This window comes from Seriola aureovittata, chromosome 20, assembly GCF_021018895.1.
Source record: "Seriola aureovittata isolate HTS-2021-v1 ecotype China chromosome 20, ASM2101889v1, whole genome shotgun sequence".
Classification (NCBI taxonomy): Eukaryota; Metazoa; Chordata; class Actinopteri; order Carangiformes; family Carangidae; genus Seriola; species Seriola aureovittata.
This window is the reverse complement of record NC_079383.1, coordinates 8,719,384-8,853,465: the sequence shown is the minus strand read 5'-3', so window position 1 is coordinate 8,853,465 and position 134,082 is coordinate 8,719,384. Positions and strand designations below refer to the sequence as shown.

Here is a 134,082-nt window from a genome sequence, read left to right as displayed (position 1 = left end):
AATTATGCAAACATTCAGCTGCATTATGCAAGTATTCAGCACTCAGGCACTTGTGCTTATTATCGAGTTTTGCCCACAAAAGTTGTTCTTTAAAAAGATGTTCTAGATTCAAACATTTAGAGTAATGGAAGAGTCAAATAAAACTAAGAGAAAGGTGAACTGAAGTTATCTAAATTAGAAAGTGGATGCTTTTTTAATTTATCACGTTTTTATTACATTGTCTTTATTTGATGTCCAATTAATTGAATCAACATCTGATTCATCATTTCAGAACTAAGGTCATCAGCATCTATTGTGTTATTTAGAGGATGTAAACCTGAGGGTTACGTTAAACTTAAACCGTTTAATGTATTTCAACAACATATTCAAAGTGTTTAAAAATCATAACTCTTAAATTTACAGTGATGATTAATCAGTCATTTTGAAAGGCTTCTTGTGTGTCTAAGTGCTCACTGTTGGCAGGATCTCAAAATGCTGGAGTGGTATGGTGTCACAGTCAGGTTCCGCAATGATGAGGTCACAGCAGGTAGCCAGTGCAGAGGATCGACGGACTAGACCCACCCTCTTTACTAACTGCTATTACCTCACGGCAGCCAAATAAAGGTGCAGTTTAGCCTGGCGCCTGTGAGGGAAAGGTGAAGGGACACTAAGGTTGGATTATTATCAAGATTTAATGATGACTTCAGCTTTCACCACGTAGCTGTAGCAAAGAGTGGTGTGCTCTCTCTTTCTCTCTTCATCAAAACATTAAAAAGCAGAAGGCAAAAAAGATGTGACAACTTGTTTAAGAAAACTGCAAAAGTTGATATTTCATGTGTCCATGCAAGTTTGACTATCAAGACTTAAAAAGGCCCACTAAATCTGATGAGCCAGGGGGTCCTTGGGGTCTTAAGGCCCCCCATACACTGTGTGATATTGGCCTGTCCTACCCAAAAGTTGACGGATCAGAAGATAAACCATCTTGTATAAATTCTTGGGTCATCAATGTGATACTGGATGGTGCGAAACAGGTCCAAAGAGAAAAGGAAAATGGAGTCCATTTCTGAAAATCTGGAGTTGAGATGTACTCACTGGGATCATAACATGATTAGTCACCAAAAAAAGGGGAGTCAGTATACTTTTCTAGCAGGTGCCACAGTTTTCACTTAATGATAATAGAAAAGAATGAAGCGTTTTACCCATATCACCTCATCACCCAACACCTTGGACACCTCAAGTTTACTAACCATATTAGATGGACAACCCCCATTCCACCAACACCACAACCCTTCATTAATTGTTAACATCACGGAGAGGAAAGCACATCTTCCGCGACATCTGCTAAGACAGGTCTCACAGACTGATTCAGTGGAACAATCAACACTGGTGGTGAGGGGGAGCGTTAGCATGTCGTAAGCTCTTATGACAGAACTTATCAACCATGCTTTATTGTGCTCTTACATATTGTGACAGTTGTACCATGCAACTATAAAAATGGCATCTGATTGTTGCAGTTACATGAGTGAATGAGCAAGTATGAACAACAAGGAGGCATCATTTTTCACATGTTCTTGCAGAAAAGTTACTACTATAGACATGAAGGACAGACATGTGTATTAACCGCTCAAAGAGTGGGGATGTTCTTTATGTGCTCATATTTTGTGCTCAAATACATACATACACACTGTTGAAAAGAAAAGATGATTCATTAGTATTTACTACCTCTAGTATACCTTCAATAAATTATGAGCATTTATACACTGTTCTGGTCCATCTGCTTTTCCTTTTATTTTCTTTCTTTTTTTTCTTTTTTTTTTGGTGTAATTATCAAAATCATAAGTCAAATATATGGGGTGGAGTTAGTGTCAAAATAGCCAATCAGCATTAAATTGAGTGATTTTTCTGGATGACAGGACTTCCTGTAATTCTTCTTAGGGTGTGGTTTGTTACAAGTTGAGTCTTGCAAGTTGATTGGAAATGCACTGAAAACCTCTCAAAAGAAATATGTGAGCACAAGAAACACGGACAATCAGACAGTTATACAGGTTGTAACCAAAACCCCAGGTTAGCCAAACAACTACAAAGTCACACAGTAAAATTATTACCCAGACTGTGAGAGGTGTTGTTTTGTTTAGCTTAATTCATACTTTTGCAGTAATGGGTTACACCGTACCTACAGTGTCTATGTGTGTAGGCTGTGTGCATACAACACAGGCAACAATGTGTGCCTCCTAAAAAATGTAACATGGCTGATGAGGCTAAAGAAATATCACACTGAGACCTGAGAGCTTAAGAACTGAGATTGGTCAGCTTGCGCTGCTTGTGATTTCTAGTTTTGCCAGAGCATATTGTAGAGAATGAATTCAGCATGAAGCAAGTTTAAAAAGGCATAGGTTATCTTTTCTTTTTTAATAACACGCAGCTAACAAAGCCAAGCTAATCACTCCTCTCTATCTAATAAAGTCGCCTAGATATTATGTTTCTATACAACTAAACTGCGATAGCAAATATGTTTTGGACAAATAATCAAGGTATTTCTTGAATAAATGAATGAAGTGCTGCATTTATTAACAGCCGTTACATCAGAGACCAGAGTTCACATTCAGAGTCCCATCTGTGGAAAAGCACTTTAGTTTAGGAAAATAACATGTTTTTTGCTGAATGTAAATAAACATGTTGGCTCTGAAGTCACTGTGAACTTGTTCACTTGACCACAATCTTTCCTTAACCACAGCTAAAGTGTAATAATTAGAGCATCACTACAAGTGGATACTGCAGGACAAGATCAGATATTTTGAAACAAACCTGTATATTGTATGTTGTCTGTGATTATTTTACTTACAGTATATGTAAGCAGGGGTATAGGTCAATAAAGGAATCTTCTTCTGATTAGCCAGGCATACTGGACAATTTGGATGTACATCTCTCAGTAAATGACAAGTATTCAGTCAAGCCATTGTATGGTCAGTATTTTATATTGAGGATATTTGTAAATGGTTTACCTGGCTCATGGGTCATGTAGGACCCTTAGCATAATGTTGCAAACTTAACGTTAATGTTAGCCCCTGATCTCCTGATGGCTCCAGTTTATTTATGCCAACACCAGAACTTCACAAGTTGATTTTATTCTCTCTTGCACAGCCTCAACCTAGATTGCATAAGGATCCCAGGTGTCTAGCGAGAAAAGAGTTTTACGAGATGCAACCACTCGGCTCATCAATCAGAGAGATGGGTGGCTGATTTGGCACGTAAATGCTAAAGTACATATGTGTGACCCGGGGCAAGGAGATTGCACAAGATTGCACCTTAAGTCTCACACACACACGACTGTTGCATTAGCTGCCTCGATTGCTCCTCACCCATTCTGCTGATCTACTTCAGCTGCAGCCTCTTCATGTGTGTGTGTGTGTGTGTGTGTGTGTGTGTGTGTGTGTGTGTGTGTGTGTGTATATATATATATATATATATATATATATATATATATATATGTGCATGTGTGTGTGTGTGGTCATGCATCCATGGTTTTGGCCTGGGGGTAAGAGGTGAATTTAGGGTGAATGAAGGAAAGGCTTGGCCCAATGATTAAAGAAAACAGGCCTATAGCAGTAGTTAATAAATGTGAAAAATATAATTTTTTTTATTTTAATAAAGTTTTAACCATTTTACAGATTTTAAAATTCCAAGTCCATGTCATAGTTCACTCAGACTTCTCATTTGCAATGCCATCACATTGTCACAGTCCTCATCCCTTTATTTAAATGTTCCACAAATAACCCCACCCCCCAGTCCATCGAACCTCCAGCCCCATTCATTCAGCCTTCCCCTCTGCTGTAATAGGTTCTGATAGGAGGCCTCCAGCAAAGTTCACTTCTCGCTGCTGAAACCTGGTGACAAGGGGATGTACACAGAAAAAAAATAGACAATATTTGTAAGGGGGGAGAGGTTGAGTATAATATACAGACTCCTTGATGGACAGGGAACAGAGAGCAGTGCCCATAGCCATTTCTTGTAATTTGACCATGGGAAAAAAACAGGAACAGTCTTCTAATTTATGTATTTCACAAGCTCATTTGCATACATCACAGGACTGAATTTTTTATTTCCAATCTTTTGTTACTATAACAGGTTGGTTTTAATTTGAGATGACTAATTTATTTAAACCCAGAGTTAAATGCAGAATACTTTCCCTTATGATTTAAAAAACCAGGGGGTTGATGACAATTTCATTGAACACAAACATGTTTCATATTACAATGCGGATGTGGTGCCTGGTGGTTACGACTGACACAGAGGAATGCTGTGCAGAAGAAATAACCTGATCCAAACTTTTTTATCATGAAAACATAATACTTTTTTCCAAAGAGAGAGTTCGTCTTCAGTCGATTGAAGAAAGTACGAATAATTTAAATGTAAACTTTCCCTCAAGAATCAGCGGCTTCCTCTGGGCAGGTATTAATCCAAATACGTAGATAAAAAAATATTTCTCTTAAAAACCTTGTGAGCTCCTCAGTTTCTATTTAAAGGAGCCGTAATAAACTAATCATTACTACTTGTGCAATTTATTTTCTGACTGTGCACCTCCACCTACCATTCTCCTACAGATTACATTTATATGTAAGTGTTTTGGATTGGTAAAACACAATTAGGGGCATCAACGTGAATTTGCTTTGATTAAGTTTTTCTTTTAAGTTGTTCACTGCCAACAGTTTTTAGCAGTTTGTTCCTTCTACAGTAAACTGGATTGAAGTCAAAGCTTTACATCAATCAGCCCTGTCTTTCAAATTCTTACTTTCTTTATATGGCAATCTTTGGGGGGAAAAAAGTATAATTAAGTAATTAAAAAAATAATAATTTCAAATTTAAAAAAAAATGTTTGCAATGAAATGCATTAATAATTAATAATGCATATATATAATATATATAAAACATATAATACAAACATCATTATAAAATGGCACCTAGAAGGCTCAGAGGACTAAAGACTGTGTTCTGCTCTGTCTTCCCCTCACTCCTTCCTGGTGTTTCCTAATTGTCCTCAGTTTGTCTGTCTGTGGCTGTGTCTGAAATCACTCACTACTTAGTCCACTACAGGGAGTTTGCTATTTGATAGTGCTGTCTGAATGCATAGTGAGAATTATTATACCCTATAGTGGACTCATATAGTATCCAATAATGCATCAAGTAGTGTACAACCGGTGCAAGCCTGGCTTCTCCTCCCTGTACACAGTCTGCCAATACTCCAGTGTGGTCCATCTCTTTGCTGCCTGTCCCACTCCTCTATTGCTTGACTGTCCCAGCCCAATCTCCTTTACTGCTAACTTTTACAATAAACCATTCATGTGAACTTTTCAAACTGTCTCCAAGTATTGAGTACTGTATTTAGTCCAAGATCAGACACTGACTATAACAGGGCATGCTTGAAAGGTAGGTAAAAGTGTTTATAGGTGTTTATAGTTGTTCCGGACGGCCACACTTGGAGCTTGGTAAAAAGCCAGTCGCACAAGATAATCATTTAAACATGGGGAGAACAGTTCATGCCAACCTTCTCACATCTACACAGAAAATTACTGTCACTGTCTCTTTAAAAAAAAAAAGAAGAAATTCAACAAAGAAAGTAAATCATCAACAGTTTTACTGACTTGAAAAACTATCAAAAATGGATAAAATAATTGATATGATGGTTTAACTTTTTCACTCATTTCAAATGTTCCTGATTTTCAGTTGCAGTTCTTCTGTATTCTCCACAACTTCTTAATAGTTTCAGAGTTTAACAGTTACAAAGCCTTCTGTGACTTTTCTGCCTCTGTATTTGTTCCTGTGTGCTTAGTATAGATTTACAGTAAAAGGGAAATCAATCAATCAATCTGTGATCTTTCATCATCTGCAGAAACAGTAAGTAACCTTAATTTTTTGTGTTTATAAAACAGATCAATAGGATCATAGGAGTATGTTATGTATATGTGTAATATATCATACAGTTTGAGCTGGAGTGAGTATGTCAGGACAGCCAGTCAACAGTACTTCAAATGATTAATCTTGATGGATGCAATTATGAACCAGAAACACATTTTACTCTTCTTGTGTGCGTGTGGTAGAAGGAATGGATTCACTGCTGACTGGTCATATACTGGACTGAGGGCATGAAGCTGCAATCTGGCAGTGACGGTCCCCCACCAACACACACACACACACAAACACACACACACACAGACATGACAACATTGCTCCTGACCAAGTCTGCTCAAATGGCTGCTACTCTGCCATCCCTCTGTCTCTCTCTCTCTCTCTCTCTCTCTCTCACATACACACACACAGACAATATGTGTACAGATGACATCTCACAGAGACACAGGGCTGAGTCATTGCGACACACAGCATAAAGGGAGAGAAAGTCAAGTGGTTTAGTTACGTGCCTGCAATGCAATAGCATTGAAGGCATATATTATTATTCTGCATACTTATTCGTCTTATTCATCTTCCGTATGGAAATTTCGGAAAAACTAGTCCTGAAGCTTTGAGAAAACCCAGACTATATATATATATATAGGCATCAATGTGTGCAGCTCGATCAAGAATGGTGTGCAATGACTTTTATATGACGTAAATGGTGATAAAAGGTGAAAAAATTCCCATACAGAATGAATGGGGAGACAGCTTCAAAACGACCAACTTTGGAGCTCTACTGCTGCATCACACTTCAATGTAGAAAAATGGTTGAAATGTTAAACGGGTCAGAGGACTTGAGACTCTTTTGGGTTAAATCGGTATTTTGACAACGATTACGGTTTACACAAAATTGCAGTTTACGTTTTGTGTCATTTTTAGACCTAATGGGTGTGTATTGCACGGAATGTTCAGAGCTAGAGTGGATGACATCATCCCTAGAGGGGGGGAAGCTCTAGAACTCCTCTGAAATAATACTGTTAAACACATCCATATGGCCACATATGTCTTCACACATCACGGCTTCCTCAATAGTAGACAAATTCGTGCTGTTTCGTAGAAAGGGTCTACCTAAGCACAGAGCACAGAGACTTAGAGAATTTGAACATGAGCCACAAAGCGATGGGAGTACCCTCCACCTCTCCCATCGACTACAATACAAATTCAGGAGCTGATTTCCCAAGAAATGCAGAAGTGACATTTTTCTGTGACTTGCTCCTGTGTCCACTCTTTTGGTTCTAGAAACACCAAAGCCAGATATGCAGTGCACGAAGATCTTGTGCCAGCCATGGTCTGCTCATGGTTCTGATAGGAATGAGTCGTTTGAGAGGCTCACCAAGCCAAAATCACACCCAAATTTGAGTCAGCTCTGTGTCTTTCTGCTAGACACAGCCACACACATACACACAGGCAGAAAGCTGTTTACAAGTTAGTGCTCATAGAGAGAGATTACATTTCAGACTGGACAGTACAACAGTAAATACAGCAGCAGACATATTGAATTTACTTTGAGCTTCGAGCTACAAGAACTGTGTATGGCTTGATTCCAGGATCCAATTAAAGTGTCTACAAGCCATTGAGGTGGGTGCAACCGGCTTTACACCAAGTGGACGCGTCGTACTCCATACGAATAAAAGATCCCACAAATTCGTTGTACTTACAAAACGTGCATTTATTATTCCACGAGTGCCACATAAACCCGAATGTTCCATAACATATCAATTTTCCAAAGATGATGCAAAACACCAATATGAATACGCGACTACGTGACGACGGTCAAAAACTTGTATGCTGCCGGTCGCAAACACACACACCTGCCTCATTCACGGGCCGTACTCCAAATATAGGGAAGCAACTCCGCCCCACACTCAGGTGGAGCCACCTGCTGGACAATATCCAACTTACCCTATAATACAAAATATTATTTTTAAACAATAAAGAAATAAAAACAAAGAAAATAAATCCAATTGGAAAATATAACATTAATTTGCCACATTGGCTCCAACACGCCGGCCCCTAATTGTTACATATCAATGGGTATAACAATTACATCATGTAAATGCAAGGAGGAGCCAAAATGTGCCATAAATAATTACAAAATTGACACAGGAAAAACCACAAAAAAAAAACAAAAAAAAACAAAACAAACAAAAAAAAAAAACCCTTCCTTATTACGCAATCAGTTCTTTGAAACAGTTGCCTCATACAAAAGTAAGTAAGACTGTCTTGCTTTTCATCAGGAGAATATGGTTGGGAGTAAGCGGTTCAAGATCGTTTGGATCATCTGAGAGCTTGGTGATGGGGCAGTCGTTTAATATTGCTTCCACTTCACACAAAACGGTTTGCAGGCCCTCATCATCCAGAACTTGCAGACGTACGACGGATGTAAGAACTTTCCTCACCATACGAATGATACGCTCCCACACTCCTCCGTGGTGTAATGTCCCTGGTGGGTTGAAACTCCACTGAATTTCATTTTGCAGTAAAGCGCTCTTTAACTGTTCCTGATTTACAGATGCAAGAGCCTCCCTTAACTCTCGCTCCGCTCCAACAAAATTGGTTCCATTATCTGATCGAATCTGGGTAACCTGTCCTCTTCTGCAAATTAATCTTCTTATTGCGTTAATACATGCATCTGTATCCAGAGATGGCGCCACTTCCAAGTGTACAGCTCGGCTTGAGAAACAGGTGAAAATTACCCCGTAGCGCTTGCACATACTTCGGCCTCTTTTCACTTCAAACGGCCCAAAGTAGTCAATCCCAACGTTTGTGAAGGGAGGTAAGTCAGGAAGTAGCCGTTCTTTGGGCAAATTTGACATTTTCTGCTCTCCCACCTTTGCACAGTAGAGCCTGCAGAAGCCACACTTTCCAACGATTTTCCTTACTGCTGAATTGGCATTTGTAATCCAGAACTTCTTGGGAAGCTTTGACAGGGTGTGATTTCTTCCGCTGTGTCCCAGATGTTCGTGGATGTGCCTCAATACGAGTGTGGAGATGTACTGATCTTTAGACAGAATGAGAGGGTGTTTTATTTCTTCAGGCATAGCCGCTCTGCTCAGTCGTCCACCAACTCTTAAAAGGCCATCGTTCAATTTTGGGTCCAGCTTGTAGATCACACTGTTCCTTGCCACAGATCTTCCAGCAGATAAAGCAGCAATCTCCTTCTGAAACCTTTGCTGCTGACAGTATCGGATGATGGAAACTTCCGCCTTTACTAGGTCATCCAATGCCAAGGTTTGCCCTCTCAGCGAACCTTTGACCTTTTCCATCTCTGCCTCGACATGTCTGAATCCATATGTATCAGTTTTGTGCAACTCCTGCCTCCTTTGTGCCAGCTCCAGAAGCACCCCTTTCACCTTAAGCAACCACGCCACAGCAGTCTTGAGTTTTTTCCAATCAGAGAAGTACGTGATCAGCTGATCTGTGGCGGTGGGCAAATTGATGATGGTGGTGTTCACAGTCACAGGCCTTTTGACCTCTGGATCATCACTGGCAACAATGCAGTTGATGGTATCAGCAGGCCATTCATCCAGGCAGAGAGAGAAACGTTGGTCCTATAATCCATCTCCCACCAGCCAGCAGTTTTTCAGCTTTCATACCTCTTGATGCATCATCAGCAGGGTTGTCTTTGGTGTTGATATATTTCCACTGAGAAACATCAGTCATCTCTCGAATAGTTGACACTCTGTTTGCGACGAAAGTATGAAAGCGCTTGTCCTCATTTCTTATGTACTTGATCACTGAGGTGCTGTCTGTCCAGAATGTTGATGATTGCAGTGGCAGCTGAAGCTCCTTCCTCAACATTTGATCCACTCGGACTGCAAAGACCGCAGCTGTCAGTTCAAGACGGGTAATGGTTACCTGTTTCAGAGGTGTTACTCTTGCTTTTCCCAACATGAAGGAAACATGGATGTTGTTCCTGCTGTTCTCCAGCCTCAGATAGGTTACTGTACCAAATCCATGTTCACTTGTGTCGGAAAAGTGATGCAATTCTGCATGGGTGGGGCATCCAAAGTCTTTGGGCTTAACACATCTGTCGATTTTGAACGATGTTATCATTTCCAGTTCCTCCAGCCATCTTGTCCATTGATGTGCAATGTCTTTGGGAATCTCCTCATCCCAGTTGCATCCTCTTCTGCAAAGTTCCTGCAGCATGGACTTGGCAGGCAATGTAATTGGACAGAGGAAGCCCAGGGGGTCATACACTGAACTCACAATGGACAGCATACCTCTCCTTGTATGAGGTTGCTCCTTGTTCACCATCTTGAACTTAAAGGAGTCTGTTTCCACACACCACAGTAGTCCTAAGGCTATCTCCATTGGAAGCTCATCTCTGTCCAGATTCAACTCCTTGGAGTCCCTTGCCCGGTGCTCTTCTGCAACTGACTGCAGCACTGACCGGCTGTTGCTGGTCCATTTGGTCAAGGTGAAGCCTCCTCTCTGACAAATCTTTGACAGAGCTTGAATCATGACTACTGCCTCCTTCTCTGTAGACACACTCTTTAAACAATCATCAACATAAAAGTTTCGCTTGACTGTGTCAACAACATCAGCGGCAAAGTAATGGCTATTGTCTTCAGCCGTCTTCTGAAGTGCATAACTCGCACAACTGGGAGATGAAACGGCCCCAAACAGGTGCACAGTCATTCGGTGTTCCACGACGTCTTTGGTTGTGTTGCCTTCAGGCCACCAGAGGAACCGAAGAAAATCTCTGTGTTCTTCAGCAACTTTGACCTGGTAAAACATTGACTTTATGTCTCCCAGGAACGCCACTGGTTCCTGCCTGAATCTTACAAGAACACCCAACAGTGAACTGGTGAGATTAGGGCCTTGTAGCAGTTCACTATTCAGTGAAGTTCCCCGGAACTCAACACCACAGTCGAACACAACTCTTAAATTGCCCTTTCTTGGGTTATACACACCATGGTGGGGAACGTACCAGACTTGTCCAGTTTCACAGTCCAGCTGATGCTGAGGTACTTCCTCAGCATGTCCATTTTCAATCATGTCGGTGAAGAAACTGGTGTACCCTTTGTGAAACATTTGGTCTTTCTTGAACCTCCTCTGTAATCCAAGTAGACGTTGTTTGACCACACTGAGATTGTTGGGCAGGGCAAGCTGGTCCCCTTTGAAAGGCATCTTGACACTGTAGTGCCCATCCACAAGCTGTGTTGATTTTTCCATGATTTTCATAAAGCGAACATCCTCTCTTGACATTGCTTTTTCTTCTGAATTCCTTTAATTGAAATCATGCTCATATTGATTGATTAACATCTGCTCCAGTCTGCATACTGAAATCCTGTTGACACTGGCCACTGGAGGTCCATTTTCAGATCCATTACCCACTTGAAGGGGCCCATTAACCACCCATCCCAATACCGTTTTCACAGCATATGGACCATTTCCATGGCTGTTAACCACCTCCCAAGGTTCCAATAACCTGGGTGCATTGGTACCAATCAATAGGTCAACATTTGCCTCTATGCTGTGAATTTGAGCCTCAGACAGGTAAGGCCACTTCTCCACATCTTCCTGGGTGACAATATTGTCACTGGTCACAGGCATTTTCCTTTGTGTAAGGACTTCTGGGAGGCTATAGAAGGTGCCACCATTGAGACCAGATACCTCCAAACCTTTCAGTGAGGTACTTGGGACCACATTTTCCTGCCCCATGGTGCGCAGGAGGAAGTTGGTCTGTCGGCCCGTCACATTCAATGCATGAATTAGATGGTCAGAACAAAATGTTGCAGAACTGCCAGGGTCGAGAAAGGCATAGGTTTGCAATATCTTGTCTCCCTTGGAGGATTTGACTTGAACTGGTAAAATGGACAGCTTACCATCACCCCCGCCGGCCCCAGTAAGACCACATGTCTGCGTTGATGCTGTAGTGACAGCTGAAGGGACAGTGGGAGAGAGTGCTAGAGAATCAGATTGCTGGTTTAGGCCCGGTTTCGGCCTGTCAATATGAAGCATTGTTGGATGATTTTTTCCACAAACCTTGCAGGTTAGACGCTTTCCGCAATCACCACTCATGTGACCGGAACACAAACATCCAAAACAGATCCCCTTTTGCTTTAGAAAGAGAAGTTTATCCTTGTGCTTCCTAGTTTTCAGCCGAGGGCACACCGTCAAGGAGTGACTCCCTTTACAGCTGTTGGGACTCAGTCATTCAATAGACCAAATGTTTCTTTGCTCCACTGGACAAAGGAATTCACACCCCACAGTTCCTCACGGTTCACACCTGGGGATGACCCTTCCCCCCCCATGGACCCCACTGGCCAGCCAGTGTGGGCCAGCGTGTGACATGTGACCCCCTAAGGTGTCACAAACAAAACCAGTCTTCTAGACCCCTTCTCACTCTCTTCCCTTCTTGGCTTGCTCTGGAGAGCAGCTCCAGCCCTCTCCTCTCGGTTCTTCAAAAGGGCAACAAGGCCCCAGCCCAGGTCAGCTCTGCTACCTGAGAAACTAGCTCTCTCGCCGGCCTGCAACCAGCAGCCTGCAAACACTCTTCTCCTCCACAACAGCGACCTGCTTCGGATTAACTGTGAGTGAACCAAATCCTCTTCAGAATCAGCGGCTACAACACAAGGCCAGCTGATTTTCCAAGCAACAGGAGTCGTAGCAGAGTTAGCATGGAACAGCTAACTCTGTGAGGAGAACAAAGGAGATACCAGCAAGCAACACAGCCAGACAGGACTTTATTCCACCAGGAAACCCCCCAAACTCACTGGATTTTACAAACCACTGGAAAGGACCTCTTTGCTTGTTCCAAGGATCGGGTAACGTTAACGGACTGGGCCTAACCTCTCCCAGCACAGCATAGCACAGCACAGCATAGCTAATCAGCAGAAGCCTTAACTTGTTAATGTACTTGTTGATTGATGTCTTGTTGTTGTAATGTTTGCTTAGGTTGTGGTCAGTCATACAGTTAATCTTGCCTTTGTCTGTGTCCCCACAGACACACACAGACATACACACACACACATACACACACACACACACACACACACACACACACACACACACCTGTATATGCTAGATTAGACATTGTACTTTACTCTGCTCCATTGTAAATAAATGCCTTTTAAGTATAACTAGTGGTGTCTTTAATGTTGCACAAGCGTGAATATTGCCAACCTCTACTCGGTAGAATTCCAATCCTTCAACTGTAACTTACTATTGATTTGGTAATTTGGTAATAGTTAGTAAGCTAATGGTTAATCAGAGTTCCAGATTAATGGTAATAAATTGAGACTAAAACCATATTGGCTATTTTGCCTATTAGTTTAGGCTGGTGCCCCGTGAACTTTAATTCATTTTAAAGTTATTCTTTAATATTAATATTTTTAATATTAATATTTTCTTAATTTGTGATAGCCAATAAATTGATAAACAACCGAAATCTAACATATTTGGTGTCCAGCTCATGAGGTTGAGTACTGTTAACATAATGGTGCCGCCCGGGTGAGGCCGAGTACTAGTACTGCCTTGCATTACAGCCTGAGTCAACTTGAAGAGATAATCTTTGGACTGTTACTGCCTTGCATCTCAGTCATTGCTTTTTGAAACATTTCTTAAGCAGACAGTAAACCTGCACTTGCCTTTACTGTCCTTAATCTTTATGCCCACTAATGTAGCTGCCCCTCCTCCACAGGAAGCTACCCCCCATAGTGTAGGCCACTGCATTGTTTAGTTAGGCTAGTGTACTACCAAACTACACTACAAGGTGTCTGCCAGCGCAACACCGCAGCCAACTATATTGCCTTCTTGTTTTGTGAAAAACTTGTTTAACCTCCCTCTTTCCCACACACAACAATGGAGAACTCCTGTGTAGAGCAGTTTATTTCTTCCCTAGCACAGAGCCTGAAGCCTGGCTACCTAGAATTTATCAGCAAGTTAAATTCCAGTGAGTGCAGTAAAGAAATAGACTTGCTACTCAGTGACAAAGGTGATGCTCAGACTGCATCCAAAGGCCCATTGTTAAGATGTGTACTGTTGAACTTCCACAGGCAAACCAGCATTTCACTTCAGAGCCAAGCAGCCCTAGAGGAGGAGGTAAAATCGCTTAGAGCTCAAAATGCTTTTCTCCTCCAGGAAGTTAAGGAAGCTAACAAGAAAGCCATGCGCTACTTAGGAGACCTGCATGCAGCAGAGGTAGACCTCTGTTCACACAAGGAAGAATTGTTAAGGGTTAAATCAGAATGCTTTGCTCCACCACGATCGGTCAGTGCTTGTGATTCTGGTTTCTCTGCTTCACACTCTTCCCTTAATGACAGGTTAACTCCGCCTCCACTCAGAGGATGGGACAAATTCCCAACTGACCCTAAGTCCTGGGAAATGAAGTCAGCTCCTCAACCTCCACTGAGAGACAGAGGTTACACCCACCTGACTTCCCATCTGCCTGAAACTGACAATGAAGAGACAGGTAGTTTATCCGGTAGAGGATATTCATGTTCCCATCAGCCACTGATGCATAACAGTTTCACCTGTGCTCACCCCTCCAACAGAAGGACCAAAACTTTTCCGGACTGTTCAGCCTCCTCTCTGCACCTCCATGAGAGTGATGACCGCTGTTCAGCTCCTTCCTCTAGTCCAGCTAGCATAGTCTCGCCTTCATCAGTAGGAACCTCACAGTGCCCCCGCCTCGAAGTGCTTGAGTTCATAGCAAAGGACATTGAACATTTTGATCCAGACAACTCTGATCAAAATATTGAAAACTACTTTAGGGAGTTAGAACACAACCTAATTGATTTGCCCCATGCAACCCAAAGGGAGAAAACTAAACTTGTGTGGAAGACCAGCTCAAAAGCAGTCCACAAGTTTATGCAATCACTGCCTCCCAGTGTCAGAGATGACTACAAAGAGCTCTGTCAAGCACTGACAGAAGAATTCTCTCCTGCTGCGGATGAGATAGAATCTTTGGTTGCAGCTTCTCAAATAAAACACTCCCGCCATGAACATCCCAATGACTTTTACCAACGTTTGAGGCATGCATATTTTCAGGGTAGGAACACACCAGGCTTAGAGGAGAACTCCACCTTCAAGTCTTTGTTCCTACGAAACCTCCATCCCTGTGTACGCACTCATGTTACACTGATGAGGCATCAAGGTAAGCCCACCATGCAGGAAATAAAGAAGATGACAAAAATGGCTTGGGAAACCATGGTCAATTCCAAGGCAAGGGGGAAAACAACTGAGCCTAGCAGCTCAAACACCTTAGCGTCACACAGACATGTAACCTCAAAAGATCACCCTCAGAACAGATCGAAGGGGGGTGATAAAAGGCCACATATGGGTGCTGAGCGTAACCGCCACGCCCACCAAGTGCGTAGAGATAGGCACTCCCACAACAGGAGCAGGAGACGGCCTTACGCAGAAATTCTGGCTCAGACACAGGACCAGTCAACACATGGATCAGACAATGACCACGTCATCTCTGACCATGTTAATTCAGACAGTGACAATGCCTCTGGATGTTCTTCCTTCAGCTACTCAAAGTGCTACAGCTTTGTGCCACAAGTTAAGGAAAACTTAAAGCACCGGCGCTCCAGAGTTCGCCGCACTGAGTACTGACAGTAAGTAGGCTCAGGGTACCCTACACTCTTCCAGATGGACACAATGGGTTTGTCAGCAGCAGCAGCAGCAAACTAAATTCTGAATCAAATCAGATACAAGTTTAGGACATTGCATATACATGGCACACTCACCCAGACACTCCAAATCTTGTCATTCTAGGTGCCACCCTCTATATCTCACCTTAACAAACTAACATCACTGACTTTCCAGTCCTCACTAACACCATGAGTAACTAGGAAACATGTTCGTTGTTTTACACTATTTCATCATTGTGGTTATTATCTGAATTCTGCTTTGTAACCTGATTGTTCTTGCTTAGCCAAGATAGATAGTGTTGACAAATGCCCGGATGTTACCCGTTGAATGAACTGACAAATGGACTATACATTATGCTCTCAGGATGACACGTCAGGTGGCATCCTGACAACAAAGGGGGGACTGTTGGGACTCAGTCATTCAATAGACCAAATGTTTCTTTGCTCCACTGGACAAAGGAATTCACACCCCACAGTTCCTCACGGTTCACACCTGGGGATGACCCTTCCCCCCCCATGGACCCCACTGGCCAGCCAGTGTGGGCCAGCGTGTGACATGTGACCCCCTAAGGTGTCACAAACAAAACCAGTCTTCTAGACCCCTTCTCACTCTCTTCCCTTCTTGGCTTGCTCTGGAGAGCAGCTCCAGCCCTCTCCTCTCGGTTCTTCAAAAGGGCAACAAGGCCCCAGCCCAGGTCAGCTCTGCTACCTGAGAAACTAGCTCTCTCGCCGGCCTGCAACCAGCAGCCTGCAAACACTCTTCTCCTCCACAACAGCGACCTGCTTCGGATTAACTGTGAGTGAACCAAATCCTCTTCAGAATCAGCGGCTACAACACAAGGCCAGCTGATTTTCCAAGCAACAGGAGTCGTAGCAGAGTTAGCATGGAACAGCTAACTCTGTGAGGAGAACAAAGGAGATACCAGCAAGCAACACAGCCAGACAGGACTTTATTCCACCAGGAAACCCCCCAAACTCACTGGATTTTACAAACCACTGGAAAGGACCTCTTTGCTTGTTCCAAGGATCGGGTAACGTTAACGGACTGGGCCTAACCTCTCCCAGCACAGCATAGCACAGCACAGCATAGCTAATCAGCAGAAGCCTTAACTTGTTAATGTACTTGTTGATTGATGTCTTGTTGTTGTAATGTTTGCTTAGGTTGTGGTCAGTCATACAGTTAATCGAGTACTCGTATGTTCACACACATAGCAGTACGTCTCAGTCCTAGAACCTGCATGAAGCTAACCTTCCCCCTCTAACCTGGTACCTTTAGATTACATGAGCTAGGCTAACAAAGAAACTCACACCTCCCCTCTCACACACACACTAGGTGGTCTCAGCGGCCATTTTAGTAGTTTCTTTGTTTACCGCCATCTTTGTAGTCTTCTTTGTTCAGGTCATGTGGTCACAGTGACCACTTTGAGTCGGCCATCTTGCCTTTGTCTGTGTCCCCACAGACACACACAGACATACACACACACACACACACACACACACACCTGTATATGCTAGATTAGACATTGTACTTTACTCTGCTCCATTGTAAATAAATGCCTTTTAAGTATAACTAGTGGTGTCTTTAATGTTGCACAAGCGTGAATATTGCCAACCTCTACTCGGTAGAATTCCAATCCTTCAACTGTAATTTACTATTGATTTGGTAATTTGGTAATAGTTAGTAAGCTAATGGTTAATCAGAGTTCCAGATTAATGGTAATAAATTGAGACTAAAACCATATTGGCTATTTTGCCTATTAGTTTAGGCTGGTGCCCCGTGAACTTTAATTCATTTTAAAGTTATTCTTTAATATTAATATTTTTAATATTAATATTTTCTTAATTTGTGATAGCCAATAAATTGATAAACAACCGAAATCTAACATATTTGGTGTCCAGCTCATGAGGTTGAGTACTGTTAACATAATGGTGCCGCCCGGGTGAGGCCGAGTACTAATGATGCCCCCGTGTGAGGCCGAGTAATAATGATTTCCAGTTACTAATAGAGCTCAGACCCAACACAGCACACACAAGCATGTCCAGAGTCAGATTTGTCCAATTTAGATTCAGGCATTTTTTGAACAAAGCCATAGTCTGGTGCTTTAAAGTCCAGACGTGTCACCGTTGTAGCAAAGCTGCTACCTTTAGCTCCACTGTACTTGGACTGAGGCTGGGACTTGATCCTGTTACTCAGTCCATCTTTGCCCATGGAACAGTCCTGTATGTCACCAAAAAGTGGGTCAGCCAGGATCTTCACTTGGCGTTCCACAAACGCGACCAGATCAGTAAAAACAGCTCTGCAGTTCCGTCGCTCCAATAGCTCATGAGCTGTTGTTCCCCACTTCTCCCTAAATTTGTAAAGCAGCTTGATCATGATCATGCGCATGTTGGAAGGCATGTTGAGCTCTTGCATGTATTGTAGCTCTGTCATTACATTGCAGCAGTTGCGCAGAAATAGGGAATAGGCCTGCAGCGCCTTTACGTCCTCAGATTTTACTGTGGGCCACGCCAAAGCCTTCTCAATGTAAGATGCAGCAATTTTAAACTCATTTCCAAAGTGTTCCTGCAGGAGATTCTTGGCCATGTCATATCCTCTGTCAGGCATCATGTGCTGGCAACTCTTTACCAGCTCTCGTGGTTGGACTTTGGTGAACTGTTCCAAAAAATACAAGCAATCTGCTTTGTTGGCTTTGGACTCGATGTGATGCTCAAATGCTCTTATGAAGCTCCGGTACTGAAGTGGGTCACCATCAAATGCAGGGATGTCTCTAGATGGTAACGACATTGCGAGTTGGTTTTGAACGAGCATGTCTGTAATATCGATCTGCCGTTGCATGATGGTGCTCAAGTCTCCTTGTGGTGGCAGTTGGAAGGGTTGATATAACTTTGTAGAAAGCCCATTGTCAGCTGACTTTGGTTTAAGTTGTGGCGATGCAACAGCACCACCTTGTGGTGCCGTTTGGAGGGATTCATACATTGCAGGGGATCCATTGTAAACTGGTAATAAATTAGGGTGCGGTTGTGCAAAAGCCCCACCTAGCGGTGGCGCTTGAGAAGCCTGCCACAGTTGTCGTAGTTGTGGCAGTTCCAGTTGTGGCAGTTCCAGTTGTGGCAGTTCCAGGTGTATTGGAAAACTTGTTGTTGTCTTTGTTCTAACAATGGGATCTTGTGGAAGAGCAAATGGCTTTGCGGATGGGTTCAGTAGATGGGTGGAGGTTGGTTGAGGTCCGGTTTGTTTTTCCGCTGGTATGGTTTTTCCTTCATTACCTTTAGAAGACGTACGTGACCGTCTCCCACTCTCTGATGCGCTGTCGAAGACAGCCAGCTTTGCAGCGGATGCAACCAATTCAGCCTCCATTTCCAGTTGCTGCCTTTTCCTTTTCAATTCCTCTTCAAGAGCAAGTCTCTGTTTCAAAGCTTCCACTTTCACCGGCAGTGCAGCTCTCTCAGCCTCCGCTTTGATGCGTTCCAAGGCCTTACTTTTACCACTCTGCCCAGAATGTTTACTTTTAACATTAGAAACGCTGTCAGCCGGTTTAACATCATTGCTCACATTTTGTGTGAACATTTTGTGTGAACACATGTTCTATTTCCTTAAGATGTTCATCCGTCGCGGTTCCATTATCCGTATGTTCGTTATTTGCATTTTCAGCATTTTCCATTGTAGGTGACAGCCACTGTTCAACTTGTATGCGAAAACTTTCCTCAATTGCCACTCTTGCCCAAACCATGTGTTTTGTTTAACAATTTCAACCTGGGGCATAGGCATCACAGCCATAACATTATCATGCAAACCTTTGGCTGACACGCACAGCCGACCATGTTCATCAAACACACTGTTTATACCATTCATGTCATTGTTTTGCATAAATACCTCCATCATTTTCCTCAGCTTTTTAGCTTTGTTTAGTTTCTCAGACCTTTCATTTTGAAACATTGTTGACCTTTCACACAAAACCTTATACGTTGGTTTGATTTCCCTTTTTCCTCTAGATGTAACATCGTCTGCAGCAACCTGCTCAGGCTCCGCGGATTTGTCAACGCTACCGTCCATGTCCATGTCAACAAACCGCAACAACGTTGTGTACAAATTACTTTATTCAATGTCAATATTGGCTTGAACGCCAGTCAATCAAAACCATCAATGCATTGGTTTTACGCTAAGCTGTGCGCACACATGATTTAAAAGGCCATTAGCTGGGCGGCTAGTAACATACCTTGCCTGTGATGTGTTGGCAGCTGACGTCGGGTACCGTAGTTGGAGCTCCGGTGAGACGTTTCGCTGGTTGGCGTTCTCCGTTACCGCGTTGCTGCTTCCAGACCAAACAGCGCTGAACAACAAAAAAAAAACAATCCCGCGTGGCTCCGACGGGAAACAACAGTCCACCGATGTCCTCAACGCAAAAGTTTTTGACTTTATGTATGGCTTGATTCCAGGATCCAATAAAAGTGTCTACAAGCCATTGAGGTGGGTGCAACCAGCTTTACACCAAGTGGACGCGTCGTACTCCACACGAATAAAAGATCCCACAAATTCGTTGTACTTACAAAACGTGCATTTATTATTCCACGAGTGCCACATAAACCCGAATGTTCCATAACATATCAATTATCCAAAGATGATGCAAAACACCAATATGAAAATGCGACTACGTGACGACGGTCAAAAACTTGTATGCTGCCGGTCGCAAACACACACACACCTGCCTCATTCACGGGCCGTACTCCAAATATAGGGAAGCACTTCCGCCCCACAGTCAGGTGGAGCCACCTGCTGGACAATATCCGACTTACCCCATAATACAAAATATTATTTTTAAACAATAAAGAAATAAAAACAAAGAAAATAAATCCAATTGGAAAATATAACATTAATTTGCCACATTGGCTCCAACAAACTGTTTAGGCAACATAGTAGCTCTCCCATACACTGCAATACAAATTCAGAAGCTGATAGCAAACAGCAGGTCTCAGGTCTCAGCAGGTGCTACTAATGCAGTATCCGGGCAGAAATGGACAAAGCTGATTCTTATTGGCTAATTGGACTCATTAACTCTTACCCATTTTACTCTCAAGTATAGCTGCATTTTGACCAAAAAGTACCTTGAACTTAAAGGTACTTCTTCAGGAACTAAAAGGCTCCTGTGGCCCATTGTTGTCTGTATTTCCACCGCGGCCTAAAGTCCCAGGAAGATTATGCTAAATTTTTAGTTGACATTACATTATTCACAGCACTTTAAAGACATAACATGAAAGAAAATACGAGTTTTGTAATCCGTATGTATTCAATACAGGATGCAGCATTTTATTTTCAAATGCAGGACGATCCCATGTTATATCTGACGGGTGGCAATCCTAGCCACTCCATTTGTAGTGGTCCTTTATTTTAAAGACCTGTTTCAGTTTTTTACCTTCTCCCAGACCTGTTTCGTGGTGTGGAAAATGTGTTTGCTCGTTCGGTGCTCACTGGCTTGCTCACTGGCTTGCTCACTGCGGACTTTTAAACATCGCAGGTGAAATAAAATGCAGCGGGGACTCAACCAGTCAGAAATGTTCAGCACTGTAGACCACACCCCCCAAAGTTCCTGAACCTTTGGAAAGTACTACCCCCTGACCAGGTACACTTTTGGGGGTGGATCAATTACCCCGGAACTAAATTTAGACCCCGGTTCCTGTGTCGGAAGCGCACATAGTTACTCTAAAGCAGTGGTTCTTAACCTGGGTTCGATCGAACCCTAGGGGTTCGGTGAGTCGGTCTCAGGGGTTCGGCAGAGCCTCCGCCGCGGAGGTCCGGACACACGTGAATTATCGTGTAAATTCGTGATGACACACACGCCCCACTTGGCCATCGCTGGCTGCAGATGATCATGCTACACTGCTTGGCCAATCAGCGTTGCGGGGAATTTAGTGCGCGCTCAGTAGTCAACGTGTGACTGTCGTTGTAGTACGTCGTGTGATTTCTTTAATATTTTATCCATACTAACTATGTCGGGCAAAAGAAGAAAGTGGTCGGACGAATATGTACAACATGGATTCTCATGTATCACAGAACGTGATGGGAGTGAGCGTCCTATCTGCATGATTTGCAACGCCAAGTTGAGCAACTCTAGTCTCGCACCGGCAGACTACAAAAACATATCTATGTCTTGAATTTGAAAAAAATCATATTTTATTTTTCACTAAAGAGGGGTTCGGTGAATGCGCATATGAAACTGGTGGGGTTCGGTACCTCCAACAAGGTTAAGAACCACTGCTCTAAAGGTTCCTGGGGAAAGTTCCTGTGGTGGAAACATGGCTTATGAGAGCATGTATAAGGCAAATCAGCAGTGTGTATTAGATTAGATTAGATTAGATTAGATTAGATTAGATTAGATTAACTTTATTAATCCCACAACTATCTATCTATCTATGGAAATATACATCAAAAATACACCAAATATACACTAATAAATACAATGCACACAGTACACACGATGTGTACATGAAAAAGTGCAAGTTTGCACATGGTCAGGAAGAGCAGGAGTTGTGGAGTCTGACAGCTGCTTGAATGAAGGACCTGCGGAACCTCTCCTTCTTACAGCGAGGATGTAAAAGTCTGCTGCTGAAGAAGCTACTCAGAGACCCTACAGTGTCATGCAGAGGGTGAGAGTTATTGTTCATGATGGATGTCAGCTTAGGTAACATCCTCCTGTCACCTACTTCCTCAATGGAGCCTAGGGGGCAGCCCAGGACAGAGCTCGCTTTCTGGATCAGTTTGTTGAGCCTCTGCCTATCCCTGTCAGTGCTGCCCCCTCTCCAGCAGACCACAGCGAAGTAGATGGCTGAGGCCACCACAGAGTCGTAGAAGGTCCTGAGGAGAGCCCCACACACGCCAAAGAACCTTAGTCTCCTCAGCAGGTATGCCTGTGCATGTGGTTGTGTATAGTGATGTAGTCTACTTTACCCCCCACACACACACACACACACACACCACCCCACCCATTTTTATCACTGAAGGTGGGCTAAATAACAGAAACACCTCTGTATAATGTAATATACACTACATCCTGCACAGTGATCAATTGAATAAACAACTCTCTAAAACAATTTTAATGATAAATTGCCAATTGAGTATATTAGTAATTATCAGGTGTATGCTCAGGCTCCAAAGTGCCAAACTGCAATTAATTGGTTGGTTTCGTTGCTGTTCTCACATGGGAACTGATATATCTGGTAACCTAAAGATGTTCTTTAATTTTATTGTTTTAAGATATATTATTATTATCACCCACTCTCCTCATTTTCAAATGTAATGCACTGTAATGCAACATATTTACTTACTAAGATTTTAACTTACTTTGTTCTTTTATCTGAGAACATTTTTACACAGTGATTTACTTCTACTGATGTCTTTTCACTAATAGTAGTGACTGATCATGCTCACATCAGTGTGGTGTCCCATCTCTGTTTCTGTTACTGGTAGAGTATATTGCTCTTCTGTCTGAACACAGTTAATTAAACTGTAAAACTTAAAACTACCTGCTGTACATTTAAAGTTACACTAGTTCTGCTCCAGCACTCACACCTCTCTTAGCGACTTTCACTCAACAGTCATTGACATGCTGTTCAGATCTGCTAGTTACTTTAGCTTTGCAGTTAGCACTAGCCTCTCTCTCTCGCTCTCTCTCGCTCTCTCTCGCTAGGTGTGCATAGGATGTAGTAAACATTTTCAGCAATGTCTGCTTGTCACAATCAACCTCTGCTCCTACCTGATCTCTCTGGTGTTTTTCCACTTACCCTGCCTCCGTCTCACTCTCCACTCTGCCACACCTCCTCATCAGCCTCCCTGCCCCACCTGTTGCTCGCAGCTGCATTCCATCTCCAGTTAAGCCAGTATTTAAGCAGCCTTGGTTCACTCACTCATTGCCAGATTGTTATCCATATTCATGTAAGACTTTCCAGCATTCATCTCCAGACTGACTTCCTGGTATTGATGCCACTAGTCTCTGACCATCCTGCCTCGACTCTGCCCCGGTAAACGCCTCAGCCTTCTGTCCCCAACCACGAGATCTGCCTGTCCCCATCCTAGTTCCCGTCTGCCTGTCCATGTGGCTGTTTGGCGATCCCCAGCTCTGACGTTGCTACGTGAGTTTCCCACCCGTCTTACCTGTGGGATTCTAACCGTCATAGACTCCTGCCTCGTCAACCCAGCTTTCTTTGTGGGTTCGTCTTGTGAGTACTTCCCTGCTGGTTTCCTGATTCTGGGTTTGGCTCCGATTACCCGCCTGCCTGCTCCTTTGTGGTTTGTCTGCCCCGCTGACTGCTCACCTGGTTCCGATCCGCCTGGACCCCTTCCAATATCCACCTGTGTGCAATATCTCTGCTGGTTAATAAATAAAGGTTATTACAAACTATATCCAGTTGTGTGAATTTGGGTCATTACTACACCCATTTCACTGCTGTCTTTAGGCACAACTCCACTTGCTAACCGGACTAAAATTTACTACGTTATTAGCTGTCATTACTGTTTTTATCAATAGGAGCACTATAGTTGCCATTAAATTACTATTGCTGTTACTGCAGTTACTATCACTATTATTAATATTGCTATCATTTTCTTCTGCTTCTCCCCGCCCACACACACACCCACACCCACCCAACCCAACCGGTTGAGGCAGATGGCCGTCCACCCTGAGTCCTGTTCTGCTTGATGTTTCTGCATCTTAAAAGGAAATCTTTCATTACCACTGTTGTTTAGTGCTTGCTCTTGGTGGGAATTGTTGGGTCTCTGTAAATATAATGAAGAGAAGGTCTAGACCTACTGTATTTGGAAAGTGCCTTTAGAACTTATGTTGTGAATTGGCACTACAAATAAAACTGACTTGACTAACTGCCATCCCTGAAAATGTTTGTCAAAAGTCAGACAAGCTATTTTAAATCCTACAATTTTCAACCTTGACTGACAATTTTTATATGAAAAATTTAGTTTTAATTTGTTTTGTTTTTTTTGTTTTTTTGGTCTACATCACCCAGTTTGGGTCTCATTCTGACATCTTTTACAGTTTTTGAGGAAGTGATGGGAGTAGCCTCCACCTCTCCCATTGACTGCAATACAAATTCAGGAGCGGGCATTACTGGGCAGAAATGATCAAAGCTGATTATGATTGGCTAATTAAAGTCATTAATTCTTAGCCTTTTACATAGGTATGAGAGCAACAATAGGATAAATTACCACGGTGTATTTGTGTGTGCATATAGATGTGTGGTTCTTTGCGTGTGTGTACAGAACAATTGTGAGGTCATTTGGGCCAGTCCTGAAATCTTCAAAGGGTTGTTTGAAGGTTAAGCTTACACAGTTCCCAACATGAAGCACACATACACTGAAAGACACACAAACTCCATCACCACCATATGGATATTAACTATAAGTGTCTCAACCTGGTAACACAAGCTTTTTGGAGGCTCTATGATAGACAGCTCTATTGGCACATACAACAATACACACAGACACACACAAACACCATCTTACTTTTTTGATATTCACCTTCCAAATAAGAGTCTCCACCAGGTAAAAAGAACTTACTGGAGGTTCTGTTGGGCAGCTCTACTGCTACACACACACACACACGTTGACAGAAACATACAAACACCATCTCACGATTTGGATTAACCTTCAAAATAAAAGTCTCAATATGGTAAGAGGGAATTATTGGCTATGTTGTACAAAACCTACTGCCAAACATAGAAGCACAGGCACTTTCAAAATAAGAGACTCAAAAAAGTAAGAGGTAAGGTAGGTCATAAAAGTTCGATCTTAGAAGCTATCGTCTATATGGGGATATAGTGGTATAGCTTTCTTGCAGATCAACTTCTGTTAGGGGCATGTACATGCGTGTATTCATGTCTTGCTATGGTTGTAGGAGCAAATTTGGGTTTGAAACCATCAGTGTGAAGTTATCTTGGCCAGTCGTGACAGCTTCAAAAGGCTTTTTGAGGGACACCTAACGTGACTGAGGTCAGTGTGAGGATAAATCTCTACTTCATGAATGAAACTGAAAGTAAGTCCTTTGTTCAGATTGAAACATGAGGAGTGAAGTACACACCAAGCAGCAGGCACACTCAAATTTCGAAGGAATTTTTTTTTGTTTTACTATTATTCTTACGGCAAGAAAAACATTAACCCTGTAGTGGACGTACCTGGTCTGGCATTAGTTACAAGCCTCTCTCTTGATATTTGTTTGTTTCTTATATTGGAAAAGTAACACCGAAAGGACTGATTATCACTAAGGTGTGAATCCTGACCTCTTTGTTCCATGCATGAATACACACACACAATCTAGTCTTTCCCCCTTTCCCTCTGTCCCTCTCTAGATAAGAGTCATAAACTACAACCCACATTCCAATCCTGATAAGTGACTAGCAGAACACTCTTCACAGTCACAAATCTGGGGAAGAATATTAAAGTAAATATCTAACTGTTCTGTAACTCATGTGATTCTTCTATGTTATGAGTTAATCCCCAGCTTTCTATCCTATAGAAGTATAGGTGAAATGTAACATGTAGACTTTAAGACAATATCTTTCATGTGTCCATACTGTCAACATCCTTCATGCATTACATGACATCCAGAATGTATTTATTATTACCATTATAGTCAAGGAACTGCTGTGTAATCCACATTTTTAGCCTTTTAGCTTTGGGAAATGTTTATTATGTTGGTTGATCTGTGAACCACTTGTATTATGATTAATTTCAGGTTTTGAAGGATGTAGTATGAAATCCACATTTGTATTATACCTGTCTGTCATTATTAGTGCCATTAGGGCTATATGTTGCTTTATTTAATGTTTTTTGGTCATGGTGGAAGATGAATGTGCAAGTTTTATAGGTAAACTCTATTTCTAACTCAATTCAAAAGTTCAGTGGAAAATGACTCTCTTCTCCAAGTTGAAACAAAGGAGAAGATAGGTAACGCCAGCCCCCAGGGGATAAGACAGTTTTGATCAATTCACACATTGCTCTAAGTCATCCGCTCTTAGTCATTGCTTTTTGCCGTTTTGCACTTTATCGTTTGTCTACGTCCTTTGTTCTTTCTTTGCTACATGCTCCAAGTAACATTCTTTTTGTGTACATGCACGATCTTTTATTTTTATAAGCCAAGTCAAGACCAACTGAACCAAAACAGCAGAAGTGCCTCAGAGTAACTTTGTAACATTTAATTGTCATTGCGTTTTCCTTTTTGAAGATTTTTGACAGTTTAGAGTGATCTGGCCAACACCAGTCTCTTCTAAAGTTATCCAGCATTTTGCATGAACCGAAAAGAGACGCTGGCAGATAACACATCTGCCCACGACCGCCTGCAGAGAAGTCTACAAGAAATCAACAGTGCCCAAGACAGAAAGTCTACTGGCAAACTCCACCCAGGCTGAACCACTGAGACACTGGCAGAATACGTCGCTGCGATAACAGGACACGGCATCCAAGAAAAATCCACCTAGATCCTGAAAAATGTAAAAAAAAATATTTTTCTTTCATATTTCATTAGATTCAGATCTGAAATAATGTAAAAGAGTCAGAAGTGTGATTTTAGTTCATTTAAGATGTCATAATCCAAAATGAAATCAGAGAGAAAGATGTGCTCCTGGACAAGAACCTCCATGTTTAACAGTGACAGGCAGTGATAAGCAGAAGACAAACAGATTGCAGAAAAGTTAATGGCAAGATAATTCACCAATTTGCAGAGTGTGCTGTTGAGGGACGCTTTTATGTTCACTGGTGGTGTCCCATGAAATTAATTACAGCCTCTCTCTGCAGTACAATAGCCAGCATGCCATAGTCAAAGTGAAAGGCCATGGGCCTCAATTCACACCCTCTAATCCAGTTGCCAGTTGCATCTCAAAGGTGGTCAATCAATAGCATGATAGTTGGATAGATAAACATTATTGATTAAGATCAAATGTCATAAAGAGAATGCATGCCCAAAAAAACTGTGAAGCTCTCGCCTCAAGTGACCCAGAGGGACAATCGCTGATTGTGTGTGTTTCTGCACAGTTTGTTTTAGTGCAGTGTCAACAGCATTTGATCTTGAGGGAAGACCAAAAAAGCTCTCTTTATCCAGGCTAAATTTAACAGCACATGACACACAGCTGATCACTGGCCTCTTTGAAAAGCGCCCAAAAACGAGTGGCGTGAAATCAACATCTGGGCAGGAAAACACAAAGCCATCTTTGTATTTCCTGAACCTTAGTATTGTGCTACTGAGATTTACACACACTCACACACACACACACACAACCATGCACACACACACACACACACACACACACACACACACACAGTGAACTATCTATCTATCTCAAAGATGCCTCAGCATTTCACAAACTCTGACCAATCCAAAACCACCAGTCTTTGAAGTGAGAGATCCCGAGGACACAAGCACACGGTCACACACACATACTGCCTGCCTCAGGTGGTGAGAGGGTGAGCCAGCAATGAAAGATGGTGTTGATTAGACAGAGGGATGGGTGAGGGGACAGAGGGTGTGGGCAGTTGATAGTGTGCTGATAGGCTTTACAATAGATTCCAGTGTGTGGCATTTAGCTTAAGGGTGATCTGCATACAGGCAAACGGACACAGAAACACAAAAGCATACATAGATTCAATTTTTTTTTTTTAGCCATTCACACACAGTCTCCTACAAATTTACATACACTATCACTATTATATTGCCTCACGGAAACATATATGTCTGCACACATTCAGGTCATACCCAGAGGGAGGGAAACTTTGCCAGCACTAGTGGACTCGCCTTGTGACTTTCACAGCTGTCATGCTTCTCTTTACAGCCTTCATTCATCCACTAACCTCAAGGACAGGAGCATGTGATGATGCCACATTACATGCATCTGTGTACATAGTTTAGGTTTTATTAAATTATATTATATACATTATATTCTTTCTATAATTTATCATTGTTATAAATAATTCTTTGTAGCAGACAGATCATTGATACATTCATTCATTATTTCCTACCACTATTATTTAGAAAATAGTGAACAATGCAAATTTAATTAATTTCTGATGCAGTTTTATCTGGACAAAATCAATTATTTATAACTGAAATTAAGTCACTGTAAATAAATGCACTTCATAAGCGTGAATGTCATCAAATCTAATCAACTTTGCATACTTTAAAAACTAATACATTCCTCATTATAACACAAAAATGAGATGATGTTACCTTTACACAATGATTTTATTCTATAAAACTCTTTCCCTTCTTCAGCTAATGTGACACATCAGTTCCTTATATGATTTTTTTTCATCCCTGTAGCCAGAAGTGGCTTGCACCCTGCCAGTTGGTTGTTGTGCTTTTTATAGGTGACACAGTGTGATAGACCCTGCCCGCAAACCCTCCATCACAATCATATTGCTCTCCTCTCAACTCCTATGGGGCACTGTCAGTGTCAAGACTGGATGAAGTTTAGTCAAAGACATTAAGGGAGCACCTTCAGGGACAAACATCAGCAGAGAAGAAAAGAGAGGAGAAGTGAAGAGAAGTGAAGACAGTAATGAAGGCAATGCAGAAATGCCTTAAAGCTGCAGTCCATAATAATCCATCATTTTCAGCATGTATGAAGATGACAGAGAATCCAGCGTGGCATTTGTGAGGTTGTTTGAATGTGTTGATGTTAGTGTTTTACAAAAAATATAAAAAGGTAATATGAATACAGATGTTTTACGCGCTGAAATGAAATTTAGTCAGCATTTAGTTACTTTAACTGTAATCTAACCCTGTTCTTGCATCAAATGTGCCAATTTATTATTCATTATTTTTTGTGGTGACTGTGCTGTCCTGAGCATGGGTTTCAGCACCAGCCAAATATTTTACCAGGTTTCTGGGCAAAGTTCAAGTCATGAGTCGGTGTGTGTGTGTGTGATCATGCCAAAATGTAGTCCTGGAGACACCTACAGTAGTGTGAACTACTACAAAGGTGGTTCTCAGTAATTTCACAGGTGTTATGTTTGTGGACAGATTTTGTCATCATGGTAGCATCACAACTTTACAGGTACGTAGTTGGCATCAAATTGAAAGTCCAGTTCGAAAATGGGCATGTTCCCACCAGTGGCGGCTGCTGGTCTTATAATGAGGGGAAGCTCATTTTCGGCCTACATCATAAAATGTGTCCATTTATTTATATGTAAATTCGCAGAGTGACAGAAGAGAGTCGCCAAACACAAAGCTAGTCGTTTTTAGCAAAGACAAAGCCGCTGAGGATCAGTAACGTCTCCAGATCAACTCCGAACAACGGAATGAAAAACTTGAAAACTGCTCCGATGGATGCTTATACTTCAAGATCGCTGATTCGCTCATTTCGCTGTCAATCAAAAAGGGACTCAGCCTCAGACAGATCATCCAATCATCATGCAGAAGCCGAGCGTCCGGGCCAGCCCACTGTCCCATAGACCCCCAGAGACGCTGAGCGTCCGATGGGCGGGACAAAGCCAGGCATTTATCCAATGACCGTCTAGTTTCGCTGCAGTGGAACAACCCACTCTATGCTTCCCCATTGAAGTCAGTAGACGCTCGGCGTCTACACTGTGTAAAGCACTGTGGCGCTGCAGGGATGAATGAGAAGAAGTCGTGTCGATTACCTGTGATAAGTAGCTGATTCTGAACAAAAGATGAACGTGTTCTAGCGCATATTTAGTCAATGAAATGTACACACAACAGTACATATTTGACCACTTATTTTGTTGACATTTTAGGGGAAGCTGAGCTTCCCTTGCAGTCTTAGAGCAATCGCCACTGGTTCCAACCCATGAGTACTGAGTGGTCCTATAATAATGTAGTAATGACTACTGACTACTCGTATAATAATATAGTAGCCTAATGACTACTGAGTGTTCACGGATTGGAAAGTCAACATGTTGACGGCCGTCTAGGCTGGAGTGATCCCTTCACGAGATGGTCTCTTTACCCAGTGTTGTGCCAGTTCACACTTAAAAAGAGCTAGTTCAAAGTTCAGCTCATACAGATGAAAATGAACTAGTTCACGTTCATAGTTCATTTTTTAAATTTTGAACTAAGTTCACTCTTTCAAAAATGAACTAGTTCATGTTCATTTGTTACATTTTTTTTAAATAAATGAAGGCCGATATTCTTTTTCAACCTCCTTCTACCCATCGATCACCAGCCCCAAATCATTGCCACTCCCAAACTAAATTAATTACTGTATACCACTGAAGAATCACAGGCATTCGTTACATTTAAAATCGTATATAAAAACTGCTTCAATGCTCAAACAAGCTGGTTTACGCAGTAGTAGATGCGTGTGTACTGTCTGTACCGCTAGCACTGTCGTAAGAGTGAAAGCCGCTCACGTTCACATTTAGCATTTGTAAACTGATGAGTTCAGTTCAGCGTTCACTAAAAATATGAACGTTGATTGAACACGTTAATGCACAACACTGTCTTTACCTATTGCCTAACTTTCATATTATTTTGTCAGCAGCTTTTTGTGCTACCGTCTTGCTGTGACGTTCATGTTGACAAAATCTTTCCAAAGACTGACAGACATATAAAGACCTGCTAAAGTATTCAAAACCGCCTTTGTGGTAGTTCCTGCCACAGAAGGTGTCTCCAGGATCACCTTTTGCCATAATCACACACACACACAAACACACACACACACACACACACACACACACAAAAAAACAAACAAACACACATACACGCTGTCATAGCTGGTAGATATTCCCGGAGCCATGCTGCCAGTGCAGCTAAACATCTCCAAGTCAACTAATTATATTTTCCCAGGGGATTTTAATTGCTTCTCATAGTCTTAATCAGTGGATGTTGCTTGTTAGGTAGTCATGGAGATACCTTAGTTGTCATATGTCCACTTTGCATCGTGTATATATCATATCCTAGGTTGTTGCTCTGTAGAGTAGTAATGCTCATTTTTGGTGCAAAATTTGCATAACATATTTTACATCTTCAAGTTGTAATGACCACTAAAAATCCACTTCAACTGTACTTAAGTGATCAGAGACCCCCAATTTGTTTAATGAAAGACAAGTCGTTAACATTAAATACAAGAATTTGGGCCGTCAAATACTAATTTCAAAACCACAACTCTTACATTTCCTGGTGGAAAACATGACATTATACTTAAATGTTTAATTTTCAACACACTTTTCAAGCCTGAAGAAGCTCAACAAGTGAGAACAATCACACACCCATACTCAAACATAGAAGAGTGACAACAGTGTCTCCTTCAAGGAGGAGTGCTGCCATCTCTCACCGGGGTGGTCATCAACGCTAAACTCCTGTCAAGTTCCATCTTATACCCTAAAGCACAACTAGACTCACACACACACACACACACACACACACACACACACACACACACACTGGTCTGTCTCAAGGCAGGATGTGCTTTCCAAAGGGGTCAACATGTTGTCACACACACCAGGGAGCAGTGTTGTTGTTAGCAGTCCTTCCTTCTTAACTACTGTCAATATCACCTCAGCCACAGGAAGCCCACTGTGGCTATTAATGTGCCAGCATGGCAGGGACACTTTGAACCCAGAAGGACCTTATTGTGGCAAACACATGGCAACCATCTTTTATTTTTTTAATTCATTAGAGTCAGCAAGTAGTCTTCTCTCCTTTCGTTTGCAGCATAACACTGTAGCTATAAAAAAAAAACTCTTTTATAGCATTTAATTTGTTAAAGAGAAGTAAAATTGTATTTATTTTTCATTTACTGTTGAAAATATTATTTTCCATATGTATGTTTGCCTGTTGAGAAATTTTTCATTTTGAATGTTCAGTTGACCTGTGTTTAAGTAAAAAATTGAAATTGTTAATGAAAACCAAAACATTATAGTCGGGGATTGTACAAAAGTTGTTGAAATAAAAGGGGAGATTTAAGCATTTTTGTTTATGCTAAAGGGACAGTAGTCTAATTTCTTTTTAATCTTTTTTTTTTCTCATCCCAGATTTATACTTTATTTCATGCCTCTAGTGAGATTTTTGCAACAAAAAAACCTTTATAAGGTCATGTCAATAATGGCTTTTGTGAGGGCCACAGCTCATAATTTTGGCATTTGGTGGATATGTGAAAATTACTACTCCATGATCATATTAAGGTTTAATGTGGTCACATCATCAAAAAATTAAATGCACTTTTGACGCATTGATTATGAAAATTATTGTACCAATTTTGTACTTCTATAAAATGAAAAATCAGCAAAGAGTTTAGCCCCTGTCCTCTCCCAAAGAATTTCATATGGTCCCTTACCATAATCTTTTCAGAAGTACATGATGACATTTCCTAATGATGAGGTGATGACAGCAACTCTTACTTGGAAAATTTGTTGTTTTTATAACTTTTAATGAATTTAATGTGTGATGTGTCCCTACATGTTTCTGGACTACTTCCAAACTAAATCAAATATGTTTCCAGTTTTTCACAGAAATTATCTTATTTTGACAAAATTGACAGCTTAATCCTTAAAGCTTTCAATCATGCGCCTTTTCACACATTCAGCAGTTGTTACAGATCTCAGTTTTTCAAACAAGCCTCCCTTTATAATTTCCTCTGATCTAAATCTTCACTGAGGAAACACTTACTGTTTTGTTTAATGTCATTTTAGATCATGTGCCTGACATTCACAGCTGTCTTACAACTGGGACAAGAAGAAGTTAAAATAAATCTGGGTGGAAATGCCTTTCCACTCAAACATGGTACATCTCTCCCAGGTGACTGCTTAGCACTGGCAGTAATTGAATGCTTGCCCCTGGCACTATGTATGTGAGTTTGTGTGTATGTGTGAATAAGCATGCACGGTGCATATGTGTATGCATGCAGTAACATTTTTCCTTTGTCTGATAATGTGCACCCACTAGTATCAGCATGCATATGCACATGCATGCTGATGCTGTGCCTGTGTTCGTGTGCTGGAACAGTGTGTCTGTCTATATAAGTGTTCTGTGTGTCTTTACATATGCCCCCACACATAATAGGGGCACATAATGAAGACAAACACTACACTAAAAATTCTGCCCTTCCTTATTTATGTTGTTGGGAGTTTAACCTTTTTTTTCCAACAGGAAAATGAATTAATAACATTTTTTAATACCACCTGCCCCTCCCCCCACTTTTTGCTATTCCACGAGGGGCCGAATCTCTTCAGTATTTCCAGCCCTATGAGCTAATTTGACAGCTCATAGGGGTGACGCTGATTCCTCTTCCCAGAGACAGGTACCCTAGGGCTAGCCAGCTGGATCGCAGTGGACGCTTACAGATTTGGCTTTAGCTTCATGCTGGGTGTCATCTGTCTCTTTGGTCTGGCTCGGGATAATTTTTTGTATGTGTGCATGTGTGTGTGTGTGTGTCCTCCCTAACATCATGTGCCTGACTAGTTTGTGCCTGGCAGGGCTTGTCTGTCCAGGTTGGCCATCAAACACAGCCAGCATGGCCCTAATCTGACAAGGCACTGCTCCAAACATGCCACAGCAGCCCAAGAAGTATGTGTGTGTGTGTGTGTGTGTGTGTGTGTGTGTGTGTGTGTGTGTGTGTGTGTGCACGCGTGTGTTCATGTGACTGTGTGTTTGACTTTGTGTGCATGTGTGTGTGACCCCAGGGCAGACCCCCTTTTTCCTACTCCTTGTCTTTCTCTTCTGTTCCTGTCCCATGTCCAGTATCACCCGGCACACACAGTCACACATGCACAAACTGAAGGAAAACTTCAAAAACTATAAAGAGGAGCTCAGTCGATGCTTCCCCTCCCCACTTAGCAGTCTCAGTATCTCCTCTGTTCAAGTTGTAGAAAATGTGCATGCATGTTTCTGTATTACTTAAGTGCACATGTCTGTGTTTGAAATGCCACAGCCAGGAGAAGTTATTCTGTCCACCACAAACGGAGAGATATCCTCGTTTAGCACTGCATTCACCCCACATCTGTCACATTGACTGTGGACACTTTGCAAGACACTTTGCCTCAACAGGTTTTGGAGTCTCCCCAGCCTGTTGCCTTCAGTCAACTTCGACACTGCCTCTTGGATAAAAATATGATCCTTCGCTGTGCTTGGACAGGCGAGGACAGGGGGACAGCCCTTTATGGGACAAATGATGGTGCGGTTCCTGTTAATCTTCAGGATGTGCTCTGAAATGGCGGCGGGGGCCCACCACAAACACTTATCATAGCCGACACAGTGGTTGCCTCCTACACATGCACACACTTCCAGTCTGTGCATGAAAAAAAAAATCCTCCTTCGTTACCTGAAAAGCACAGGATGTTGAGTACATATGTTGATTTTCTGGCTGTGAGCCATGCACTGCCACTGTGTCTTCCCATCAGGCCTTGGGACAGAGTGACAGCAGGATAGTGTCATGCTACATAGTGACTTGTAAAGTACCACTGCTTAAGGGACTTAAGTATGTTTGGGTAAAAAGTATATTTGGTCTTTACCCGCCTGTTTTTTACTGTATACTTTTCACTTTTTTATTATTATTTTCTGTTTCCACCCCCACCTCTTCTACATGTTGGTCAGCTCTGATGCATCCCATCTCCAGCAGGCAGAGTGACAAGAGAGTGATGCCATCAGTATAAACAACTTGCTTGCTGCCCAGAAACTGACAAAGAGACAGTAAATTAAATAAGTAACTGGATTTGGAGAGAGAGATGGGCAAAAGGGGTAGGTGGGTTACTGGGCAGAAAGTCCTCTCCCACAACCCCCTCTTCCTGTCCAGCCCAGAGGCCTTGGCATCTATTAAGTATCACCCTCCTTTCACTTCCCTTTCCCCCTTCCCATTGCCAAATTTCACTTGTTCAGAGCCATGGTGAAGTAAGGGGCACTCATGGTTGTTCAGAGTCATGGTGAAGTGAGTGGCGCTCAGGGTGTTGTGAACACAAAGGAAAGCCCCTGCAGTTCCCTGTATGGACCCCAGTGTCAAGACATAGCCAGGTTAAAAGAGAGAAAGAGAGAGAGAGAATGGAGAGCAGCAAAATGCAGAATAATTATACCCAATGGGTAATGTGATCCCTATTGTTACAGGGGCTGTGTGGTTGGCCCAGGAAGGAGAGAGACACAGAGGCAAGAGTGTCACCAGAAAAGAAATCCAGAGGGAGCTGAAGCGGGAGCTGAGGAGGGCTAAACACTACTACAGGGACAGGATTGAGGCAGCAGCAGAACAATCCCAGAGGTGTGGGGTGTGTGTGAGAAACATCACTGGCATGAAAAGGACCTGTGGAGAAGTGGATGGGACAAAGGAACTTGCCAACGAGCTAAACCTGTTTTTCAACAGGTTTGCCTCACCAACACAGGACGACCCTCCCTCCACCTCCACTGATGTCCCCACTAACACCTCAGCTACCTCCCTTCCTGTGGCAGCAAATCCCCCCAGCAGAGGAAAAGACTGCACAGCCAGCCCCCTCTCCTTCCCCCCCCCCATTCACCATTTACCGCCCCTGTCTTTCTCCTCCTTCCCCCCTCCCGTCAATTCCTCAACACCCCCTCCATTCCTCTCGTCATCTCACCCTCCCCTCCTCTCAACTTCTCCAACTACAGCCCCCCTCCTCTCACCGTCCCTCCCTCCCCTCCTCCCATCACTCCAATCCCCCATCCAACTTTCCATCCCTCTATGCCCCTCTCTCTCATGGAGGATGGACTGAAGACCAGCCCAAGGGGCATGCCCTCCTCCATGACACTCGAAACTACCCCAGCCAGGAACAGCCAGGTGAGATGGCAGCTCACCAGAACCAGAACAAATAAGGCCAGAGGACCTGATAACCTCAACCCGAATGTTGCACGGAGCACCTGGCAGGAGTGATCAGGCATCTCTTCAACCTTTTGCTGAGGCTGAAAAAGACGCCCAAGACCTGGAAGACATCTTGCATTGTCCCTGTGGCCTAGAAGGGACATCCCAGTGCTCCCAGAGACTTCAGACCTGTGGCTTTAACGTCAAACGTCATGAAAACCTTCAAGAGACTGGTCCTCTAACACCTCAGCCCCCTGGTATATGACTTCACAGAGCGTACACGCACTTGGAGAAGCCACAAAGCTCCTTGAGGATCATGTTCTTCAAATTCTCCAGTGTGTTTCACACCATTCAGCCCCTCCAGGTGGCTGAGAAGCTCTTGTCAGATGTGGTAGTGAGCGACACTGGCACACCCTAGGGAATTGTCTTGTCACCATTTCTCTTCACCCCCACCCCTGTGGTCATCAATGGGGAGTGGGTGGTGATAGTGGACAGCTACAAGTTTCTCAGAGTGCAACGTAACAAAAAACTGGACTGGTCAGACAACACTGAGGCCCTTTACAGGAAGGGACAGGGCAGGCTGATGTTTCTGAGGAGGCTCAGGTCCTTCAATGTGTGCAGTAGGCTACTACAGATGTTCTACCAGTCTGTGGTGGCCAGTGTCATCTTCTTTGCTGTGGTGCACAGGGGAGGAGGTATAGGGAGCTGTGGTGCTAACAAACTGAACAAGCTGGTGAAGAAGGCCAGTTCTGTGGTGGGGATGAAACTGGACAGTGGCAGAGACAGAGAAGAGAATTAGAGGAAAGCTGAAAACCATTCTGGACAACCCATCTCATCCCATCTGTGCTTAACTGAGGCAGCTCAGGAGCATGTTCAGCCACAGACTCATCCAGCCACATGCCTCCAAGTGCCTGGGTGGCTCCTTTGTCCCATCAGCCATCAGACTACACAATGACACAGCAACCACAGTCTAAGGACTCAAATCTGTATATAACAATAGAACCTGGACAAAGTGCAACAACCACAAAACTCTTTTTTATATTTTTATTTTTTGCACATGTACATGTGTACATGTACTACTTGCATTTGTATGTTGTATATGGTATTCCTAATTGATCTTATTCATTCTAGATTCTGTTTCTATTCTTATTTTATTTCTGAAGCACCATTTGCGGAAGTGCTGAAGGACATCATCTGCAAACTGGTGATCATGTACACAGAATCGCTCAAACACTGCTGCTTTGGTCTTACATACCATGTACAGAGCTTATGTGGAAGTGTAAAGATGAGGGATATATAGTGTGTTTTATATGACAAGGAAAAATTGATACATATTTTGTCAAATTACCGTAGTTTGGATCAAAGCTAACAGAAAGATAAAAAAAAAACCCTGTTTTAAAAAACCCTGAGTTAATTTTTTATGAAGTTAATATTCATACAGTATATGATTAATCATATTTATCTATAAAATTGTCAAAAATTGTGCTGAGGTCAAGAAGAAAATCTAGAATTTCAATCATCAAATCACCATTCATTATTTCTTGATTTCATTTGGATTTTCCAACAAAAAAGCAGTACCTGACAATGAAATAGAATGAATTCAAATGGCATCTATTATATATATTTAATTGACTGTTTAACTTAATATTGACTTTACTCAAATTTATATTTTGTCTTCTTTATTAAAAACCTGCTTGCTGTTTATACTGTTTATAACATAAACAGACCCTTTTTACTGTACATACTATGCACTGGCTTCTAGTTACATTCTTGCTGTCACTACCCCATTGGTAAATTGTTCATTTTCATTTCACCTTTGCTTCTGTTTGCACTGCTTAGAACTGGCTAAGTGCCAAACTGCATACTGGTATTTACTGTTTACATTGACAATAATGTTGAATCTCATTTGCAAAGTTACTTCAAAATAATATGAATTTTATTTTATTTTATGTCATTCATAGTACTTGATCAAATTACTTCATAAAAATGAATTAAATAGATAGATTATTTTGAAAAATGATAGCTGTATTGTCCAATGACTAACAAAAGACTAGACTAACTAGTGTAGAAGAGCAATTAACTGAACTGAATTCAATAAAATTATTACAGAAAATTTAACATTTGAACAGAATTAAAATTACTGAAAAATTGAAACAGGTGCTGACCTATTTACTAGAAGTTTTACAAAGCTTTGAAAATTGGCTTTCTATTTAGTGACAACTCTGGAGAGTTTCCCAGAAAGGCTTTGTGCTCTGTGCAGGAGTATCAAATAAAAATCAGGATTTGCTTAATAGACCAGTGGGTCAGAAATACTGAGCAACACATCTGCTCTCATGCAACAAGCTCTCGCATGAAAACTACAGCCTAACATCAAAATGCTTGCATGTAATGATGCAAAAGGACAGATATTTTCTTGTTATGTTGATGTTAGCTTGACCCACTAAATTCTTTAATGTTGTGGAAATCTCAACTTTGAATAAGTTTTAGAATAGTGGAGATTTGAACTATTCTTTTCTCCCTCTTTAAAAGCAGAATATGGATAAAGTCTTTTTAAATAATCCACTCACAGCCCAAGGTTATTTATGCTAAACCTAAATTAAACTGCATTTAAAGATTTTTTTTATATATAATTTTATAGAAATGTAAAAAATATATTTTTTAAAAACATACTTGACACACTAAAACACAGATGATGATTAAAGTTCATGTTTTAAGAGAAATTCAGATAAATATGCTTATATTACTGGGTCCAAACTGAAGTGTTTTAGTATGTTTTTATTGGTCTACTAGGAAGATCTTTTTTTAAATTATTATGCATATTATGATTGGCTGTAGTTCACACACTACAGTCTTTTAAATTGATTTACAAAATATATAATAAAATATGCTGTATATATTTAAATTATTGTTTTTAATTTCACCCTGGAGAGTCATGAATAAATAAAATGACAGCGTACACATTCCTGTCATAATGACCTGATAGTTTTTCTGTCAGAGATACTCTTGAGTTTCTTCAGACTAAGACTACAGTAAAGGGTTTGCTTTTATCCATCAGCTTGATCAATCATTTAGTCTCTTTAATAGACCCAAATCAAAATTAATGGTGTAATAAGTGTTTAACTAAACACTAAGTAACTTGGTGGTGCCTTAATGATTTTCCCTTAACTGAGCATGACAGTCCTAATGAATTTAGGGTTCACAAACAAACTTTTAACAACTTATATGCATTGTTTGCCCCAAACTGTGCCTCTTCCCACTCTAACTGAAAATCTTTATGTACTTTGCTCTTGCCACAAGTGCTGTGTTAATTAATACATTTATGTCAATATATTTGCATTTCATAAAGTGAGATAACAGCATGTGACAATCCAAGATTTTGCCAGCATTGGATTTTAAAAAGTAATGTGAGAGATTTGGTGCCATCTTGTGGTGACTGTCTCACCACAAGACAATTTCTCATCTAAACATACAGTATATGACTGATATATGACTATTATTGCTATATTTATATCTTGATTAATGTGATCATTGTATCGACAAAATCTGAATTCAGTTGTTGCTATTTAGATGCTGTACTAATGTAGGTCAGCAAAAAGGTAACTATTAGCCTTCTCTATACTCTACACAAATATTAAAATCTATTTATACAAAGGGATTTATTCATAGTAACGTTATCATCTAAATTTTATTTTATTCTGCTGAATACAGTAAATTATTTGATATGCTCTTAGAGACTAACAGATATTACATCAACTTTATCATACAATGCCTTATTGCTTCCTAAAGAACCTTTAACAGTAGGATACCATTTAAATATCGTGGCAGAACTCAATCAAGCAGCTGCAATATGGTAAAGCCTTTTATTGAATGTATTATAAGCATCATAAAGTCACTAAATAATTAGCATTGTGTATCAAACTATGCATGCTATCCTTTCTATGTAAGATTAGAAATTATATTGACCCATTATTATAGATTATTATACATTTTTGAATAAGGCATCCTTTATTAACGGTTTACACCTTGTAAATTATGGCTTTATTAATGGTTGCTAAATTATAATTAATACTTTATATATCACTTATGAGCCTTAATCAGCGCAACTTCTCGGTTGCCAGGTTTGGAAAAATCATTCTGGCTGATATTTATCCTTTCTGTTTTCTAATAATGGAGTTATAAAAGCTTGTGGGTTTCACACCTTCTAATAGGCTATTAAGTCGAATTATAAACATGTATAAGATGCTGTCTGGCTAAGATGGTGGTGTGCACAGACACAGCAGCACAATGCTCTCTGACACAATGTTTTTTGTTTTGTTGCTTTTCTAATCATGATTGGGTAAGCGGACATTCCTGTTTTACAGTGACAGTCTGTTTGTTTTGGGGGCTGACTGCTCACTACACTCTTCTACTACTTACCACTTGCTCACCTACTTACAGAGAAAGAAAACTGCTGAGTAAAACTCTACCAGAAACTAGCAACTATCAAGTCAAATCAGAAACCCTCAATGATAAAGGAGGTCAAGAGACTAGCCTTAACGTCTGTGGACAGGGAAATATACAGTGTTGGTAGATCCGACCTAAAGAGAGGTATCAAGGAAGCAAAATTGGCCTGCAAGCAGAGGAGCTAAATTACTTCTTTGCTTGTTTTAAGGTGATAGGACATGGGACTGATATCACTCCTCCTCCAGCCACCAGTACACCCTCACAGTGCAAACATCGGAGGTGTGCTCAGGACTGTTGATGTGAGGAAAGCTGCAGGCCCTGATGGAATAGCAGTAAGTATCTCAGGAACTGTGCCAACCAACTCGCAGATGTTTTCTCAGAAATAGTGATTAAAAACACATCAACAACAGTTTGCATTCAGACCAAATAGGTCAACAGAAGAGGCCATCGCCACAACTTTTCACATCACACTGACACACCTTGAACATCAAAGGACCGATGCAATGTTGATATTCATAGACTACAGCCCTGCCTTTACAGTAGTACAATAGAATAGATAGAATGATAATAAATGATCACCAAACTAGCTGACCTAGGCCTGTCCCAGACCATCAGCTGTTGGCTTAAAGACTTCCTAACCAACCGACCCTAGACTGTCAGATTTAGCCGCTACCTCTCTCCCACCTTCACACTTAGCAACGTTGCCCCACATGGCTGTCTTCTGAGTCCACACCTTTATGCCCTCTCTACCCATGACTGCATACCACACCATCCCACAAACACCATCATAAAGACAACATGACTGTGATTGGTCTCATCTGCATCTAAGGTGCCAATTATCACACAGAAAGAAGCATGTCGGCAGAACTGTCAGAAATTGGACACACGGCTTCTTCATTGAATACTCAGTACTCATACTCAGCACGGAAAATTGTAAAATAATTTATTTCCTCTATCATACTGGACTCCATAAGGCTTTACATTCAATGGAATTCTACACATGACCTGTGGAGGCCAGCAATCTTTGCTGCATCTAGTCTGCCACAAATTTCAACAGAAGAAGAAGCTCACCTGAGAACAATTAGTAAGGAAAGGCAGCAGGTGCAGACGGCACGCAGTGAAATCACATTTTTGTTGTTGCTGAATTAAACAAAGAAATTAAGCTGATACTCCTGATATGGAGACTGAGGATGAAGAAGGGAGCAATAGCAATAGGAGGAAAAATGGGAAAAAGAGAAGTAAAACTAAATCATCACAGGTGTCAGAGGGAGGAGATCAACAGGGAATGACAAAGGTAATGAGATTGGAAAGTGACCAGAAAGAGGAATTTAAAGTGATCTTAAAATTGAAGCAAGGGCAGTCAGGATGTATCTGACTCAATCCCATTCGGCTTGCTAGGGCATTGAAAGAAGAACTGGGTGAAATTCAAAATGCAAGAATTCTGGCAGATTCTGACAGTTGCACTGGAGGCAATAGGAAAGACGCAAGTGGAAGGGTTTGTCCCAGGGAGTAAAGCTGGTATGAAAGGAGTTATCTACAGGATGTCACTTCCATCTCAATGAAGGAATTGGTCGGGACATTGATTGGGCAAAAGTCTCTGATGCTACTCGAATAAGAGTTTTCAGAGATGGAACTAAACATGATTCAACAGTTTTGGTGTTAACCTTCCAGCAAGAAGTCCTCCCAGAGCAAGTGTTCCTAGGGTGCTTGTCCTTTATAGTACATCCACATAGAAAGCCACCTTTGAGGTGGTTCAAGTGCCAGAGGTATGGCCATATTGCAGCTGCATCATGAGGAAATAGAAGATGTGGAAAATGTGGGGGTGCGCATGAGATTTCTTATTGTAAGGAAAAGGTGATTAAATGTGGTACCTGTGGTGGAGGACACATTGCTGGAAGTCGTGAATGTGAGCAATACAAGCAAGCTATGAGGGTGCAACAATAAAGACAGTTAAATAAAGGGGTATCTTATGCTAAGGTTTTTTAAAAAAGTTACTAAATGTGGTGAAGCAGTTGAAGTGAGGAGGAGAGAAAGGGAGGGCCCCACTAAGTTGTGTAGTAGATGATTCAGTAGTGTTGAATAAGCTTAATTTCTTGGCTTTTATTGTTGAGGTGCTGTGTGACATGAAACAGACCAGAAATAACTCAAATGGACAAATGGCATTTAAGGAAAAACCAGAGGTGATATGTATACAAGAAACATTGCTGAGACCAACTCTGAGTTTTGTTGTACTGGGACATGTTTGTTTATGGAAAGATCAAAATACTTCTGGGGGAGGGTGTGCTGTGTTTTGTTAGAGGGAATCCAGTAGAGGAGGGTAAATGTAGTGTCATAGCTTGAGTGTATGGTGATGGAAATATTAAGCTAGGTAGGAAGTATCTCAATGATACATTTTTACAACCTGTGTCTTCAGTTGAACTTGGAAAAGTTAGATGGACAAGTGCAGAGATTTTAATGCACATAATACTTTGTGTGGCAGTAAAAGCAAGGATAAGAATGGTGCAGTAATAGAGGACCTTCTAGATAAATACTCTTAAGTGATGCTGAATGATGGTAGGCCAACAAGATGTCAGGTTGGAAATGGGAGTCTGTTGTGCTTAGATTTAACTTTTGCATCAGCTGAGTTAGCTAGGTGTGGTGGCTGGGATCTCATGGATCGTATGGGGAGTGATTATTTTCCCATTTTATGTCGGTTTGGAAGGATTTTTCAGGTGGAGAGGAAAAGTACTGTGAGAGAGTATAATTTTTTCAAAGCAAATTCGGATAAGTTTAGAGAAAAACTTTCAATAAACTCGGGAAATGTTATAAGTGAGGGTAGTGTAGAGGAACGCAGTGAGTCTTTTTGTTCGGTAGTGAGGGGTGCAGCTGCAAAGTCAATTCCAGGAATGGGGTATAAGAAAGAGAGGAAAATAGCGCCATGGTGGAATCAGGCTTGCAATGAAGTAGTCCGGGCATGTAACAGCGCGTACAGAGAGCTTAGAAAGAGTCCAATTGAGACCCATGTTATTGAATATAAGAGATTGTGTGCACAGGCTAGGGAGGTTATAATAGAGGCTAAGAGAGAAAGCTGGCACAGGTTTTGTAACGCTCTATTATAGAAACAACTGTTAAGCAAGTCTGGAGAATGACTCATCAAATGGCAGGGATTAATCCTAATCCTGTTTTGAACGAAGGAAACAAAAGTTGTGAGCAACAAGGGGAAGATTTACCTATATGACTGAGAGTAAACAGCACTAGCATTGTGGGTAGAGAGGGGCAGCTGAGAAGGAAAAAAAATGCTTGAACATGAGGGACATAAACTTTAAGCAAATAGTGATAATAGTGACGAGATCAAAAATAATACTTTTTGATTAATAATCAAAAATTAATAATCAAAAATGGGACTTTGGGGAATTTTCTGTTAGAACTCTGCATGGTGATGGATTGCTTCAGAAAGAGAGAGCTAGGGAGATAATTCACTTCCTGAAATCTACATGTGTATATCACAAGATATAGATCTCAGTGCTAAAGTAGTAATTCCGTTGTAGTGCCAGTGGTAGGCAGCAATGCTTTAAACCGTGCCCAGTCAGCCCGAAAGAAGAAGAAGAAGACGAAGACGAAGAAGAAGAAGAAGAAGAAGAAGAGGAAGAGGAAGAGGAAACGGAAGAAGAAGAATTATAATTAGCGAAAGACAGTAGGCTTGTAGGCCTTACAATGTTTTCATTTTGTCACTGATATGTATCATTACTTAAAAAGTGTACGTTAGTGACCGATTGTTTCGCTGTGCTAGGTAGTGTTTTGCTTATACAACTAGCTGCCGGTTAGCTTAGCATTTGGAACATTGATTAGTAAACACTGATTAGCAGGTAGCAGCCGCCTGGCTAGCTGCTCCGTAGGAAACAAAAGTTTTATTTAACTACTAAAAACAACAGGTACGCAGAGTTTGTAATAATGGACAAGATTGCTAAAGGTGAGTGAAATCCACAGCGGAAAGACCATTATCAATGTCGGCAGGTTAGCATTTTTAGTAATGAAACATGGTACCAACTTGTCACAATAATAGTGTAAAAGTTGTTATCTTTTGTGTTTTTTTACTTGATTGAGCTCAGTTTAAGTTGATGTGTTGTTGGCTCTGCAGATGTTGGTGATATCCAGTCCCGTCTGTTACACCACAGACCCATCATCAATGCAGAGATCCGTTACTTTGTGAGAGAGTTTGAGGTATCTGAACTTGCATACATACACAGAAAGTATTCAATTTTTTCACATTTTATTGTGTTGCAGCCTTATGCTTAAAAAAAAAAAATCACTAATCAATGTACACTCAATACCCCACAATGACAACGTGAAAACAGAATTCTAGAAAATGTAGAAAATGGAAAAAAAGGAAAAACAAATGTAAGTAACGCTTTGCTTTGCTTTGACACTTAAATTTAGCTCAGGTGCCTCCTATTTCTCTTGATCCTCTTTGAGATGTTTCGACACTTTGATTGGAGTCAACCTCTGGCAAATTCATCTGATTGGACATGATTTGGAAAGGCACACACCTGTCTAGATAAGGTCTCACAGCTAACAATGCATATCAGAGAAAACCCCTGAGAAGGAAAGAAGCTCAGAGACAGGATTATGTTGAGGCACAGATCTGGGGAAGTCTCCAAAAAAATAAAACTCGAAAACATGCCATCTGCAGTGGTTCTCAGACGACTCCTCCATCTTCTGTTGTATAACAGATGACAAGGAGGAGGGGTACAGAGACCTGGTCGAGAAGTTTTGCAGAAGCTTTGAAGGATGGTATGAGAGAAACCACCTGCAGCTCAACATTGGGAAAACCAAGGAGCTGGTATTGGAGATGGTGAATAGCTACAAGTTCCTGGGGGTTCTGTTCTTATTTTATTTCTTGATTACATTTTGTGTAGCTGTGTCATTTTGAATTTCCTCTATGGGGGATCAATGAAGGTATATCTTATCTTATCTAGCTGAACCAGAGATCATCTGTGGAGATAGGAAAAAAAATGTTTTTTTTTTTAGCATAATGCTGCAACATAACAAAATGTGAAAAAATTAAAGGGTCTGAATACAAAGTACACTTGCACACACTTTCCAAACACTCACATCGTATTAGGGGCAAAACTGTAGCTCAGTAATGACAGTCTGTTTTTCTTTTAGAGGATTTAGATTCACCCTCTGTGTCCTCCTACTGAAGTGTCCTTGAGCCAGACAATGACTCTCTATGATCTTCATGGCTGCTGTTCTGAACCAAACCCTGACATCCTGTGGAGGGAATAGAAAAAAGACTAAATAAAAGGCCCACTAATTTAGGTGCTTTCATGTCCTTGCCGGTATTAGAAAAACATCAACTGCAGACATAAATGAGTGATGTGATGAGTGTCCATGTAAGAAAAACACTAGTGGTGCAAACATATCTGCCCTGTTAGCATGATATTTTGGGTCACAGATAAACAAAAGATTTTGTTTTGTAGTGTTCATCATAATGTTTACAATGAGGCCAATTTTATTAACTGTAAGTTTCAGTATATTGTATTTATCTCTGCTATAAGCGATATCATAAAGTTATTGATTTTGATTTTCTCATTAAATGAGATAATATTTTTTTTTGTGCAAACTTGCAGATACAGCATTGTTTATTGTCCTTAAAAAAGACAATATCGGGAAATGATTTCAACACATTTGTTGTTTTTATTTGTTTTTTATTTTTTAATGGAAGCAACAAGTTAAGATCCAATACTATATCAATAAAGAAGCATGTTTTCAGTGCATTATATGTGGTATTTCTGTGGCAACACTAAGCTTTCCTCTTGTGCTGTGCAGGAGAGACGTGGACACAGGGAGAGCAGACTGCTGGAGAATCTCAATAAGATGGTGGTGGAAACAAATGGGCAAATGCTGCCCACAAATTTAGAGGGTGTAAACCAAGGTGTGATGTCTAACATCATTAAACGGTGTAAGTCTCCTGTCTCTGATTCACACTTGCAGCTTTAAGATTGTGCTAAAATTGTGTAACTTTAGTTTTAACCTGACAAATAAACACTTGTATTTGTTACTTTGTGTATAGATAGAAGTTGTATGTTGTTTTGTACATTGTTCACTACATTGACATGATAAAAAAAAAAGAATTGATGATTTTGGATTTGACTGCTATGTTTTTGTTAAACTTGCTTCATGGAAAGTACTAATGCATGGGTATATTTGACAGCAATGCAGGTGCGTTGCACTTTCACAGAAACATGATTTCACCCCCACCCCACCCACTTTTTTAATGAGGTACTAGTCTGGCATTGTCAGACCTATCTCTTCTATCCATTGCAGCTGAAATTGAATATATATGAAAATGTAATGGTCAAATCAGATGTATTGAATGACCATTGAGCCAATCACAGCAATTTGACCAACCCACAAGGCCAGGGAAGAGTAAGCAGTTGAAGCATTGTAAAGTATAGTTGTGTATGCAGACACGGGGCTTCTGTTGTCACTCACTGCTGTCAGAGTGCAGAGGTATGACACGCCTCCTCATTGTCTTGTTATGTGATGTGTCATGTTATTGAACACAACAAATGTTAAATCAATCCAGATGCAAGCCAGATAGCAAACAAACAATGCAAGATAATGGTAGCTTATATTGCTAGATAGAGAAGTTTCTTACATCACCTCATCCCTATTACTGCTGTGTTCTGCATTTTTAGGATAGGAAATCACATTAGGCATCACTGTTAATGAGGATGAAGGTAACATTGCACAGGTGAGCAGGCAAATTAAAATAGTTATATGGTTTGCCTTCATCAGAATCAGAAATACTTTATTGATTTAAGAAGGAAGATTGTATTTGTTAAAGTTGCTTCAGCATAGAGAAATTATAAGAAAAATAAGAATATGTAAAATATGTAACTCTACCCTATATAACTCGGTGTGAATGACATTTGAGTAATATACAACAGTTTCATCATTGCACAGAAAAATGTTGAGATGTTGCACAAAAATATTGTACTTTTAAGTCAGTATTGCACAGTTTAATTATTGTGCTGTTAAATCGGTTACCATTTTGTATTTTATAGGATGTTGATGAATAAGTAGGGTCCAAAGAGAAGAAAAGGGAGAGGGCGTGGGCGCTGGGGATGGTAAGGAAAGTATAGTGCAAAAATACTAGGCAATAAGAAATGACAAAGGTCAAATTGCCCTGACACTTGTTTTGAGTAATATTTTTGTAATGTCAAAGCTGCTGTATTCTTGTCGATTTCACCCAGTGACACTCATTTTTAGTAATGGGTTTAGTTGAGTTGGACAACGGACTGTAGCTCAGGTTTCATTTTGTGTCTTATAGATGAAATGAGAAAGACTTAAAAGTGTGTGTTTTTTTAACAGACACTAAAAAGTCTAAAGTCATTGCGTAATACTATGGTGTGTGAATACTGGTGGAGTGAAGGGTGTGCTGCGTGGCGTGGTGTACATTTTGAACTCTGTTGTTGAAGGCACCGGGTTGCAGTGCTCATGTCCAACCCTCGAGCCCCCATATTTTTCAAATCGCTTCCTCACCCCTGCAGTAATGCATTTAAACTTAAAATTGAGGAGATTGAATTCCACATTATGTTTGAAGTAATTGTACTATATTTTGACTTCCCATGATGACACAGGAAACCTACTATGGCAAATAATGGTCACTGTTTCTATCATATTTCTCTTATTTCGTATTGAATATTACTTCCCTCAAGCCTCAATATATTGATATATTGATTGAAAATTTGAATATGACTATTTATAGTTTTTGTTTGCTTTTTTCCCCCCACAGTGGAGGCTGCTAATCACATGGCTGTAAGGGTCCAGCAGAGGGAGCTAGAGGCACAGCAGGTAAAAACGACAACTTGCAGCATGGGTGCATACAATATTATAACCTCATAAAGCTGACTTGCATTGCAAATAACAGACATTTATTATATTAGCTTCAACATGTGCATATAAAAGTTATATCAGAATAAACCCCTTGAGATCCATCATCTTGATTTCAAGCGAATCCTGTGTACAGCACATTTAGACTGAATGCCTGTAGTGTGAATCTGTAGTGTGTGAATGCAAGGAGGTGTGAGAGCTAAAGCAGCACAAGAAGGAGAATAGAAACTTTGAGACATCACACATTCGTTTGTAACTGGTGTCTTGTTGAAAGTTAAATATAAATACACATGCCTTAATTTCTCATTTACTGTGATTATCCCCTAAAACCTCTGATCAAGCTGTGCAATTAAAAATGTTCTGCCACCTTCGTTGTGTTCTCATCTTTGTGTTCCTTCCAGAGCACCCAGCTACAGATGAACATGGAGCATCTGAAAGATGAATGGGCAGTCTTTGTGAAGAAGCAGCAGAGGTTAAAGGAGCAGGTGGATGAGGATCACGACAAGGCTGTAGGACGACTCAGCACCCATTATAGTGAAATGAAGATGGACCTAACCAAGTTTTCACCCTTCTAATCAGTTTATGTTTGTGAGGGTATGAGTCAACAAACACATTCTCATTTATTATATGAACACTTTATTATGGAAATGAAGATCTTTGCTTTGATTGATGTACTTGGTGGCTGAGAGAAAAAGTGGTTTGCTCCTGCACAAGAGTCAACATTTTCCAAATCATAAATATATCTGTGATTAACAATGTGGCAGTTTCACAGGCCATCAAACTCTCAATTTTTTGTCTATAGCCCATTGAACTGGCATGGCATGCAAAAGGTGACAGGGTCTGGAATATGTCATTTTTAAACAAGCAATCATTGAAGGCTCTGAAACATTTCCAGATTTTTAATGGATGCCTGCCAGAAGGATGCTGATAAATTTGCATCACCTTCATGTTGAAATGAACCCAGCACAGAGCAAGTGTAAAAACAAGCTCATTATAACAGGCTGCTGCTGAAACCAGCTTGAATGATCAGCAGCAGCTGTTTTTTTTATTTTAATGAGTCACAAATCCATTATTTTTATTGCTTTTTAAACAAAAAAGCATAAATCATATTCTTGCTTCAATTTCCTCTGGTCATGTATGCATGAATATATTTTTTAAATTTTAAGTTTTCTGTCATGCTTTGTGCTTGTAGTGCTTAAAATGAATGATAAAAACAAACTCCGGGAGTTCACTTATATGTTGCCTGTTGTGTTCATTTAATCAGGGATTAAAGTTATAATATGTAACTTTTCCACATTAAAATGTCAAAAATTGACTAGACCAATGTTATATATATTTTTAAATCTTCTTCGTTCTTATATTATCCTAGATGTTTCCAACAATTCTCAAACTTGGAGAAATACGTGAATTTAATCATTGTAATGCTTCGTCTGCCATATAGCGTCGTCAAAACTCAGTGCTTTTAATGGTTGTAATCGCCAGGTCTGTTTGATTTGGATAGGAGACCTCTGTGGATAATTCAGCTCCTGTTTAAAACCTCCTGAACACCTGATACTTAATCTTACAGTAATGGTGGTGAAGAAAACAACTCCCATGATCCCACGCTATTTCACGACGTAACCTACTGGTGTCTATTGTTATTATTTTGATTGAGAGACCCCTAGTGACAGAAGTTACATTCTGTACATTTAATGTTGCAGTATAAATACTCACTGTTTAGTTATTCAGCACAGTTATACACAGAGTAAATATGTTTTTATGCCTCCATGCTGGCGACAGCCAGAGCCAGACGCATATTGTTTTCAGGTTGTCAGTCAGTGACCATCAAAATCAAATCAGTTTGTGAATGTTTTTGCCAAATTTGAAGTAGTTCCATCAAAGTGTTACTGAGATATCTCAGTAACACTTAACATGTCTTGTGGACACGATATCTCAGTAAAGCTTTGGCACAGACCTGCCAGCAGGAGTTTAGAAGCATTATTTAGTTTTCATTAGAAAGAGAGAACTATTAAAGAACATTGTGAGTGTTGTAAGTAAAGAGTAATACATACAGGGTTCATATCAATTACACAGAATTTTGACATTGCTGTGTAATATCAGATTTAGAAAATGCATTTTTGGATAATTTCATGAACTACTTTGTAAGAAAACCCAAACACCTAATCTGCTCTATCTGTATTATTAAGGGATGTTAATTAACTTCTGTGGTTGTTAGGCCTGGTCTTTGCTGGTTTACATTTAAAAAAACAGAAAATCCCTGCCTAGTGAGAAGGCTGAGGCAGGGTGGGAAAGGTCAGAGAACAGGCTTAAAAGTAGCTATAACCAGAAATCTCAGCAATAAGGTGAAGTAATATTTGAGTCTGATAGTTTGATAATTTGATAATGATAAACAGCCTTATTAGCGCCCCATTTAGTGGTATAAAACAGGAAAAGTCAAACTGCAACATTAAGCTATTTTACATTTTTACAGCTAATCTGGTTAATGTGGACTGATATCCATCAAACATGAAGAGGGAACTGTCAGGCTGCTGGCATGGAAACTTTACCTCTACACAGATTAGAGTATGCAATCCTGTAGAACAACTCAGTGTGCACAAAAGGGTTTACACAGGAGCTGAAATCTCCTGTTATCATTCTCCTCGGTCTGCTGCCTTATGTCTCTGGATTCAAGTTGGCTTGTGTTTTGTCTCCTGTATCCAAGAGAGCAGTGCACTCTTCCTGTTTTGCAATTGGAGATACGATTCCCTGTGCCAACATAAATGGTAAAGGAAACAACAGCATCCAGCTGGAGCCCCATTAGGCAATTGCTCAGTACTCATGGGTCAGACCACACCTATCTTCAAACACGGCCTTCATTTTGATTTCATTTACACACCTTAAGTAAAGTTTCATGACTGTATATTGCACAGTTGTGATGCTATCATGGTGGCAAAATTTGTCCACAGACACAACACATGTCAGAATACTCAAAACCGCCTCTGTGGTAATTCCCACTACAGTAGGTGCCTGCAGGACTACATTTTGCCATGATGACACACACACAGACTGTTATTATAACATACAAAATATTCCATGTTTTTAACAGGCTACAAATCTTTCCAAATTTTAATTTCTGTAGGGTCTACATTGGCAGAATTGATTTACTATAGCTACTAGTTTTCCATCAGAACTGTATCATTTAAGATGTCTCAACTACATAATTTTCCTATGGCACAGTATATCGGATTACCAAGTAATAATATAAAGTGTAGGTCAATGTAGGTCACCTTTGCTACTTTGACATCCTTCAGAAATGGAACCCAAAGGTAAGACATAAAGTTGATGTAACCTAGAACTCACACTTTCATCTTCCCCATCAGTGATCCCTCTAGACTTAAGCACACAGCTTAGGAGGCACTGATTAAACTAAACTACATCTGCATGGTTACACATTTCTCATCTCATCAAAAAAAAAAAACCTGAATTGATTCTTTAGGATTTGGGAGTTTTTTTTTAAAGATTATAATAGATAGATTATGTAATCAATCTACTGTAGTGGATAGGTTAAAAAATTCTACCAACTTTTATAATTATACATTGTTCCTGGACAGAGTCAACTTAATAATAACACAAATATACATATTGTCAAAAGTTGTTTTATATGTAATAATGACACTTCAGGCCTCAGAATTTAACTTGAATGAACAGCATGATTTCAACAAATACTTGTCTTTATAAACTTAAATGTACCAGTAATTGCAGGATATTTTTCTAGATTGCATTAGAGTTCATTATGATTCCTTCATGTAACCAATAATATGATAGTATTAGGGTAAAAGGTACAATATACACTTCATATGATAGTTAAATGGGTCAGCTCATGCTAATGCCTCATATGTTCATTTACTCTTCACTGCTGTACTGTTTGAAAACTAGTAAAATACCAGTAGAGCTTGAATTTCCTTAAAGAAAGAAATGAATTAGGCATGACGTCACTAGCCTGCTAGGGTTTCTGTGAGGCTAACAGCAAACTTGGCTTTACCAGGCATTTTCTTTTAGGCATGATCACCTTTGAGAAAAAGCAGGTCTAACAGGGACACAATTTCAGTGTTTTGTGTTGGAACATTAGAAAGCTAGGAGGCGTTCATTCACCTGCGCTTTCCAGACAGTTTATATGAGAATTTCCATCCTCTGCATGCTCACTCTCGTTCTTTTGTGCAACATGATGGGCCCCTGTTACTCAATTATTGAGGGGTCCAAAATGAAAATGCCAATGAACAATAGCACTATGCTTCCAAGTTAATAACCTTGCTTGACAACACCCCAGGGATGTTGGGTTGGTGATGGGTGCTTGGTGGAAAGTAATGCATGTAGTAATATGAATTCTTTGGCAATACCAGACGTACACCCAGTGGGTTGCTTAGTAAGGGGGGGTATAAAACAAATTAAGAAGGTTGCAAAGCATCCTGGAATCTCAGACCCTGGCAGCTTTAGAAAATGGGCACTAGGTGGCATATAAAAGCAATTGGAATGAAAAGAGTTGGAAGTTTAACATCCCACCTTTCACTACAACTGCCAGCAACCCCATATTCGCCAGCTTTAATATGCTCCCTGGTGAAGGCTCACATTGTAACATGTCAGTCTCTTTCTATACAGTAAACAGAGTCAGTTTCTTAACCTAATTCAAAAAGATTGCCTTAGACCAGATTTTACTTCTTTGTTTGATAGACACACGCTATTGCCATCTTTTGTGCAATATGGCGTAATAATAAGCTGGACTATTCATCATGTTTTGCATCTGTTCAGTTTCATTTAAGCTTTACTAATACAACACCTCCATGTTCCTGCCAGGTCCAAGAAACACAGGTTGAAGTCCAGCAACAAAAAACACCTTCCTTAGTCGATCACAGGGCAAACAATAGCTGGACAGTACGCAGAAAAAGGTTTGTCATTGGCTAGTGGCCACCAGCAGCAAGAAAGCTTGTTGTCGTCTAGATTCCTGAACTTTCGAAGAATGTCTGGCATCACTACCAATCACATTCCTTATTAGATTTTCCCTGTTTTCTGGGCCAGGCAGGTATTTTCCTGATGTTACCTCCTGTTGTGGTTTCAGTGATCCTAAACCTGAATGCCTTAGGTTTAAATCCTTTTTGGCAAGTTTATATGGTTAACTTGTTTGCAAACAGAGCTGCCTATTAACAGATCCAACAGATATGGAGCAATGCTAGCTTTGTTTGCCTTTGTTTGCCAGTGACAGTGAACCAAACAAGTAAAGTTTCAAGCCAGAAAGCCAAACTATCCCTTTTACATAAATGTAGTGATGTTAGATCAAGCACAAGAGATTCTGTTTCAGTCAGTTTACATGATTGTGTTAATGAACTTCCTGTCTTCTTCAGTTGAAATGTTTGAAATGATGAAATAAAGGTAATGCTCAAATCTAATCCACTGGTCATGAGAAAACTATTTGCTGTGAGTTATTTTGATTAGTTATTTATAAGTCATTGTCTTGGGTATTGATTCAAGGAAATAAGTAATGGAACAGAGAGGAGAAATATAAGCATAGGCTTTGCTCTGTAAGCAAAATAAGGCCTTGGTGTCCTCGGTAAGTGACTGAAGTAACAGATATGTTGCAGTCCATGTTAGAAGAAACACACACACATTTTGCATGTTGACCATATGTTCCTAAACATAACTTTGTGAGAACTTAAGTAATTCAAACAGTGCTATTTTTATTTTCATCATTGTTATGAATACTATATAGCTGTAAACGTTTAAATGATTCAAAAAAGACACCCTTCTCAGTGAAAAGTTATAACTTGGTTTCCAGATTTGAACAAGGTGTCAGCTTAGCCAGGACAAGAATCTTCACGATAATGAATAATATAAAAATAATTACACACATTACAGATTGTATGATTTTGGGGGAAAATATGAACAAGTACATTGAAATTAAATAAAATTTTGAGTGTGTCTGCTGCTTGTGTGTATCCAGGATAATCAGCTGTCAGATGCTGGGTATTTGTGCAAGTGGATGTGAGGGAGCACTGTGTCTTAGCCAGACGTCATTCATCCTGGAGTGTGCAAACACACACACACACATACAAATATATATATATATTTGTGTGTGTGTGTGTGTGTGTGTTTATTTCGGTGCAATAATAATAAGTTTTGTCTGAGTTTAACAGCAGAAAATCCCAAGTTAGATTCTTTTCCACAACCATGACCATGGATTTTTTTCCATACACATAAATACCACAATTGCAAGGGCTTGGTCCAAGTACAGAGCCTTGTGAAATTCCGTGACTAACTTTTGGGGAGAAGATAGTAATGGGGGGAGAAACACAAAATGAGATAATAACCTGAAACAAATAAAAGAAAAAAGACATTTGAACGACAACCTGAAAAAGGGGAAAAGAGAAATCAAGAGAGAGAAAGTCCAGATAAAAGAACAGCAGATAAGGCAAAAGACAGCTACAAAAAAAGAGACAGATGAAGAGAAAGAGAGAAAAGAAACAAGAAGGGAGGAAGACAAAGATGAGATTGTAAAGAAAGATGCAGAGAAAGGAAGAGTGGTCGTTGGCCTGCAGATCATAGCAGGCAGTGAACAGCAGCTCATGGCTAGTCCTCCCAGGACCTACTGCTACTGTGCAGCCAAGTCAAACACATTATTCCAACAAACGCACTGCTTAATTGCTAACCAGGCCCTTTACTGCTGTTGGAGACACTCAGAGGTGCAGGCTGCACTGACACAAACAGAGAGGTTTAGTGAAACTCGACAAGACGACCACAGTACGTCAGGCTGGGTAACTGTGTCTCAGGGACAGCGATGAGCAGCACTGGGGCTTGACAGGGGACTGTTCTGGCTCCATTCCTGTTCACCCTGTATACGGCGGACTTTAAATACAACTCCTGTCCTGGAGTCCTGCCACATCCAGAAATACTCTGGATACTCAGGAACAGGCAGGAAGAGGAGTACAGAGATCTGACGATGGCCTTCAGTGAATGGAGCAACAAAAACTGCTTCCTTCTGAACACCTCCAAGACCAAGGAGATGGTCATGGACTTTCTGAGGCCCACCATTCAGCCAGTCAACAATCTTGACTCACTCAGGACTGTTGTGGAGAGAGGCATGCAATGTAAGATGGAGGCCATCTTGGACAATACCAACCACCCTCTCCACAACATTCTGGCAGGACAGAGAAGCAGCCACAGGTGCAGCAAACGTCTCATCCCACTGCGTTGCAGAACAGAGAGGTTCAGGAGATCCTTTGTTCCCCCTGCCATTAGACTACACAAAACCTCAGCCAAAGGATGTGGACTAGTCTCATTATTATTGTTTATTTATTATCAACTGTTATTATTATTATTATTATTATTATTATCAACAATGAGCTAATGGACACATGAATTTCCCCTATATAGACACATGTCAGAATCATAAACTCAGTTGAAGTACTCATGGACTGATGAAGCATGATTACAATAAGACCCACATTTACAATAAAACACCTAGGCCACTCTTTGTGCACCTATCTGCCAACAGTTCTCTGTTAAAGGGACTTTTACCAGGTTATGGTTTGACCAATATTGAGGAGAGTACAAATCATCCTCAAAAATGAGAGCCAGCAGGAGTGCCAGTAAGTGGGTGACAGTGTCTGTCTATTTTTTTTTTTAATTAAAGAAAGTAAAAACAAACTTTAACGTAATGAAGGCAAGTACAAGGGCGTTCTTAAAGTGCTTCAGGAAAAGTGAAGCCCCATTGGATATTAATGACATTTATGGCTTGCCTCACATGAAAAACTGTCTGCTAAAATATCACTTTAGAGCCCTACTTTCCTTACAGTTTCAAGCCTTCATGGCAGCCATTAGATTTGTATGTTGTCAATTATTTGGATGCATGACGCATGTAACAGAAGAATCAGCATGTAAGAGAAACCTTTTCTTGGACAAAAATAGTAGGTCATCCTCTATTGACCTTTGTTGGGAAATCCTCTTTTCTATTTCAGAGGATGGGCTCAGCTACGAACAGGAACCCAGGGAGATTGTAGCATTTTAATTTCTTGTTCAAGAACACTTCAGCAGAGTACATGCTCTCCTATGTGTGGGCTTCAAGGATTTCTCAGTTATTATTTATACCACAATATTAATTTGCATCACATATACAGTTTTATAATGCTGAGGGTAATAGATAGATATTCCTCTAAACCCTTTTGGTTTGTGAGGGACATAAAACATCTCAAACCTATATCCATACCTAATCTCTTACATCATGGTTAATAAGAAGATTACATATAATAAATATAACATGTCAAGGTTCCAAAGGCCCTAAAGGAGAATAACTAATTTGCAAACTCTACTTCATAATATTCAGCTGAGCTGAAAGCTTCACTACTGAGGCACCAATGGTTGTGGCAGGAGACTAAAGGGGCTGGCTTGCGATTTGGAAATAACAGGATATAAATGAGTCCGGGTCCTCTTTTTTCATTTTCTCTCACACTCTTGGTTCTCTACTTTCCTCTCTTTTATCTATAATATTCTCATTTCTCCCTCTCTCTGTCCTACCTCAACCCCCTCACACTCTGGACTGTATATCCTGATGGCTTTACCAGCAGGAAGTGGGGCTTTTACAGTGATGGCACTAGACCAAGAAGTGTCTGTGAAAGGCTGCCTCCAAGTCAAGTTGGGCCCTCTCACCACCTGCGATGTCTTACCACCACAGGCGAATTGTTTGAATGTTCAGAGTACAATACTCAACTACTTTAAGAAATACACAAGAAAGTAAATGGCAAGTGATAGCCAGAGTTTCATAATAGGACTGGTTACAATTTTATCATGATCAGTACAGGTGCCATTAGCCATATGTTAACAGGATCAGAAAGTCAATTAAGAAGTAATTTACCACCAAACATATTCACCTTCTGAATTTAGCGTGTTAGCGTGCCGATATTTCCTACTTAACACCAAATGTGCATAGCAGAGAATCATTGGAAAATCATTAAGTCATAAACCTCAAGAGAATTTAAAAGTTTAATCTCAATGATGGCCCTGGATGAAAAATTAGGGGATCACCAAAGGCTACAAGTCACTTTAAGGGGAACATAAATGTGTGTACCAAATTTCATGGTAATTCATTGAACTTCTGTTGTGAGATTTTCATTTAAAACTACAAAAGGACCAAAGGGGTGGACAAACTGACAGACCAACAATGCCTTTCATAGGGCTGTACTGTAACATCGGTTTGTAAAAAAAAGGCTTTCAACAAATTGTGTAGGTAGATCGCAGTTAGTTGTTTTGTGTTTTTCCCTATTCTATCATTAAATTGTATTAAGTTTACAAGCCAATCTCTAGTGTTTTAATGTTTTTTTCTGGGATTGTTCCAAACATGTGGGAGAGCTCTTTTCCCAGTACGGGTACCCGCAGTAGGCTGCCTGTGAATGACATTGGTTCCCCTCCATTGGTCAAATCCTGTGTCCAGGATGTGATACTCATGACCATGAGTCGAGTCTGTATCCCTAATGGAAACATGTCCGGCTTTGGATTGCATGATGTCCAGTTGTGGGAAGACAGTGCTGAAAGCATTACTACAGTTTCCAACATGGTAATTCCCATATGTTTACGTTACATAATTGGATTTGGTCAGAAGCCATAGCCTCTGAAATATTCCAGAAATTCTTCTTGAAGATTTTCTCAGTGTGTTCCTTGGCAGTGTTGAAAAGCATACTCCAATTTGAAATGATAAAGTTTGTGATAGGTAGTCCACAGCTGCAAAGAGGGGTGTTATTGTAGACCCTCTGCTGGGAGTGTGCTGCTCTTGGAGCAGTACAAGTGAGTGCAGCCCTGAAATAAGTTTTAAAACATACAATCACTGACTGAAGGTTCCGACACTTACAGGAGCACTAACTTGGGGATGAGATACAAAAGATCAATTTTCTGCACGGCAGCAAGCAGCTCACTCTTTGAATCTGTGAAGATATTCTGTCCCCTGTGTCTGTGTCTATCTGTATGCGCTCTGTAACTGCATATAACAATAATCACATTTCTCCCTACAGTTGTGTGTCTGTATCCTCTCTGTCTGAACAGAAAGGCAAATTCGTCTTGTAGTGTGAAAGGAGTCAATTTTTGTGGTTGTTGTTTGTTTGCGGGTTTATCCACTTTTAAAAACTCAACCAATGAGGTCTATCAGCAGAAGTTCAGGGAGCTTGACGTCTGTTCTAACAAGAGCCAGAGAGAGTTCTACAATTGACTTACAGACTTATACAACAAGCAGCTCTTTTACTGTCGTGAGAAAGGGCACATTAAGCTAGAGTGTCCAGTGAGGAAAGCTCAAGCAGCTTATTTTTGTACTGTTCCTTGACCCAGTTAAAGTGAGAATTGTTTAGTAGGAAAACGGCACATCATGACAAGTAAGATGAGTGGTAAACCAACCCAAAGACTTCTTGATACTGGTAGTGTGCATACACTAATAGACCCATCACTAGGGGGAGAACCCTAGGAAAGCCAGCAATACTCACAACTGTCCTGCTACTATGGCTGACATCACACCAACAGTATGTTTTGTCAAACTAGAAATAAAGATGAATGTGTGTGGGCAAGTTATTTAACGTTACCAGACATACAAATGTGACACCAGTACCTGCTTGCTAACCATCCAGTTGTGATTAGCAATCACAAACCCCAATGGGACAAAACAATATTGCAAATACAGTTGCTACTGCTGTCTGTCCCACTTGAAACCAGTCAAACAGATTGACATCGCAAATTTGTTTGAAACTATTGAAAGCTAAATGAAGCACTTGACCACATGGTGGCGAGATCTAATCTCTTTTTTACAGCAGCACTGGGATTTCTTATAGATTTAATTAACAAGACATGTTAGCTTGTGAGTTTAAGAAGTGCTGGTAAGAAGATTTTACTACAGGCTAGCTCTTCCTACCTGTCTCCAATCTTTATGCTAAGCTAAGCCAAGCTAATTACTGGCTGATTAGCTTTATATTTAGCACAGAGCCAAAAGAGAGCTATCAATCTTATCATGTAACTCTTTTAAAATTGTATTTTTTATGTCAAACTTTTACTTTAATGGCTTGGCCTACATACATGGAAACAAATTGCATTATTTCTTATGTAAATACCTGCTATGGGGCAGCCAAGAAATCAATTTTGGTTCCATCCTGCAATTTCGAACATCATTCAAGTATCTGCAGACTGCTGACCCTGTGGCTTTGTTAAGTTTGCACTCTGTAAGTGAGGCTACAGTCAAAAGGTAGAACATTTCATGAAGTTCTTCAAAACTGTACAGCCAGAGGTTAAAGAACGTCTCTTCTCAGCCTTAGGGTCAGTGTAGCATCATCTCCCTCTGTGAGTGAGTCTCTTACAAGTACATTGCTTCTCCTCTGAATGCCTGTGCTCCCTGTGGGCAAAACAATGTGTGTGTGCTTGTGCATGTGTGTGTGCGTGCATGTGTCTATAACAGTGGAATTTTAATGGCTGTCCAGGGAACAGCAGGGCATCACCTGACACAAGCTGCCTCAAAGGCATGACATGCACACTCATCACACTCATCTATACACAGAGCATTTCATAAAGACCTCAACCAGTAATTTTATATATAGATATAGATACACATCTATAAATCTATATATATAAAACTTCAAACACTGGTTCTGCATGTTAGGTTAGGTTAATTTTTTACCCACTTTTAGTATATAGACATTCAAGAGGGTTTGGTTTTATGAAAGACCTTTGACAGTCTGGAATAGTGTTATCCAGATGAAAGGAAAAGGAGGTATGATTAAAGAGAAAGCAGGTACTTGTGACTCTGGGAACACACACACAAACACACTCCGTTGTGGGAATAGACGCATAATTTATATTCACAGTTGCCATTACACAAGGCTACAGCCCCCAAAAGAGACACTATTTATCGAATGTAAAAAATTGGATTGATTGTATTGGCCTAAAAATGTTCTATAGCCTAGTTATGATGAAGTGGTAACTCTGACTCATATTTGACCATTAGTAAAGGCCAACTGTCAATCTGTTAAGTGAACCAGAAGTGATGTGAGACCTGACCTGTAGTGCCCATATTTTTACAGTTAAAGTAAAATGTTACCTTAGTGTTCTCTTAATCTAGAATCTATTTTCATGATATTTCATCGATTTCAAATTTAGGTATTATATAAGTGGCCAGTTTGTTCTAGGTAGATAGACTTATGTGTTTAGCATTTTTGTTACCCTACCAGAGGTGAACAAATTATCCCAGATGTCTCAAATTACATCCTGATGATGTTTTTTTCACACTGAGAAAGTAAGACTGATTGATTGATTGATTTTCCTTTAACTATTAAAGTGATATTTCACATATTTCTTATTTTACAAACATCATCTTAAATATAATGTGTTAACCTAGTGTAGTCTATGTGTCTTTGAATAGTTACATAGGTTTATCCATACTACAAATGGGGATGTAGGGATGTAGCATGGCTATGACTGAAAATTTTGAATATTGACAGCCCCAACTGGTACATTATCTATTATCAGTGGCAACAAACACAACTAATGCTTTGTTTTAACAGCAGAATGAAAAAAATGACATTCTAATGGTATCAGAATATATTCAAAGTTAGGTATTGTTAGGTAATGTTTTGAAATTCTGACTGGTTGGCACTAACAAAAATGCATTCCATGTGTTGACCCTGGAGTGGCTGTTTCTGAAATAACCTATGTTCAGATAATCAGTATCCCTATTTTCTCTTGACATGATCAAATCATGGTCACAATGGACTAGACAATGTTGCTGGTGCTATAACTTTATGATTTTGGTAATCAGGTTTAAAGTAAAAATCTTTCCCCATGGAAATATTTGATCTCCTAACCTCTTTGTTATTACTGTCTCATTGGAATGAGTAACACTGAATTGGATACTTCAAATAATCAACACAAAAATCAATATGACTGTCCACAGAGATCATTAAATAAATACCCAGTAACTTTTTTAGTCCCTCATGTGGCAATAAATCTCCGGGACAAACACACGCATGCATACATTCTTGTAGGATTAATTAACTGTATCTTCTTTACTTAGTAATATGTATGCATTATTTCCCCTCCAGTGAGGTTTTACCTAATAGGCTTCCATACTTCATCAAAGACTGACTCTTGTTTGAACCTGTCTGGTTGGATAGAGTTGCAACGCGCTTGCAGTCTGCCACAGATCTACAAAACGTCCTGATTACATATCCATCTGGAACTACAAGAATCTCCATATGTATGTGTCCCATCCAGAGTTCACATTCCTTTCAATTCAGCCTGCCAGGGGGCGTGCACTCTGAAAGTCAGTCTTTTCACAGTACACCAGCAGGGACACTTAAGCCACCGAGAGAGATTCACAATGGCTCCAGCACTGAATTACACATCCATTATCTTGTGTGGTATTTATATTTTTTCGCTGCTTTTTGCCAGTGTCTTTTGCGACGCCGTTGCAGAAGAAGATGAGCATGCCAAGCACTTATACACAGTGGAGATGTTCAACGAAGCTGTGCCTACCGCACCCCACTTTGTCATGTTTTACGCCCCATGGTAAGTAAAGGTTACTAAGTTTTTCCAGACGACGTTGAAGAAATGAATTGACATTAACATCAGGCTTTCTTTAATATATCCCACATGCACAGAAAATGGAAAGGTCTGCCAGTTATAGTTAAAGTTAAGTGGTACATTAGCCAACGTTAGCATGCAAGCTAGTTGCTTACACGGCCCCTTTTGGTAAACGTGTGGTTAGCTTAGCAGCTAACTAGCATAGCCAAATGATTTGCTAGTCAACTATTTTAACGGATTGAAGCACACTAGGGGCCTCGGGGCTAACAGTTCGCTCCTCGGTGCTAACAGTTCGCTATCTGTTGGAATTTAATTGAAAACTTTGTAGTGAATGTTCAGCGGGGTCTGAAACAATACAATGCAGTTTGTTGCGCTATGCTTATTCACTGCAATTGACGAAAATAATCAGTCACCGTTCCAAGTTGTAGTTTGGGAAGCTTACGTGGCACTTACTGATTGACCAGTGTTTACAGCAGTTCTAAAAGTGGGGTCCACGGAACTCCAGGGTCACGGGTCTCCCTCAGGTTAGGTGTCTCTTTTACCAAACGTTTGTCTAATACCCTGAATGGTATTCTTATAATGGATTATGTAACCTTAGAGTTGCACATAGGGCTTTTCTGCGTATTCTACATTTGCACTAAATAGCCTACTACGGCAACAAAGCATCATTATCAACAGGTTTCAGCTTGAGTTTCTGACCTTTCTTTTCCCAATGACATGGATGCACATTATTTGTGTCTGTATTCATTAGGGAGTAATATGCATGGTGACAGTTATTCTTACTTATGTCTGAAACATTATATGAAATTAAAGCTCCATGTGTCTTTCTGAGCAGACTAGTAGGAAACTTGTTCCTTTATCAGTTCCTCCAGGATTTCGCAGGCTTTTTTGTTTCTGTTCTTTTTTTGGGGATTGTTGCCATCTAAAATACCTGACTTTGTGGTTGCCTCTCTTAAAAATTGCAATGAATGTTGCAATGTTTTTAGATGTTTTTTGCAATGAAACTGTGGGAGAAAATACAAATTGCAAAAATTGTCACTACATTAAAAATCATAATAACAATTCATTAAAAATCGAAGGCAACTTGTACCAATGAGAATAAGTCCAGTGCAGGGCACTTCATCACCAGTGAATGATGAATGAAAGAATGTTTTCTGTCTTTTCATCTTTACTTATTAACAATTTAAATCACTGAGTAGCTCTGAGGCTACTGGCATCTTTTAACGTGGAATTTGTGTGTTACTTGATGTTTGATTAACATTCGGAAATCAAACAATACACTAGAATGCTGGAGTACCCAATCTGTTTCAGAATCACTTCCTGTTATATTTCTTTAAATTCTCTGAATATCCCAATAGCAATGAATAAATTCTCTGACAGTAAACAGAAATCCGTCCACTGTGGCAAGCACAGCTATAAAAACTCCAGCCAGAATGCAATGCCGAGAAAGTACAACCAGTTCCACTTATATTAATACTAATATTGGCCATAACTCATTAACAATTTGTTTGATCATCGTAAAACTTGGTAGATATCTCCAGGTTGTTAAAGTGAGTAGGTCTACCAAAGCATTAAGTAGCTAATATTCTGCTGCTTCTCTCAGTTGAGCGAAGAATGGTTAGAACCCGCGAATTGCTGCTTGTGTACAAATAACGTGGCCTTGTATGTTATCTGTGTGTGTGAATGGCACGTTTGTGTTTTGAGTTTTATTTAGTTGTGTGAGAGACTCCCAACTTCCACACCTTTTAATGGACAGATTGATGAGACCACCACCCCCACTCCACCTCCACCATTTTATCAGTTTCTTTCCCAGTGCAACTTTATGGGATAGAGAAGTAGCTTAGGTCTTCCAACCTATTAAAAACAGGTTGCTGGCGACCCGTTTACAAATGTGTAAACACGTAAGGTGTTTGTAATTGTAATTGTTTAGATTACTGCTAATCATATGCATCCCTCTTTCGTGTGTAGCTTGTTTGTTTTACATACATAAGGGTACTTCTCACAATACTTGTTCTAGCATTCATTTTTTAGCCTACTAGTTGAAGACCATTTCTCATAATAAAATGTATATAATAATCAACCAGATTATGTGAACTGTAGATGTTTTATTTCACCTGGAGATAAAAGTAGCAGAGCGTCGTTCTGGTGCACTCTGGCAGCTCTACACCTGTGGTTCCACCACAATGTTGCACGTGGTACAAACCAATTTAGCCCTGCTTTTATGCAAAACACCGGGGAACTGCTTTACACAGTCTTCAACAGTAATTTTTGTTGGTAAATGTGAGACGTTTATGTCACATATGTCTGCAGCTTCAGAACATGCTTCAAAGCCAGAAACAAGGAAGTAAGTTTGGTGACGTACTTCAAGGTAATTTGCAGTGACTGGTATGATTGGTTGAACTTGTAGCAAACTATGATGATTTTTGATCAAATTTGCAGAAAAGTTGGTGATCACAGGGGTTGGTTGAATTTGCATTAATTATTGCGATTGCAACTTTCCGGAGGGACTACCAGGAACCCTATTGCAATTGCTCAGATTTTTAGGGGTCCAAGCAGCTTAACTTCTGAAACCCTGTTGTCTTTGTTTTCATTATTGTTAAGGGTTCGAGTCAAAAGGCCGTTTATCAAGTTCTTGAGACATTGGTGTACATCATCTACAGACGGTGCTTACAAAAATCTTACATTCAAAGGCTTATGTGTTTGCATTCCCTAAATTTAGCTGAATGTCATGTACATTTCCACAAAGGATTTTGTTTTCTTGGGAAAATTGTGAAATATGCAAAAGAAATTATATTTTTTCCAAAGTAAGCTGTAAGTGTGATTTGCACGAAACTTTAAGTGTATCATAAATGTCCTAAAATTAGCACAAGTTCTTAAAAGAGATTTTATACTTTATACTACAAAAATACTTAAGTTATAAAGGACAAACCTGTACTCATACAAAGATAGTGATGATGTATCTTTACATAGGTGTATCTAATTAACACAGAACTCCACACGGAGGTTTTGTACAAACCTTGCTGTACACAGGCCACTAGGTTGTGCTTCTACATAAAGTTTGACTCCTCAGACTTCCTAGAGCTGCCTGCCAGCCAATCTGAGCAGCGAAGAAAGGCCTTGGCAACGGAGGTCCCCAAGAACCGATGGCAACTCTGGGCTCAGTGGCAAAGTTTGCACCCAGGCTCATCTCTCTCTCTCCTGCACCTTCACCCAGCTCTCCCGCTGCTGTGCTCTGCTCTCCTCCACTTTGTTTAACAACTCCTCCCTGTCTAATATTACTTGTCTAATAAGATTACATTAAAAGTGTGAGTAACGTAACGCTAACAGCGTTATATAGTTTACACTCACATCACATCTGATTACAAGTGTGAACATTAAAATACTGTTTTTTACCTAACCATCATCATTTACGAGTCAGTAAAAGGCTTATGATAGGCTACCTGACTAGCGTCTTCTTCATCTGTTGTCTTTCTCTTCTTAGAGAAGTATCTGAACAAGCTCATCTGAAAATGCAGTCAGCAGTTAATACATAATGAAGTGTAGATATTAGCTTAATGCTATCAATTAGTTTACCCAAGTTAGCGTCACTGAGTTGGCTAATAAGTCTACCTTTTCTCCGGTGATTTGCTGCCTTATTCCTCACGACTACACTTCTGACTCTCACCTGGTGCCTGACGTGATGTCACTTTCAAGGCCGCGCTCTCGGCGTAGGATCCCCCAACCACACCACTCCCTCCCTCCCCTCTCCTCCCCTCCCCCCGCTGTTGCGCTCATCATCACACAGGCTGTGCTGTGAAGGTGGAGAGATGTTGCGGTGGTGAATTTGCGACAATAAAAAAAAAAAAAAAAAAAAAAGAGATTTGAAGGCGTGGCGGGCCGCCACTGCTAAATGACTGTAGAGGAAAGACTGATATTTAATGAAAACCTGGCCCAAAGTGCTCAGGACCTCAGACTCGGCCTAAGCTTTGCTTTCCATCAGGACAGTGATTCTACACACACAGCCAGAACAACACAGGAGAGGCCTATGGAGATCTCTGTGAATGTTGTTGAGTGGTCCAGCCAGATCCCTGACTGGACTGAACAGAATGGCAGAAAATTCCCAAAACCAGGTGTACAAAGCTTGTCGTGTCATACTCAAGAAAACTGCAGGCAGTAATCACCAACAAAGTTGCTTCAATGAAGTACTGATTAGTAGAGGGTCTACAGTATGTCAATGTGATATTTCAGGTTTTCCTTTTTAATGAATTTGCCAAATGTCTGCTTTCACTTTATTATGTGGTATTGAGTTTAGATTGATGAGGTGAAAAAAAAACTTGCTATGCTAAAAATGATTTTAGCATAAAGCTGTATCATAACAAAATGAGAAAAAGTTAAAGCTGTCCAAATACTTTCTGAATGCACTGTTGTCACCACTGTTGTATCCAGGTGCGGCCATTGTCAGAGATTGCAGCCTACATGGAATGAAATGGCAGACAAATACAACAGCATGGACGAACCCCCTGTTTATGTGGTAAAAGTAGACTGCGTCCAGGATACCAAATTCTGCTCCAATGTCCATGGGGTTAGAGGGTACCCTACGTAAGTACAAGAGTCACATCAACTGAGGTAGTTAATCAGTTCATATCAATTCATTGGCATGGATGAGGTCAGCTTGGACATTTTGAATTTTTAGGCCAACTAACAAACTGAAAATCATGAAAAATTATACACTAGCCATGACATATAGGAGAAAAACAACTCATACATGTAAACATTCATTTTCATCACTGATTGACAGAGAAGTGATACATTGACTTGCATAAAGTTGAATATTCTGCCAGTATCTTAATGACATCCTCTTAAATCTTGGCTATTGCTCACTGTGTACTCTACATGCAAACACAGCAGTCACTTGGGTAATAATTTACAGAATTTCTTTAAAAAAAACACTACCAGGTCCTATATGTTGAAATTATTAACTTAAGACCTGAATCATAACTATGCCATGCTACAGTTCTCTCAATTCAAAATGTTTTTTGTGTTATGTGTAGTCTGAAATTGTTTAAGCCAGACCAGGAGGCAGTTAAGTACCAGGGGCCCAGAGATCTGCATTCCTTGGAGACCTGGATGCTTAAGACAGTCCAGGAGGAGCCTTCGGTGAATATTGTCCATTTGATTAACACCAACAAGTTTATAAACCAGTAACACGTAAAATGTAAGAACAGTGTTGTTCATAGATGCTTGTTCATGTGTGCCCTCCAGGAACCGGAGAGTGAACTAGTGCCTCCCAAAGCCCCAGAGCCCAAACAGGGCATGTATGACCTCACTGCTCTCAACTTTAAGGCCCATATAGCCAAAGGTAGAGATGTAATATGAAATATGCTGTTAAATGCTTCATGAAAATAGTGTTGTAACAGCTAAGTTAGGCAAATTAGTAGGTAAATTCATCTTGTGTATTTACACAGCTGTATCCTGCCTTAACAGATAAACTGTTTCTGTTTTGTCTTTTTTTTTAAACATACTTTAAGTTTCCAGGCAGGTTTTCAGGTTGTGATTCTGGGTCCTTTGTTAGAGAATGAAAACTCCTTGCCTTGATTTACATAACCGACAGTTCAACACAAGAACCTGAACCACAATCTGCAACACCCCTCAACGCAATATGTTTCTGTATTTTCAGACGACTAATTGTCTCCGTGAAATTATGTTCTTTAAGCTCTGCTGAAGTTGAATGTTTTGGTTTTGAAGAAAAATAAATTATTCATGTTTGGAGACAAAAAAATGCAGGATATGACATAGGCAACGGTGTTTATAGGTCCCACCTTCAAATCTTGGCAACAGAGCTGCAATAAACATTGTGTAATTGGTTGAGTAAAACCTCAGGGTAAGAGGTGTATAATGTCACATAGAAATGGGTACACAAAGAAAGGCATTTTACTTTAAATGTACTTATTGTATTACTTTATATTCTTCTTTGTTTTGCATTTGTGTTCAATTTCCTTGCCATTTATCTGCAATTTATTTTTCTCATCCTTTTCTCTTCTTTTTTCAGGTTCTCATTTTGTTAAGTTCTTTGCCCCGTGGTGCGGCCACTGCAAAGCCATGGCCCCAACCTGGGAACAGCTGGCTACCACCTTTGAGCAATCTGATGACATCAAGATTGGAAAAGTGGGTCATTCAGATTATGTACAGATTGACAGGTTCTTGCTACAAATACTAAATAATTAGTCGGATATTAAAACAATCAAGCACCATATACTGTGACATGGGTAAAATCAGGGCAACTACCAAAGTAGTTGTGTTAATAATAATGGCTACCTTCTCCACAAAAAAAGGTTTGCTGTCTGTTTTAACAATATCAGCTGCCTTTTGTAAGGGTCTTGAAAGAGTTTTGAAATAACAGTGCTCCATTTACTTTTTCATTGCAAGTAACTTTAAATTAAACACCAGTATTTCTTTCCAGTTCTTTGTTTGTCAGAACAGAATGCTGGTCATATGAAAAGCCACCTCATTGTATTCTGGGTTCTTAAACAAGCACTTTTTGAGCAAATTTGCAGGGTGAGTGTTTGCATTTATGTATCATAGTTTAATAACGATGTTTATGCATTTATGGCCTAGGTGGACTGTACACAGTACTATGAGGTGTGTTCTGACAACGGTGTACGGGGGTATCCCACACTGCTCTTCTTCAACAATGGACAGAAGGTATGGAAGTTTTGGACGAGTGGTAACTCTTCATTCTTAAATGAGCTCTGCATGCACAGCCCTTTGACTTGAACTGTGGCCTGCCTCCGTCTGACCTGCTGCCACTGTGACTATCATGTCACAGTGGCAGCAGGTCAGACTTAGAGGTAAGATTTACTGCAATCTTCCATGACATTTCATCATAATGGGATTACTAAAGACATTAGTCAGTATATATGGGAAAACTAGCATGTTAATGACACAGCCATGATGTATGTTTACATGGCTGTCACTAAAGATTTGATAATGATCAATCAACATTTTGCTTCAGCCAAAACTACGGCATTTGGTTTTGCTATGTGTTTTAAAGACTTATGCATATAATTGTCGCTGTAGGTGTGGTGTAGCAAATACCCCACATTGATTTATGGGGCCGAACTACACGTTGTTGCGACACAGAAAACTATGATTGATTGGCTTTGTCACTTTGTTGTTATTATTAATAGCTTCCACAGATTGTGTGTGTGTGTGTGTGTGTGTGTGTGTGTGTGTGTGTGTGTGTGTGTTGTGTGTGTGTGTGTGTGTGTGTGTGTGTGTGTGTGTGTGTGTGTGTGTATTTGTAGACAGAACAGTACAAAGGAAAAAGAGACCTAGACTCTTTCAAAGACTTTGTTGACAACCAGCTTAAGGCTGCCATCGCTGAAGAGCAGGAACCAAGGGAAGAACAAAAACCAAACGAGTTGCCCACTGATGAGCCAGAAAAAGCAGAGGTTAAGGTGGGTGTGAAAAAACATACACAAGAACGATTTTCATGTTCTCTATGTGTATTTCCTGGTTTTTGGTGATGCATTTACATGGAATCTTTTAGCTGGCACCATGGATCTACAGATGGCTGCAATGCTGGTTAAGCAGGTGTTCATAAATTCAAAATAAGGCAATTATTGATGTACTCAGTGGTGACATTTTACACAGTTTATCGCTGATTGAATGCTGATATTAAAGCAAGCTACAGCCCATACATTGGTACCTTCAGTGGGAGTCCGATTTGCATGAGAAGCTGCTTAAAAATGTTACAGAATAGCTCTTGATGTCTTATAAATAAGTATACATCTATGAACTTCACTATGTGCGTCTGAACTAGCATTTTGGTAAGGTAATATTTGCAAAAATTGTGACTGTAACTGTATCTGGGAACCCTACCCTCTGCTTGTTAGCTTAGTCCTCCACTGTGACTACCCTAATAAAGTCTGTCACACTGTTTCATATTTGCCATTTAATCAAACACATGTAAAGATTTTAATGTGAACATCAATGGGTACCAAAAAAAGTAGATCCACCACCCAAACTGTTAAGAGTTTATCTACATTTTGTATAGGAGCAGCTTAAGCAGCTTAATATCAGAGTTTCTATTCCTTTCCTGTCTACAGTCCAGCGTGTTGGTGCTGACAGAGGACAATTTTGATGAGTCAGTGGCCAAGGGCTTCACCTTCATTAAATTCTATGCTCCATGGTAAGCATTTTTTGGAATAAGTGACATTTAAATCACACAGATATTAATATATAAGTTGAATTTAATTGCTCAATCAATGTGCCACAGAGTTGACCTGAATGACTTCTTATATGATTCTTCGTGTGCCTACATAAGAGTTTGAGTTCGGTGTTATCCTGCTCTCTAGGTGCGGCCACTGTAAGAACCTCGCTCCGACATGGGAAGATCTTTCCAAGAAAGAGTTTCCCGGCCTCACTGATGTCAAGATAGCCAAAGTGGACTGCACTGTTGAGCGCACACTCTGCAACAAGTACTCTGTAAGTATGTGGATGTCTTACTAAAATGACAGAGAAATGCAAGACTGCTCTCACCAATGTCCTTGCCCTAAAAATTTAATTAAAATCAGCAGCGTGGGAATACTTTGGATATCCCAAAAACTAACATGGGGTTTTCTTCAAGGACAAATATTCAGTTTTCAAAAAATGTGGACGCAAAGTGGCTGGCAAAGGAAGAAACACTCCAAACTTTACTATATTTTCCCATCTTCAAGAATACCATTGCTCCGTGCAGATCAAAGTATGTGTCCCATTTATAACCTTGATTCTCCAACGAAAAAATGTGTGAACGCTAAAATGTTGATCATGAAATGTGCTGCAAAGAAGTCCAAAGAAGAGAAGACACAAAGTTAATGACGTGCAGTAGTGCAATATAAATGCATGGGGAGATAGAAGAAGAGAGAAGTACTAAGTGTGTCATAGGGGTTCCCCCAGCACTCTAGGCCTATAGCAGCACAACTAAGGGTTGAGCCAGCCCTAACTAAAAGCTTTATATAAAGTGGACAAATTTAAGCCCAATCTTAAAGGAGGGCGCCTTCCTCCCAAACCAAACTGGGAACTGGTTCCACAAGACAGGAACCTGTTGGCTGAAGGCTATATATATATATATATATATATATATATATATATGTGTGTGTTTATTTATATTTATATATATGTATGTATGTATGTATGTGTGTATATTTATATGTGTATATATATGTGTGTGTGTGTGTGTGTATGTATGTATATATATATATATATATATATATATATATATATATATATATATATATATATATATATATATATATATATATATATATATATATATACACACATACATATGTATATGTATATACACACATACATATGTATATGTATGTATGTGTGTATATATATGTGTGTGTGTGTGTGTGTGTGTGTGTGTGTGTGTGTGTGTGTGTGTGTGTGTGTGTGTGTGTGTGTGTGTGTGTGTGTGTATGTGTGTATATGTATGTCCACTACCCAGGATTGGAATGCTGGTTGTAGTTTATGACTCTTATCTGGAGAGGGACAGAGGAAGGGAGGTTGGTATGTGTGGTGTGTGTGTCCATGCATGGCACAGAGAGGCCAGGATTCACACCTTAGTGATAATCAGTCCTTTTGGTGTCACTTGTCCTACTTATATAAAAAAAAAAAGAATCAAATGTCATTTGACAGAGTCTTATTGTTACAAACTGGAGATTTTGCCTATATTCTCCAGTTGCCTGGTGTCCATTCGTTGATCCTGTGGAGCTGACCCTTTGGCCCGTGGTCTGGTTCTGTGTCTCTCTGACATGCTAAAAGCATGGTCTGTTTGTGAGAATGGTCCTTTGTCTCTATTTCCTATCAATTTGATAGTTTGATGGTGGGAAGAGTAACAAAGTGTCAGTTTTGGGTCGGTAACTCTGCATGTCCTTACAATGAACTTTAATGGCTTGTGACTGATGCCAGGCCTGGTATGTACACCAGACGTATCAGTTCCCAGGTGAGAACAGCAACGAAATCAACCAATTAATTGTAGTTAGGCTCTTTGAAGCCTGAGCATACACCTGAACAGTTTAAAGTTTGAATGAAGTCTGTAGCTGAAAGTATGCTGAAGTAGTTAAAGTTCAAAAAGGCTGAAGCTTTCAAGGATTTGAACATGGTCTTCATTAATTTGAATGGCCAAAAAAAGCAGAAAAAGCTTAATATTTCAAAAATTATAAATGATATTAAAAAGTTGAATTTATCCGATAATCTATAGAAAAAGCCGAATGTTTTGATAGTTGAACGGTTTTGTAGGACAAAGTATGAAGGAGTAGTTATGTATAAGAATAATAATTAGAAAATGCATTTCCTACTGAAAATGCATGTGAATCCTGAGAGCTGAATAAGAGCAACTGCTGATGCAATGCTAAAGTAGTTTGAGCAATTGCTGAAGTAATGCTAAAGTAGCTCAAGCAATGGCTGAAGACAAAAAGGAGAATCTGTAAGCTAGACGTTGAATGGTATGAAATGGCTGAAAAAGGCCTAAATTGTTGTTAGAAACAGCATAAAACTCTACAAAAATGTACACAATATACAAAACAGAAAGAAATTTGAAAGCTAAATGGCCTAAATTGGCTGGAAAAAAAACCTGAAAAAGACCAAATGTACAATCAAAACTTGTAATGTCACACCTGAAAGGGATTAATGACACAATGCTAAAATAGTTGAGGAAGCAGGTCATATTAAGCGAAGTACAGTGCTTCGAAAAATTAGAGCTGAAGTCCATTAGCTGCAAAAGTTGAGAACTGAAACATGTTTTTGAAACAGTTAAAAGTCAAATTATTTACTGGCAAAGGTGGAAGTAGGAATAAATTGCCCTAAAAATGTGAAGTAATGATGTTGAAAGATAAAATCCATCCTAAACAGTAGAAACTTTAGTTGAAGTCATCAATAGGCAAAATAATTGCTTCACAGCTGGAAGTGTTGTGAAAAGTTTAACGTTTGGACAAAGTCTGTAGCTGAAAATATCCTCAAGTAGTTGAATTTCAAGACACTGAAGTTTTGAAGGATTTGAACATCGTCTCCATTTACTAACGATGTTAAAATATTGCAGAAAAAGTTTATTAATTCAGAAATGATGAATATTATCAAAAAGTTGAAAGAAAGGATACATCTCCTGAAGAGGCCGAATGTTTTGATAGTTTAACAGTTTATGTAGCACAAGGTATGAAGGAGTAGTTAGGTGTCACAGAAGAAAAATAAGAAGAATTAAAGCTGCAAGCAGCGATGAACGGGATCCACATGTCGATCGGATGAATTCCCTAGTAGGAGTTTGTTAAAGTACGTGACCCCCAAATGGCAAAAAAGGTGCCAAAATTGCACATTGAATTTTACATCAAAATGTAATGTTCCACGGATTCCACACCATTCAGCATAAACTCACCATTTTAGCAGGGATGCATCATGTAGGTGTGCTGCATACTGGAACCACTTTTGGAGAAGATTGGACAAAGTATGTCAGATTTATAACCACTTCCTTTTTCAAAATTCTGCATATTACCATGAGGTGGCGCTATGACTATACCCAAATATGATCATGGATGTGTGTTCAGGGTGGGACACTTGTCAAACCTATAAGGGTTGGGGGAAGTTTGGAATGAGCGCGATTAGAATTTCCATGGCAAATGATTGAAATTTCACCACGCCTTTGACAAAAATGCAAATGCTCTTCAGGGTAGCATTGCTCCTGTCAGAAGATGAGGATAAACCACCAATGATCTTGAAATTTGAATAATAAAGCCACTTCCTGGTTCATAGTTAACTCACTGCATGCTAAGTGAAACGTTAAAATTGCCAATCAAGGATCATCAGCATCTTCAACAAAATATTTTGTGACCCTTTTTTTGCGTGCCAGGTCAAAAATATAGGAATAATAAAGAAAAGGAAAATCATAATGTCACATGTTGCCATGAGGTTGTGCTATGAGTATTACTAAATATGGACATATAGGTCTGTATGAATGGGCCATGGGGCTGGTTGGACCGTGCGCGACGGAGTTATAGTGATTTGAATTTTCATGGCGAAGGATCACCACCACAGGAAGGCCATTCCACAAAAAGTCACAGTTTTGACTTTAGTGCTTCATCAAGTTGTTAAGCATTACCTGAGCATGTCTGGGTCAAGATACAAGCAACCAGCTATGGGCAGTATATCAAAGCATAAAACTGGACACTTCCTATTTCCACAAGGGGGTGCTATGAGTATCACAGCACACCATGTCGATCGGAGGAATTCCCTAGGAGGAGTTTGTTAAAGTGCGTGACCCCACCAAAAAAGGCCCAAAATTCACATATGATTCAAAATGCTGGTCTTCCCGTTTGGTTTAGACTATGGCTGCCAGAGACTTTTTTGTTAGTTTGGTCATGATACATATGGGTACCAATTTTCATGCATGTAGGTAAAACCACTGGGATGTGGGTCAAAATTATAGGAGCCACTATTGAGCCATTTTGCCACGCCCATGTGGGAGACCCATAAAATATCGAAAAATTTTGCCAGACCAGAGGCAAGTACAAATTTTCCTGACTTTTCAAGCATGGGAAAGTCCCCTAAAAGGTGATTTTGGTTCCGGAATAATAATAATAACTAGAAAATTCCAGGGAAATTTTGAGTGCCACAGGGGCTACTGCCGGGATGAGTACATGATTTATTTCCAGTGTTCAAAAGTCACCCTGATCATATTCTGGTTTTGAGAAATGTCTTGATATAAAAGACTCTGATATAAAACAATGTCACATCCCTCCATCATGTATTATGTGGGAAATATCTCATATCCTGTGTTGTTTTTTTTAATAAAACGAGGGAACATGTCTTCAAACGGGCATTTAAAGGGTTAAAATCCTGAAAACTAATAAACATTTGGTAGGTTTGAGCAGAACTGAAGTGGTTTAAGAGATGTATGCTAAAAAAAGCCCTAGAGGGTACAAAATGTGTTACCAGTGTATAATAGACCTGTAACAGTAACTGACATTAGATTTTAAAAATAAGTCACTTTCTTGCAGAAATCCATACCTTCAGCTGTAACACAGCCAAAATGATCAGCAAATCAAAAAAGAAATGTGACGAAAATGTCAAAAAAGGACAGAGGGACCCCTGAGAGTTAATAAATCCCATGAAACACAATTTAAATTACCACTATTATGTTTTTTTCTGTGCTAAATTTAACATTACTGGGGAGGAGAGCAACGCGACTAGAAGTGACAGTGAGAGAGGGCTAGTAGCTTCTCCTCTCCTCTGTCTCAGCGGAGACCATCACAACTTCATTCACTCATTTAACAAAACAAAACAAAAGCAATGAAGGAATCAGTAAATGGACTTACATATTTAAGACCTAACTAAATGTAATTTAAGACCTACCATGCGGCTAGCGGAGCTTGAAGAGTTGGTTATCTGGTTGCTAGGCAAGCACACACGCACACAGGTCAGACGCTGCCGTTGCCATGGCAATGTGAAAATCTGCCCAGAATTTGGCTTCTACATGGCTTCAAACAATTGCAAATTATGAGAATTATGATGACAGACACTGAAGCCAGAAGTTTCTTACAGTCTCTATTTTATTCAGATATTCCTTAAAATGAGTGAGTAAGCTCAGTGCGAAGACAGAGTGAGATTCTTTTGAAAAAAAAAAGACGATTACATTAGGTGTCAATGAGAGTGAGACAGGTATTGCTGCCGGACTCGGCAACCCCGTTTAAATTTTGTGCAGACCCTGCCTGTCAAAGTTACATTTTATGAATCCCAACAACTATGTCTACATTTTGAGAAAGAATTATTTGTCTCCTTTTTACGGTTTGGCCGTGAGCTCGAGTTAAAAATAAAAACAAAGGTTATTTTTTACTGTTTCACGCACTCTAGCCAACTGACGCTGTCACTCCAACTTTGAAGAAAGAAGGATTTCCACTCCTTCTTTGAGTGCTCATAGTTTAAAAAGTTTACATGTTATGTAAAAACAGGAGAGAGCAGAAGTTTTCCTCCGTTTTATAGTTTGAATCACATTTCTACGTGCAGGTATGAGAGAGCTGGGTGACTCAGTAAAAAGGTGAAATTTTGTGGGTTTTTAAAGAAAATTCCAATGCATTCCTAATGCATTATTTATTCCCAGTATTTTGGGAATAACTTTGGGAAAAATTGGAATTTTAACACCAAAAGTCATAGCACCTCTTTTGGGATCAAGACGCACGTTTTGATTTATATATTACCGGGGTTTTCTCAAAGCTGCGGGACGAGTTATGCGCCAAAATTTGCCGGAAAAATAATAATAAGCCTGAGGAATATTAATAGATGCCTCGGGGCTCAGAGGATTTGGATAACATTAGTGTGAATGCCTCAGCATTCACTAATAAGTATGCAGAATAATAATATATGCCTTCAGTGCTATTGCATTGCAGGCACATAGGAAATAAATATTCCCTCACTAGCCCTTTGATTATGTCTGGTACATTGAAATGCTTTGACACAGCCTACTGTTCTAGGGCTAGAACAAAAGCAGATGCATTTGCTAGATCTATGAATGCCACTTGTAAGTCTCTTCTTTCTTTTGCTGACAGAGTTTGATGCCAGATTATGCGTGTGTGCTCCAAGCATCCAGAAAAATGCTTGTTTACCTCTAGAGGTAAACACGATTCATTGTGCCTATCTTTATTTGTATGCACTCTCTAGCTCGCTCCTGCTTGTTTTTTCAAGTGCCACTTCTCTCTCTACTAAATAGTGCATTGGTACCGATCCAAAATAAAAACTAGATAAAAACCTGCCCTAGCTCTTTCCTTTTTCTGTTGTTTGTCTGAGTAAGCACATTGAATAATCCCCTGTTGTTTTGTTCTCTCTTTCCAGGTGCGAGGTTACCCCACGTTGATCATCTTCAGAGCGGGGGACCAGGGTGACGAGCATCATGGTGGGAGGGACCTGGAGAGCCTACACAACTTTGTGATGAGGCAGGCGAGAGATGAGCTGTAGAAACAGTAGTCAGTGCCTACAGTGCATAACTGGCCAGTAGGACACCACTCTCTCATACACTTGCCAGACCTTTCTTTATCTATCTCCAATCAGGTTCTCTTCAGAAATGAATCAGCCAATGGTAGACTGAAGCAGTCTTTTCTTTTTCCGGTTTTCAAGGATGGAATGATTCAGTAGAGTGTTAGGGATGTCAGTGTGTTACTCACTGTTGCTACCCATCCCCAAATCTCCTAATATGGAGAATACTATTGTATTGGTTGGGTCTGCAAATGAAGTAATATGTCTGACATCCTCTTTGCAAGCACTGCTAAATGATCAGAACCAGAATTTCTCACATGTAATGGTTATTAAAAAGGTAGCACTGAAGGCGTTTGACGTTTTTTAAATGCAAAATTTTATACATGGGCTCCTTTGTTAAATCATGAGCCATTGATGTTAGAGTACTGTCACTCTAAACGTAAAGGTTTGCGTCACCCAAATGTGAAGTTGAGTGTTAAGTTTGGGTACCTCATATCCATGCCAGTAATGGCCTATCTGAGTTAACTCTCAGGGAGTGTGCAGGCTAGAGGGAGTTCTGACGGGCTTTATTGTTGTCACAGGAGTCTGACATGGCACAGGGAACTGACTTGATATTTCTCTTCATGACTAAGAGGAAACTAAAGATCAGATCAACTTGAAAGCTCATTGAAAGCTCATTGAAATGTAAAGAAAATTGATAAAGATCTTAGTCATGCACCCTACCCCATTTCTGACTCCTGTGGTCTCAGCCACCCCTCTCAGCTCCTCCTAGGATTGAGGCTCTCAGGCCTGGACCATGTTGCTCTATATCTCTATTACTGAACATCTTAAAGGTTACTTCTGCTTCTGTTTTATTTTTTTGTTTCATCATAAATAGTCATCAGCAGGTCATTTGGAACAGTCACAACTTTGTGTAAAGTTGTTCCTTAAAAGTGTCCCTTCATGATTATCATATACAAAAATCAAAGGGTGAATGTAAAGGCATTTATATATTTCTTAGGCCAGGTTCACATACAAAGGTGTTGGGAACCAACAGGTGGAACAGGAGGGGACAGTTGGGTCTCTTGGACCTAGTAGTGAGATTTAAGACACAAATAGCAAGAGTTCATGATCTCATAAGAAAGAGTACTCTGTACTTTGATTGCCACTGAACCCTCAGTTATAGCTCTTGGTGATGGCACTGTTCTCCTTGTCATCTTTTCAAAGAAAGAAATGGTTTTGTGAAAGCTCTTGCACATGTGAGGTTAGAACTGAAAGAACACTGACTCAAGTTTAGGGTCAAGTGGGTTGGCTAACATATCACCTCTTTGACTGTGATTGTGATTATTAGTCTTAGTATCCGATATACTGTATCATAACCATCAACCCACAAATCCAACTTGTACACAGAGTTAATTTATTCAACAGTCAAACGCCAAAACAATGTAATCTGTCACCACCGTGGTTGTAATATTATTTGCAGTTTTGCCAGTAAAAGTTGAAGTCTTTTTCACCACACTTTTCAGTGATTATTTGATGCAAACTGCCTCCACCTGCAAGTCCATGCTCATTCCAAAACAAATGCTCTTTGACCCAGGTTAAGTTAAAATTACTGCACAATGCAGGGTACCATTCATTGTATCATCCATGTAAACAAACAGTCAGAGACACAGCAGTTACTTGTCAGTAATTCTTTTTTATGGATAGCACATGGTCTAAAGAACTCAAGTGACAGAAGTCTTTTTCCTTGTGAGTCGTGGGTTGTGCAGTACCCATGGATTTTGTACAAAAACAACTAAATGATGGCAAGTTGTACCATGAGATTTCATAATAAACTTTTTTTTTTCAAAAATAAGTCTTTTCATGTGTTTTTTTTGCATGTCTTTATTAATAAGGTATGTGATTTTTCTTTTTAATAAAAGGTGCAATAAATAAAGTAAAAATGTACAAGTATTTACAAAAAAACAGTCTAAACATGATCATAAATGTAAACAGCAGCTCACCAGAGGTATATTTTGTAATTTCTGATTGGTTAGGCATGTAAGGTATTTTGATTCTTACTGGTATTAGTTTTTCATTAAAATATGTAAAAAAAAAAAAAAAAAAAAATATATATATATATATATATATATATATATATATATATATATATAAAGCTCACAGTAACATGTCAATTGGCAGGAACGTTGCCACTGGACAGAAATCTCAACATAACTTTACCCTCTGGATTGAAAAAGTAAAGGGCTAATTTCAGTAAGCTGGCACAGAAACTGTTCTAACACCTGTTTTTTACTTGCTAAATGTTTTTCCACAATCTCTTGAGCTGTCCGGGGTGGAAGTGTTTGTTAACTTTGTGCAACATGGAAATGGCCATGCGGTGTGTCAGAGGGATAAGGCTGTATTCTTCATTTCTTTGGAGAAAAACATCAATTTAGCCAGATTATGCATCATGTTGAACCAGTCTTGTGAAAAGTAGCTCAGCGTGAGCCTGGCAAATATTGACATGGAGGGAATATTTGGAGAGGTGTGCTGCTAAAATTGCATGTGGTCACTTTGGTTCAGTCCATATTATATTTTAGGAACGCAAATATAGCTTGAGAAGAAAATACATCAGGAAATCTGAAACTTCTGACTCTGATGCATAATTCAGTATTAGATTGTTTGGGTTAACATTTGCACCTAAAAGGAAACTGGGTTTGTATTTTCCTATTTACTCAAGCCATTTATACAGGTTTTGTCATCTGACCAGGTGAAGGCACTGGCTACTTCTGGTTTTCAGTGCTGTGATATCATAGCCAACTACCTGGGGTCATGCATTGTAGAGAAGATGTTCATTAGGAATTATGTGAGCCTCTTCTGAGAACTGATCCACTGTGTTTTATATATATACATATATGTGTGTGTGTGTGTGTGTGTGTGTGTGTGTAGGATTAGGGAAAGAAAGCAGCGCTTGGATTGGTTCAACAACAGTTCAGTTTTGGCCTTGCCCTCTTGGTGAGGGAGAAGGTGCAGTAGCCTCTTAGGCATTCATACACAGAATTCCATAAACACATGTACAGACTTAAACACTCCCTCCCCTCCCCTCCCCTCCCCTCCCCTCCCCTCCCCAACACACACACACACACACACATAGTCACTCATTCACTTGCAGACCCATGAAAGAAAAACTCCACTTTAATGCCAGTAGAGAAGGTGATAGACAATTTGGTGACTCAACATTGCAGTAGGGTGAAGTTGCCTCTAGATGATACCCATATGGTTTCATTTTTGCAATGGTCCCCACTTAGGGTGATGCCTTTATGGCAGATGGTTATCAGATTGATATTTTTAGATGTCTAAGATTATTGGAATAGAACATGTAAATAATCTTTCAGGGTGGACATTCTTTGCAGGCTGAGAACTGCAAACTGGTGTCTACTTGAGGTCAACCTCACCCAGGAGTCACTGCTCCACTTGCAGCCCTTTGCCAACCCATTTATCAGTCAAGCATTACTAGTACTTGATGTTGTCAGTGGCAGCCACAGGCCCGCACCACCATGTTCTTGTACTTCTTAAGTATGACGTTGGAGTTGTCATCGAAGTAGAGCACTGAGATGGCGTGGAGTTTGGTGGGGGCGCAGCATGGTTTCGGTACATTCTCAGGGTTCATCAGGTGCACCTGAAAAACACAAGAAATACTTAAAACCACTTAAGGCATCAGTCTGCATTTATCATATAGCACTGATTCCCAGTAAACCACACAGTCCACATTCACAATGAACTAAATATGCATTATTGCATAAACACAGTAGTCTATTTGTGGACTGGCTATAAAATATTAGAGCACTAGAGTGGAAAGTAGTAATTAAAAAGATAAGAGGTACACTATAAGGTGTCTGCAGCAATTCAGTATCTCACCTTCATTGAGCTGAGGAATTCATAGGAGACAGATTTTTAAAAAAGAATGGTCAAAGTCCAAGCAGCAGAATCTTGACTTTTACTCCAAAGAATTGGTCATGCTCCAAAACCACTGCATTCCTTATAATGCAACAAGCCCAATTTAAGATAACTCTAATGACATCATCAGGATCATTTTCTCAGTCTTTACACAATCCATACAGAGCAATAAAAGACATACAACTTTTTTTTCAAAGTGAAGTAGTACTCTTCATGCTAAGCAGCTGAAAACAGTATATATTCATTGATCTTGAATCCCTTAAAAAGTCCAGACAGACTCTAACACACAACCAAACAAAATAAACGTACTAACAAAGGATACTGGCAGCGAGGTGAGACTTAAACCCACAATAACTTCTCCTGTACTGTGTAAAGAATGTAGTTAGCATGGTAAATTCTTGTAGGTTGGTCTTACCAGTGTCTGTACAATGGCATGGTTGGTGGCATTCATGTGGGCATTAAGGGGAAAGGAACACTCTCCATCACAGTAGTTGGCTGCGTAGCCTTCAGGAGCAATTATCCAGTCCTTAGAGAAACACAGTTAACATAAAAAGCACAGTCACAGTTTATCAAATCGATCAAATCAAGTAAATAAGACACCCTAATACATCAATATCTAGTCTATTAGAGAGGTCTATTCTTTGTTTTGAAATAATAGAATGGTGTCTGGTTTTATAATTCCACCATATTTGAATGCTTATCTTTGTAAACAACTGGATGAGTGGTGTATATTAATGCCAATTCATTTTGTAATATAGCCATTGTAGATAGTTATACCTTGAAAATTGGAAGCAGCAGTGTCCTACAGGAGTCCACTTGACTCCTGTAGAATATGTTTCAAATTCTCTGCATGTTTTAAATCTTTCTGACTTGTTTTCAACTAGTGTACCTTCCTGTCCGTCAATAATGTGTCTCCGTCTTTCTCTTCTTACTTATCTGCCTGCTCCCTTCCCATGTGCCCATGAGTGTTTTTTGAGAGAGAGAGAGAGTGAGAATGAGAGAGATAGTTTGTATGCTGTCTCTGTCTAGATGTCAGTGCTGTGTTAACATTTCACTGTTTGTTTTCTCTTGTTCTCTTCTATTTCTTCCTCTGTTTCACACAAATACACACAAGACTTATGTCTGCTGCCTCAAAGCTACTTTAAGTGACTTTCTCTTCTTTTTCCACCCTTGCTTGTTAGTACCACTTCCACATCAAACAGTGGTGTTTATAATGTGTGTATAAATGATGTAGTGGCACTGTCATCAAACTGAAAAAACAGACTAAAAGTAACATTCCAATAGATGTGGGTGTGCAAACTTTGTACATAGTAGACATGTATGTATAGAAAATAACTTGATGATATAAGAAATACACAGTCATCACTGTCATATGCAGATTTACATCCAGTGTCATGTATCTATGGATCATCAACATACCAAATTCCATTAGACAAACTCAAATGTTTTTCTTAGGTTGTAATGTTGTTTGAGTAAACATGATTAGGATATCACAGTGTGAGGATCACTGGTTCAACACGTGTATTAGGACTAGTTTTGCTCTATGGAGTAAGGAAATGTTTGATACCTGCCAGCCCAGCTCTCGGAAGCTGACATAGAGCTCATGTCTTCTGCATGCTGTTTTCTGATCACTGTTGTTGTAATCTGCAAAAGAAAAACTGAAATCATTAGGAAATTCTATCTCTAAGATGCGCACAGACCTCTTGTCAACCAGCATGGCTCAATGTAGCCCTCAATGTATGAATGTGTATCTCTACATGACTGAAGGGACATCAATTAAAACACACACAAATGATGTTTAAAAAATTCCCAATTAAATCCTGTGGTAGTAACGCATTGCACTCAGAATTTTATTTATATATCCCTGTTTCACAAATTAAAAAATACACTTAATACTTTTATTAAATTCCTTCAAAGTTCCAGTTCCAGTTGGTTGTTTGTTGGTACTGAACTAAGTGCAAAGTTAATTATAAAACTGGTAATCAAACATTTTGGTACAAAAACCTAATGGAGATTGCCTATTTTTTGTTGCTTTATCTGTCATTTGTCATTAGGATTATAACATGAGTTTTTAATTCCATGTTTAGCCTAGTAGAGTTATCGCTCAAGTTATTTAGGCTACAAAAACTTTATACATTGCAAGAAAAAAATTGAATTACCGAATTGCAGTTGTGTGCCTCCACCACTCTGACAGATTTCAAGTTACATCCCTGTTTATCCAGAATCATTTAAAATATAAACCATTGGTGTGAAATTTTGTCATAATTTCTATGTGAATTCTTGAGTTATGGCTAAAAAACGTGTTTTGTGAGGTCACTGTGACTTTGGCCTTTGACCAAAATATAATCGGTTTGTCTTTGAGTCCAATTGAATGCTTGTGCCAAATTTGAAAGGATTCCCTTGAGGAGTTTGCGAGATATTGTGTTCACAAGGACAAAATCATGTTTAGTGAGGTCACTGTGACCTTGGCCTTTGAACTTTAACGACCAAAATTGAACCAGTTCGTTCTTGAGTCCAAGTGAATAATTGTGTGAAATTTGAAGAAATTCCAATCAATCTGTGACCAACCAACCCACCCAACGAATCAGAATACGGCTACAAACAAACTAACCAATCACAATAAAGCTAGAAATCAACAAATTAGAATACAGCTACAAACCAATTAATAACAATCAGAATACAGCTAGAAATCAACAAATTAGAATACAGCTACAAACCAATTAATAACAATCAGAATACAGCTACAAACATACTAACCAATGGGAATAAAGCTACTAAAAGAACTAAGCAATGAGAATATGGCTACAAATTGACCAATCAGAATACAGCAACAAACCAACCAATCAGAATAGAGCTACAAACCAACCAATCAGAATAGAACTACAAATCGACCCTTCAGAATACTGCTATAAATCAACCAATCAGAATACGGTTACAAATGAACCAATCAGAATACAGCTACAAATCGACCAATTACAGTACGGCTACAAAACAGTCAATCAGAATATAGCTACAAACCAACCACTCACAATCCAGCTACAAATCAACCAACCAGAATAAATACAATAAATGAATAGAAATAGAAAGAAACTGTTTGCATTCAATACATAAACAAACAAATAAACAAAAGAACACGCAGGCTTATGTCCATGCAAGCAAATCGAATATTGTATTTTTTCCAGAAGAGTGTGTGTGTGAGTGTGTGACTGTTAGACAGACTAACTCACCAACAGCAGCCTGGTTTGTCAGTTGGAGCTGGTCACACACACACACACACACACACACACACACACACACACACACACAAACACACACACACACACACACACACAGACACACATACACAAACACACACACACACACACACACACAAACACACAAAAATGCCCTGATATTTATTTGTTTAAGGGCCAAAGCCACTTACCCATTCATTAAAATGGGAGAGTTGTAATTAAAGTTCACCAGCACTAGTTGCATTAAGATTTCAAAACAAATTTAATTTTGAACAGAAACACCAATCGCATTGTTTTAGCTGGATTCATCTGAAATATAAAAAGAGGTATAGACAGCAAAAGCATATTGGTCTTGTCACGTGGAGTCATCTCAGCTTGAAATAAATGAGAAGCGAGGGAGAAAGAAATGGCTCATGGCACTGACACTGCCTGAGTTTGGGTGTCAGTTTCTACCACCTGTGCTAAAAATATGCAGGTGTTCTACAATAATAAGGCACTTTAGGTTTAAGAGCACCTACCTTCTAAACATGTTCTAAAATAATACAAGAAATGTCTACACTTACATGTTATATAGCACTCATACAGATTACTGTACAACATGGTATAATGCCAGGTGTTGTCTCCTAATTGAATGAATCAGATACAGATAAAATGTGATCAATTTTTTTCCTAAACAAGAGCATGTGTTTCTTTTTACTGCAGCAACATCTAAACATGTAAAGATGTGTTAATATGATAAGATGGATTAATTCCGATAGTCAGTGACCATTTATTAAACTTGAACTGATGTTTATAGAGAGAGAAAATGACACATTACAGTACTGCAGAATGATAGGGCTTTCATAAGTTAATCTATAGAGTTTTATGAGTCTGTACTGGAATATGAACTGTTGGGGTTTTAATAACTTTGGGTTAAGCATCAGCGTGCCGGCAAACATTGTTTCCATATGTAACATAACGTGTCCCTTACTATACACACATTCTCACAGACACCCCCTACTTGCTCATCTAGGTCTTGCTACAGGCAGGGTTATTAAGTCTGATCGTCTCATTTGAATTCTTTCTCCAGATTCCAGTCTGTACAAGCACCTTTTTTGGTATGAACAAGAGTGATTGGGACAGAATCATTCCTATAAAAAATCTCTTTAAATAATTTGCTTGTTGTAATCAAGTAGTCTGCTTACAGTGTTCATTTTGGGTCTTCTCCTACAAAACAAACATATAGTAAAAGATTTTTTAACTGTAGTAGTCTACTACTGCAAGTTGTCATATGCTTAGGCTGTCTTCTAAATTATTTGTACAAGGTGTTTGGACTGACATAGCCTGTAACATCCGGTAATTACCTGTTCTCCCAACTCAAGTTCACTGTGTGTGTGTCTGTATGTGTCTATGTGCTTGCTGTGCACACTTACACCATGTGATATCTTGGGATTTAAACAGTGTGTAATTATTGTCCCCGCTCTCTCACAGCAGCAGGTGTGCAAGGTGAGTGAGGTATAGTGCTTTCACCCTGACCATTCAGGCTAGTCACAAGGTATAGCACAAGGTATAGCATTTGGCAACATATTCCCCTTCTCACAGACAGACATCTATACACAACTCATTTTCCTTGACCTCTTGGCCTTCAAAGCCATCAGCATTTACAATTTGTGGGACTCTAAGAGCAACAAAGCTGATATTTACTATGGGCTTTCACTGAGTGTAAAGGCCCACATTTGTGTTGCCCATGAACCACATCTACCCTTCCTGCCTGTAAAAATGTAGTGCCACACAGTTACCAGTAAACTCCAGCTCCGTTGAGGCCTCCATTAATTTCTTTTTGCTTTCCTTGACAGAGAGTGAGGGTGGGAGGGAACTTTAAATACCGAGACTACATATAAGGGTTCTAAATGTATAGTACTATTATGCTAATTAGTTTTTGTTTTCAATATATTTTTTGTCGATTGATGTTTTTTATTCTAAGTCATTGTTTCGTCTGACTATGTACACAAAGGAAACTCTCCTAGCTTTAAAGTTGACCAAATATGGAGTTAAACATCCCATACCGGCTGAGCTGAAGAAGCCATACCGTGGATGCAGAGCCCAGGCCATGGAGACCTGGTTAAACAACAACACTCCCTACCGTTGTGTGGATTTACCTGGCTTCACTGCAGTACGAGGGGACAGAGATGCCGGAGCAAGAGGAAAGAATAAAGGTGGAGGACTGGTTCTGCTTGTGAACAATAGATGGTGCAACCCTGTTCACATCACAGTGAAGGAGAAGATCTGCTGGGGGATTTTAACCATGTCACTCTCACCTCTCATGTGATTGGCTTCACTCAGTATGTTGATTGTCCCATAAGGGAAAATAAGACACTAGATCTGTTGTATGCAAATGTCAAGGAGGCCTACACTGCTTCAGCTCTACCACCACTTGGAAAATCGGATAATCTGTATTTTCTTGAGCCTTCCTACAAGCCCTGTGTACTGAAGAGGGCTGCAACCACCCGCTCATTCGGGAACTGGACCCCGGAGACCAGAGAGTGTCTAAAAGACTGTTTTGAGAGCACAGATCGGAATGTCCTGTTGGAGTCACAGGAAAATGATAAAAGCAAGGACTCTGACCTTGATAGAATGGTTGAATGTACCAATGAGTACATTAACTTCTGTATGGACACTGTAATACCAGCAACAACTGTACACTGCTTTCCAAACAACAAACCCTGGATCACCAGTAACATCAAGACCCTCCTCAACCAGAAAAAGGAGGCCTTCAGGGATGGAGACAGGGAGAAGCTCAGGTCTGTGCAACATGAGCTGAAGAGGAGATTAAAGCAGGCGAAGGAGGACTACAAAAAGAAAGTAAGGAAGCTGCAACACCAGAGAGGTGTTGAAGGGGATGAGGACCATCACTGGCTATAAGGACAAGAACAGCCAGGCAACATCAGGTAATGTGGACAAGGCCAATGTGTTCAACCTGTTCTACAACAGGTTTGACACAGCCTCACCTGTTCTCTCTCCCACTGCTTCAGGTGCAGCTTCTCCTATGGCATCTCCTCCACAACCTGACACTACAGCTGCAACTCCCTCCACACTGGAGTCAAGTCTCCTGTCCTTTACAGTGGAGGCGGCGAGGCTACGTCCATGAAAGGCAACAGGCCTGGATGGTGTGTATCCGAGGCTGTTAAAGGACTGTGCAGCCCAGCTAACTGAGCCTCTCCAGAGGATCTTTGACTTAAGCCTTCAAATAGGGAGGGTTCCGGTCCTGTGGAAAACATCATGTCTTGTTTCTGGTACCTAAAGTAGGATGACCGGCTGAGATAAATGACTACAGACCGCTGGACCTCACATCACACATCATGAGGACCCTGGAGCGGCTGCTTCTCCACCTTCTGAGGCCACAGGTTTAACGTGCACTAGACCCCTACAGTTTGCCCACAAAGAACATATTGGATTGGATGATGCCGTCCTTTACATGCTCCACCGGGCCCATTCTTACTTGGATCAACCAGGTAGTTACATGAGGATTATATTCTTTGATTTCTCAAGTGCATTTAACACCATCCAACCCCCCATTCTTAAAGACAAGCTGGAAGGGATGGGGGTGGATCCTTGCTTCATGTCCTGGATTGTGGATTAACTGACAAGACAACCACAGTACGTCAGGCTGGGTAACTGTTTCTCAGGGACAGTGATGAGCAGCACTGGGGCTCCACGGGGGACTGTTCTGGCTCCGTTCCCGTTCACCATGTATACAGCGGACCCAACTCTTAGTCCTGCCACATCCAGAAATACTCGGATGACACAGATATTGTAGCGCGTATCAGGAACGGGCAGGAATCTGACAAAAGCCTTCAGTGAATTGAGCGACAACTGCCTCCTTCTGTTCAGTATAACGCTACAGCTAGGGGGAAGCTAGCTTACAAAAGCATAAAGACAGGCAACAGGATGATATAACTAGCCCTGCTCTATTCCAAACTCACCTAGCACCTCTAATGCTCACTAACGTATATCTAATTTGTTTTTGAAAACAACACATTATGGTTTTAAGATAAGCTAACCAGCTGGTAGCTGTAGCTTCATTCTTAAATAGACATGAGAGTGGTATCAATCTTCTTAACTCACTCTTAGCAAGGTTACTAGCAAGCATCTTTCCTAAAATAACAATTCCTTTAAACATTAGCAACCAAACCATGACCTTGAGTTTCACCCATTTCTTCCACTACTGTCAAGACCAGATATTTGAATAGTAAATGGAAAGAAAGCAGGTCAATGAGTTCATTTACGACATGGTAATGTGAATGGAGCCAGTGGCACTGAGCAGTGAGTTCTACTTGGCCATAAGGGGATATTACCTAACAATGTTTAACCTCAAAGTGTTTCTCTGTGTGTAGACATCCATTCGACCATCCATCCATCCATTATCTTTACCCCTTATCCTTATAGGGTCGTGGGGGGGCTGGAGCCAATCCCAGCTGACATTGGGCAAGGGCAGGGTACACCCCTGGACAGGTCGCCAGTCTATCACAGGGCTGACATATAGAGAAACACAACCACTCAAACCCACATTCACACTTATGGGCACTTTAGACTCGCCAATTAACCTAATTCACATGTTTTTGGACTGTGGGAGGAAGCTGGAGTACCCGGAGAGAACCCATGCAGGCACAGGAAGAACATGCAAACTCAAACCTTCTCACTGTGAGGCGACAGTGCTAACCATCACATCACTGTACCACCCCCTAGGGGTTTCACAGAATAGTCGACTAGTCGACTATTCGAATATTAAAACCACTAGTCAACACTGTGCAATGCTGTAGACTAATCGTTCATCTGTGATTTTAGCACGGTGCAGTAATAAAGCAGTGGCATCTACAGCAGATATGCAGCTGGGGGCGCTGTGGGTATTTGCTGTTGTAGTTGTAGTTGTTGACAAGTCACACGTGATACTGTTGGGCGCTAAAGCAGCAGAAATGCAGCGAAAACAAGTGGCAAAGAGAAACATGACTGTACGCCCTGATGCTCGACAGTCAACAGTGTGGAAATATTTTACCAAAGCAGATAAACCCGTCAGCTGCAATATATGTAAGGCTACTCTAAAGTACCACCAAAGTGCCAGCGCTATGCATAACCATTTGAAGCTACACCCGCTCATGGTTACCGCTAACAGCAGCAACAACGAGGAGATGCGCCAACAGAGTGAACAAAGCAAGCAGACGACAATCAGAGAATTTTCCAAGCGTCCGATCACCGACCACAGAAAAAGGGAAATAACAGGTCTGTTGGTAAATTTCATTGTGCTGCGCTGCAAGAGAGCAGTCGGTCATGCAGTCAAACGGTATCTCCAGGTCAGACAAGCTGCTGGGGATTTAGTCCAATCAGATCACGGCTCATTTTTAAACAGCCTCTCAGAGCCAATCCAGGGCTCTGGTATTTCACCTACCCCCAGGTTGGTCCCGCCTACACCCTTTACTGGTTGTATGAGACGTTTTTGACGATAATTGATCATTGTTATTGGGTGAAAAAAATATGATAGATCTCCCGCGATTACTTTTTGGGAGTAGTCAATGACTACTAAAATACAGCACTCGTGAATGCCCTACCACCCCCATTCGACCATGTAATACTAAAATGCTGCACTAAAACCAATTCACATTGAATTTATTGAGGTGGGACATTGGCTGCCAGTTAAGAGCCTGCCTATAACAGCAGGTGAAACACTACCCATTACTGCACTGTAGCTCTCTAACTATACTAAACTGCATGAGTCTTGGCCTGGTATTAACTCTTCACTACACTACTTGTCATTAAACACCTTAAACACTTTCACGAGCCTCTCTGTTTGGGGGAAGTTTATAAATTATATCTACAATGTCATTGTGAAAATACAAGAATCAAATGGTTGTCAGTCATTACAGCCTGGGTGTTCCATGTAGGAAATGTGTATCTGTGTGTGTGATATTTGACATTAAGAAGTAATTTCAATCCCTGCAGGCCACAATCTCTCAAACCAGTCCATTGTAAGTCTATGGTTTGCTCTGATAATTTCTCAAATCTCCGAACCAAATTTTTAGAGCAAAGAAAGAAGAAAAGATTGCAGTAGAAATGACATGAACTCGCTTAGAGGTTTTGGTGGTGACAGAAAACTTGGGTTCCATGTGCCCAATGTTTAGAAAAGCAATTAGCTTCTTCTGGGTCGTCAACCCAGATGAATACATGAACATCACAGTTATCTCTGACGTTTCCCCTCCCACCATCCACTACTTCTGAAGTTTATCTTTCTTCCTGTCTTTCATCACAGCGGTTATTAAACCCTGCGAGTGAGCTCCACTATGTCTAATTACTTCAGCAGTAAACAAAAGGAGGTTGGGTGGGGTTACGAGTGAGGAGAATGAGGAGGAGAAGAGAGACAGATGAAAAAACACAGCTGGCCGAGTGCTGTGTTATTATTATTCTTTAAGCGATACTGTTAGCGTGGTCAGTCTTTGAGCTGTGCAGCTAATGACTGGCTAGGCCTAATTACAGGCTGCCTGTGCTGTGCTGTGCTGGGATGTGGTATTCCTTCCCTGGACGGTTGTTAACTTCCCCCACAGTCAAAGCCCAACCGGACTCCAATTACCTCCCAAGCCTTCTTCGCCCACAAAACCCTAAATTACCTTCAAAGGTGTTGTACTGCTCTTTTGGCAAGGTATGAAGCTGCATTTTGACAAAAAATAGCTTTGATTATGTCCTAGAGTGTGAAGATGAGGACAAAATGGCACCAAAGTGATAAAAAAAAGATGCAGTAAATGTAGTAGTGTAATGCAGTGGAATGTGGATGGTAGGAAGGTAACACGTTGCTGCCTTCCAGGCCTTAGATCTCATGTTTTTTCTGAGAAAGAATCAGGGTGAATTATCAGTGAAATACTCTTCAGATTATTTTAATTGTTGTGGCCTGAAGTGATATACTGTAGCTCCATGCTAAACAGAAACTGGGGGATTTTGTCACAGTTTGTTTCACCCCATGAATGCTCCACAAGACAGATGCTCTCCCCATCCATCCTGTCCACCTCCCTGTCTCTGGAGTAAGTGATGCAGTATTGATACCATATGCCCTCCTGATTCCTCATGGATCCTCCTATCCCATCCAATCCCAGCAGTCCACTGCTGGCTGTGGACACTCGGCTGTCGCAAGGGGGGGGCCTCCCCACTTCCTGTGTAGGATCTAAATATTTACACTCTCCAGCGTCCCGAGTAGCGAGGTGGAAAGGTCTTCATGTTTTGGGTTATATAAAGGCCAGTCCTCCAGGACACATATTTAACAGATTGCCCTCATTAAAACAGATTTTTTAATTGCGATTCACAGTTTTCTCATCTTTCTGAAACACACTGGGACACAAAAGCTGACTACAGTCAACCTACCTTGTGAATTTGCTCGTAAAAGCAGTTGAATAGCAGACTCTAATGTAGCGTTAAACTATTTTCTAAGCTATTAATTATGAATTTATTTACATTTGGCATAAATATTGCCTCATATACTGGAAGAGAGCTGAGATGACCGTTACAGGAATGCTAACCCACATTCTGAGCACATTGTATGCACTGTGCACGTTAGCCCTCTGATTCACAAGTGTACCCCAGTATCACTTAATCTTAAAAACAAAACATCTTCATTTAACTTAACGTAACAAATGATATGTCTTTGTTCTCTGTTATGTCAGCCAAAGATTTTATCTAACACAATTACTGAGAAAAATCCCTGCAGGAATTCAATTTACAATCTCTTGTGTTAACAAGACCACAGTGTAATCTACTGAGACAGACATTGAAAATGTTCTGAACAATCAGAAAATAGAGTCAACAAATCTCAGCAAAGGATTTTCAGAGAGTAGCAATAAAGACAAAACCAACTCATCCTACAAATATGTCTGTGTGCCATACAGATGGTAGAGTCATTATACACAGTAGCAGAAGAAGCAAAGTAAATAATTTCCCAGGTAGCCAGCCAAGCTGGGCCATTTGTGGCTGTGTGTCAGTGTACTAAGATGTGCTTAGGTATCAGAGGACAAAAAGAGAGACACCTATGACCCAGATTTCGCTAGGTTTTTGGGGGTGTAGACTTTAGCCTCTTTGGTCTCACCAACAGCTTCAGTTAGCAGCAATGTGGCTAATGTTGAGCGAGTCTCGTCCTACTTGAAATGACTCTAGCACTTCATTTTTCACAAGTCTGACATAAGTCCAGAAAACAAGTGTGCCGAACTAAAGCTGCTCTTGGGCCAAACAATTTTGGCTGCCTGAGGGTTAACAGATCACAACACACACAACCTTATGGGATGTTTAAAAACAGCAATACTATGAAGACTATAGTATGATTTAAACTTGAAACTGAACTCACTCACTGACCTATCTTTCTATTTGTGGAATCAAGTTAACCAAGATTTTAGGCACACATTTCTGAAATAAACCCATGGTAGACTTATACAAGTATTTTCTGAGCAAATCAGTTTAAGTTAATATAAGTTATAAGCTATAGTATTTGTTATGATCCTACAAACTGGTATCTGTATCTCTTCAATACCAGCACAGGAAGTAGTTTTTGTAGAGACATGGAAAGCTCACCTTTTTATAAACTACAACAGTAATTTTTCATTAAACCTAACTTAGTGTTTTATTTGCCTTACCTTAGCCACACTTTATTTGCCACAGGCACAAGCACACGCACAAGCCTTTCCCTGACCTCAACCATACAGCCGTTGCCAAACAAAGATAATATAGAAAGCAAGAATTTTTTAAATGAACACCACCAATCTGACTCATATATTCAAGCTTTCTAGTCTTTCTTTACAGTCTTTTTAGCTTTAATTTGAAGCCAACCCCAATTAAACTCTCAATCTCTTCCATAAGTAAAACATTTTATATGTTGTCATGAAAAAAACTATGTTCCTTGCTCAAGATACAGGTTTTGGGATACACAACACTACACTTAATCATTTTGGACAAACAACAGTAAAAACTTATTTTGGACATCATCCCTGTGCTAAGATTTGTGTCTGATGGGGGTCGATTAGAGAGATCCAGCTGAAACCAGGTCCAATTCATAGTCTCAAAGATGACCACTTCAACCAGGCTTCAAACAAATGCTACCCATCCACTCAGTTTTGTGTCTGATTGTGTTCATGGTTGCACTGTGTGATCAGGGTGGTTAAAGTTGACTGACCTGCTACGCCCAGCCCCATGGAGCCGTCCTGTGGTTGTGTGGATCGGTTGCGATTCTGCTGGCGACGTTTGCCACCAGTGGAGCGGGCAGTGCGGATGTATACTTCACTGATTCTGAAGAATGCGACCATAAAAGGTTGCTTCTCCAGTGCACCGTCATGTCCTACTAGGCCTGCCTCCTTGACACTGATGCTCTGTCCTGTTTGAGAGGGTACAGCACCTTAAAACTACACAAAAATGTATATATATATATATATATGTGTATATATATATATATACTGTATATAAAAGTGTATAGCCATTAGCAGCAATACAGAGGTTCTAACCCTTTTGTCCTCAAAAGAAGGAAGCACCTCAATGATAAACCAAAATAAACCCAAGAGCAGCAATGAGCACACCAATTTTGGTAAAATTCTGTCGGACAGATTTTCAGATACACTTTCTTGGCATTTGTGGCGCCATACATATGTTATTATTTCCATTACCGCTGCTGGTCTCCATGCTGACTTGCAGACCCAAGTTGTGCACCGGACTCATCAACCACAGGTTGCTAGTGGCGGTGATGTCAAACTCCAGCCAGCCCTCCTCAGCTGCCCACAGTCTGCGAGACTCCAACAGGAACAGGTCTGCCTCTCTGGGAGAACATGGTATACAAAATAAAATTGCTTGGATTAAAAATAATAAATGAAATGTGTTTTTAGTGATTCAAATTTTTCTCAGAAGAACTAATCTGACTGATGAAATAATATCATTATAAATATCAAACTGAGTAGGACTTGTTAGCCAAAGAAATTTTGTGGACTAGATCTTGTAATGTAAGACAGAAATTTAATTAAAAATATGCAAATATATCAAGCCTAGCACCATAGGGCTAACTGGAAAAGATGCACTCTAACCACTCCAAGCTAACTAATTTATCTAGTTAGCTGAGGCAACCCAGAGAGCAAAGTAATATGTCAATGCCAAATTTTAGCATTTTAGATTAGAACATTTTCAAAAGATACATGGAGACAGAGTCAATGAAACAGAGAGAGAGGTATGTTAAATAAATTACAATAATTTGTGTAAATGAAATAAGGTTGTAAACAGGAAGGAAAAGACCCACATAACACAGCACATAACATGGCAGAAGATGCAGTATAACCACAAAGTTGCCTACTTTATGTGGATAGGTTAAGTGACCTTTAATTCCAACAAAGCCATTACAGTAGTCAAAACACAGCCTCATGTCAGTCAGACCCTCCTCCATAGCCTACATCAAAGCCAATCAACCAGGTGTTCAGAGAATGCCCCTGCAGCAGCAGCAGCAGCAGCCTGTCTTCATTGGTCACTAATTAGAGTGTTTCTGATGGCTTCCATATGAGCCTCAACACCATGTATTTACACACACACACACACACACACACTCACACACACACACACACACACACACACACACACACACACACACACACACACACACACACACACACACACACAGCTCAGCTGACAAAGGATGGAAGGGGTCCACAGGAGAGCTGCCAGGGCGAAGGCTACGGAGAGCTTCTTATTGACTGACTTAAATGAACTGGATTAACAAGGTCTTTTTGCAATAATAAATCTCCTGTCTAAGTCTTGTGGTTACTGTGTGTGGTAGCAACTTTTTAAGTATTGAAAAGGCATATTTGTAAGATTGTTACACTGATATGTACAGTAAGTCAGACATCTGGACAGACAGGCTCCAGAAGTTTGCCATACAAGAAAGAGATTCTAAGTTTTTACTTACATCAGGCTTAACACATTTTGTATTTTCTCACATTTCTTGGCTGCATAGGGTGTCAGGCTTATTAAGTGCTCTACCATTTCGACTTAGAGTCAACAAAGAGCAAGGTTTTCACTGGGAGGAGGGGCATGAGTAAATTAACAGGCTCCCCACTGAGTGGGCAATTACCAAAGAGACAGACGTGCAAAATGCTGAAAATGGGAAAAACAACAACAAAGACTTTATAGTATTTCCTCGTATAAACTGCCAAACCTCAGTGGAAGTGTTACTTTCACCTGTCAGGTTTACCTGCCGGGTTCAACCATATAAATCGGGGTATGTTAAGTTTGAGTTCTATGATACATCTTCTGGTGCAACCTGGACACATCGTCAGTGATGATCCTGGGGTCATGGGGTGAATGGGTCTTATCATCAGAAACCCTCACCTGGGTGACCCAGCCAGGGGTGATCAAGCTTGGCTTGTGTCCAGGTAGCGCACTACGCCATGCATTGTCCCTCTTAATCCAGAGCCAACGGAAAGCCCTTTCAGCAGCTTCCAAGCTGTTCTTGATGGCTCTACGTTTTTGAAGTCTGCAGACCCCCAAGAGTCCCAGGATCCAGTGTAGGGATTGCCCTGTGAAGCCCCTGCAGCCCACTTCGACTTGCTAACAGCGGGCCTTGCACCCATTCCTCTGACACTGAGCTACCAGAGATGCATATCTGGATCTCCTCTTCTCCTGTGCCTCCTCCATCCAATCTCCCAGGGGTAAGAAAACTCTAGCAACACCACCTGCTTGGTTGCTTCAGACATCAAAACCATGTCTGGCCGGAGTGCAGTGGCTTGGATGGTGTCCAGGAATTTCAATTGTTTCCCAAGATCATAGGAGCTGCCAGTCTCTTGCTGTTGAGAGCAGCCCACCCTGGGTCTTTGGTTGGGGCCAAGGTTTCTCCCCAGCACGCACAAAAACGATGGAGCACTTTGCTGGGAGTTGCCACTTGCTGGAGCTTATGCCAGTGCAGCTGGTGTTCGCTACTGCCATCAGAGAGCTTGGCCATGGCACCAACAATTCCTCCCCTCTCCCAAGGCTTTAGGGCAGCAGCTCAGTATGTGCTCTAATGATCCCCTCTCCTGGCAGAGTTTGCAAGTGGGTGAGTCCACCAGGCCCCAAGTGAACAGGTTCAAGGGGCTTGGGAGGACGTTGTACACTGACTGGACCAAGAATTAAATTGGTGTGGTCCGCCTTCTGCCCAAGTGATTTTTTGGCCAGTTGTATGCTCCCACTTGGTCCAGGCCCCCTGCTTGCCCATGCCCACCATTCTGCTGAGGCGAACTTCCTCCACCTCTGCACATACCCCCTCCTGGATTAGCTTTCGCCTCTCCTTTCCTCTGGCTTTACCGTAGCAAGGTGTAGAATTTCTCCCAATCCTGACCTGCCCAGTTGCCACCGTGCCCACCAGGGTGTTGTGCCCCAGCCCTGCCTTAGCTGGACTGCCTCCTGGGCGCGCCACCTACTTCCTGGTCTGACCTCAACACCTGCTGAAGAGACCTTAGTCACAGCTGACTCTCGATAGAGCAGGACTTCTCTGGCTCTGGATACCATGAACTCCTCTGCCAGACTGCTGAAAGGAAGCTGCAGCTTGGTGTTGTGCTCGTAAAGGATGATGCTGCTAAGGCTCCGCGACAGGCCCAGCCACCTGAGTAGTCTTGTCTTGGCTTGTAGGCTGTCTTCCTCTCAAATCTCTCCACGGTGGTGATTGGAACTTCGTAGATCAGCAGTGGCCAGAGGAGTCAGGGCAGGATGCCATGTGGATATATCCAGGCCTTGAATTTTCTGGGAAGCCCTGACCTATCCATGGTGGAAAGCCATTTATCGCGGTCCTCACTGCTAGCCTAGCGTGCTGCTGTGTCCTTCAGGTCGCTAGTGAAAACAAAAGCAAAAGCTCTTGACTGGCTTTTCTGTCACCGATTGAATTTTGGTGCCTCCCAGAGAGAAGAGGAAATGAAGCGAGTAAGTAGCTCTTGATAGACACTTAGACAGATGGAATAATATACTTTGCTAACATCTGAGGTTCTCCAAGAGTGGATCAGCTTTAGCCTCGGACAGCAGTCTGAGAACATTTGGTTGTAGAGACCCCACCTAAAGGTGTTTTTGTTTCTTGATGCACAAAATAATATTATTAATCCAGTGCAATAGCTCTATATATATCAACAGCTTTACAGTAGAGAGTTGCATTGGTGTATATCCATTGATAAACAAAATGTACTGGACTATATAAGCTGTTAGCTGAAAATGTACTGTATGTCAGAAATTCTCTTCATATTAGTGTTGCTCACTGGTCAAGCTTGATAAAACACAAAAGATTTTGAAGCTGTGCTATTTCTGTAAGATGTGGTTTTGCTTGATTTTATATTATAAACATGGCAAGAGCAGTGTCAGAGTCTGTGTAACACACAGGGAGAATGATAGAGAGATAGAGAGTAACACAGGATGATGCAATTTAAAAAAAAAAAATCATAATCCTAACCTTTTTGTTTGCAGAAAAAGCCAACTGAGCATTATATAGCATATTTTTTGTTGCCTCGTAGATTCCCAGTACAACCACAGTGTAACCCCTCAGCAAATCTACTGGACCCACTCAAAGTTGAATTAATGCATGCATGTTGTATGGCCCAGCATTGTTAAAAGCCACAAAAATTCTCAAGATTTCACTGTTTCCAGTGATACCAAATGTGTCTGGCTGAAATACAGGGAAAATGTGTATGTACAAAGTGATAAACATGAAAACCAAAGCTGCATACATTTGGGATGATAAAATTTTTATTGTATGTATCTGTACTGTACTGCATGGGAACCAGCCAACATTTTGTTTAAAAGGATAAAAACTGAAAAAGTTTTCTTAAACTATTATCTAGCACATACACTGATTTGGCGAATCGAGTATGAAACATTTAAATCAGTTTACGTTTACAATTACGTGAAAAATGACTAGGAGATGAGGAAAAATTTATATAAACTTAGCATTTCTTTTCTTTTTCCCTACTTTCCCTGCAAAATGTATTTGAAAATGTGTACTTTATGTTATTTGAAAGTATCCGGTTATGTGTTACTGAAAGATTTCTTTCTATATTTTATAGTGGAGTCTTGAGGGATGTAGGACTGTACAATATTTGACATGACAGATAATATAAACTAACTGCATAAAAGAATCTGGAAAATTTCCATTCCACTTGATGATAAAAATCATGGTATATTAGGTTTGATGATTTAACTCAATGCAAGTAATGTAAGTATTGATTAGCTTCAATTAAGTAGTGGAACGAGCAGGTACAGTACATTATATATATATATATATATATATATATATATATATACATAACAAATGTAACCAAAAATAATAATTAAGTAAAAAGATTTATGGGGAAATCAGGATTTAGCAGAGGTCAATGAGGGAAGTGAGAGTCCTACCCTGCATTTCTCAGTTGTTTAAAAGCTTATCACTGTGTGTGTGTGTGTGTGTGTGTGTGTGTGTGTGTGTGTGTTACCTGTCAGAGTGCTCCTTGACCACTTGGTAGACTTTGAGTAGGAAAGTTTCATTGTGGAAGGTGTGGCTCACACACTCCTTGTAGAGACGAAACTCAGCTGCAGTGACGGCCTCGCCCTTGGGGATCTGTGAGAGGTTGAACTTAAACTCCTTGTGGTGACGCTGCTGTGGAAAGAGCTTGCTGTCGTACTCCACTGTGGCATGGAAACACACACAAACAAATAGTGTCACAACATTATCCACAAAAAGAAAGAGACAGGGAAAGATAATACAGAGAGACAAGTGAAAAAATTGTTATTTACTGCCTTCATCAAGTGGAATGCTTTAAATTAATTAAATTTAACTTACCTTTTTTGAGCTTTATAATACTTTTTTGTCTCACATTCATAATGTATTTTCTAATGAAACCACACATTTATGACCAGGGTTTCAGTGTAAATATACAGTAGTGATTGATGAGTAGATGACCTTTTCACAGAAACTGCATTGAGGTCAACCATAGAAGCTTCTAAAGGGTAATTTGACATGGGGTTGTGTGAGGTACTCATGAATAGTCGGTACATTACCCACAGTAGATTCTGTTCAGTGCGCTCCCAGTTAGGAAAGCCGACTGGCAGCACCCAGTAGAGTGGCAGAGCTATGTAACAGGAGGCTGTCCATGAACCATCTTGGAGTCTTTCTCCTTCCTACCTGCAGGCCTGAAGCCCCCATAGCCACATGTGTTTGTTTAGAAAGTTGCAGGTGAATTAACCAATCACATTTTGATTTATCGTGAGTGAGACCAAACATCATTACCGTAGGCCTTTCTGAAGACTGAAGGCCAGAGGTACAGTGGCAAGACAAAGTAAGTAAACCCTTTGGAATTACCTCCATTTATGTATAAATTTGTCCTTAAATATGGTCAGATCATCCATGTTACAATTATGAACAAGCACAATCTATTTTAAATAATAACATACAAATCATAATTTTTGTGCATATGCTGATGTTAACTGATTGTGAGGCCTCACAAAAAAAGAGATAGACTTATGATCAAGAATTGTTGAAAGAGTTTAGATCTTCATCAGTCATTAGTCAGACCATCTGTCTATAAATGGAGATAGTTCTTTGGCTGCTCTCCCTAGAAGTGGAGGTCCAGCTAAGATGACTCCAAAAGCTCAACACAAATGATTAGTAATGTTAACAAAGAAGTTCATAGTAAGAGCTAAAGACTTAAAGGAATCGTTGGAGCTGGTTCACATCCCTGTTCTTGAATCTACCACACACACATCATGGTGCAGGTTCGATGGCGCATGGTGTCCTGCCATGGACACCGCAGAGGAAGCCGTAGCTCTCCAAAAAAAACATTGTTGCACCCCAAAAGTTTGTCAAAGAGCACGTTTACACTCCACAGTGCTACTGGGAAAAAGTTTTATGGACTGATAAAACTAAGGCTGAATTGTTTGGGAATGTGTGTGGTGTAAAGGGTACTGCATACTACATCCCAACATCATCATCCAAAACGTGGAGTAGGGTGGAGGGAGCATCATGAATTGGGGCTGATTTGCTTCCTCTGGGCATGGACAGATCCACATCATCGAGGGGAAAATGAATTCTCAAGTTTATCCAGGGGAGGAATATGAAACCAATATTTTTACTTTATTTTAACAGATATTACAGCCCAAACCTGAGGTAACAAGAATTTAATTTTGTACCTGAGCCAGGCTTGTTAAAACCTTCTGGTAATTTTATGATGTGGGGACCAACCCAAAACGGAAAATTTCCGAGGTGCATAAATGCTGAACCTAATTAACAAACTGAGCTCAGAAGGCAGGGAGGGAGGAAATGACATTCTGGCTTCAATACACTTTTAAGTGAAGGATCTCAGTTCTCAGACAGTTCTGTCTCTCCGTTCTTCAAACACTTTCCAATGAAGCAAAGGAAACCTATAGAGAATGAGACATCAGCATCACTGGTGACTTCTATCAGATGTGACAGTGACTGTTTCATCATCTTTCTCCACAAGCTGCCCACACACACACAAGCATAGACAGATGTCTCAGTAACTGTGTGTGATATCGGGTCTGGTCTTGTGTTGAAGGGTAGATCAGCCATCAGCTGTGAGACCTTATATTGGTTAGTGCCTTTCCAAATCATGTCCACTGAATTGAATTTACCACACTGCAATTAAATAATAGAAACATGTCAAAGATGATCAACACTTGAGGCAGACACATGAGCTACATTTCAATACCAAAGGATCTGAATATTTAAGTCAATTAGTCTGTTTTTCCTTTTTAATAAATTTGCAAAAATTCTGTTTTCCCTTTTTTATTATGGGGTATTGAGTGTAGATTGGTGATTTCTTTTTGATTTTTGCATATGGCTGCAACATAACAAAATGTGAAAAAAAAATTGAAGGGGTCTTAACACTTTCTGACTGCAGTGTATGTTGAATATACAAATTATCCCCCCTTTGCTTTATAGATAAATGTCAATTAAGCTTAAATTACAAGTTTGTTGCATATTCGTAGTAGTGCTTTAAAAAATGTGAAACTACTGTACATATAGTGTATGGGGTAGCATACACACGTAACACTGTTCATGTTCAATTCAATTAATTGTATAGTGTTAATATTTATTGACTGCCAACAAAAGTTTACAACACATTTTCTGCCAGGTGTACTGATATTTAGCGAAGTAGGAGATATTTCTCGAAATTCCCAAAAGCTCTGACTCAACCAAGGCTGACATTGAAAGTTTTTCTTCCTCACTAGGCTGCTCATTAGGCTACTGTCTGTATAATATTATATAAATGCATCCAGTGCATTCTCTGACTTCTTTACAGCCATTTTTAAAACTTTGTGTCGTCTTGGACTGTCACTCACACATACATGATCTGGGAGTTGTCCAGTATACCCACAGTCTTCCAGTAACCAGCTCGTATGAAGCAGCAAGTTTGTTAACAGCTTGGCCCTAGAATTCAACTGGAAAAGTCTTATACTTTGCATTGCCTGAAAAATCTTGCAAAACTTAATAAAGTGGAATGAAAAAGATTCTGGCTAAAGGGAAAAACTAGAGTCTGGCTAAAGGGAAAAACTAGACAGAAACACATAAAACGTGAAAAATAATAATTTCATTAAGTTAACAAAGCATAACGCAAGTGTCTTTGCGACCTGCATAACATCCAATAAACTAATCACAGTGCCTTCTCCAATTCCCTTTAAAAGCTAATTGGGCTTACACCTTGGCGTATTGCTATTATAACACTGCAGTGCTTCAGTCAGTTGATTATATATTATGACTCAACAGTGAGTGCAGTCCTGGCACAGGCACGCAGAACTGCGCCGAACCATTCACTTAATAATCAGTTTGTTCAAGTTCAAATCAATCATTTTTTTCTAATATCAGAGAAGGGAGTCATTTTGAGCAATGAAGACAAACAATTAAAACTATGAAATATGAAGACAGCTATTCATATTCATATACGTATCATATCTAAGGATTTGGATTTTAATGATTCAGGGAGGAATTCATTCAAAGTGATTCTACAGGTGGGAAATAAGTGATTGTGATGTGGTGCAAACAGTGCGCAATGGAAACTGTGGGAAAAGGGTGTGTGTTATATGTGTGTGAATACTGCAGGTTTAATTTATTGCTCTGTTTTATTACCACAATCCCACATCGTTTTTCACCATTTCATGAGGAAATACACAAAAACATGATAAAACAGAATGGCTCTCAGTAGAGCACATAATCCCTGCCAAGGCCAAACAGTCCTACACATCTGACACATTTTAACTTCATCAAAATTGTACATTGTATCTCCTGCGATTTGGATATTACTACCATCATCTCATCAATTCCAGTAGCTGCTGCAGTATTTAAGACCGGTTCATCTCTCCAGTCTTCTACAGATCACTCATGATACAGCCAAATTCCTTGGTTTTTGGCCATGCTCCATGAACCCTGTCTTTACCCGTGCCTCAGGTTTATTCCAGCTGCCTGCTACATCCAGCTTTGTTCTGCTTGTCTTGCAAGTTTGAATTGCTGTCTGCCTGATCTCCTCAGCCATCTCCTGTCTGCCTCACCTGTCCTGTCTCATCATCTCCATACTCCACCACTCCAACCACCCAGTCCTTGCCATTCTTTCCTGCTAGGGCTATCTCCAGTCTGCCAGGCCTGCCCATTTTTGGGGTCCAAAATTGAACTGACAAACAGATACGGGTAAAATCAGAACCTCCGTGGTGGAGGTAATCACAAAGTCAATTTTCATTTAAACAGTCCACTATTTACACTTTCATTCTCAATCCCTTGAACACATACACAAACACACAGAGGCAGCCAAAGTTAACCAGAAAACCTGACAATAGTGGGGAAATTCTCTGATGAGCTACTATGAGTGAAGCAGACAGATACAAGACTCAGAAAGAGAAAGAAAAGGAAGGCAGTGACTAAGGAGAGGGGAGTAAATGTTTGTCCTTGTGAAAGAATAAATTCTGTTGCTTTGGACTCTGACCATCTCCAGTGACTTCTTTTTGTAATCTTTTTTGACTCCAGTAAAAGTGCATTTTTTGTTGAAAGTTAAGTGTTGGTAAAGAGGTCTAGACTTAGACTCTGGCCCGGACCTGGACTTTTTCCTCCAACAGTATGCAATATTTGCCAGGATTTTGCTCTTTGTTTTCACCTGTTTCCTGTGTAGACACTCTGTTAGAGTGTTCTGGTTGCTGAATCTTGAAAATGAAATGCCCCATAGTTTGCTGGTCAGAGAAACGTGAACATACCACAGTTGTGGCTGTTGCTTGCCATCGACCGTGGTTGTCTTGTCCATAGTTCGATGTTTCAATTTTGCGGTTATTGCAAGAGCGTTAGAGAACAGTAGTGAAAGATTAAGAATAAAGCGTAAGAAATGAAAAAAATTGATTGAGCAATGATTCTGTGATATAAAGTTTTAAATTCGATAAATTTGATAGAACGGGAAAACACGAAAAAAGCATAATCTGTATGTCAATTTAATTTTTTTATGTCAATTAAAATGACACCAGAGAAGAAGATAACAGGGGGAGAAGAGGATGAGATGACAAAACCCGATGAAGAAAGAAAAAGTCAGTTGTCACAGAAGATAGAGAGACCACATTTCTGGGATGCAATGAGAGGAGGAGAGATGGAGGCAGTTAGTGACAGAAATAAAGTGACATGGACGATTTGCGTTTGGATCTGTGATAGCAAGCCACCTACGCACCCATGATCCTGCTCAAAACCCACTGCTACAATTATTATAATAAGTATCTTTATTAGGGGTATCCCCCTATTGTAATTGTTGTTTTTGTTTTTGTCGTTATTATGGGTCCCAGTAGCAAACATGGTCCCAGCAGCAAATGCTGAACAACACAGCACAGGAAGTAACAACATAAATATGGATTTCATATTACATCCTTCAAAACTTGGAATTAATCATAATACAAGTGACATGCCAACAGCTCGTCTGTTTGTTAGAGAGAATGTTCCTTTGTCTTTGTTTGCTATTAATTTAATAGTTTGATGGTGGGAAGAGTAACAAAGTGGATTTTGCATCCATAACTCTGCATTTCTTTACAGTGAACTTCTTTAATGGCTTGTGATTGATGCCAGACCAGGTATGTCTGCTACAATAGATTGGGGTGATCAGCCCCTGATTCCAGACATCAGAAAAGCAGCCAGCATTCAGCACCAAGTTGAACAGTTTAAGAATTGCAGTTTACAGCTCAGGGGTGCTGTTCTTCAGCATTTCATTTTTCATACAATCTGTGCCACAAGCTTTTAATGATTTAAGAGCTTTTGGTTTGTCTGTTAACTCTTTTTGTGTAATTGGGTAATCTTATAGATTTTGGTCATTCTTGATGGCTGATTTTAGGTTGTCTAACTTTGTTTTAAATTCAATTCGATTTAGGTTCAGGTCTTCAGGTGGGACACTTTTAAAGAGGTCATAGTTTTCCCAAATGTCTCCATCTTGTATTGCTAATTTTTTTGGCTTTGTAGGTTCTAAACTGTTCAACATGTCCCAGAACTGACCCTGGTCTACTGCATCTTTGATTTCCTGCAGTGTTGCATTTATGTGGTGGAGTTTCTTTTGTCTAATGGTCTGTTGTACTGTTTTAGAGTTTCAAAGTATTCATGTTGTAGAGTTGGGTCATGTTGGTGTCTGTGTTTTAGATTTGACAGCTGTCTTAAATGTTTTCTCATTTCTTTACACTCACTATCAAATTTTTTTGCAGAGGTTTTTTGTTTATTGTTTCAATGGTGCTGTTTCTTTCTTTAATGCATGTTTTTGGAAGATATGGTTCATGGTCTTTTGCTGCTAAATACACCTTCATAGTTATTTTGATAGTATGAATTGTTGGACGTGTTGAATTTATGTTTTGTTTCATTTGAATTCAAAATTTGTATGAATTGTTCAGCACTGTTTGGAGCCCATCTGTTTGACTGGTGTAGATCATACAGTTTACTGGGCTGTTTTCTGACACAATCTCTAGTCTGTTTCCTCAAGTAAGTATTTATCTGGCTGTGATCTGAGATGGGGCTCTGTGCTCTGACAGCGAAAACACTGAATGAGAAAGGGTCCATGTCTGAGATGGCATAGTCAACTACAGACAGATTTTTGCCAGTGTTTGAGGGAGCTGCCAGGGTGTGGAGGTCATTCATGCCTGGTTTGGCAGCAGGGGAGAGGGAAGGTATTAGGGCAGTGTGTCGTTGCGTGGAGATACATGATAGCTTTTCTCTTGGAGGTGCTCCCTCATCTCGTGCAACTCTCTGCTGAAGCTCAACTCTCGCTCATCTCCTCCAGCTCACATACAGCATGTGTCAGCTATCTAAGTCTCCTCTGGGTCTCCTTTAGCTCTGTGGTGGTGTCCTGGTTGATCCTACTCAGCTCTGCTATGGCCTCCTGGCTGTCTTTGCTTTAGCTGTTGGAGCTCATGTCTTAGCTGATGGGAGGTATCAGACTCAGCTAGCTTGGCCAAAATGAGCTCTTTGAACTCACTGAGGGAGGAGGGGATAGGTTCTCTCTCAGTTTTTGGAGGAGTTTGGGGGGTGTTGGATGAGTGGGGCCAGACTAACTGGTTGTTAGTTTCTACTGGAGAGGCCTTGCGGTGGTTGGACTTGTATGTGGTCTGTGGTTAGTGGTCAGTGGTTTAGCTCACACTCAGTGGTTTAGCTTAGCCTTGGATGGTATCCGACCATCCAACCAATCCCTCAGAAAGACAGCTCATAAACGGCTGCTTTCTTGCAACACAACCACAGAGCAAAATAACCAAAAACCAAAACAACAACCTCCCCTTGCAAAAATATTTTTTTGCCCTTCATCAACACCCAGAGTACTCTAAGTAAATGTGTCATCAGATAATATCTGTCAGTTTCAAAGAGGTTAAAATGGTGGTTATTGAGGGCTTTTAGCCGCCGAGCTAGATGAGTAATTAACTTTTCCATTGTGGTGTTGAATTTTGTCATGTGCAGGGAACCACCAGAATATGTTTGAGGCCACAATATTCTAGAATTAGGATTCCAAATCAAAACTTCATGTTCTTTGAATGTATCTGATTGATAAGATTTTTTTCAGCATTACTGTTGCAGACTCTTTTATTGCTTTCATTGGCCCAATGCAGATTACAGAGAACAGGGCACCTGTAACCCAGATAACAGTCTTAAGGGAGCTCGTATTAGATCTGCCAGTAAGCTTTCGGTAAGTACCAGTTTGATGACAGAGGGAGAGATCTCTCAGACTGTCAAGGAATAATTTATCGACTCAAAGTTTAGGGGAAAATATAAATCACTGTAGTACTTTTTGTTAGCAGTTAATTTGTCAATAGCATATACTGTAGCATGTTTTATATATGTACTGCAGTTTACAGTACAAATCTGCAAATGTAGCTCCAGTGAAAAAAGGGGAAATAAACAGTAATAAAACAGTATTTTACTGTAAAAGTAGAAAATAACTTTAAATATATAACTTTTTATATATTAACTTTTAAATATTAAAAAAAAAAAAGAAAGCAAACTATAAATGTCAGCAACAGCAAGGTACTGTTAATTTTACAGTAAAATAATGGCAACCCTGCTTCTATTTGTTTAGTGTTTTTTTAACGGCAAAATATTTAACAGTGCACACATGAATTTTAATATTGTTCAATTGCACAACCAGGTAAAACGGGGGTGCCTATTTAAAAGCTGATATCAAAAAGACTGATATCACTGAGAGTGTTTATGCAATTCCAGTCCATAATCTGTCTGGTTTTTCTCTCAGACTTGATGGTTTCTGAGGATAGGTCAGATATATCAGTGTCTTCCATTCATCTTTATTCCACCCGAAGTAACATCCAATTAAGTTGGGCCTGACAGATTGACTTTCTTTGGAAATTTTAGCAGCTAACTGAATCACAACTCTTCACTGATTTCCACTATTTCATTAAGAAAGAAAAACATCTGGAATTATTCATGCTGTAAACAATAGTCTTTCCTAAAATGCACAGGCCAGATTTTATGTTTCAAACCCTTTCGCACTGATGTAGTGTGGAAAGTTTACATACGGGTACAGCAGTTGAAGGTTACAGTACTCATACATACACACTGCAGTGGTGTGAGCTGCCTGTGGTGTTGTCACCATGCTTGGCTACCACCAGAAGCTGTTTCTGCCTTCTACTGAGTGTTCGGGCTCTTTGTAGTCAGGCAGCTGGCAGGGAAACTCCTGGGGTCGAGGTATGGACGAATGGGCTTGTAGTACGCTGGGATATATCATTAGCACTGAGCAAGGGTGAAAGTGTGTGCCTTTGGAGACTCATCCTGTGCTCTGATCTTCTCCCCTGACCAAGCATCAAAGCCGACACACTGAGCGTCACAGGACCAGCCAAGGGCCAAGCAACACTGTATGTCTGATGAATGTAGGCACACAAACACACTGTCAGCTCCCATTAGCAAACAGAAAGAAGCCTACAGCTCCACTCCAGGCGATCAGCAGGAATCAATAAAGTGATTTCAGGACTTTACTGATTGCTGTTAGGTGTTCCTGACATACAACAAGATCAGCCAAGAAATTTGCAAAGATAGCAATATTTCAAGTAAAAGTAACAAAATGTCTGTTTGCTACAAAGACTGTTTTAACCTACAGATGCCTCATGAAAGCTTTTAAATTTACTGTTCATAACAGAAGGTCCACATGAAGTGATGTTTTATGTTTCCAGCAGGTTTGTTTGGGTAAAAATTAGAAGATCCTGGTAGTCAGCATGAGCAGTAACTAAGAAAGAGCACCACATAATAGCAATAAAAACATCATCGCTTGTAATCTCTAGCAGATACAGCACTGAAAAATTAGACATAAGACATCTTTCCTGTGACCTCAATGCAACTTCAGTCTGATTAGTTGAGTAGAGGTGTTCTGGGGCCTTTCTGTGTGTAATTTGCATGTTCTCCCCATGTCTGTGTGGGTTTTCCCCAGGTACTCCGGCTTCCTCCCTCAGTCTAATTGGCGACTCTAAAGAAAAGTGATAGACTGGCGACCCACCCTAGCCCAATGTCAGCTGGTATTGGCTCCAACCCCTCCCAGACAATACAGATGCACAGCTCAAAACTTTTACTTCACAAATCAGGATTGGGAAACTAATACAGGACTTCCTGGGATCCTATAATTCAAGCTGTATTTTCTACTGTTGCGAACACACACACACACACACACACACGCGCGCACACACACACACACACACACACACACACACACACACAACACACACACACACACACACACACACACACACACACACACACACACACATACACAGAAACACACATTCATCAATGGCCTGGATATCCAGGCTGCTCTTCTTCAATTACCTCCCACAGGTTACAATACATAATGACCTCACTGGACAGACATCCCCAGGAACAAAAGCCCCATTGAACCATACAGTATAATCACATTTTTCTACATCCTCCAGAACAATTTGGGTTTTTCAAAATACTTATCCAAAACCATGACACATAATGTCAGGCATACTGTCCCAGATACACAAGCACACACAAACTAATACACATCCAAAGAGGTAGAGTATTTCATTTTTGTTACCACCTCCTACAGCTCTTTCACCACCGAGCTGCATTCCAGACAAGATGATAAAATGAAGTCTGGATACACTTCTATCTTTTGTCATTTTGAGATGTTCAGCTAGTGTGCAATGTGTGTGTGTGTCTAACCCTGAGGACAGGCAGATAATGTGCTGTAATTGTGCCTTTGCTAACAGATAGATAACCAAGGTATGGCTGCTGTATTGTGTAGTATCAGTATTTTCCATCGATGGAGTGACAGCTGAGTGGGAGCAGTCATCAGTTCTCTGTTGAGTCTCCAGTTGGCCTCCAGGTAAGCAAGATTTGTCATACCTGTGTGTCAAGAGGAGATTTTATTCTGTGGACCAGTTAGTCTGACTCCCCGGCTTTAGGCTGCAGGTATAAGCCTGCCATTGGCGGCTTGTCTCAATAATTTTCCTTCCCTTTTGCATCCAGCCTGTTACTGTTTTCAAAATCCCTTTTGTTATAGGGAAGCAATAACAACCTCCAAGCTAGCAGCCTACACGCTGATAATTGCTAATTTTGGTGAAGAGCTGGATCATGCAGTCACACAGTTGACACAAGTCTTTTACTCCCCACCTCCCCATGTACAAATGTTCCACCAAAATGTTCCACTATTTTGCGTGGGCACTGTAGCTGCATCATGGGCTTAACGCCACAAGACAATGGTGATTCATTAAAAGAAATACAAGCAAGCCAGAGCATTTTATCCCTATAGCACAATAATAATAGGTGCAGCCAGACCTATCTGATCATATAAAAACTCTTTAAAATAATGAATTCTCTGGTAAGGATGGGTTTCTTTACCTATGCTCTATCATCAGGTAGCCCCCCAAAAACTTGATCAGAAGCCATCATCTTGGTCTTACATAAGGAAGGAAAAGATTTAAATTCATGTGAAGGACCTGTTAGCTTACTTTGTCATAACTTACATGTTGACATAGAGAATGGAGAGATGTATAACCAAATTAATCAAACAGGTTTTATTTCTGGTAGAACATGTGGAATAAAAACAAACAATAAATATTATATGATGCACTAAAAAATGATATCCAGCCAACCATGAAGCTCAGTTTACAAACACAAAAGGCATTAGAAGGGGTAAAATGGAATTTCCTGTACCATACATTAGTGGCTTTTGGGTTTCACTCAACTTTCATAGAACAGACTATAAAAACCCTAAATCACAGATCAATGTTAATGGTTGTTGCTCAGATTTTTTCTACCACAAAAGAGGAGTCAAGACAAGTCAAATTATGGGAATAAGGGGGGATCAAATATCGGGATATTTGACCAGTGAAGCTCAATCAGTAGCTATCTTTTCAGCAGAACTAAAGGGGAAGGTTTATTTTCAATGGACTAATAAAGGGTTTAGATACTTGTGCATTATTATTACTTCTATCATGCCACAGTTATTTGAAGCAAATTATGGAAAACAGAGATAAAGGAGGATTTGGATAGATGACCTCTGACTCTGATGGGAAAATGGAAACAGTAAGAATGAACATATTACCAATATTACTGATTTTGTTCCAGTCAGTATTTATTCTGAATCCTAGGTCTACTTTTAAAATATTAGACAAAATCATATCAAAATCTAATGGCAAAATAAGACGGACAGAATTATATATGACCTTCCCTTGCCCAAAAGAGAAGGGAGGGTTGAATTTAACCAATTAAAAAAATTACTACCAGGCAGCACAACTTAGAGCTATAATTATGTGGCTAACTAAAGAGAAGGATGTGGTATGGGTGGGAATGGAGTAAACATCATGTCAAAATGTATCATTGGAATCACTCCCATTCTTGACTGAAACGGCATAGAAGAAACTGAAGATGGCTAATAACTGGATTAGGGGAATGATGAAAAAACAGTGGTATGAAAGAAATGAAAAAAAAGGACAAAAAATGGGTTAAGTGTTCAACGGATAAATCATGACAAATCATAAAATTTGGCATTTGTTTTGTGCTTTGATTATTAAAATGTCAAATTTCATCTTATCTCATCAACTTCAGCTTGGATTTTTCTGATTTACAACTTGCAGTTGCATGTTCAACCTTTACACCCATGTCTATAATCAATGTTTAGATGGAATTTGTGTGTGTTGGAACAATTACAGATCTAAAAGGACATTACTGGCCAGTTGTCATTTCACCTAAAGCCTGAGTAAAAACAAGAACACCAATAAGATGTCAACAATAGACAATGCAATATATTTTTCACATTTAGAAGGGCATTACATAAAATAATGACAGAATAATAATTTCCACTTCGTGAGAGGTTAATAAAAATGTAATTCTAGAGTTCAATATTGCGGGATTTTGACCATGTCACTCTCACCTCTCACCTGACTGGCCTCGCTCAGTATGTTTAATGTCCCACAAGGGAAAATAAGACACTTGATCTGTTGAATTCAAACGTCAAGAGGCTTACACTGCATCAGATCTACCACCACTTGGCAGATCAGATTATAATCTGGTTTTTCTTCAGCCTTCCTACAAACCCTGTGTACTGAGGTAGGCTGCAACCACCTGCTCATTCTGGAACTGGACTTTGGAGGCCAGTGAGTCTCTGAAGGACTGCATTGAGTGCACAGATTGGAATGTACTGTTGGAGTCAGCTAGGCAACATCAGGTGATGTGGACAAGGACAATGAGTTCAACCTGTTCTACAACAGGTTTGACACAGCCTCACCTGTTCTCTCTCCCACCGCTTCAGCTGCAGCTTCTCCTATGGCAACTCCTTCACAACCTGACATTGCAGCTGCAACTCCCTCCACAATAGGGTCAAGTCTCCTGTCCTTTATAGCGGAGGAGGTGAGGGCGGAGCTCAAGAGGTTGCATCCTGGAAAAGCAACAGGTCCGGATAGTGTGTGTCCGAGCCTGTTAAAGGGTTGTGCAGCCAAGCTGGCTGAGCCCCTCCAGAGGATCTTCAACAACATTCTTTCAGGCCAGAAAAGCAGTTATAGCTGCAACCAACATCTCATCTCACTGCACTGCAGAACAGAGCTGCCATCAGGCCGTATATCACCTCAGCCAAAGGAAGTTGGATTTTGTCACTTCCTGCTTTATTTTTTAGTTGATTTCCTTGTGTGTCAATGTTTTTACTTCCTGTTGTTATCTCCTGTAATTGTCCTCGGTTTTACTCAGCCCCAGAACTCCCAGGCTGTGCCTCAGCCTCGATCCTTCCAGCCAGCGCCCCCATCGAACGTCAGGTCCCTTTGCACGCTAGCTGACCCGCTGGCTGACCCTTTCAAGGGAACTCATCTGGCTATTTTTTCGGGGTTCCGTGGTGGCCACAGAAGGCGAGGACATCATGGTTCCCGTCCCCACAGGGAAACTCAGCCTCAGCCCCAGCCCCAGGTTCCTGGCTTCCAGCCCAAGCCCCAGTCCCAGGTCTCCAGTTTCCAGCCCAAGCCCCAGTCCCAGGTCCGCAGCTTCGAGCCCAAGCCCCGACTACCCCACTATACAGAACCTCTGGTCTCCTGTGACCAGGATCCAACCACCCTGGCTGACGCATCAGCTGTTCCAGGTCGGGGGTCCCAGTCGACTCCTCCATTGTTCCTGAGTTAGTGGTTCTGGACAACATCTCACCTGCTCCCCATGTCCTGTCGGCAGTCCGGCCGAATCCTGATTCTGGTTCCAAGTCAGTGGACTGGCCGACTCCTGATTCCCTGTCGGTGGGCTGGCCGACTCCTGATTCCCAGCTGACTCCTGATTCTGGTTCCCAGTCAGTGATCCGGCTGACTACAGTTCCTGATTCCCCGTCGGTGGCCTGGCCGAATCCTGTTCATCCTGTCATGTTGGCGGTCCAGCTGACTCCTGATTCTGGCTTCCAGTCAGTGGTCTGGCTCGACCTCCGGAGAGACCCCGTCTTCACCACCGTCCTCCTGCTCGCCCCCCAGAGGGGCTCAGCCTGCGACGTTGGCCTCCTGCTTGCCACGCCCTTGCATCCCTCCTCCGGACCCCCTCCTCCCGCCCGACTTTGTTTTTGGGTTGTCTGGAATCCGACCCTTAAGGGGGAGGGGGGGTACTTTCATGGGTTGCCATGGCAGACACTTTCTGTTTGAGTTTGCTTGGATTTTGTCACATTTTGTAGTTGGTTTCCTTGTGTGTCAATGTTTTTACTTCCTGTCTTGGTCCTGTTTCTCTGTGTGATGATTGTCTGCCCCACTCTAATGTGTTTAACCTGTGTTCAATCACCCTTGCCTCCCTTGCATCTTATAGTCTCTGTGCTCCCCTTTGTCTGTGTCGGTTCGTCTGTTCATGTCTGGTTTGTCATGTCGCCTGTTGTTATCTCCTGTAATTGTCCTAGGTTTTTACCTGCTGCTGTGGTCCCGTGTTTCCCCATGCTTCAGCATCTGTTCAGTTTGTTCCTTATTTGTAAGTTGGCACCTTTTTATTATTAAAACATTTTTGCACTTCATTCCCCTGTTTTGGCTGCATTTAGGTCCAGCCTTACCCGCACCATGACAGAACTGGACTGTCTGTCTATCTATCTATCTATCTATCTATCTATCTATCTATCTATCTATCAAAATGATCTTATTTCAGTATGGGGAGCCCAATTATTCACAAAACATGGTTCTTTAAATCTACAATAACCTTTAACTTTCGGTTAGCTTCTTATTCTTTTACAAATTCAGGCTTTGTACCTGTTACCATCCTACCACCAGCGGGTGGGCTCCTCAAGCTTTGCTTTAACTTTGTTGATGGTTTTCTTGAAGCATGTCTGGTATGAATTTTAACAAAAGCAGCATGCACAGCATTGTAATCATACAAAAACACATTGATAGTTTTTCCTGAAGACTCTTTCTATGTTGGCTTTAATCAACAACATAAATAATAGAAATGTTTAAATGTTGCTGTCCTTGAACATTTACAATGAAGGATCTATCTACATGTCCACCAGCACACGCAGTAAAGAGGTACGCTACAGTGATCCGTTAGTGCCTGCTTTTGTGCAGCAGGTGTGCATGTGAGTGTGTGTATACGTGTGTGTCTGGAATCGGCCAGTCTGGTCCCACATTTACAGGAGGAAGCCAGTGTCAGGGCCAGGAGATGGATCTCTCCTGAGGGATCCAATAAATAAGGAAAAAATATCTTTCAAAAAGGAAACGCAGCTGTTTCCAAAGGAGAAGTCAAAATATCGGTGGTTTTGCATTCCACAGCCGCAACGTAGAAGGCCAGCTCATTCTGCGATGCTTTGTGGGACTCTATCTTACCTCACTATTACTCCTTACCTCCTACCTTCTACCTCCTCCTTTTGTGCATCTCCACACACCTTTTCTGTCAGCCTTTTTTTCCCCTTCACTCTTTTTGTCATGTAGACAGTTGAGCTTCAAATGCATACCACAGACTTTCTGAAGGGGATTCCCTTCAGAAAATCTCTGGTGACCACAATGTATTTCAGTGGCTTAGAGTGAGAGCATATGATCCAGTTGATCCCAGCTTCAATAACTCCCCTGGGCTGACATACATGTTAGACCAACTGCTTACACACAGTATAGCTCCAACAAAAGTGGCAGAAACCAGATAGCTGGATATTCAAAAAGGAGGTGATCCTTGAGGCAACTCAAAAGAAAAATAATCACTGTATCTAATAATACACCTGTCCATGGTGTCAACACAATACTGGTGGGATCAAAGTGTAGAGAAATTTCACTTTCTTCATGTTATTTGAGTTTTCAGTAAAAGTCCTCAAGTCCAGTCCTCTTTTTCTCTCTCAACCCAACCAGTCAAAGCAGATGGCTGCTGACCAAACCGGTTCTGTTAAAGGTTTCAATCTGTTAAAAGGGAGATTTTCCTTGCCACTTTCAAGTGGATGCTCACTGGAATCCAGTCTGAGCTCTGCCTCATGAGCTGGACACCATAAATGCTGGATCTTCGGTTGTCCATTAATTTATAAGCTATCATAAATTAAGAAAATATTATTATTAAAAATATTAATATCAAATAACTTTAAAATGAATTAAAGTCCTCGGGGGCACCAGCCTAAACTAATAGGCAAAATAGCCAATATTTTTTCAGTCTCAAATTATAACTATTAATCTGGAATTCTGATTAATAATTACCTAAATGACTATAACCAAATTACCAGATATATAAGTTAAATTGAAGGATTGGAATTCTACTAAGTAGAGGTTGACAATGTTCACGCTTGTGCAACATTAAACACACCAGTGGTTATACTTAAAGACATTCATTTACAATGGACAGAGTAAAAACACAATGTCTAATCTAGTATATACAGGTGTGTGTGTGTGTGTGTGTGTGTGTGTGTGTGTGTGTATGGGGGTGTGTCTGTGGGGACAAAGACAAAGGCAAGATGGAAGATTCAAAGTAGTCACTGTGACCACATGATCTGAACAAAGAAAACTATACAAGATGGCAGAAAACAAAGAAACTACTCAAAATGGCGGCTGAGACCACCTAGTGTGTGGGGGAACTCAGATGTACTACAGGTATGTGTGTGAACATACAAGTACCCGATTAACTGTATGACTGACCGCAACCTAAGCAAACATTTCAACAACAAGACATTAATCAACATGTACATTAACAAAGTCAAGACTTCTGCTGCTTAAGTATGCTGTGCTATTTCTATGCCACATCAAGAAATACTCAAATGACACAACTATTTTTGGTGCGTATCAGGAACAGGCAGGAAGAGGAGTCCAGGGATCTGATCATGGCCTTCAGTGAATGGAGCGACAAGAACTGCCTCCTTCTGAACACCTCCAAGACCAAGGAGATGGTCATGGACTTTCGGAGGTCTAGGCCCACCCTTCAGCCAATCAACATTCGAGGGAAGGACATTGAGGTGGTGCACACTTATAAATACCTAGGTGTGCACCTGGACAGTAAACTGGACTGGTCCCTGAACACGGATGCCATCTACCGGAAGGGGCAGAGCTGGCTCTTATTCCTCAGGAGGCTCAGGTCCTTTGATGTCTGCGGTGAAATGCTGCACATGTTTTATCAGTCAGTGGTGGCCAGTCTACTTTTTATGCTGCAGTCTGCTGGGGCAGCAGCATGTCTGACATGAACACAAAGAGACTTGACAAGCTGGTAAAAAAGGCTGGGTCTGTGCTTGGCAGGAGTCTGGACTCACTCAGGACTGTTGTGGAGAGACACATGCAATGTAGGATGGAGGCCATCTTGGAAAATACCAACCACCCTCTCCACAACATTCTGGCAGGACAGAGAAGCAGCTACAGGTGCAGCAAACTACTCATCTCACTGCGCTGCAGAACAGAGAGGTTCAGGAGATCCTTTGTTCGTACCACCATCAGGCTATACAATACCTCAGCCAAAGGAAGTGGACTAATCTAATTATTATTGTTTATTTATTATCAGCTGTTATTATTATTATTATTATTATTATTATTGTTGTTGTTATTATTATTATTATTATTATATTATTATTATTATTATTATTATTATTATTATCAAAAATGGACACATGAATTTCCCCTAGGGGATAAAAAAAGCTATCTATCCATCCATCCATCCATCCATCCATCCATCCATCCATCCATCTATCCATCTATCTATCCATCTATCTATCCATCTATCTATCTATCTATCTATCTATCTATCTATCTATCTATCTATCTATCCATCCATCCATCCATCCATCCATCCATCCATCCATCCATCCATCCATCCATCCAGCCTTTCAAAATGATCTTATTTCAGTATGGGGAGCCCAATTGTTCACAAAACATGGTTCTCTAAATCTACAATAACCCTTAACTTTCAGTTAGCTTATTATTCTTTTACAAATAAGAAGCATTGTAATTTTAACAAAAGCAACATGCACAACATTGTAATCATACAAGAACACATTGATGAAAGTTTTTCCTAAAGACTCTTTCTATGTTGGCTTTAATCAACAACATAAATAATAGAAATGTTTAAATGTTGCTGTCCTTGAACATTTACATTGACGGATCTAAAGATAGATATTAGAGTTTGTGCTTTTCTAATGTGTCCGTTGTACTTAACAACTTTAAAAACACTAATATTAATTCACCAAAGTGACCTGTTAGATTCATCATGAGGCATATGGTAGATTTGGAAAAACATACTCAGTGTACAATTTAATCACAGTATTTATTAAAAACCTTTTCAATGACAATAACTAAGTAATGAATAAAACTAATGTACATTAGCTGTACTATACTAAAATTTGCTTCAAAATCTCAGCAGTCAATTTTCAGTTCACACTAACGAGTGTGCAAGGCGAATACATACGTCTATGAGGTAACAGCAGCACACATCTATTAAGAGTCTCGTTTTGCTCCAGGTTGCATTTCTGGTTTGTCAGTTCTAGCTGTTTCCTACTGAACACCGTTTTGATGTTAAATTGGTAAATACTTTCAACCTGTGAAGGTGGTGACTGTGCTAGAGCTGATCCATCAATGTATTCCAATTTAATATTTATGAATTCTGTTATGACTATCAGACAACTATCAACTAACTATCAGCAACAGCAGAAATGGAGTTAAGGGCAAGAAACTGAACCTGTGAATACTGAGGACAGAGAATAATAAACATAACAAATGTCCTCTCATCAGAGGAAGATGAACTGAAAGTGGTTTTCTGGCAGCATAATCATCATCACAACTCATTTCAGAACTAAGGATGTCCATGCAGTTTCCTTTGTCCTTACATAAGGTCCTCCTTCTGTTGGCACCAGTCATTCAGTTTTCAGTGTGGATACCTTTGAATGACAGTAAAAGACAAACACTTGAGTTAAGACATGGTATATCACAGTTAATCACACACATATACCAGCTGTCAGGATAGGTGCATGAATGTCTGCTTCAGTTGAGGACTGCTGAATTTACAGTATTAAATGACAAATCCCTACAAGATAATCTTCTTCTACACATTGTGTATTGCACTCAATATAATACGATACCAGTGAGACGAGGAGACAGAAAATACGTTAATGAGATAAACCTGAATGTTTTGCTGCATGAAGGAAAATTCTATCAGCGACTGATTTTTTCTAATAACATGATACTGAGTTCATTGTTATATTGTTATATTTATACTTGTCCTGCAAATGTTTGCATGTTTGGAACCAGGTACAGTTAGTATAACAAACACTAAGTTATCAGCTAGCTAGCTAGGTTAGCAAACAGAATCCATAATTCACTAATTAACTATGTATGTAAATTAACTATAGTATGAATTTGGATGTTAACTGTCTCCCTGTTCTCTGTGACCATTCTCTGGTCAAAACACGTAGGAAAAAAACACACTAGTTTTTAGGGAGGATCATATACATTTAAACTCTAGGTCGTTCAGAAAATAAACATTTACTTACCAAAAAAAAAAACTGGATATCAGCATCCTTCCAGTCTGTTAGTCCCAAAGAACGGGCCATAATTACAGTGAACCGAAAATTCATTAAAACTAAATAACTAACAGCAAAACTGACAGAGCAAAATTCATCCAACACTGACAAATATTGAGAACGTAACAGAAATTTAACACAACTGATTCTAAACGACACGCATTTGATCCAAGCTCTCCCCCGCTGACTGACCTCGCAGCCTGCCTCGTCAGCTTATCAATCATTGCAGATCAGGCACGTCAATCAAACAGGCACGCCCCCAAAAATACCTATTTTTAAGGCCTAATATCTAATTAATTAGGGAATTATTTTCAGATGGACGACCAGAACGCTGAACAAAAGATGTGAATTTAGCCATTGACACCGTAATGAGTTGTGGAAAAAATGCATTGACTGAGTATTTCATTAGATAAGTTGGTGTTTTTTGAATGGGTGTCTATTGGAGCCAGAGTTTTTTGGGGCCAGCCCTATGTGGCCCTCAGTGGTATTGCACTTAGTCAATTCCGCATTGGCTTCACTTCACTTCTCAGCCTACCTCCATTTCTATATACAGTCTATGGTTAAACTATGGTTAAACTTTGGTACAATTCACACTGCATGTCAGGACAAAAAACAAGACAATTTAAAGGTAAATCTACAACACAATCAAGTGTACATAAAATCAAGAGACTGAATACACTCTAAGACCACTGTTTTTGGTTTATTTTTCTACCTCACTACTTGTTCTACTCTTTCTGTTCTACTGGCCCGTATAGTGACAAAGAGATGTAAAATCACTTATAAACATTTTTTAATTGTAATTATATTGTATTTGTATGTATGCATGTAACATAGTAGAAAACATAATGACATTTGAATAGATTTACACACTAATTTTCTGCTTTAATCCGCTGTGTTGTCAAGTCAATTTTTATTTGTATAGCGGCAACTCACGACAGAAGTTATCTCAAGGCAGTTTTCAAATAGAGCAGGTCTAGACCTTCTCTTTATAATATTTTTGACAGAGACCCAACAATTCCCACCAAGAGCAAGCACTAGGCGACAGTTGCAAGGAAAAATTTCCTTGAGGCAGAAACTTTGAGCTATCTATGGTTAAACCCAGTACATATAGTATGGTCCAGGTTGTCCTGCCATTCGTTTTTTCCTTCAAGCACATGAGCTCCTAGGCTGTGTGGCTTTCTCTCTCCCTTCTCTTACTCTATCTCCTTCCTGCCCCCTACACCCACCCCTACCCTCCAACCCCCACCCCCCGCCTCGTCTCTTTCTCTCCTCCTGTTACTCTCTGCAGGTCCTCCGCCTACAGAGCTGTATAGTCTGGATCTGCAACTGCAAACCACCTACTACCCTATCATCCTGTTTACCACTTGCTACTAAATTTACTCTTTACTATAATTAATGATTACAGCATTAAAGTTACCATTACATTATTATTGCTGTTAATGTTATTAATATTACTACTACTGCATGCTGGTCTTTTCCTCTGCACTCTCTCTTGCTCTGTCTCTCTCTTTCTGTCCTGCTTGCATGCTCTCTCTCTCTCTCTCTCTCTCTCTCTCCCCCAACCCAACAGGTCGAGGCAGATGGCCGCCCACCCTGAGTCCGTTTCTGCTCAAGGTTTCTGCCTCAAGGAAATTTTTTCTTTGCCACAGTGCTTGCTCTTGGTGGGAATTGTTGGGTCTCTGTAAATAATATTATAAAGAGAAGGTCTAGGCCTGATGTATTTGAAAATTGCCTTGAGATAACTTCTGTTGTAAGTAATAAAATAAAAATTGACGTGAAATCTATTCAAATGTCATTATGTTTTCTACTATGTTATATACATTACAAGTACAATACAATTACAATAAAAAAAACTGTTTATAAGAGATTTTACATCTTTTTGTCACTATACAGGTCAGTAGAACAGAAAGAGTAGAACACGAACCAAACCGAACCAAAAACAGTGGTTTGAGAGTGTATTCCGTCTCTTTCATTTTCTGTACACTTGATTGTGTTGTAGATTTACCTGTAAATGGTCTTATTTTTTGTCCTGACATGCAGTGTGAATACCTTATATACACAGGTGTATGCCTTTCTAATCTATATCCAATCAATTCAATTTGCCACAGGTGGACTCCAGTCAAGTTCTAGACACATCTCAAAGATAATTAAAGCGAAGAGGATGCACCGGGCCACAACCTGTAGTGCCACAGCATGGTCAGAAGAATGTACATGAAACAACTGCAAAAGTGCAAAAACATATGCTTTCACTTATTGTTACTATGTATTATTGAATGTAGATTAATGGATAAAAATTGCGATCTACAGCACAAGAAACTGTGCAAAAAATGAAAGGGCCTGAATACTTCATGAATCCACTGTAACTGAGAGTTTAACAATATGACAAATTGTTTTTGTGCCAGTTTTATGCCTTAAACTGCACAATTCATGAAGGAAGGAAACCTCCCCCTTAGCGCATAGTACATAATTAGCTATTAGCTCCAGCACTCTGATCAGAGCCTTTCAATTTTATATGGTGCTAAGTAATAGAAGGTTGTGGATAGTTTTGCACATAAGAAAAGCCTGTTTTAAAGCATGTGTTTATTGCAGTTAGATGGATTCTGCAACTATTTATCAGGCTCTATGATTAGTACTTTGCCTGAGGTGCATTTTAAGTTTAAATGTGGAGCTACAAAAATAAGACAAACCTGACAAACTTGTAATAAACTGGAATTACCTTTTAATAAAATATCTCAATGATTGTCCCAAGTCATCCACACTTGAACAACACGGACAGTTTCAGCTTCCATACTAGTTCATTTTGATTATGTTCAGGATGATATTAAAGGTTGGATATAATATATATTAATGATAGTTTGGAGCTAGCTGGTTAGCGTGCCAACTTCAATAGAAGAAAAGAAGTGATAGAAACAAGAGTTAACACTGGCGTTGCTTTGCACCATTGGAGACAGCTCTTAGTGAGTAAAGGAATGAAGTTTGATTCTGAATTCCCAATGTTTCTTCTAGACTGGTAAGTAAACAGCTATTAATGCTAATGTTGGCTAGCAAAACTTACAAATAGCTCCTTTAGGTTTTTTCATGGAGTGGAGATTGCTTTCTGGAAAAAATATCTCTTATGTAGTCTACATTGAAAAATGTAATTTTAGGTCTGCACATTTATGGAACAGCACTGACTAAGTACCACCACTTTCCTCCTTTTGTTGATCTAATAAAGTATGCGTGCCATTTTATGGGGTTTTGAACAGTTGTTTGGATTATACATGCACACAGATATTTTGAGCAAAAGTGGCCCTCAAATGATCAGATATTGCCATTAGGTTATAGTTGTGCTTTGCTTGCCCTTATGGCTAATCAGATTCTACCGACCATGATTGGTCGGTAGAAACTGTAGACAGCATGCCTTTAGTTACCTTCAGACTGCCTACCACAATAACTTTGTTCTACTGAGGTCAGCATGCTTCGGTCCACCATCTCACCACTTTCAAATAGCAACTGCCTTAAAGACAGTGCGTAATATAATTTCTTGTATTGTAAATGCAACAATGGCTGAAGCTCTGAGCAAGTGACCATCACCACTACCTGCTACCAACAAGATACCATGTTTAGCAGCAGAGAAAACTTTCAACTGGATTAGGCTTCATATCAGGATTGCTTGTAGAGTTATAGTTTTTCCACCACTTTCATACAGGGTTGGGATGGAGGTTTCTAAACTGGGTTGGAAAAATAAGCTCCTGATTACTGAAATGTAATTGTATGGTTCTTCTGGACCACTGTCTAGCCTTTAGTTATTTTTCTATTTGGAGATGATATAGCAGATAAAAGAGAGAAGTTATTAAACAGAAAGACCGATTCTGCACTAAATAACCTGAATGACGAAATTGTGTATTGTTCTGTTGATTAGATGAAGAGTTACATTCCTCTCAGAGTGTATACAATACGAGCTGGGCTTAGACAGCAGCTAATCTATGTATAACAAAGACAATGTAGATGTACACAAAAGAAAGATGGGAGGCTTCCTGTTGGAAAAGGATTCATACTGGACTTTTAAACACTCAGATAAGGTATCCAGGAGACTAGCTGCTTGGAGGTGTGGAAAGTGACTGTACAGGAGGAAGTACTGGGCGGAGTTTCCCCTGCACATCCTTAGTGATAAGATCCTTTTATGCAGAAAGCCTCATGGCACTGGAATCGAATACATTTTTGCTTTGGGTGTTCTCATTGGCAGTCGAACCCCTGACCCTTGGACATATTAGTGTAATGTTGTACCTACTGAGATATGAATACCAACATCTTTTTTCATCTTATTTCTATCTCATCTGACTGTTCTTTATCTTTTTCTCTATTTACAGGTTTATTATGTCTCAATGCTCTCTCCTCCTTGTATTTTTATTCTATCACTCTATTTTTCTTCTCTGACAAAGTCTCTGGTTAGAGGCCTCAGCTCTTTCTCTCTGTCCTCCGCAACTTTTTGCAAAAAACAATGTACTGAATTAGAAAAGCGGAACAGAAAATCATACAAATCTGTATTGAATTCTGTAATTGAATAACAATATCAATTCTTTAACTGAAACCCTTCCCCTACCCTTAACCGTCCTAACCCTAGCCCAAATACTTGTTGTAAACTTGCTCAAAGCAAAAAAGGTATTTTTTCAAAAAAGAAAATATGCAATAAACAGTGATGAAACTGCAGTTGTGAGCTAAATCATTGCATATTTCTGTGAAATGACATACATATTAGTTTCTGATAAAAACACAGCATGAACACATCTTGCTTCACTTCCTCCTCCTCCTATTCTTTTTCTCATCTCTCTCTTCCTTCCTCCGTCCCACCATCCCTCCAATCTCCAACTGTTTTCCTGTCAGTATCATGTTTGGAAAGTCAGCCTAGGGGTTGTAAATTTGTCAGCGACTGCATGGCTGAAAGGGAGGCTACTTACTCAGAAGGATCAGGAGCATTGGCACTTACATGGGGCCTTTTTCTCACTATGGACATGTGGTTGTTTCAGACCACCACAGAGGGTTCCAGCTTTCTTTGTGACACCAGTGATGCAAGCCAAGTCACATGTCTGTATTTGTGTACTTGTAAAGACTTTAAGTGAGTGACTACATAGATTCCCCAACCCCTTGGCCCTAGCCTTAAAGGAAAACTCCACCCTAACACATTTACCATTGTTAAATAAACATTAATTGTTGGTCTACCTTACATTTCTGGGTCCCTGACATGCTGCATATGATATATTTTCTTTTGACAGAAAATACACTCACTCTCTTTTTCTCACCATAATCCAAACATCAGACTCAATGCAGCAGGTTTAGAAATATGGTCACAATCTCCATTTCCTGAGTTACACTATTGGCCACAATTGTTTTTACAGATCATTATGATGTCAAAGTGAAGTCACCTCATCATTTCATCCATAGACATTTGTGTTAAATTGTGTCATAATGAGAATATTAATTTGTGAGTTATGGCAAAAAACTTGTTTTTTGAGGTCACTGTGACTTATATCCTTTGACCACCAAATCTAATCAGTTCATTCTTGAGTCCAAATGAATATTTGAGCCAAATTTGAAGAAATTTACTCAAGGCGTTACTGAGGTATCGCCTTCATGAGAATGGGATGGACACACAGGGTTGTCTGTGTGCGAAAACATAATGCCTCTGGCCTTGCTGTCGCCGACGCGGAGGCATAACAAGTCAGATACGTTTAAGTGGGTTGATCAGAAAAAGTTGAGTTTAAGTTTAACACACGATAATCTTGGAAGGCACGCCTCATCACGGATACATATGTAACACCATCGACAGGTTTTATTTTCCTCTTAACCAATCTATTACATATCTAAAATGTGCACCCGCTTCTTCATGCAATTCTGTAATGAGTCAATCATCAATAAACTCTCAGTTAATGTTCAAAGGTCAGAATGGGAAAGAAATTGATATCAATGACTTTGACTGTGGCATGATTGTTGGTGAGAGTCAACAGTCAACAGTCTCTAGAGTTTACTCAGAATTTTATGAAAAAACAAAAACATCCAGTGGGCAGCAGTTCGGCAGACAGAATCTCTTGGTTTATGAGAGAGGTTAGAGGAGATTGGTCAGCCTCTTTCGAGCTGACAGAAAGGCTACGGTAACTCAGATAAGCACTTCCCACAGTGCTGAGCAGAACAGTATCTCAAGCTAGAGATGTCATGATAAATTTGGTCACCAATGAAATTCCACAATTCTCAATACCAAATTCAATACCAACACTGTAAAAAATAGAAAACAACAGAGGCTGCTGCACACATAGTGTGCTACACATACACACGTGTGCATGCACACAGACACACAACACATGCACACACCTCCATGTAAGTCAGTGTGCAAGTAGTAACTTAAATAGAATAACAATGTGACAGTCCAATGATGTGAAAATACTCAACTCTGAACAGTAATGACTAGCCTACTAATGTTGTGGGCACCAAGCTCAGATTATAAGCATGCTTTTACAGTTATTATACAGTACTTTATTTATCCCCTAGGGGAAAGAAGAAAGCTGAGTTGTTGTATAGCCTGATGGCAGTGGGAACAAAGGATCTCCACTTCAGCGCAGTAAGATGAGACGTTTGCTGCAGCTGTAGCTGCTTGTCTGTCCTGCCAGAATGTTGTGGAGAGGATGGTTGGTACTGTACTCATCAATCCTAGAAGAATTCACATCTCCAATACCTACGACATCTACGGTACTCTTGGTACTAACTGTACTGTACAAAACGTGTACCATCAGAATTTTGGCATCAACTTGGTGCTTAAGTTGTGGTTCTTGTGACATCCCCTATCTCAGACGACCTAACACATCAAACAACAGAAGACCGCATCAGGTTCCACTCCTGTCAGCCAAGAATAGACATCTGAGGCTGCAGTGGGCAGTGGCCTACCAACACTGGACTGATAAAGACTGAAAAAATGTATTCCAGTCTGATGAATCTCGATTTATGCCGAAGCAGGCAGTCGGTAGGGTCAGAATTTGGCATCAACAGCATGAACTCATGACCCTCAAGCATCCTTTGGGTATGCCTTTTTTCTTTCCTCTCTTCCCTCCTCTTTTTATGCTTTACTAGCACTACAGATAAATCCCAGCATTCGTGTCTGTGGTATTAGAGAAGAATGTGACATCAGGAATGTTTACTGTGACATTTACGCCACTCTTGTTGGCCGCGGTCATCTCCATTACCAGATGGGGCTTCTCCAGCAGAGCAAATGACTGGGTCATTACATAATTAATAGAGTTCAATGGGCACACAAGAACATGTCGAGTCTGAGTTCAGCAGTTCATAGGTTCACAACCTTTTTTAGCACTGGGGCAGACCATAAATTCCAAACACATACCTTCCAGTGTTTACAAAGCGGTTGGCCTCCTGTACTGTGTAGCCTAACATTAAATTTATGATCATGAAAAGGTCTAAGGAGGCTGTAATATTAAACTGCACTTTCTGTTACCACTGTAACCAGGGGTGACAACAAATGAACCAGGACATTAATCATAAAGCTTACAACGTTAAGGCGTTAACTGTATAATAAAAAATGACAAGCTGTTAAGATTTGACATAAGACAGAAGATGAGACGTGATTTCCAGTTCTTTCACATCAACATAACAGCAACATGTTGATTCAGTGTGCACTAATGCAACCTATGGCATCCACGTGTTCATACTTCCTCAGTGTATGTGCACCTTTGTTCCCTTCTTGCAGTCACCCCAAACTTCCCCACCACCCTGACAAAAAAACACAGAAAACAGGCTAAATCCATGAATCAAAATAGAGACAAACTTGTTTGCATCTCTGCCCTCTGTTTGAACCTCTTTGATTGCCTCTTTTACACAAACTAAATATACAAACACAGCCTCACACTGGCACATAAGCACTAATTCCAGGTTAATGTCTGCTAAAAATCCCCTGTGTGACCTCCTTCCACTGCCCATCACCTCCTAAACCTGTCACACTCCTCCATCCTACACCAATATCATTCTGAAGTGAAATGTCCAATGAAGACAGGAGGAAGACAGAGAAAAAAAACACAGCAAGTATAATCTCTTTACTCAATCTCAGCTGGAAATGTAGAGATATCATCAGTGGATGGGCTGGGGGGAAGAGGAGTGATATATGAGTGCATAGTAGGGTGTTGAGAGCCGGGTTAATAAGAGAGATTACATCAAGTGTAAATGGAATGATTTCTTATAAATAATTATCTGCCGACATCAAGGTTGACCAACTGTGTGTGTACTATCGGTTTATCAAACTGAGCCAGTAATCCTGATGGAGCATCTGATTAGGACCCACTGCTCTCATTTATTTACTCTTTTTTATTGGCCGATATTGGCCTATCACAGATATAATGGTATCGGCTCCTATATTCTCCAATATACACTGATATGAATACTTTTATTAAGAAGTAATAATGCAGTTGATCAAGTGTCCAAAATGCACAGGTCAAGTCGAGTTATACAGACCGCATTTTAGGTATATTTGATCCTTTGTTTTCATTTGAGTTAAATATATGTGTGTGTGTGTGTATATATATATACATATATATATATATATATATATATATATATATACATATATATATATTCTTATATTCTTCAGTTTTTTTATTTATAGTTATTTATTTTTATAGTTATTTTATTTAATTCCCAGTGAAGTTTACTGTTTCAGTGCACTGATGTCATTTTGGACGATAAAGTTTATGGTTAAACTATAAAATATCCTGCTTTCATTACATATCTTTTTCACAAGTGTCAAGTGTTTTTATATATTTATATATATATATATCGGCTGATATATCATATCAGATTTTTTTGACTCCCTTATATTGGTATCAGCCCCAAAAGTCCAATATCAGTTGGTCTCTAATGTGTACATCTCAAAACAAAGTCTGTTGTGTCAACAGACTTTGACAGACTTACTAAAGAAAATACAGTTAGGACACATGCATATATTCATAGACACTGTAAGGTCTGTAGCAAGAACTCAGATGGACAATTGAGTTGTCCTGAAACACCTCGTCTTTTATGACACACATAAAGCAGGACTGGAAAAGACATAATCTGGTTAACCAGATATGTTTTCTCCATCAACCCTGTTTGTTTCTTGAGGCAGCTGTATGTTTTGCCAGAGTGCTTGACAACTAATACAATCCAAACATGAGAAAAGGGAAGCACTTTAAAACACTGTAACTTAATAGGCAGAATTATTTGTATATCTTGGGCCATTCTTGAACATAGCGGCAGTGAAATATCTGATTCTGTAAACAGATGAAAACACAGAGGTTTGCAGTTTGTAAATGTAATTTTTCTCACCATTACGGGAGGGTTTCAACTGCCAAGCCTTTGTCTCAAAAAAGATCCTTGAGTCCACCCCAGCATATCTTGAATTCCTCGTTTAACTTCTAGCTAATGTTGTTTATGGTATACTCGATGCTGACGTGAAGCGGCAACTGGTCCTCTTTTCTGCTCTCTTCTGGTCTCTGAGGTTTTTCAGGAAACATTTCAGGACGGTTTTGTGAAATTCTTCCAAAGCTCCCTTCTACATGAAACAACTGACTCTTTGATTGAGTCAATTTATTACTTGATCATACAGGGACTTTGGGACAGCTTCAGGTGTATAACAACAACGGTGGAACGGTTCACACAATCCACAGTTCGGCTTGTATCATGGTTTTGGGGGTCACAGTTTTCGGTTCGCTATACGTTGTTGTTTTTTTCTATTTTTTAACACCATACCATACATCAGCATGAGATATATAGCCTATTTAGCCACCATTTACAGTTTTTTAAAAAATCAGTTATTCTCAAGGACATGTCATGTACCCATGCAAAAACGGAAAGAATGAGGCAGTTTGATATAAGACACATCATTGTGACAGTCTTAGGTTAAAGCTAGGTGAGATTTTGGTACAGCAAAAGGGGGCGGGTCTGCAAAATGGGGCTTTTCATCTCCCACTCCAAAGTAATGTAATGGGCAGTCACAATTAGTAAACTTTCAGTGGCCCTGGAGGTCCATCCATCAGTAGTAAGAGCTACATAGGCTGTGTCGCACAACTCTTTGACAACTCCTTGTCGTTTCTCTTCATAATGTTGGGGAATTACCATGTAGCTTAAGTGTGTGCAGGAGGGGATATTATACCGCGGCTTGAGTACTTTAATCATATGCTGAAATCCTGCATCCTCCACCACAGCATAAGGCTGCATATCTATTGCCATGAAACCTCCAAATACTTTCGTTATGGCTTTTGCCCTGCCTGATCAGAGGCTGTTTAAAAGCTGCGGGCAGTACAAGTTGTTCTTTCCTACCTGACTCTCTCCTCCTTGTGCTGTCAATTGACACACTGGGGTGATGTCTCCGTAGATGAGCCAACATATTGGACGTGTTGCCGCTAGCATGAGCAACATGTGTTGCACAGTGCTTGCACACAGTTTTATCAACCACTTTCTGACCATTGTCATCATCATAGGTAGCACTAAATCCAAAATGCTGCTCCCACACAGGAGACTGAAACAATGCTACTGGCGCATCCTCTAACTCTGGGCCTCCTTTTTCTTTTCCGCCTGCCATTTCCACAACTGACCTGGCTGTTGAACTCGACACTTAAACCCTTCACTTCCATGCCAAATGAAAAGAATCTTCAATGGGTTACTGATACAAAGCTTTTTTGTGCATGCCTTGAACCAAACAATACACACATGCCCCGAACCGAGACAAGCGAACCAAATGGGCCACATTTTATTCATGAACCGTTCCATCCCTAATTACAACCTACTGCTGGTTCGGAGTAGCACCAAACCTGATTTTAGCAGTAGCCAGAGAAAACAAAGACGAAAGCAATCAGATGTTTGATTTAGCTAACAGAGACACATACATGTGGCTAAGTATAAACCTAAATTCATTTTTTAATACTCATCTGGACTTTATCCAACAATGTCTAAATAGGCCTTTGAAGAAAAATCAGTCTGCTGATTAGATTGTGGGCCAGTTCAAGATCACCTTTTAATCATGACAGGGTATTTCAAATGTTAGGAAAAGTAAAACAAGAATGAATGACTGTATTTTTCTGGATTATTTGGGACCTTCCCTCTGGTAAAATCCCAACAAAAAAAACGAAGAGGATGGAAGAGCAAACAACCAACTAGCACTGTGGATGCGTGCTGAGACGAGCCAGGTTAGAGAGGCCTCCATACCTGTCTGTTTGCCTGGCATGGGAGAGCTAAAGTGAAACAAACTCATCACAATTAAATGCAGATGACACAAAAACAACATTTGGAGTTACTGTTCTGTGAACCATGAAACCAAGGCCATTTCTGTGCATCCTTGACTCACCATAACAACAAGCTAACAGCTCAACCACAAAACCAAACCTGATAGGAATATCAAGATCCCCCCTGCTGTCTATTAAAGCTCTTGCAGTGGCTTTGGATAATTGTTCAGCAATATAATCAGTGAGTATTGACATCTTGTATTTGTCCTCCACTGGGATGCACCCTGCAAGTATTGGTCAGTGTCCCCCCACTTACTATATTATATACTATACTATATTTACCATATAGTATATCTTGATTATATACTATACTATATTGAAAGATTTGCAGAGAAGAGTTCTCTTCAACCTTGAAAAAAAGATCTATTTGTACTTAAAACATCACACATAAAGACTCCTCATGGAGGACCCCAGAATTTCCTGTACATAAACTACTACCATTTTCTTTTTATATGGCCATTTAATGTAGGATTATCATAATTTTCTCGCATTCACTTCATGTTCAAAATCAGTGTCTGTTTGAGCCACAAAGAAAACTAAATCTGTTGAAATCCACATTCAAGAAGTATAAACTAGCCCTAAACTCTAGTTAACAGTGACTGCCACTGTGCATTAGGACATGTCTGAAGCTGCAGCATGTCACACAGAATGAGTCATACTTGTCACTTCACTAGACCTCTATGGAAAGCAAGACATCCACAAATATGTTTCTGGTCCTACCTTTTTTTTTTTTTAGTGGATGACAAGTGGTGAAGGCTAAGGAGAACAGATGACTGAACAAGAGGTCTATATGAATCATGCAGAGGAGGGGTGAAGAGGCACATGGCTTGCAGAGAGAACACTTGTGACTGGATGTAACGCAGGGGCTCTTAAATCTATCCATGTCCCAAGAGAATAGCCCCAGAAAATGAGCTCTCTATCTGTACTACTGCCACAGCTGGCTGTTAAAGACATCAGTTGAAAGCCAAAGCTTAAATCACTGTCATCATTTTATTTGCTACGTGTTAGTGAAATCTACATGTATTGAGAATTTCCTAATGAAAACAGGTGAAGCCAGTTTTAAATCAGATCACCTGTGTAAGAGTAAGTCTTCTCTGATTTGATTTAGCAAACACAGATAATACAGGGAAAGTGCCTTTCCACAAAGTCTCCTTTGGCTCTGTCTGTTAACCAAACCCATATTTTTCAAATTGTTTCAGACAAATTGTTTGTCTTCTATGTCTTTCTTCCTTTCATTTATCTTGATTCTAATTTGTAGTTTCACTCTGGCCACACGATATCTAGATTTTTAGGCTGTTTTTTTAAATAAAAAGGACCACCCAGAAGAGTTTCAGGCAACTCTAAGTCATTCCTCACAAACTGCTCCAATCGAGAAAGAGACACATTAAAAACTAATCGGATGGCGATGACACACAGTAGAAGCGCAAGGCCTTATTTGCAAAGCAGATGGAAAGCCTTGGCCTGTCCAACATTAATTACAATCACATTCGAGGAGGAAGCCGTCTCTCCTCCAGGACAGTTAGGACTCTGTGTACAGCTGGAAGAGATGGCAACCTAATCCCCTGGTCACTGCAGAAATCTGAGGGAATCGTCAAAAGATGCACAGGACGTGATTAATCAAAGTGGAGAGCCAGATGTGCAAAAGCACAGGAGTATAAACCCAAACTGACACAGCACAGGAATACTAAAACCACAGACACAAACACTACGCCGTCACCATCACACTCACCTCGAAAAGCTAACAGAAGGGGTTCGACATCTGAGACCAAAACTGCAACCGCCTTCTGTTTGAATATCTGGTTTTCATCAACACATCTTGCAACACAAAAACTCAGAGAACCATTAAGTAGAGAAGCATTTTTGAACTTGGGCGCTCCAGCCTATTATAATCTTCTATATATAATATATATTCTCTATATCTAATTATAATCTAAGGGTACTAAGTGACTACTAAATGGTTTACAAAGGTGAGGAGTAAAGAACTTCCTGTTTCAACAGCAGCTTAGAGTCAGAAAAGTGACAAATTCCCACTGTTCTCGTGTCCTTATCATGAAAATGCCCTTAGTTCCCAAGAAGACTGACAATCAATCTGGATTCATGCCTTCTTGTCCACCAGTCTCTGACTCTCTGTTTATCTTCAGGCACTCTGTTTAGAGTGTCCCAGTAAACACTAGAGCTGCTAATGGAAGTTAGGGCTTTTGGCTTTTATGTTCCAAACTAGTTGAAGTGTCGCTCTTTATCGTCACTGGAGCTAATTAAAGACAAATCTGCTTAGGTAACACAAACAAGAATAAGTCCTTTATATAGAAAATACCAGTGGTAGTGGTTGATGGTTTGCTGAGACTATGGATCTCCATTTTCCCGCAAAGTTAAAAATAATGGAGTACACCTCACAGTAAAACTGACTACAGAATCTCAGTGCTATAAATGAGGAGCAAAGGAGGGCCAATCAGCCCGGAGACGGGACACATAGATACTAACAACAAATAACAATATAAACCTCATGAGTTTTTCTAACCCACAGACAAGATGAGGGAGTAATTTTTGCCTGTTTGGCTCATACAATGAACTAGTTCACGATCCAACTCTAGTGCTTGATGTTAAATCTGTCGTGCTAATGCCCTGTGATCTCAAATGTGTGGCGAACAATGGTCCAGTGTGACAGATGATTTTCATTTTAAGATAAGGACAAGGCCTTTATGCGTAATTGTTTTGTTTTTTTAAATAACTTCCCCACAAAACTGACACTATTTTGTCAAACGAGATTTCTTCATGTCAGCCAAAGTTTAGGTGGGTTTCTTCTTACAATAAATTCACAAATAACCCTTATCATGACATAATTTCAGGTAACTTACCTAAATTAACGAAGCTCATCACCATATCTGCATCATTTAGAAAGGCAGTCTCTTGATATGTGGCCAGAGGAGAGCTCTGGGTTGTCAGCGTGGACTGATATCCGTCCAGCATGCCTTGCACTTGGCTTTTCTCATCGCTTGATATGGTGTTGTATAAGTCCAACATGAAAAGTGGAGCAGAGTTGAACTTTCCGTGTGACAGATGCGGTCTAGGTCTGTGCGGTAGCCCGAGAATGGACAGGATCTCCCTCTGCATCTCCCTCTTTGCGTGCGTCCGCAGTCGCCGCTGGATGAAACCTGGGTGCACTTCGTTGTTTCCATCCAGCGAATAATTACTCCCCGCGATCGAGAACATGCAGTAGTAAGCGCTCCACCACAATACGACCAAGGCAAGACAGCAGCTGGTCATGTTGTTGTCCCGCCTGTGCTCTCCGGAGTCCCAAGTGTGTCTGCCTTGGAGCTTCAGTCGCCTGTCCAAATGCAAAATGAGCGTAACGGTCACCGAAGTCTGTCCGAGCTCGCTGTTATCTGTCAGCCACAGATCAGAAGCGAAAAAAAAGTGGCATATCAAGCCATTTGAAATACTTCCTAAAGCAAAATTCGCTGAAAACTGTCGGTGCTGCTTTCATTTTTGATTTCCGTAGCGCGCTGTGGTGCTTCAGGATAAAGTGCACCATGCGAAACTTTATTGAGCACTCGGTAAAGTTTGTCAGAAGCCACCGTTTGATACGAAGTTCACAAGGAAAAGAACAACTCCTCTAAAATAAGCCATTTTACAGATGCATTTGCTCTCCAAAATATATCATTTTCCAAATTTGAGCTGACAAAAAAACGCCTTTTAATAGTTTCGCCGCTCTCAATGACTGTCACCTAGGCTGTGTACGAGAGTCTAACAGGAATCAGCAGGTTGGAGCCCATATGCTTGCTTGCCCGCGTACGTTTATGTATGTGTGTGTGTGTGTGTGTGTGTGTGTGTGTGTGTGTGTGTGTGTGTGTGTGTGTGTGTGTGTGTGTGTGTGTGTGTGTGAGTGTGCTCAGAAACCGCCCACTCCATGCGCATTTAGCCAGAGGTGGAGCTCTCTAGGCTACAAGGACAACTCTAACGTCATATTTCCATATTTTGTTAGCTGCATAATAACAGTCCGCCTATTCTTATAAATAAGTCAAGTTAAATCTTTGCATTCCCTGATTATTGCACATGATACTTATTACATTATAGTTAATGTGATATGGCTTAATCCATGCCTACTTTTTTGCTGAACTTCTACATGTTATAAGTAGCCTATTGTTGGGATATACCTATAACTTCACATTGCCCAGCTGTGTTTTAGATTTCTGCAGTGCATAGTTTGTTTATAAAAGGATTACAATTTCTGTTAAATACTATTTGAATAGTTGTACGTTACTTAACTTTATAAACACTGAAAAACATAATTTACTCCTCAAATCTAAAAACGGGCGCACTTACATGAACTTGTCAAATCTGCTGTAATGCCGGGTTAACATCTTTCGACATCCAGAATTAAGGTGTGTCTACTCCGTTGAAGCAAAGTAATGTCCTGTTGAGGAACGACCCCTGACGATGAGGTGGGAAACAGCAAGCACTGACACGGACCAAACAAAGGGGTGGTGCTCTGATCTCATTATGAAACTTGCCACATCTGATTAGTTGTTTAATTAAACAATCAATGGGCTGAAAAATCGCTACATGGGGTTGCACCTCCGTTATTAGC

At 40.3% G+C, this 134,082-nt stretch overlaps 3 protein-coding genes across 3 annotated transcripts; 2 read left to right on the top strand and 1 right to left on the bottom strand.

Annotated features, from left to right (window-relative positions):
* The first annotated feature begins 44,332 nt into the window (after positions 1-44,332).
* bloc1s5 (biogenesis of lysosomal organelles complex-1, subunit 5, muted) lies at positions 44,333-49,840 on the top strand. The gene is made up of 5 exons (XM_056365008.1): positions 44,333-44,676; positions 44,845-44,927; positions 46,536-46,668; positions 48,508-48,566; positions 49,007-49,840. Exons 1-5 carry the CDS (start codon positions 44,658-44,660, stop codon positions 49,178-49,180), a joined length of 468 nt encoding a protein of 155 aa, XP_056220983.1. The 5' UTR covers positions 44,333-44,657; the 3' UTR covers positions 49,181-49,840.
* Positions 49,841-61,918: 12,078 nt separating this feature from the next.
* Positions 61,919-78,993, top strand: txndc5 (thioredoxin domain containing 5). The gene is made up of 10 exons (XM_056364244.1): positions 61,919-62,159; positions 66,600-66,752; positions 67,205-67,310; positions 67,416-67,512; positions 68,203-68,318; positions 68,769-68,855; positions 69,458-69,610; positions 70,262-70,344; positions 70,511-70,640; positions 77,019-78,993. The coding sequence occupies exons 1-10, from the start codon at positions 61,972-61,974 to the stop codon at positions 77,139-77,141; spliced, it is 1,236 nt and encodes a 411-aa protein (XP_056220219.1). The 5' UTR covers positions 61,919-61,971; the 3' UTR covers positions 77,142-78,993.
* A 1,303-nt stretch (positions 78,994-80,296) lies between these two features.
* On the bottom strand, positions 80,297-133,268 carry bmp6 (bone morphogenetic protein 6). The gene is made up of 7 exons (XM_056364760.1): positions 132,350-133,268; positions 98,767-98,959; positions 93,967-94,115; positions 93,483-93,680; positions 82,642-82,718; positions 81,490-81,600; positions 80,297-80,796 (listed from the first exon to the last, which is right to left on the bottom strand). Exons 1-7 carry the CDS (start codon positions 132,756-132,758, stop codon positions 80,647-80,649), a joined length of 1,287 nt encoding a protein of 428 aa, XP_056220735.1. The 5' UTR covers positions 132,759-133,268; the 3' UTR covers positions 80,297-80,646.
* Between the last annotated feature and the right edge of the window lie 814 nt (positions 133,269-134,082).

Excerpts from the sequence above, each read along its gene's own strand:
- txndc5 (XM_056364244.1), top strand. The coding sequence starts at position 61,972 with ATGGCTCCAGCACTGAATTACACATCCATTATCTTGTGTGGTATTTAT. Across the intron at positions 66,753-67,204 it reads GGGGTTAGAGGGTACCCTAC|TCTGAAATTGTTTAAGCCAG; the intron begins GTAAGTACAAGA and ends TGTTATGTGTAG. Across the intron at positions 67,311-67,415 it reads CAGTCCAGGAGGAGCCTTCG|GAACCGGAGAGTGAACTAGT; the intron begins GTGAATATTGTC and ends TGTGCCCTCCAG.
- bloc1s5 (XM_056365008.1), top strand. Across the intron at positions 44,928-46,535 it reads ACTTTGTGAGAGAGTTTGAG|GAGAGACGTGGACACAGGGA; the intron begins GTATCTGAACTT and ends TGTGCTGTGCAG. Across the intron at positions 48,567-49,006 it reads GGGAGCTAGAGGCACAGCAG|AGCACCCAGCTACAGATGAA; the intron begins GTAAAAACGACA and ends TGTTCCTTCCAG.
- bmp6 (XM_056364760.1), bottom strand. The coding sequence starts at position 132,758 with ATGACCAGCTGCTGTCTTGCCTTGGTCGTATTGTGGTGGAGCGCTTAC. Across the intron at positions 82,719-93,482 it reads CATGGGGCTGGGCGTAGCAG|ATTACAACAACAGTGATCAG; the intron begins GTCAGTCAACTT and ends TTTCTTTTGCAG. Across the intron at positions 81,601-82,641 it reads TCCGAGAGCTGGGCTGGCAG|GACTGGATAATTGCTCCTGA; the intron begins GTATCAAACATT and ends TGTTTCTCTAAG.